A 119,386-nucleotide genomic window follows, 5' to 3' on the forward strand; every position below is an offset into this window, starting at 1 on the left:
GACTGCGATTTAGGGCATTGGATTAAAGGAACCATCATTGTTTGGGTACCTGGCAATCATAACTTAAGAGAACTCTGGTTACACAGGAGTTAACTCGAGTGTCAGAAATGACAACTGCAGATGTCATTGTTAACAGGAGAGGAATCTCACATTCAAAACTAGTCTAAATATTATCCCCGTCCTACCCTGGATGCCTCCAGTCAAGGGCTGCTCATATCTGTTTTCTCTCACTTGCATCGCAGTCTGTCTCATAGAATATCAGGGTTGGAAGGGACCTCAAGAGGTCATCTAGTCCAACCCCCCTGCTCAAAGCAGGATCAATTCCCAATTAAATCATACCAGCCAGGGCTTTGTCAAGCCGGGCCTTAAAAACCTCCAAGGAAGGAGACTCCACCACCTCCCTAGGTATCGCATTCCAGTGCTTCACCACCCTCCTAGTGAAATAGTTTTTCCTAATATCCAACCTGGACCTCCCCCACTGCAACTTGAGACCATTACTCCTTGTTCTGTCATCTGCCACCACTGACAACAGCCGAGCTCCATCCTCTTTGGAACCCCCCTTCAGGTAGTTGAAGGCTGCTATCAAATCCCCCCTCATTCTTCTCTTCTGGAGACTAAACAATCCCAGTTCCCTCAGCCTCTCCTCATAAGTCATGTGCTCCAGACCCCTAATCAATGTCTGTCTCTCTTTGATTGGAACTGTCCGGCCCAATCGACACTTTTCGTTTCTTTAAACTTGGAAACGATAATAAAACGTTAAGGCCCTTCTTGTGGCTAAGGAGAGATTTCCAAGTCTCTGTTTAAGAGCCGTCCTGAACTTTTCTGCTCTGCTGTGTTGTTCCTTGGACTGGCAGATGCAAACTGTCTCAGCACTGTCGTCGTTACAGTCCGAGCACGGCCAAAGGCTCCTCTGATCACTGAGCCTCCTTTTTAGAGCTGCTTTTTGTTGTCCAGCTGCAGTAGAGGTGGGTCTGCTGCAAGACAAAGTGAGAAACTCCCCTCTGGAGCGAGCAGAGACCAATTAGATTGCCAGCTGATAAGCCTGGCAATACTTGAACCTCCGCAGTTTCAACGGGGATGTATCAGGGCAGCTGCCTCCTGAGCGCCCCCTTGTGGCGATGCGCCATCCCGTCTGGGGCTGGTTTCATAACAAGAAACAGTGCAAAGCTGTGGTTCTTGTACCACACCCGGGGCTCTCCTTTTATGCCCGTCTGCTCCTGGTGAAGCTGCTGCTCCCAGCCCTTCCCAGCTGGAGCTCAGCCTTCTGGCTTTGGCTTCCTTCTCCTGTCAGCCTCTCCCTGTTCTGAGGGAGAAGGCACCATGTGTACTGCCCTCCTCGGGAGAGCTCCTCCCAGTTGGCTGGGAGAGAGAGGAGTCCTGCCCTGCCCTGTACGACAGGGCTCCTGGGCCCGGGCCCTTACAGGGGCAATGTCCTGGGCTTTCCCTTCCAACTACTCATTCCCTAGGACCACTTCCTCTCCTCTGGCTTAGGCCATTTCCTTTGCCTTTGCTCCTTCCAGTATTCCTGGAACAGGGTCTTCTGGCTGCCTCTAGCCTTATACGGCCAGTGTACCCCGTTACATGGAATAACGGTCCAGCAGCCCAGATGCTTATCGGAAGCTCATCCACATTTCCCTGGGATGAAAATGGGGCTATGAAAAGTGGAGTGCTAGAGTTTAAGGCCAGAAGGGAGCACACGTCATCTACTCTCACCTCCTGTAGGGCAGGGGCCGCCAACACCACCTAGCCACCTGCACATTAAACCCAACTCCTGGAATTAAATTGCAAGAGTAGGTTGTGTTGTGAGGTATCTGGTTCTCCGTGGATCTGGATGGACTGGACGTTCCCCGGGGGATGACATTTCCTTGAGTGTTACCCACATGGCTTCTAAGCCTCTGGAATGATCGAGTTTGAGTGTAAGGGTGCAGGTTAGTTCTTATTGTTCTGTGACCCATTTACCCGAGTCACCGTGTGATCTGACACAGTCAGAAAGCCAAATCACTTGCTCCTAAAACACAGACCCCTACCATTTAATCTACAGCGGAATCTTCATCAGCTGTTAACAGTGCGGCGTCTGAGACGCGCAGGGAGCAATTCTTACTCCTTCCCGGAGAGGGCACTGGTGCACATACACACTAGCCAGTTCCTTCCAGTATATTTGACAACCACACGCTAATGTGCATTCTGTAGTTGTGAATTTCACGTATTCTGCACGTTTTTCATTTTTTGTAGGTAATTACAATGGTGACGCAAAGGATGACAACCTAAAGCCGAACGGCAGCACGGCAGGAGATTCCACTGAGCTTGGAGAGAGCTGGCTAGTGGCAGAGAATAACAGCATGTATGTACAGAGGGAAGCGAATCAGTTGGTCTTTGCTCCAAAAGCTCTCGGAAAGCGTGCTGCATACTCAGGCACAGGGCGCCCAGCCATGACTCCACCACCTAGTCTCCTCTAGGGCTGAGCACAACTCCCATCCGCTCCAGTGCACCCAAGAGCCCCCTCTCCAGTTGGCCATGAGCAGGCAGTGAGTGGCTGGGCTGCTACCACCTGCCTTCGGGCTCTGCTGTCTCCCAGTCTAAGAAGACCTGCTGGTGGGTGGGAGGTCACCTGCTGTCCCAGTCAGGAGTCCTTTCCAGATCTTGCTCAGGGAGATAGAAAATCTTTTGATGTATGTTTCTTTATCCCTTGCCAGATGCTCCCCTGACGAAGTACTAGTCTGTGACCCCCTGCTGGAGAGTGAAGCGAGGAAGAACACAGCCTGTGGCATGATCACCGACCCGACAGGTACCATGGCAGTGGCTTTAGTCCTGGGCAAACTGATTCAAATCACTCCAAATTACAGCATGCACTTGCCTGCACCTGGGCCTTGAAATGTGTACAGCCCCCAGTGCTAAAAAACGCACTAGATGCCCCAGGAGTTGTGTTCTTTTACCTGCTCAGACTGGATCGTGCATTCACATGGCACCAGGACCTGAAGATTATTTGGGAATTGCACTTCAAGCTCGGCTCAGCTTCTTCCATCTCGTCTTTCTGTGATTGTGTTTCTTTCTTGACTTACGTAGGTATCTTCAAGGACTGCCACGCCAAAGTACCTCCAGAGAATTTCTTGGAAAACTGTGTTTACGACATGTGTCACGCTAAAGAGCCGACACTGTCCTTATGCAATGGGCTGCAGGCTTATGCAGAGTCGTGCACAAACGCTGGGATCTGCAGAGAATGGAGACATAATACTTTGTGCCGTGAGTATTGTCATTTATAACTGATATAATTTCTGGAATTCAACTTCTTTAATGCAAGAATTTCTTAAAAAATAGAGCTTCCTGTATTTCCTGATGGCATGGACTTTCCTCTTCCGTAATGCTTAGAAGATGGTCTCTCCTTTCTCTTGTCCTGAGTCCGGTCCAGTTCTACACTGGATCCTAGAATCCTAGAATCCTAGAATATCGAGGTTGGAAGGGACCTCAGGAGGTCATCTAGTCCAACCCCCTTCTCAAAGCAGGACCAATCCCCAACTAAATCATCCCAGCCAGGGCTTTGTCAAGCCTGACCTTAAAAACCTTTAAGGAAGGAGATTCCACCACCTCCCTAGGGAACCCATTCCAGTGCTTCACCACCCTCCTAGTGAAAAAGTGTTTCCTAATATCCAACCTAAACCTCCCCCACTGCAACTTGAGACCATTGCTCCTTGTTCTGTCATCTGCCACCACTGAGAACAGTCTAGATCCATCCTCTTTGGAACCCCCTTTCAGGTAGTTGAAGGCTGCTATCCAATCCCCCCTCATTCTTCTCTTCTGCAGACTAAACAATCCCAGTTCCCTCAGCCTCTCCTCATAAGTCATGTGCTCCAGCTCCCTAATCATTTTTGTTGTCCTCTGCTGGACTCTTTCCAATTTTTCCACACCCTTCTGCCAGGTTTGGTATACTGTTCAGACTGAATCTGAGCTAGCCTCACAAAGCATCTAAGTATTAATGTGTCTGAGTTTCGTGCTGGTAACATAAGAGCGCCGGAGAGGTTGAAATCCTCTCTTTATCCATAGAGCGTCCACGGTCTGGGGAGCTGCCGTGCAAGCTGTAGTACCCGCGACTCGAGTGAAACGCACCACAGTCCCTTCTACTTGTAATTGTTAAGAAGGAATGTTAAGTCCTTGTGCAAGGCACCACCTGGCAGTTTAGAGGAAGAGGGTCTGTGTCTCCGCTCACTTCCATGGGTGGGAATCAGCAGTAGCCACAGAAGTCCATGGAGGTTCTCCAGTGTAAAGCTGGAGTGAGCCAGAGGGGAACCAGGGCCACCGTTGCTCCAGTAGCCCATCGAACAGGTGCTGTGCAGGAGGCTGCAGGGCGACCTTCCCCCGCCTTGTGTGCACGGTGCGCATCCGCTCTGTTCTGGAGAGATCCTATCGAGGCGCTAAACGGTCCCCATTGGAACCGAGCCATGCGCCAGCAAACTCAGGGTCCTGTCTCTGACAGCGCCCGTCACCAGCTGCTTCAGAGGAAGGTGCAAAAAACTTTGCGTAGGAAGCTTTGGGGCATTCTGCCCCCACTAAAGTCTCCTCCTTACCCCTAAATTGTTTGTATGATTTGTTATGTATATTAGAGCAGCACCTACAGACCCCAGCTGAGATGGGGGCCCATTGCTCTGGGTACTGTATAAGTAACAGAGGACAGCCTCTGCTCCAACGCCCCGTTCCACTCTGTCTAGGCAAGACAGGCGCAGGGTGAGGGAGAGAGTAAGACACAAGCAGAGGGAGCAGGGGTCTGCATTGTAAAGGGCATGGGCCTGCCGGGATTGGGTTGGTTGTTTAGGTTTGTCGGGAGGGGATTAGCTGAAAGGGGAGGAGAAAGGGAGAGGGGACAGTGAAGGGAGGAGATAGGGGAAAAGGGGAAGAGGGGAAGGCCAGGAGTCGGAGGGCAGGGAAAGTGAGGACACTGGGAGGGAGTGAACAGCCAACCAGCAGAAGGTCAGGAAACTCCAGAGTCAAAGTGTGGAAAGCCACTGGACTCTGGTGACCCGCCTAGGCGGCTTTCACACGAGCCACCAGCCAGCTGTGGGCTGCGAGAGACAAGCCACCGGAGCCACGTTTCAGCTGATGTCCACGTCAATAGGTGAAAGGCTGGACTTGTATCCTGTTGCCTTTTTCCGATCCCTGGATACGACCGGTCATCATTTGTCTGTCTGTCTGTCATTCCCTGCGCAAACGGTTTCCACTCTGTCCCTGGAGAAAAACCTCAGCACAGAGCAGTCACCCTGTGCAGAGCGTTCTAACAAGCCTTTGCTGTCCTGGACCAAACGGGAAGTTTCAAGAGAATTGCTTTGGGATCTTTTCCTTTCAGTGATCTGGGTTTTTCTTATCACTTGTAGCAATCTCCTGTCCGGGAGGAAGCCAGTACGAGAGCTGTGGGAGCAGGTGTCCTTCCACCTGCGTGACTCCCGTTGCATTTAGCCCTTGCAGCTCCTTACCAGTGGAAGGCTGTTTCTGTAAGGAAGGCTACGTTCTGAGTGGAGACACCTGTGTGCCCGAGAGCAGCTGCGGTTGTGTGGATGGAAACAACCACTATCATCAGGCAAGTTACCCTGAGCACCTAGAAACAGATACAACAATCCCCGATTCTTTCAGTGTCACTGTAACTGATCATAATTAATGAATACAGATTCACTTCATCTCGTTTTAGATCAATAGGTTCTGTGGATATATTTGTTCATGTAAATAATAACAGTTCCTAGCTTTCACTGTATAAAGCACTGTTCAAGATCAGGTCTTAAAACATTTGTCAAAGGAGGTCAGTTTCATTTTACAGATGGGGAAACTGAGGCATGGAGTGGCCAAGTGATTTGTTTAAGATCAACTAGTGACAGAGCCAAGACTAGAACCCATGTCTCGGAGTCCCAGGCCTGGATACCATCTCCTAGGTCACACTGTCTTTCTGTGGGGGCACTTAATGACATGTAGAGTATCACAGGCATTTAACTAGTCCAAACTCCTTTGATTATCCACTAGGGTGACGTTACTTGATAGTCTTTATACTATTATATATTCAAGTGCTTCTCCTTTCTCTACCAGCTGGGTGAAAACTGGTTCACCCACGACGCCTGCACTGAGCGCTGCACCTGCAACAGCAAAAACAACATCACGTGCACAGGCTGGGAGTGTGGAGTGCTGGAGAAATGCAGTGTTCAGGATGGGGTGCTGGGTTGTTACTCCCCTGGTGAGTTCTCCCTGCGAAAGGGTCCATGTGTGAGTTCAGTAATTAGATGTTTCTGGTCCAGAAGGGCTTTCTCCAGATACCTTGTCCCTTATGTGATGGCACAGGAAGGAGCTGACGGCTAATTCTTGCCAGTGCTGAGAGACATTCAAAGACAAATCCCCTATCTTGCAATCACTGAGCTCCCCCCCCTGCAGTGGGAGTGAAGCTGGCGTAGACCCTTGCAGGATCACTGGAGTTTGGCCTGAGTAGGGAATGCAGAATCAAGCCCCAAATCACCCAGTCCACAAATGAAAAAACTGAACTCCAAGGGGTTGATTTACGAAAATACCGATGGGGAAGGAGAGATTAAAAAATAGCAAGAGTCTAAACTGCTCTTGTAAAGTACTTGCAGTCAGGGGTACACACCGGTCATCTGCACTGTGCAGAGAGCCCACAGCACCAGGAACAGTTGCCCCTTTGACTGCCCAGCTACCAGTTTGTACGGTTTTGTGCAGATCAGCTGAGGTGTCTCATTCAAAAAATTTGCCCCGGAATGTGATTGGCCTTAATCTGGAATGTCTTCAGTGGGAATTTGCCTTAGTAAGGAGAGGCAAGATCAGGCCTTTGGAGCCCACTTCAGGCCCTTTCATAGTGATGACACCTGACACTAACACAGAAGTCGTTAATTAGCCGAGGTCACTATAAAATCCTCCAAAGTCACTGGACATGTATTTGACCTTCAGGGAGAGCATCCTGTCAGGTGGCAGGAGATCCCCACTACTTCACCTTTGACAAAGTGATGCACACCTTCTTGGGCACCTGCACCTACACCCTGCTCCAAGTCTGCAACAGCAGCAGTGTCGTTCCTGTGACCATCAGTGGCAAAAACGAAGATCGAGGACAAAGAGGGGCCACGTATCTCAAAGAGATTTACATTGACATCTATGGCAACCGAATCACCCTTCAGAAGAATAAGGCGATCATGGTACGTAGTGGGACTATTGTATTTTGAGAACAGATATGTTAAAAACAGCACATAAAAACAGCCTTAGGAAAAGGGATCTTCACATTTTACTAAGGGACAGGCATGCCTTTCATTGATAGCCAGGTGTATCCCGGTCTGTGCAGTGCAGTTGTCCAATGAAAGGTATTGCCTCACCCACCACATGTATCCCAGTAGGGTGACATTTAGATATGAAGTAATTTCTCGCAGCACCAGCTGCAAGAGGCACCTATTTTGAGTCTGCTGCTGTATCAATGTCCCTGCATGAGTCACTGTCTACAGGACTTGATCCTAGAATCTCTGGATCTAATAAAAGTTTCCACTGCCTGAACTAGCTAAAGAACCAGTGTTGACAGTCAAACGCGGTAGCTGACTCAGCCATCTCTATATGGCTTAGACACTTGCGGTTATAGAGAGCCGCCCCAGGTGAGACTGGATTACATTACTTGGGATTAGCTAACCAGGAACTGGGGATTATATGGAGAGGTATACTCAGCCCTGCAAGGTGGGGAGGGACCTGTGCCCCCACAGTGACCCTTCCAACTGCCTGGCTAAGGCATGACCCAGGAATTCTGTCCAGTCCTTGGCCAGAAGGGTGGTCACTGCGACCCATGAGACTACAAAGGTTGGAAGCGTAAAGAGGCTAAAGTTCTGTTGGGGAATCCTCCAGATCCCCTGGAGAAAATAAACTATGAGCAGAAAAAACGTTACTAGGCGACTATGTTCTATGCTGACAAATGGTCTGTTGTCACCAGCTCAATAAGGAGAGAGTCCGAACTCCGGTAAAGAACCGATTACGAGGCGTGTCCATAGGAAATGTGGGCATTTACATGGTGGTGGAAACTGACTTTGGACTGCTAGTGAAATATGATGGAAATCAGCACTTGGAAATCAGCCTCCCAGAATCTTACTTCTCCAAGGTGAGATTCAGTATGTTAAGATAATAAAAGGCATCACTTCAAAGCGTGGACTTTCCTCTTCCGCTTTATGGTTTGATTGGAATTTATTTTCCTCTCTTGCTTTATTATTACTGCTTGCAGTAATGCTGCCTGCACACACAAGCTGTTTTCTTCTCTTTTCCTTTTTACGACCAGCTATGGGTGTTTCAAAGGGATAGTTACAGGAAATGACAGACCTGGGTGCATAGCTGGCAGTTAGTTACAGAGATTCCCCTTTGGGTTATATAGGTATGTGATGGGCGGCCTCCCACCCCAAGTCCCCCACGTTTTGAGTGGCTTACGGAGTCCTTCCCCTCTTTGTGGCACACAAGGGATTCTACAAACAAACAAACAAACACAAAGGCCCCTGTCCCTCTCCTTCCGCAACGGAGGGAGAATCAGAGTGAAAAAAGGGTCAGTCTCTGAGGCAGTCTGGCTTCTCTGCAGGCTTAGTGTCTTTAATCAGGGCTAGGGCTTGCCTCCAGCTCCTCCTTTTGGGTCACCCCCGCTTCACACCTGGTCCATGCAGTCTCAGGGGCAGCGAGCTCTGCAAGCGTCGTCCTCTTTGCTGATCTGTCCCTGTAGCCAGCAGTCTCTGGTCACTGCCCGTCTATGGCAGGCTTTCCCTTCATAAACTTTCTCCCTCCAGGCCGCACAAGCCTTCCAGCAGTGACGGCTTAGTGCTGGCTCAGCCCAGAAGAGCTCGTTAGCCTCCTCTCTACTAGAGGGAGTGCGTGCCCCCTCCCAAGGCAAATGCCAGGAAGTCCTAGGGAGCCACAGATATGTTGCAATATCATTTCATTTTCCCATTGGGGCATTAAAGTTTTACAGTGACGGCTTGAACTGGGAAGCGCCGTGCAAGTTACTGACCGATTTCTCGCAATATTTGTCCTTGTCTTTCCTTGGTCAGCAGCGGGGATGGGATGAGACCCCCTGGGTGATGACATTATTCTCTTCTGCTGTAGGTATGTGGCATGTGCGGTAACTATAACGGCCAGCGTGGAGATGAGCTGCTCATGCCCAATGGCGTGCAGGCTAACAACGTCACGCAGTTTGGAAACAGCTGGAAAGTGCAAGCTGACAGTGACGCGGGGTAAACGTGGCTCTTTCTCATCCCCCCACTTGTGCTGATTCAGATCACCTGCTCCCTTGCAGACATTTTAACACGTCCCTGCTCTAAAACATGCCAAGTAGAGGAAAGTGCACTGGCCATGCTGCCTGGTGTATCTCCTGCACCTTCTCTGAGAAGCTGGCGTTCTGCTGGGGCTCCAGCAAACGCCACTGCCCCAGAAGGAAAGAAGGTCACAGAGGCATAGAGTGAAAGCTTTTTTCCCCTCTGTGATGAAATTTACCAATGAGCTACAGAACCACTCACCAGCATTTTGTCAGGTCAAATCCAGTCGAATTCAGTAACAATCGGAAGTCATTGATGTGTCTGATAGCGTAAGTGAAGTGAATTAGTGGTATCAGTTATTCTCTAATGGGCATCCCAGTTAGCACGAACTGGCAGTCCCAGCAGAAATGCCAAGGATTGCATGAGCATTGCATCTGACCAGCTCAGGGAGGTTGTCCCTCTGTGTCAGGGCTGAGACAGGCTGATGGGGTGGTGAAAGCCAGCAGTGCTGCTGGCATGTGGTGTCTAGAGAGAACCCTGCAGCCTCCAGGACTAGTCATTTGGATCCTCTCACCAGCAGCCAACATTCCAGCCTGGGCGTCAGCCTGCGCGTTCCTCTCCCAGCTGAAACACGCCGTGTTTGTGCTTTCTTGCAGCTGCTTGCCAGACACACGAGAAGAGCTGGGCCCACCTTGCACTGCAGAGGAGAAGCCAGGCATTGAAACCCAGTGCAATGTTTTAAAGTCGGACACCTTCAAACCATGTCACCATCTGGTCGAGCCTGACCTCTTCATCCAGACCTGCATCTACGACATGTGTAAATATGATGGCATGCTGTCCACTCTCTGTGCCATCACGCAGGCCTACGTGGACACCTGCAAGAAGCAAGGAGTCGTCATTAAATGGAGGACCAACACATTCTGCCGTAAGTAGACTCAGAGTAAACAGCCTGGCGTTTGGCTGGCTGACTCTGATGTGAGAATTAACTAGCGGTGTTAGCTGGGTGGTTAATTAACAAATCAAAGATGCCAGGAAGGTGCAGTGTCATTAGCTGCAGTTAGGACTCTGTTACAACACTGACCTGTGTTCATAGTTGGGCCAAATCCTGAACATTTGCATCTCCCACTGAAGTCAATGGGAGTTAAAAGTGACCAGCACCATTCACAACTAGGCCCACTTATGAAAAGCAGCTCTGGGGTGGGTTGGTTTGAGCAGCCAAAGGGACATCGTTAGACATGGTAATGAGGCTATAATGAAGAAGGGAGTTAAGAAGACTAGAGAGCACTTGGAATCTTACAACTGCATGAGTCCTTTGGGCCTAGCAGTGCCGTCCTTACACGGCTCGGACTCATCCAAAACTCCTCTTGGCATCCATGGGAGTGTTGCTGGAGGAAGGACTAAGGACGGTCTGTGGCCTATTAAAAGCCAGATTCGCTGACGCACTCTGGCTAGCTTGTACCACTCCAGCAATGCAAGAGACAGAAACACAAATGTCGCCAGTCAGTTAAACCATGATTCTGGCTGTTCTGTGTCACCGGAGTAATGCAAAGCTGCTGGAGCACACTGGTGGATCTGGCCCTCCCACTTCTCTTGTATGTTTACTTTTTGAATGGTGACCAAGACTGGATGTGATACTGAACTAGACTGATGAAAAGCACATCTCAGACACAATGCCCACAAACTCAGACGTGCTCATGCTAGAATTGAATTGACAGCCTCTGAGAGGCTTAGCTGTTTTTAACAATACATGAATCCATGACTATGCCATCACTATCACATCCTAAAGAAGTAACCTTTACTGCTCTGTTGCCATCCAAGTCCTTCCAGTCAGCACCAGGCGTGTCTGCTTTGGAACATCGACAAGTTCTCTTGCACATTGTAATAACGCTGTTTTTATTCTCTTCACACAGCATTGCCTTGTCCATCCAACAGCTATTACACTGACTGTGCATCTCCCTGCCCAGCCACATGTAATAATATGTATGCGTCCTCCCTCTGTGAAAAGCCAACAGAATGCACAGAAGGTTGTGTTTGCAATGAGGGTTACGTGCTTAGCGATGACCAGTGTGTACCACTGAGCGAGTGTGGCTGCAGAGATGATGAAGATAACTACTACAATGTAAGTAGTTTCTGTACCAGGTGATTATCGGCTTTAACAGCTGTAAACAGCTGCTGGAGCTTCTGCCTGCTGCCCTGGTGGGTCAAATAGAAATAAATCTTCAGAGACTAAACGGAGACACCTTGGATTTGATGTGCAGAGCTTCTGAGCAGCCATAGCGCCACATGAAGCCAGTGGAAGCTGCAGGTGCTCAGAGCTTTGGCAAATCAGAACCAAGGGATCATAGAATCACAGCAACGTAGGGCTGGGTGGGACCTCCAGCGGTCATCGAGTCCATCCCCCACACTACGACAGTATCTTAGGTGGGGCCTCCAAAACTGAGGCCCCAGAATCAGTGGCCCCTTTTGAAAACGTGGCTGCTGGTGATTTGCCAAAGGTCACTCTGGATGTTTGTCCCTGTCCTGTTTTATGTCTAAATTAGCACACAAAAGGCAGTAAGACCAGCAAGTCTTCAGCTCAGTTGTCACTGTAGTGTTGTAGCAGGATAGAGGCTGTTGCCGTGAATCCAAAGGTAATGTTGTATTTGTTTGTCAGGGCACAAGCTAAGCTCTCAAGCTTTCTCTGTGGCCCTAACGCAGCCAGTCGAGTCTGGTATCCCCACATGGACTCGGCAGCCAAGGAATGGTCTGAACAGTAGATTACAGTTCACTTCCTGTGCTGCTGCCCTTGTATTGCGCACCTGAAGAACAGCAATGTCATGTATCATTAACACAGTGTGCATTCCCACAGGCTGGGGAGAGCTGGATAAGTCCCCACTGCACCCACAAATGCAAGTGTCAGAAGGACAATACCATCAAGTGCCAGCCCTATGGCTGCGATGCTTGGGAGATCTGTTTCCTCAACAACAAGGGGAAATACAAATGTAAACCGACAGGTATGTGCATCTAGGCCTGGTAGGTGTGGGGGCGGGGGTGGGCACCAAGAGTCCATTCCACCCTCCAGTGTATCCAAGCAGGAGGCAGCCATTGCTGGTTTCACAAGGGAGGGCCATTTATCAATGCAAGGGAGCCTTAGAAGCAGAGGTCACAGTAACGTATGCCCACTCTAAGGCCCCTCGACACTGCCACTGCGGTGCAAAGGGGTCCTAGTGTCAACAAGAATTGGCCCCCAGTGCATTTGTAACAGAAAATTCACTTATCATTTTCCAAACATAACAGAACACAAGGGCCCTGATCCTGCATGGCCTTGCTCCTTGTGTTGTCATTTTCACCTGCAGAAAGCTGGGGCAAAGTGGGCCTAAAACACTCACAGACGAGCATAGTGGGAAGTTCCACTGGCTTTGCCCCTCTTGATGTGATGGTGCCAGGGTAAAGAATCAGGCTCGCATTTGCATTTGCAATAAGTACAATTCCATTTCAGTCCTGACTGTTTGAATGATAGCATAGTGCTGATAGGAGAACATGGCAAGGTCTCTGATCTCTGAGTGATGTGTTCTCCTAACAGACTCCGCATTTGTGGAGGAAAATGGAACAACAGATTGAGATGTATTTTTTAAATAGAAGCTAACCTGATATTTGGTTGGTAACAAAGATGCAAAAGGCAACGAATTCCTATATTATCTCTGCCAAAGTTCAAATTCAGATTACAGCGGAGAATGAAGTTTAAAAAGAAGGAAAGACTAGTGCCTATGAATCCATTGGCAATTACTCCATTGTCCTCCAGTGCATGGCTAGCTTGAGAACAACAATGAAAGAAGAGAAAAAAAATTGTTACCAGAGATCAGAGCTGGACAAATGTTACCTGTTGAATGTGGCTGTTGAGGGACTGGGCTGTTTCTCATCAAATAATTGATTTGATTAATCAGATTTTCAGGTGTCTGACCAGGTCTGCTAGAGATGCTCTTGTATTTCATTGCCAAGTAAATGATTCCCCAGCTGTGATTTGCAGAGCAGGGTGGCATATTTTCTGCAGTGTAGCTGGCCAGTGCGGAGGGATGATAAAACTCCAGCCTCCTCCCTTCCCCATTTGACAGTCCTAGCAGTCCTGTGGCACCAGAATGAAGCAGCGCCTGCGCTTAGGAGAGAACTGGGATTTGGATTGTGGCTGGCCCCTGCATGGGCGGATTGAAGAGGGGAGAAGCCGCCTTGCACCCCTGTCCTTCTCCTTTGCGCACTTTCATGGGGGTCAGCCGCATCCTCCCCCTTTATTACTTTTATCCAATGCGTTAAAAGCTGGTTGCAAGGTCTCGCAAACACAGTAATAAATACAAAGACCTCAGAGGTAGGTGAGAGGTGGGTCAGAGCCGGACGAAGTGTCATTTCAAACATAGACACAAGCTGTAAAGGCCCCAACATTGTGTTATAACTTATTGAAATTCCACTGTTGGGCAATGACCGAACTGGCACTTCTTAGAGGCCACTTTAAGCCCCCTGCATTGTCCCGGTGAGACTCACCCTTCTGCAGAGGAACTGTATGTGCCATGCACATCTCCCAAGGGCTGTGAACCACTCAAACCTTGCTTCAGCCCAGAGGACTTCCATTGGCTCTCGGCACGGGATGAGTTTCACCGTCTGTCTGCCGGTCTGTGTGTCCGTCCTGTGGTATCTGAGCACTTTTCGTAGCTTTCACAGGAAAGCATGTCAGAACTCACCAGCCTTGTGTTAAACTGAGCCACAGCACAGACTCAGCCCTGTTCGACTGGCCTCTGCATACGCCTTGGAGACTAATATGACTGTTCTCTGTTAGGCTTTGGGAAGTGCCTCGTCATTGGAGATCCACACTACCTGACGTTTGATGGGTTGATGCATCACTTCCAAGGCAAAAATACGTACATGCTGTCTCAGACTGTCTCCAGCATCCCCGACCGCCTGCCATCCTTCAGCATTGAGGGAAAGAACAAGCTTTACCCTAGAGTGTCCCACATTTCTTTCCTCCAGGAGATCCGTGTCAGTGTTTACAATCACACAGTGTGGTTCAGGCAGAAGAAGCAACTTGTGGTAAGAAGTGCATTAAGCTGCACACTCCTAGCGCTCATTTGTTTTTCCTGTAACAGCAAAAAATGTGGCGTGATCAACAGGGATTCGTGACCATTTATAAGGTGTGCTGACTATGCCACTCAGGGTTTCTAGACTGCAGCAGAATGTCTGTGGTCTCTGAATGGGCCTACAAAGAACATAAATGCTGCTGTCTGGTCCCAAAATGGACTTTAAGCATAACCACTGGAATCTCTGTCTCGTGTTCGCTCAGAGTGAAGTCTGAGGTTGGCCTCAGGAACAATGTCTGAGTGTGGATGCAGGGCTGTATTTAAATAGGCATTTCACAGAATACGCACCACTGCATTCGAGCCTTTTCTGCAAACTAACTAGCACCCAACGCTTCTCAGCGTCTCAGCTTCTCATCATACTTCGCAAAGATTAAACAAGTATCTCTCACAGCTGCCTTGTGAGGTAGGTAAGTATGGATAATGGTCCCCACTTTACAGATGGGGAAACTGAGGCATTGAGAAGCCAAGGGACCTGCTGACGAGATCAGTGTCAGAGCTGGGTTTAAAATCCCTGAGTTCCTGGCTCCCAGTCTCGCTCAGGCAGGTCAATAAACAACACTGCCCTCTGAACCCAACAAGTCAGCTATTCCCAACCACGGATCGCATTTCTGCCTGGCAGAGCGTGATGTGCTTTCCCAGCATGGAATCACTAATGGCGCAGGAGAGAGGAGAATAGTGGCAGGACGGCTAATCTCGAGTGTGCAGAAATCAGGGATCAGGCCCCAGAAATCACATGATTGGCTTAAAAATCAGGGTAGTTTGAAAAAATAATAAATTTGGGGTTATTTTGCTTTGCCCGCTGGTTTTTAAGATTTAGGGGTCATGTTTTCAAGCTTTTCTCCAGGGGATGCACATGTACTTCTGTATTCGTTACTAAAAGCTGAGGTTCCTGTGTCCCCCTGGAGCTTGGGCTTCGAGAGCAACACCAAATATCACGAGATTCACAATAACACCGTGAGATCTGGTGTCACTAGTAAGGGAGAGAAAACACATAAATGATGCTGTAATCATTATATTGCCTTCCTCACGTTATCATCATCCTGTACTAGTACACATATTGCTCATGTAAATATAAGTCAACGTCTTTTCTAGCCAAAAACTAGAGGGCTCCCAGAGTGGTGTGAAAAGACTGAAATTCAGATCAATCCAGCTTCTTTCCATAGAGCATTTAGCTACAGTGAGGAGACGAACATCAGTTGTTTATGGTTCTCGCTGCCTGAAAATTTCATTACAAAACCTGAAAACAGGAAAGGTTAGCTGGGTGTTACACACCTCCGCTGGGAGCGGGTCTGAATTTGATCTGTCCACTGAGTTATAAATAATTGTGTCTCTGTTAGCTGGATGGAGTGAAAACCATCCCCCCTGCCCAGCCTCATGAAGGTCTTCGCATATACCAGAGACCAACGAGAATTTACATGGAGACAGATTTTGGCTTATCGCTCAGCTATGATGGTGCTGAAAACTTAGGTAAGAACAACCAAGAGAACTCACTGTAGAATGCGTTGAATGCTATGTCCTATCGGAGATTTCAACCCCAAAGGGAATTGTGAACTTGCATTGTCTAACTGCATGATTCTTCTCTGTAATATGAAATCCCAGATAACCGGTGACAAATTATTTCCCAGGAACTAGGGAGACAGCAAAACTGGCACCTTCTGTCTGGATCCCCCAGAACATCATTGGTTTGGGTAGAATGGGACCTGGATCCAGATTGTTGCTAGTTTTGTTTATTCAAAACCGAAACCTGACTGAGAAAGTTTAGCAAAAGCAAACTCACCCTAGTTTGCTCATTAGAGCAATGGGACAAAGGTTGGACCTGCCCCCTTGCTGATTTTCCAAAATGCCAGTGAAGTTTTGGTGCTCTGCCCCAAGCCACAGGACTGCAGTGTGGGTCCCTCACTACCCCTCCGCTTCTCAGCAGGCTCCCCTTAATTGTTCTCGAGGCCCTTCTCCCTTACACCCATTTTACAGGAATATAACTCCATTGACTTGAACGTCTTTACTACTGATTTGCAGCAGGCGTAAGGGAGAGCAGAATCAGGCCATATTATTTTAGTGAGGCGTTCGGGGAGTGTGTGTCACATAATCATAGTGCCAAAGCCTTAAAATCCCAGTGTCCTGCAGGAAAGGAAGGTGTGTTTTCCAGGAACTCAATGATATTCAATAGAATTCACCTTGCAGGGCGGGAGATCCCTTAGGTTACATCTACACTGCAATAAAAACCCCTGGCACCGAGCGTCAGAGCCTGAGTCGGCTGACCTGGGCAAGCCGCGGCTGTGCTGCAGGTCTTTTGTTGCAGTGTAGACTGTATCGGACAGGTGAGTCGAGGGTATATGTCAGTCTGTAGGATGTGTGCGGGAGATGTGCGCACAAGTATGTGGGCTGTGTAGCAGCCCTGGGGCAAAGGTGTCCTATAAATAAACATAATTCCTATCAACGAGCAGTGATTTCCTTTATGTAGCTCGTATAAGTGGGCCAAGCCCCGCAGGAGTTGTGAATGCAGGTCTGTCTCCCATGACAGGACACCTGCCACATTATCAGCCTATGGAATGGCTGCCTGCTATTCCATTCCATATCCCCTGTGCACTTATGGCTACGGGTTTCTTTCTATCCGCTTTTTCTTCTGGCCCCCATTAGATATAACCCTGGCCAACACCTACAAGGACAAAGTCGAAGGCTTGTGCGGCAACTTTGATGGGAAGTATAAAAATGACTTTACCAAGCCGGATGGCACTCGAGTGAGGGACGTGGATGTGTTTGGGGAGAGCTGGAAAGTCCCCGTCAAAAGAACAGTCTCCCGGCGCAGGTACTGGCCCTACATAAATACAGACCAGACTTGGCTCCTGAAAGGTAGTTCATTAAACCCTAGCTAATGTTCCAGGAGGTAATGCACTGCGTAGTGCATCTCTGATCTTTCTTCTCCCTCTCTGGGTCCACTTATGTATTTGTCCTGCGCACTGCTAAGGTGAGGAAGTGACAGCGCCCTTGGGTGTGGAGAGCGTGGGCCTGAGGCATGACTGCATTAGTCCGGTTTCATGCCATTGGCTTCCAAGGAGTCAACCCCTAAACCCAGAGGGATAGAGAGGTTACTCAGACCCTGTGTCCAACTGGACTCTCGGGCCTTTCTGCAGGAAGGTGTCAGTTACTCCTCCCTGCCTGTTGGGCGGGATGACCCAAGGGAGGGCAGGCACCATTGCCAGCATCTGCCCTCCCTCTGGGATTCTGCCAGGGACTGCCGTGATCCCTGCCAAAGGAGGCTGCTGTGGAGATTGTGTCGATTCATTGCACTTCCTCACATCCCTAGCTAGGCTCCCTTCCCAGCCACGTGAATGGTGCTGACCCACCGTTAAGTCCCTGACCCAGAGGATTTTTTCCTCTGATAGTCAAAGAGCAGATGGAATGAGTTAGAGCATTGCTGGTTGCAGCAGGCTGTCTGGTAGAACATAAGCAAACAATATATAGGCCAGGGGTGACCCAAATGCGTCCCAGGAGTCAGATACACAGAGTCAGGTTGGCCTTCGAGCACCTGGCAATGGTCCATGAGCACCCTTGGCATTGAAAAGTGATGGTACTTTTGAGGTACAGTTGTCCTAGTTCAGCTGTGTCATCGTGGCCACCACTTGAGAGGCATCTAGTGGGCTGGAGGCAGGAATCGCTGGGTGAAATCTCTGGCCTGTTGTAAGCAGCACGTCTAACTAGATGGTCGTAACGGTCCCTTCTGACTTTAAAATCCAGGAATCTGTGAGATCCTGGGGGGCGCTCTGATACTCCTCTGCTGTTGTGTTCATCCATCTCCTTCAACGTAGGTGCCAGGATCCTAGCTTTACCTGCTTAAACTTAGACCAGCTCCCTGTGCTACCAAGAGCGTATTCAGGTGAACGCTGGACATCCTGGGAAAATGGAGGCTCAGACAATCTGTTCTTCATTGCAGGCGAGAAGTCACTTCAAACGAGGAGCTTGACAACGTCGAGTTAAACACAGGGCTTTCCAGAGGCTGCAATCCCAGTGAACTGAGCCTTGTGAACTCCACTTCTAAGTGTGGGATTCTTACTGATCCCAAAGGTCCCTTTGGAAAGTGTCAGTCCAATGTCTCCGTCGAGTTCTTCCAGATGTGAGTACCTTCGAGACACACACACGCTGTTCTCCAGGTATTCTCGCCCTGTGTGTTCAGAGAGATTCCAGGGCCTGATCCTGGGACATGCTGCCAGTGTATTCCTTGGAAATTGAGGGGGACTCAGGATCTTGGAGGATCAGGCCCAAGTTTTGCATTAACAAGAGCTAAGATTCTGCTTAAGCATTTTTAAAGGGTGTGTTTGTGTGTCTGTCGGTTGAGGAATTTGCACTGTGGCTAGCTCTGAAAGGGGGCTTTCCCCTTTCCTTGCACAGACGTCTGCACTGGTGACCCTTCCACTCGCACGCTGGATTTCGGAGAGCCAAGGTGGGGCAGGGAATAGTTTGTATTGGACCAACGTATTTGGTGAGAGGGACAAGTTTCTGAGCCGCACACTTCTTCTTCAGCTCTGTGTGGCTCAAGAGCGTGTCTTGCTTACTAACAGGCACTGGGCCAATACAAGAGACTGCCTCCCCCGCCTGGTCTCTCTGCTCTCCTGGGCCCAGTACGGCTACAGCTACACGGCATCCAAGATGGACTTTTCCAAGGAGCCAAAGGAATTTAGGAATCCAACTCCCATTAAAATTCAGTGAGATTCGGGTGTCTAACTCCCATAGGCCCCTTTGAAAATTCCAGCTGTAATGTTTAATGACTTGTAAAATGCAGCCTTTATGCTCCTGCCAAAAAGGCTGAAACTGTCAGTGCCACTTCTTGACTGCACCACACAGGCGTCTCCCAAAGAGCATAGTCATTTGCCCTGTTGGCTACAATGATAACTTCCTCGGTTATGTTTCGGGCCTCCGCTAGCATCCTGCAGTTTGCAGGTAACTCACTTGAAACCTCTGGCGACCCCATTGATTCATCCCATCCCAGGTACGGACACAGGCCTGCCAAGTCTCCTGCAGTGGGATCCTTCTGTCAGCGTGTAAATGTCATGGGACCCACATCTACCACCACACTGCACACACCGGATGTGCAAACACAGTTAACACCCACTGTAGGGCCCCTTTATGCTGCCAGAGTGGTGTGAAGGGGCCGTAGTTCAAAGGAGTCAGGCTCCCTATTCATTTGCCAACGAATAATGAAACTCCTCACTTGTCACCTCTGAACTTCCCTGGATGGGCTGCTCTGTGTTCTCAGTCAGGGCCTGATTTTTAGAGGTGCTTAGCACCTGCCGTCCCCCACAGACACACTGAAGTCAGAGGAAATTACAGGTATTAGACAACTCCAAAACTCAGGCCAATGTTCAAGATTATGAGGTCAGGTGACAGGGTCACAATTTCTGACCATCAGATAATCAATAAACTAGACCTCTGAATCAATGTTAATGGTGAGTGTGCATATGGGACAGGTCTGGGGGGTGGTATGAGGTCAGGTCTACACTATAAACTTAGATCAGTACAACTACATCGCTGGGGAGTGAAAAATCCACACCCCAAGCAACGTCGTTATACCCACCTAACCCCCATGTAGACAGCGCGATATTGACGGGAGAGCATCTCAAGTTGACATCGCTACCGCCTGTCCCGGAGGTGGATTAACTATGCTGAAGGGAGACGCTCTCTTGTCCCGTCGGGATAGTCGCATCTTCACTGTGCCCGTGCAGCGTTTAGACCTGCCCTGAGTGTGGTAGGGGTGTGTACTCACAGACATAGCGGCACTAGGAAATCCTTCATCTCCCATTAACAATCTGAAACAGCTCTGTCACCAAACAGGAACAGAGGCCGAAGGAATGACCCTGCTCTGAAATACTCATGTCCCTGTTTTTTGCGTGGGTGCATGTGCATATGTTGCATGTTAGCAGCAGCCGCTGTAGAACAAATGACCTCATCTTCCCAAGGTTCCACCATTGTTTCCTCTCTCAGCCGTGCCCAGGGCATTGTTTGCAGGGCCCCATGGGGAATGGGGGGAAAGCAGTAACTACTGTATTTGGCATGAATGCTTTCTCATGTCGCACACAGGGGCTGTGTCTTTGACCTGTGTGTGGAAGCCGAGAACAGCACTGTGCTGTGTCGACACCTGGAGCAGTACGCGCTGGCCTGTCAGGAGAACGGGATCGCGTTGGGCAACTGGAGAGCGCAGACGCCTTGTGGTGAGAAGAGAAGAGCCCCTTATAGGACCCAGAAATCAGGGTTTGCTGTTTCTTCTAAAACATATATGGACCATTTCACCTACCCCTGAAATGCAGCCATCTCTGGGGTGGGAAAGGCAATATATGAATAACACCTAGCAGTGGTTTGGGACTGAGGAGGAAGGACGCCTTCTCCAGCTGAAAGCACAGTGGGGATTTTCACAGGACTCAGTGTATGTCCCCGTGTGCTAATAGCGCCCTGATATAATTTGACTCTCCTGATTTTTCTTGCAGAGATGCAGTGTCCCCCAAACAGCAGGTACAGCAGCTGCATGACTGCATGCCCCGATTCCTGCAGCAACCTGGTAGCCTCCTCCGAGTGCGAGTCGCCCTGTGTCGAAGGCTGCGAATGCCTCCCTGGATACGTTCTCAGTGGCTATGACTGCGTGCCCTACAAGGAGTGTGGCTGCAGCTTCCTCAACGCATATTATAAGGTACAGTAGGAAATGTCTGAGGAAGGCAAAGGAAGGGAAATGCAAGTGCTGTCTGTGGGAAGCATGCAGAGCAGTGCAGTGAGAGTGCGTCCTTTGGGATCCCGTGTGCTTGCCTTGTGAAGTCCATGTTCGTTCTGCCCCATCGTTGCTCTGAATAATTACACATGGGAATCCAAGGGTAAGATTACACCCTGGGGTTCCAGAGATGTAAAGAACCAGTTACGAAAGTCCGGATTAGACCCTCGCTGTGGGCCCGATCCTGTGAGGTGGCGCTGACATGGGATGTGCTCAAAATCTTGCAGAACTAGACCCTGCAAATAGGGCCTGACCCTGCGGACTGGAGCACTCCCTCTAGTTCTGTGGCAGGCTCAGACCTCCTGGAAGCTGCTTCGTAGCTTTCTGTTTAAATGCTGTAGCTCTGATGTGCAGAAGGACTAAGCCGGAACAGATCACTATTCCAGACAGCTCTCTGTGCAGGTCACAGGACCATGCCGGGTGTTTGCCAGAGGCGTGGCACAGAGCTACGGGCCATAAACCCCCCCGGATAGGAGCGCAGCGGGCTGCTGCTATCTCTGGTCCCAAGCTCTAATTGGACGTTGCCTGGCTGCACAGGGCGCTGAGCTGGGATGAGGATCCATCACGCAATCTCAAACCCGTGGGTGACCTTTTTCCTTGGGCTCTCCTTGTGTCCTTAGGAGTAGGTCTAGGGCTCCCAGGCTACTGGGGTTCCTAGGCTGCTGGTTTGCTTTCCGTACGTACCTTACCCAACTGCACAGGGCCCACTCCTGCTCCTGCTCCCACTGAAGCAAACAGGACATTTGGGATAGACTTAGTGGGAACAGGATTGGGTCCCGAATGCATCCTTCATATTGTCCTGGCTGATTTGATTAGATGCCTTTAATCCGTAGCTGTTCTCTTCCAGGCTGGAGAAACGTTTGTGACTGACGACTGCTCTCAGACTTGTGAGTGCACAACAAGTTCCAGCGTTGCCTGCACCAGGGCAGCGTGTGCACGCAGCGAGATCTGCGCCGTCGCTAACTTCACTCGCGGATGCTACATACGTGAGTCAATTACTAACCGCGTCGCTTGGTCTCTGGTGCTGTGAAGTCTTTGCTGAGTGTTCGTCCACCAGTGAAATGCGTTGCGGTGTGGGGTTCTTGTAGCTGTGTTGGTCCCAGGATAGTAGAGAGACAAGGTGGGTGAGGTCATATATGGGAGGAAGAGCCCTCTGTGTGGCCCAAAGCTTGTCTCTCTCACCAACAGAAGCTGGTCCAATAAAAGCTATCCCCTCCCCCACCTTGTCTCGCTGTGTGGGGACAGTGGCACCAGCCTTGTACAGAAAAACCATTGTGCCTGGCGCACAGCATCCTGAATTGAGCTGATATGGGATGGCAGGCCCCAAAGGGAAGTGCCCTAAAAATACAGGGCTGGTCCAGTATGGCTGGTTACGGGAACCTACAGCAGAAAGTGTCACCAGGGTAGGCAATTCTGAGATGCTGACCTGTTTCTCTCTCACTTCCCTAGCTGGCCCGTGTCTGCAGAATCTTTGCGAGAATGGTGGGACTTGTATTGAGGATACAAGCGAATCCAGCAACAGCTCTTCCAACTTCAGTTGTGTGTGCCCTGACGGATACGAGGGGCCTCTCTGTGAGGCTGAAACACAGGGTAAAAAAGCTATTTAGAATGTCACTGGAAAAGTGAAGTGTTCCAACAGCAAAAACCTTGTGTGCTGAGTGTGAACAGTGTGGCCCAAAGGTCACAAAGGCCATGTGACCAGGACATACGGAACCTGATTCTGCTCTCAATTACACTTGTGCAAATCAGGAGTTGCTCTGCTGAAGTCAGTGGAGTGAGGCCAGTGGAGTGAGGCCACATGTTTTAGGGCACTAGATTTAACCACACCGGGCTAAGGGCCCAATCCTGCAAACCCTTGCTCATGTGAGTAGTCCCACTGAAGCCCTTTAGGGTACTCCAGTGTGTAAGGATCAGGCCCAGCGTCATGTTCCCCTTGAGGTCAATGGGAGGTCTGCCATTGCGTGGAGCAGGATGCATGCTCTGCAGTGCTTGGTGGGGGCGTTCATAGAATCATAGAATATCAGGGTTGGAAGGGACCTCAGGAGGTCATCTAGTCCAACCCCCTGCTCAAAGCAGGACCAATTCCCAACTAAATCATCCCAGCCAGGGCTTTGTCAAGCCTGACCTTAAAAACCTCTAAGGAACGAGATTCCACCACCTCCCTAGGTAACCCATTCCAGTGCTTCACCACCCTCCTAGTGAAAATTTTTTTCCTAATATCCAACCTAAACCTCCCCAACTGCAACTTGAGACCATTACTCCTTGTTCTGTCATCAGGTACCACTGAGAACAGTCTAGACCCATCCTCTTTGGAACCCCCCTTCAGGTAGTGGAAAGCAGCTATCAAATGCCCCCTCATTCTTCTCTTCTGCAGACTAAACAATCCCAGTTCCCTCAGCCTCTCCTCATAAGTCATGTGCTCCAGCCCCCTAATCATTTTTGTTGCCCAAAACTGGACACAGTACTCCAGATGAGGCCTCACCGATGTCGAATAGAGGGGAACAATCACGTCCCTCGATCTGTGGCAATGCTCCTACTTATACAGCCCAAAATGACGTTAGCCTTCATGGCAACAAGGGCACACTGTTGACTCATATCCATCTTCTCGTCCACTGTAACCCCTAGGTCCTTTTCTGCAGAACTGCTGTCTAGCCATTCGGTCCCTAGTCTGTAGCAGTGGATGGGATTCTTCCGTCCTAAGTGCAGGACTCTGCACTTGTCCTTGTTGAACCTCATCAGGTTTCTTTTGGCCCAATCCTCTAATTTGTCTAGGTCCCTCTGTATCCTATCCCTACCTTCCAGCGTCTCTACCACTCCTCCCAGTTTAGTGTCATCTGCAAACTTGCTGAGGGTGCAGTCCACGCCATCCTCCAGATCATTAATGAAGATATTGAACAAAACCGGCCCCAGGACCGACCCTTGGGGCACTCCGCTTGAAACCGGCTACCAACTAGACATGGAGCCATTGATCACAACCCATTGAGCCCGACGATCTAGCCAGCTTTCTATCCAAAGAAATTGCTATCCGAATGGCTGCTTAGTAGAACGGCTTCTCGCCATTAGCTGGGCTCGCAGCACCACACCCTGCTGGGTTTAGGAGAGGCCTTGGCACACCTGCTTCTGGCTGGCATCACAGCAATGGGGCTCCGACTCTCCCTGCCGGGGAGCAGGTCACGTCACGCCCAAGTACCTGTGCGGCTGCATCGGGTTATGCAGCGCTCTGCCCTGGTGGTTGCAAAAGGGGTGTGCGCCAGATTACCATGGTGCACACCTGGGTGCTCCGTTTGGAGGGAAGGGAGTTAGATCTCCAAATGGGGAACAGCTGTTAGCTCCGGTAGCTCGCTGGAGAGATGGTCCAGCCCAGTGCTGGGTGACAATGGGCATGGATCTGTCCCAGGCTTGCATTCCAGAAGCCCATCTGCACAATGTCAGTCAGTCAGACAGACACATTTGCTGTTTGGATCATGGAGCTGAGATGGAATTTCCAGCACTTTTTTCTTGCACTCATCTCCCGTGTACTAAATCGGGCTCCTATTTCTCACTCAGACGAGCCAAGGAAACCTGGCAACTCTCTGGTCTACATCATTGTGGGAGTTTCAGCAGGAATCCTCGTCCTCGTGGCGATCGTCGCCCTGGTTGTGTGCAGATCCAAGTCAAGGTACGTGCTGCAGCTCAGCAGGGCGAGGGGCATATCCCCCATTTCAGGGTGTGTCAGCTCTCAGAGCAGTCACACTACTTACATCGTGCCTCAAACCCAGAACAGCCAGGAGGGCCCAGACTGTTCAAGGCGCCATTTTAAGCCATGTCTGATCTCTGTTGCACCGCCGGTGAGACGAGGAGTGCAGCTCTTTACTTCTCGTTAACTTTTCTTTACAGAATGAACAGGAAAAAGTCACTGGAATTCCCCAGAAGGAGGAATTCATCTTTGACCCAATCAAGGGATGCGCTGGACCAGAACTCTCACGTGCCAGACTACAGCTACATGGTCAATGCTGCATTTGATCAGGATGAAAATCAGTCACGTTCTAATTAGTGGCATTTTTTATTTCCATCTGATTTTTTTTTTTTTGCTGTTGTATTCTAATAAGTGTTTCTAACCCTTTCCTGAGCAATAATAATTTATAATAAATCACTGCACTTCCTGAATGCTCTAATATGCTCTGTTCTTCCTAAATGTCTCCTGCAAACCCTTGCTGAAGCACCTTAGTCCTGACTCACAGTAGAGATCCCGTTGACTTCAGGGGCACTGCTCGGCTGAGTCGGGACTGGATGGAATTCACCCTGCCCAAGGCCTAGCAACGATTACCTCCCACATGGCCTAGACACCACCAACGCCCCACGTCAGCCCAGCCTAGTGCTGGCTCTGTACAGTTCTCCACTGACGTCAGGGGGTTTCCTTGACTACGCCAGCAAATAGTCTTCCATTGAACTTCAGGTTTGCTGTTGATTATATAGGGGATGAGCAATATTTAAGTCTCTCCTTTGTTCCTACTGTAATGTTATTTACTATTACTCTAAAAACCATTACGCCGCTCCCCTCATGTGCGTGCACACACACACCTCTTATGTCTTGATTCATTCGCATCCCATCAGCAGGGCCGGATTTCCAATAGGCACAGTAGGGGCGCCGGCATTACAGGGGCACCTTGCCTCTCTAAAACTGTGTGCAACACGAAGGTCAGCTGTAGGCGGGCGGGAGGGGCACTGAAGATTCTGTGCCTAGGGGCGTTTAAGGTGTAAATTCAGCCCTGCCCATCAGCCAGGAGAGTATTTGGGAGCTACGTGAATGGCTGGGTGGATGAAAAGTGCATTGTTCTGCCAGTGCGTTCAAGAACATGGCCATTGTCTGTACATTCAGAATGTGCAGCTATTGAGGAGAGAAGTGGATGTAAATGGTGGGGGAAGCTTTAAATTCCTTATCTAAGGAAAATAAAACCAAGCAGCGTTAGGGACCTGCTCTGGCAAACAAGCACTGTTGCCATCGGAATTTCATGGCAGTTATAAAAGCTTCGTTTTTACCTGCTCCACAATAGCTGCCTGTTGACAATGATCAGACCCTTTCTCAGACATGCTAAAGCCCAATCCTGCATAGTTCAGAGAGCTGGGCACACTGAGTGTCCAGTGGAGCCAGCGGGAGTTGCGGGAACTCAGGATCCTGCAGGATCCAGCCCCAGGCCTCCCGGAGCTGCCAGACCCGTATTTGCACATTTAGCGCCGATTCCTGGGTTTTCTTGGGCGCGTACATGATTGCCGTGAGGCTTCCCTCTGAAAACCTTGTCAACAATCCAGGCCTGAACCAATGCCAAACGAAGCAGCACAGACGTGTTTTGTGCCATGGAATGAACTAGTCATTGTCAGCAGTGCCCTTTCAAAATGACACCGGACCAAAAGCATTATTGTTCTCCCTCTCCTACGGGGCCCATTGTACTTGTGTCACTACGAGCTGTTTTCTTTTCATCTCTGATCACACCAGAGTGAGCCGGATGCCGGGTGCAAAGCCGGCTTCCCCCACGCAACTTCCCGCTGTGTCCACAATGAACCTGCTCCCACTCTGCTGTCCCAGGCCACAAATGCCTGCTGGACACGGTCAGCTGAGAGCGTCAGACTCATTTCACTAGTAGGACTTTAACTGACGTTAAAAAATCCAAGAACCGAACACGTGGCCGCAGGGGAAGAGATTCTGTGCAGTTCACCTGCCGGAATTCCCCCCCAATCGTTCCATCACGGGGTGAAGAGGAGGGTGGAACAGCAGCACCCCAGGGATTAACCCCACACCCTTTATCTCCTTGTGGCTGAGGCGGAAAGCACAGAACCAACATCACCATCTCCCTTCCAGGGCTCCCGAATCCCAGCTCCTCAACAAGGAAAAGAGCTTTCCCCACCCCACCCAGCCGGGACAGCCGTCCCCACTCCCCAAGCCTGAGTCAGTGCCGGAGAGTCAGATGCAGAAAGCGCGTTGCATGGGCGGTCGTGTCACACTGACTCCCCAAGGAGGGAGCCTTTGTCTGTCCAGTGTGACGTTAGGAACAGCTGAGCTGACCTGGAGTGAATGCACCGGATCATGTGTGCGCACGGTATTGCGTCTCCTTTTAATCCCAGGAGGGCACTCGGGGGGCCACGTGGACAGGACAGTTGATCGACCAGCTTAGATACCGTCCCCTGGTGCCCTGTCACTGCTTCCAGTGTAGTCATTGGGCCTGCGGTGGGACAGTGCATGTAACAGTACGACATGCGCAGCAAAAAGCCTTTTGAAATAACCCTGGGGAAATCGCCTCGTGGCCAACCTTCCGCGGGCAGGAAACTCCGACCGGTACAGAACAGGGCAGCCCCACTGCTCTGCCCCGCCAGCATGTCACCTTCGACCTCCGCTCCCCACCCCGCTTCCTGGCTAACAGGCTCAAGTGCGAGGTCTGGGCCCTGAGCCTTCAGGGACCGCGGTATCGAACAGATCCATGAAAGCTCCAGGATGGAGACCATGGTCCACAGCTCTGCTCCTCTCGCCAAGACGGGTACAGTGTGTCGGGGAGACCCTCGGGGGCTAGTCCTACACGGTATCTTTTCAACAACCCCAAACAAAACATTCCCCGAGGAGCGGCGGAGGGAAGGGCCCTGGGGCGCGGCCGGCAGGGCTCGGATACAGCGCTGACCAGCTGGGTGGAGAACAGACCTGCTAGTTGTTCTCAGCCGAGTCAAGGTTCGCTGTAGGAGCCGAGGGCCTGCACCGCAGTCCGGGTATCAGTCTGGCGCGCTCCAGTAAATGCCCCGGGAGCTCCCTGCCCACGGAACGGGCTCGGCCTCGCTTGGTACTGAGTGTGCCGGTCTCCAGGCCGCACCTGAACGCTGAGCGTTTCTTGTTCGGCCTTTCCCAGGTGTGGGGTGGCAGCAGCGGCGGGTTTTAGCAGGGACAGGAAGGAGGCTTTTGGGTGGGCAGGCCGGGCCGGAGCAGGCGTTCCCGGCACGGGGGCACCATGGCAAAACAGTAACACCCAACAATGGGGGCATCAATGGGTCCCTGCGGTAGCATTACAGGGGGGCAAGCGGGGGCTCGGTCTGGGATGGAGGCCCAGTATGAGGCCTGAGGCCTGAACTAAAGTAATGGTCAAGACTTCGCTAACATAAAGCAAAGCTAAGCTGTGAGCCAGAGGCAGGCCCTGCTCACAGAAGCTGGCAAGGAAAGGGCTGATATTGCATAAATATATATTCACCTAGCAAAGTTAAAGTATAAACATGGTACCAAGAGATACCATACAGGAACATTCCACAGATAACATGGAACAGGCCGACCCATCCCAATGACAGGGGCAAAAGGGTAAAATGATGGATAGAGTTGTTTTGATCGAACCAACATGTACAAGGTGAGAGGCGGCACCTTACTACATAGAGGGGTTGTACCTTACTACGTAGAGGGGTTGCACCTCAATACGTCAGGAGTGATGTGTAACTTCTTTGTACCTGTGTATAAGAATGTATCCCTGGGGTGGGTGTCTTTGTCCGGCCACGGGGGCAGGGGAAAGTCCCGCCACTGAGCCGGGTCCTTGCCAAGAGGCACTTTCTCGTAGTATGCCCTGAGTTAGGCTCAGAAACCTACAGGGAACTGCAATTGTGTCCGAGGTCGCAATAAACCTACTCGACGTGATTTTGCATCTTACTAGACTCTGTGGTCATTGGGGGTTCTCGTCAGGTTTGCTGTGTCAGCGATCTGCGCAGAGCTGGGGCAGCACACAGAGGGAACACACACGCAGCCGAGTGATATCAACCTAGGAGAAAGCAGAGCACCACATTGGTAGCATCTCACAACAGGCTGGAGCTGGGACCGGCGATGAAAGCAAGATCAGACTTTTCCCTCCAGCTCCGAGCTTTGCCAATGGGGTCATTTCCTGCTTCCTTCCCGTGCACGTGTGACCCACACACCGTCTGGGTGGGGGGCTCTGTCCCATCTGGTGGCACTGAGACCACTTAGAAAGAGAGAGTTCATGAGTTTGCTACAGCCTCAGCGAACAGCCCGTCAGCGTTACAAGGGGTGCTCGTCCGGGACTGAACGGGGGACCTCTGGGGCTTCGTGCATGAGCCTTTACTGCATGAGCTAACAGCCCCGTAGCGCGAGCTCAGGCTGGAGCAGACTCATTAATCTCTCTCTCTCCGTGGTCTCGGTGCCACTAGACGGGACAGACCACCGCACCCAGGCGGGTGTGGGTCACACATGGGCCGTGTGTGAGCGAGAGAAAGGTCCGAGCCAAACCCCCAGCCCCGGGGTCCAGGCCGAACTCCCGCTTGCCCGGCCCCTGCAAGGAGCTGACCCCGGATCTCCGCCTGCCTGGGGGGTGCTTATGCCCCGGGCACAGGACCCCGCCGCGTGGCTGCCCCACAGTCACCCAGAGCTGGGGCAGGAGGCTCGGGCGGACCCCGCCGCCCACCCTGGCCCCCGCCCCGCCTCCCCCGTCTGGCCTCCCCCCCCAGCTCCCTGGGGCCCGGCCGGGCTCGGCCCCCCCGGGACGTGCTGCTACCGCCCCCCAGCTCCCTGGGGCCCGGCCCCCGCCCCTCGGGATATGCTGCTACCGCCCCCCCCCAGCTGCCCCAGAACCCCCCCCCGGCCGGGCTCGCCCCCCCCGGGACGTGCCGCTACCGCCCCCCACCCCTCCAGCTCCACCAGGCCCCGCCCACCGGCCGGGCTCGGGGGGCGCCTGGGCCACGTGGTAGCTGCTGCCGGCAACAACCAGGTTGTATTGCAGAGTGTGTGTGTGTGTGTCAGCTCGCGGTGTGTGATCTCAGTGTGTGTGTGTGTGTGTGTGTCAGCTCGCGGTGTGTGATCTCAGTGTGTGTGTGTGTGTGTCTCTGAGCTCGGCGTGTGTGTGATCACAGCGTGTGTGTGTGTAATCTTGTGTGTGCGCTTTCGGTATCTGTGTGTGTCTGTGATCCCAGGCTGTGTGGGTGTCTGGGTGTGAAATCACACTACGGGTGGTGCTTTTCAGGGTCTGGGTCCTTTCAGCCCCTGCATGTGGGTGAATTCGGTGTGTGCCTGTGATCTTCGTACGTGTGTGTGTGTGTGTGTGTGTGTCCCTGCCAGCGGGCCGAGCCGGGTCGGGCCGGGCTGACCCCGGAGCTCTCTGGAATCACACACGTGTCAGGGCCGAGCCCGGAGCCGCCCACGTTACCGCAGAGCTGCTGTTGGCACCGTCCCAGCAGCGCGTCCCCCAGGTAGGTCGTGTCCCTCCTCTACCCCCCGGCCTGGGGCAGACGGGCTCTGTTTGGGGCAGGTCCTTCCCTGGTATCCCCGCGGCAGTGCTTTGCCTGGGGAGGAGAGAGGGATGTTGTGACAGCCCCCGGGCCTCCACCATCCGTGCCCTGGTTGCTGCTGTGATTGTCCAGCTGTCCTGGGGCTAAGGGAGGACAGGGTGTTCAGGGTGCTGAGCCCTGTGGGTGCTGCATGGCAGTGGTGCGTGGCGTGGGTGCTGTGTGGCGTGGGCACTGAGCGCTGTGGGCGCTGCGTGGCAGTGATGCATGGTGTGGGTGCTGCGTGGCGTGGTGTTGAGCCCTGTGGGCGCTGAGCGCTGTGGGTGCTGCATGGCAGTGGTGTGTGGCGTGGGTGCTGCGTGGCGTGGGCGCTGAGCCCTGTGGCGCTGCGTGGCAGTGGTGCGTGGCGTGGGTGCTGCGTGGCGTGGGCGCTGAGCCCTGTGGCGCTGCGTGGCAGTGGTGCGTGGCTTGGGTGCTGCGTGGTGTGGGCACTGAGCCCTGTGGCGCTGTGTGGCAGTGGTGCGTGGCGTGGGTGCTGCGTGGCGTGGGCGCTGAGCCCTATGGGTGCTGCGTGGCAGTGGTGTGTGGCGTGGGTGCTGCGTGGCGTGGGCGCTGAGCCCTATGGGTGCTGCGTGGCAGTGGTGCGTGGCGTGGGTGCTGCGTGGCGTGGGCACTGAGCGCTGTGGGCGCTGCATGGCAGTGGTGCGTGGCGTGGGTGCTGCGTGGCGTGGGCACTGAGCGCTGTGGGTGCTGTGTGGCAGTGGTGCGTGGCGTGGGTGCTGGGCACTGTGTGCGCTGAGTACTGTGGGTGCTACCAGGCGTGGGCGCTGCACCCTGGGGATGCTGAGCCCTGTGGGTGCTGAGCACCTTGGGTGCTGCGTGGCAGTGGTGCGTGGCGTGGGTGCTGCGTGGTGTGGGTGTTGAGCCCTGTGGGTGTTGCCAGGTGTGGGTGCTGAGCCCTGTGGGTGCTGAGCACCGTGGGTCCTGTGGCGTGGGTGCTACCAGGCGTGGGCGCTGAGCACCGTGGGCAATCGCAGCAGGGAAAGAGAAGAGCAACACTTGTGAGCCAAGGCAGGCAGGAGGGAGTGAAGGATAAAGACCAAATGTGCTAAATACGTGTCCTCTCCACCTGCATTACGGTTTTATGCTGGTGCCCATCACTGTCGGACCTGGGGAGCCCAGAGAGGACTACGCGGAAGGCTAAGGGGGGCAGTGGATTATTCAGCAGGCTGCTAAACAAGGTGGTGAACAGTCGTGGAAAACATCAGGGACGGGGAAATTGGGCTGGCTAGCAAGACCGTCCTTATTGCTCCTATTGCCAGAGCTGCTCTCCCCCGTGAGGCCTGCTTCCGGGGGGGCTCAGGGTTTCTGAAATGATTTGTGTCAAAGCAGAAGGAAAATCCCCACGAAATGGATTTGAATAATTGTTCTGCGGAAACATTTGCAAAACTGAACCTGGGGAATTTGATCTCCTTGTTCCAGCGAGCAAAACAGATCAAACTGGCGTCGCCGTTTGGATGTATGTGGAGCCCGCCCTGCTATTACTCGGGCTTGTTCTGGGTTTGAATTCCTCTTCTTCTAGCCTTAGTCCCACCTGTTCTGGCTCACCTCTTCGAGTCCTTTTTCTCCTCCATTCCTGTCTGCCTTGGAGCAATTCCTCAGGAACTCCACAGCTAATCAGATCCTGGCCCATCACATCCGTCCACCTAATTCTGGGTCTTCCAACCCTTCTCTGACTCTCCATTCCTAACTGTAACACCATTTTTTCCACATGCCCAAAGCCACCTAAGCCTGGATTTCCTCAGCCTTTCTGTAGTTGGCGCCATCTTCCCCCTTCCCCTGATTTATTCATTCTGAACATGGTCCATCCGTGTAGCTCCAGACATCCATCCCAACACTTTCATTTCCACTCTCCAAGATCTGGGATCTGCCCCTGATTCTTCCCCAATGCCCGGCATTTGGAGCCAGGCCCCAGTACAGGCCTAAGTACCGTCCTCTAGAGCGTACGTTTCAGTTTGAGAGGCATTCTCCTACCGCTGCTCACACTGCTCACTTCTCTCCATTTAGTCCATCGTAACTGATTTCTTCCCAACCCCAAATCCATTGGGCTTCAGTGGAAATCCTCACTTCTCTGTGCCTGAGTTTCTCTATTTGTGAAATGGGGATAATGACATTGACCTGCTTTGTAAAGTGCTTTGAGATCCACAGATGAACAGTGCTAGATAGGCGGTAGGTGTTGTTATTCTCTTCATCCTGCTCGCAATCTCACCAACCCCAAATAATAACCTCATGTGCCTGGTCCCCCACAATCTTGAAATTGGCTTAAGAATCATGAAGGGACTCAAGCAGGTTTGCAGTTTTTCAACACAACTTTCTTTTGTGGGAAAATGCGGATTTGTCAAAACGGAAACGTTTCACGGCAATGTATTGGTTTCAAGGACACTTTCCTCAGGAAGGTCTCTCAGGTCCAGGGTGGAATTAAGAGTGACCCTAAAGCAGCCAATAGCTCATTGTTCAGGGCACTTGCCTAGGATGGGGGAGACACAGGTTCAAGTCTGGGCTACACCCTAGATGGGTGCCCTAACTGCCTGCCTATAGCTATGCTGGGGCGGGCTCTCTCAGTGCCTCCTGATGAAGCCATTCCACTGTGGATAAATTAAATATTCCCTGGGCCAAGGACGGAGGAAAAAATAACTCTCTAGCCCAGTGGTTGGGGGCCACTAGAAGGTGCCTGTGACCTCACAGAGTTTCCCCATGTGAGAGGAGGGAGAATCTGGCCTGCAGCCACTTAGTGGTAGAAGCTACTCATGGGGGAATTCTGCATCACTGCACATGTGCAGAATTTATGTCCCCCACAGATTTCTTTGCTTCCCCGCAGAAAAATGACTTCTGATGGGGAAGCAAAGGGAAGCCCTCAAGAGCGGTCATGCGCCTCTCCCCGGCAGCACAGGCAGGCTGGTTCGGATGCCCGGAGCAGCTGGTAGAGACATAAATCACTGCTGGGATGGGATGGGATGGGGGTGGGGGGCTGTGCAGTCGTGAGTGAGAAAGAGAGACGCTCTGGCCCTCTTGCTCGCTATTGTGGCACACTCAGCGTGGAGAGCCAGGGCTTTGGGGGGTTTCTGAGGAGGTAGGCGTGGGGCAGAGCAGCATGTAGCAGCCTGCCTGCTTAGTGAATTGTTCCCACTGTCTTTGTGAATTCCCCAGGAGTATAAAACAGGTGTAAAAGTTTTAAGGCTTCTTTACATTGCCAGAGTGGTGTAAAGGACAGTGTGGCCTCATAAGCGCTTACGTGCTTTAGTGATTAGAACTGATCTACATTTTTAGACTGAAAAAAATTCCTATCAAAACGTGCTCCATGCCCTGTTCGGTGCTGACCTTTCTGGAGATGGTCAGTAGCCAATATAAATTGTGAGTTTGATTCCCCAGCCCTCACTTGCTCTTCAGTTGCCTACGATGTAACACTGAGCATATGGCTGCATATATTTGTTGCCTAATAACTAGAAATAAAGGGTTATTTCTAGCTACGTTACTATTAGACAAAGGAAGTATGGGGATTTCCTCCAATGCACCCCACTCCAATTCGCCGTCCATTGTATTGTAGTTTAAATAAATTACCAAAATAATTGAAACTGACATGATTATATTGCATTATTTTGACAAATAAATATGCAGAATTTTGCAGAATTTTAAAATATTGTGTGCAGCATTTTTAATTTTTTGGTGCAGAATTTTTAATATTTTGGTGCAAAATTCCCCCAGGAGTATAGAAGCTTGAGATGGAAAAGGCCCTGGATGGCATCTCCTCTAGCCCATCCCTTGCTGCAGTGACTTCTTCCCCCAGCAGGTGAATAGTGCCTTGTCCAATTCAAATTGTCCCAGGTGGTGAGGGGAGAGATTGCCCTGGCAACAGCCCCCAGCAGGGTTTGCGTCCCAGACCAAAGCACCGAACTTGTTGCCACCAGAGCTAAAGGAACAGTTGTATGAGCTGGTAGCAGTAGCAGGCTGTTACCCTCCCGCCACTGGAGAGAACAAAGTCACATGCTTTGTAAGTATGTTGCACCTTGTCAGGAATTTATACTAACTCTCAGTCTAAATGTTCTGTTCCTCCACTGTCTCCTGGTCTTTTCCTGGTACCTGCCTAAGTGGTTCCCTGTCCACACTCCAGACCCCTCCTGCATTGTGCGTGTTGAGTGGAACAGGGAGGGACACGTTCAGAGTTGGCGTCTCTGTCTGTCCCATTGCAGATGGCGGCTAATGACAGTTTCAGTCTGGCGTATCCGGGCAACCCCCAGCCCGGGGACCTGATCGAGATTTTCCGGCCGGCTTATCAGCACTGGGCTCTGTATCTGGGGGATGGGTACATCGTCAATGTGGCACCTGTCGGTAAGAGTTGCCCCACATTGATTCATTGGGGGGGAGGAGCTGTTTCCTACCCAGCCAGAGCGGCTGTGCACATGCGGGGTGAAAGCCGTGGCTCTCAGATAAAAGACGGCAGAGCGTGTGCACTCTGGCAGTCCTGGGCTGGTCCGTCCCTCGGAAAGGGCTGGGAATTGGGAATAGCGGGCGGCTTTGGGTGTCTCGTGCAGGACCGTGACACAGATGGGACTCAGGGCAGGAAGTGGGGCCCAGTGGCTGGTGTAGCGGATGTTCCTAGCTCTGCTACTGGCCGCTGGGTGACCTCAGGCACGTCACTTATTGCCACCTCTTTAAAACCGTAACCCTTCCTGGGGCGTGGGAACTCCAGTGACATTCACAATGGGGCCCTGAGATGCTGGGTGAATGGCCGTGCCCCAGGCTGTGAACGGGGTGTGGCTGCTGAGTTCACCTGAGTCAGTGAGGTGGGAGTGGCTGAACTGGGACTCACTGCCCTACAGGCGCTGTCCCATGGTAGGGGTACAGCAGAGCCGCCCTGCGGGAGGCGCTGTGCCTCAAGATGCTCTCAGCAGCAGGGGCATAGCCGGGCTCCCAATACCCCTTGAGAGGGTCTCTCCAGTGCCGCTGGCTGGTGGCAGAAAGTGAAGGAGGCAAAGACGAGACGCAGTGCTGGAAGGAACTCCTTCTCGCCTAACGTTTTTTCCTCCTGCTAAGTCTGGTGGTGAGGAAGTCCAGGCGAATACCTGCCTGCGCCTGATGGAAAGGAGCAGCCTCCTGTGACTTCTCTAGCTTCACTCTCACCCGCTCTTCTGAAGACTTTCCCGGTGATAGTAATAGAAACATTTCCTTCTCCAGCGGTCCAGGCGCGTGGGACATGACTTCTCAAAAGCTCACGGCATATTGGACTGAGAAGGGCCCACAGAAATGCCAGGATCTAGCAGCTGACTTTTCATTGACAAAGCGAGAGGACACCAATCAGAATCGTTATCTGACCAAATCAACGTCTGGCTACGTGAAGCCTAACAAACGGGTTGGCAAGTGAGAATGGCTCATCTGTTCGCCTTCTAAGAAGAAAGTGAACTGTTTTTATTGCCACCTGTTTTCTGATACCCAAAAGTGGGGAATGTTCTGCGAAGGCTTCAGTGATTGGAAGAATACTGCATCCGTGACTAATCATGCAGTGAGTGAGCAGCATACATTGTCCGTTAGCAGCTACCAGGCCCCAAAGAAAGTTAGGGGCAGAATTGATACCCAAATGGAAAACCAGTTATTGAAAGAACGTTCTCAGACACGTAGTTGAAACCATAGTTGTTCTTGCTGAGCGTGGTCTGCCATTCCGTGGCTCAGATGAGACTGTTGGCACTTACCTTGGTGTTCTAGAGCTAATCGCGAAACTCGACCCTTTCTGAGCTCAGCACATCAATGAACACGCAAATCGTGGGAAAGGCCGTACATCACATCTATCAAAGATAGTTTGTGATGAATTCGTTGCACTGCTGGCACAGACAATGCTCTCAGCCATTGTCGTGAGATCAAAGATGTGGGATTGTTTTTCAGTGTCTGTCGACTTGTGACGGGTTTGAGCCCTTTGGGGTGTCACCGGATGTGCTGGGATACCACTGAGTCAGCCTATTCTGCCAGCCTGGGTCCCCTTTACCTGGCCTTGCTGGGCTGGGCTCACCAGCCTCTTCCAGCCAAGCACACAGGCAGGGCCACGCCCAGCTGCACAGAGAGACAGAGATCTGCTCTGGGAAGATTCAGCCTTAGGGGCTTGCCCCAGCACTCTGGTGCCCACTCCCTTTAAGGGGTACAAACCCAAAAGTTTTATGAAATTCGCCTCCTCCCTCAATGTGGAGGGAGATATGCACAACTTCTTCTCTCCTCCCCTTCTCCCCCCCCCGCAGTTAGAAATTACATAAACGGGGTTATATTATAAACAAGAAATAAGTTTATTAACTGCAAAAGGTGAATTTTAAGTGAATATAAGAGATAATAGAACAAAGCAGATTACTGACCAGATAAAGCAAAATACGCAAGCCAAGCTCAATATACTTAAGAAACAGGTTACACAATGTAAATTCTCACCCTAAATGTTATTTTAGGCAGGGTGTAAAGTTTATGTGGTTCAGAGTTCCAGTTCTATTCCTTTTCAGTCTGGACTCCCCTCCTGCCTTCCCTTCAGGTGGCTTTAGCAGTCTTTCTTCTTGGGCAAACAGGCCATGGAGAGGAGAGGTCCTGTTTGCCCTCTTCCCCACCCTTAAATAGGATTTACGTAAGGCGGGAATCCTTTGTTTCCCAAACTTGACCCTCCTCCCCCTTCCAGTGGAAAGTTACAAGTCCCAGGTAATGTTTAGGATCAGGTGACAAGACCACTTGACTCTGTAGGATCACAGCATTCATGAGTCAGTGGCAGTATAGAGTGTCCACAGGAAATCCAAGCTTTTCACAGTCCATTGTCCTCGCTGATGGGTCATCCGCCCGGTCTGGCTTCTCCATTGTTGTACCTGAGGTGTACAGGCTGTGAAGTTTTGTTTATTGCCTGTGACCTGTCCATGACATTTACTAAAAATAGCCATGACTAAATCGTAGCCTTATTCATAACTGATGTGGCAGGCCTAGAGGTGCCGGGGCTCTGAACTGCTAGGCCCAGAGCGGCCGGGCTCTGACTGTCCAGGCCCGGAGGTGCCGGGGCTCTGAACGTCCAGGCCCGGAGGTGCTGGGGCTCTGAACCGTCAGGCCCAGAGGGGCCGGGCTATGAACTGCCAGGCCCATGGGTGCCGGGGCTCAGCCTTGGCACAAATCAAGTCCTGCTTCTGTCCCTTTCTCTGGGGTGGCTCATGCAGTCCTTGTGCTCAGGTGAGAGGAAGACTAGGACTGCCCTCCACAGTGCATGGGGGTCGAGGGGAGGACGGCCCCCTTCCCCCACCCCTTCCCCCTAGGGGCAGCCCCTTTCTGTCATTGTCGTTCAGTTCAGAGAAGGACTGAGTACCTCCCCCCCCACCCCTGCAGGGCAGCCACCCCAGGGGTGGGCTCTGGGTTCCCCCCTTGGCCCCAGGGGAACTACCCGTGGTGCTGTGAGCTGAGTGTGGCCAGCGGGACGGCTGGTGCTGTGGCCGTCCCGCGCTCCGGCCGGCCGGCTCAGCCTTGTCTCTGCCTTTCCCAGAGGAAGGTGCCGCGTCGTCGCTGGCGAGTGCCAAGTCTGTGTTCAGCAGGAAGGCCCTGGTGAAGATGCAGCTCCTGAAGGACGTGGTGGGGAGCGACACGTACAGAATCAACAACAAGTACGACGACGTCTACGTGCCGCTGCCCGTGGAGGAGATCATCCGGCGCTCAGAGTTCCTCATCGGCCAGGAGGTGTCCTACGACCTCCTCGGCAACAACTGCGAGCACTTTGTGACACTGCTGCGCTACGGGGAGGGGGTCTCTGAGCAGGTAGGGGTGCCGTGGGCGTGCAGCTGCTCTGAGTGTGGGGCAGGCAGGCTGGTGTCTGGCTGCACGGGGCGCGCTACCCCCCTCTCCTCCCGGGTGTCCCGCAGGATCTGCACCGTGTCCACACGGCACCAGCTTGACCAGCCCTGCAGCAAGCTCTGTGAAAGAGGCCACCACATAAGGCGTTTCTCACACAGTTTGCAGCAAGGTCCTCCCTCCGAGGGGAAGGGCTGGTGGGGTAGGATGCAGCACATGCTGCAAACTCCCTGGGGACAGCAAAGCACCAGTGCAGAGCTGGCTTTGGCCTGCTCCTCTACCTTGATTGCAGGACTCCCCCGGCAGCACAGCTTGCTAACGAATCCCACTTCGTCTGGCTGAACCCCTCCCCCCCCCGTTTGCTTATTGCCCCTTTCATTGGGGGTAGAAGCCACAGTGAGTGAGGCTCTACTCTGCTCAAAGCTGCATTATCCCAGGGGGAGCAGCTGCTCCCGACCTGCAATCCCAGCATGCCCTGGTCCAGCAGCATATCGGAGGGTTGGGGGGTGGCTTCCACAAGTTCCCAAACGGGGGGAGGTTTTCTCAGTGTGGCACTCATGCAGAATCTGGTCCATTCTCCCTGGTGCAGACAGACCCGCGTGGACTTGGGCGAGTTTTGTTAACTGCAGGTTTTGTCAAGAACAAACCTGGTATATGGAGGTCCCAGCAATTTAAAAACTGTTGTGGTGAATCCTGGGTGTGTTTTGTTGGGGGAGGTTTAAACCCCGGGGCCTGACGACGAGCTGTGCAGAGAAACCCCTGCGCTCTCAACTGAAAATGTGCTTCTTAAACCCGTCCTGCCTCTGGCCACAAGGGCGAGCGATGTGCCGCCTGACCACGACCCCACTGACTTCAGTGGGTTTTGGGTCAGGCCCATGACTAGAGGCTGTGGGCCAGATTCTGACAACCATGAAGTCAATGGAATTCACTCCAGATCTACAGTGGCATAACGGAGAGCAGCGTTTGACCCTGTGTTCTGTCTGTGGACTGAGTGCGGAGCAAACATTGTTCTGCTCAAAGGTGTGTGACCTACCGGGCATGAAGCCAGTTTTGGCCCTGATTATGATCTCACGCTTGCGTAAATCAGGAGTAGCTCCTTCGAAGTCCCTGAATTCCACAGGCGGGAAGCCAGTGTATGGTGAGATCAGCATTCGACCTGCTCTGCTCGGTCTAGTGCATGCATCTTTTGTATTCACTGTGCTCATGAGAGATTGTTCAAGTGTGAAAAACCCAACGTTCGTGATGTCGCCAGGCTGTTTTGTTTTTCCTTTGCAGGCCAACAGAGCAATCAGTGCCATTGGGTTTGTAACAGCTGCTGCTGGTGCTGTCTCATTGCTGGGCTTTTTCCAGAACAGATCCAGGGAGCGGCATTATTAACCACGAACCATGATAAACTTACAGCATGTGACGGTTGGATTCCAGACTGGAATGGAACCAGCTCAGTCCATGGATACAGCTACAATAGACACTTGTTGCCAAGGACGTCACTGTTGCCAAGGTCACTAGCTGTAGTTTTTGTCATAGCAACTTGTATTCAGTTGCAGATGATGATTTTCTTGCTAGCCTCAGTGGACTCCCTGGCAAATTCTTCATCCTCACTGGTGCTGTTTTGCTCGGGACTGGGCCCGTGAGCCAACAAAAGCGCTTTATACACAATTGATGCTGACCGTGTTTTTATAGACTTGGTTTGCTGGGGTTTTTCAGTGAATAATTTATATTTTTTTACCTGTTTGGAGAAATGTCTTTATGTGTTTTTAAAAAGAATATTCATGAAACTTACCAATATTCTGAGGGGCCTTTTCCCCATCCCACCACCGGTGGGTTTTACAAGTGGAAGATCTCAACTGCTTAGATTTGTGGTGTGTGCTGTGTGGTGTGGTCCTGTGCACAAGGGCGTATGCTGCGCCTGCGAGGCCGGAACGCACAGCTGCTCTCCAGGTCACAGGAGATGGGACGCAGGGGCAGGCCCCTTCTCTTGAAAGGAGAGACGAGTCCCTTCTTATTTTTAAATGGGTGTTTTGTCTTGGATGTGATGCTCTTTTGCTTTAAGAAATAGACCTTTTTCCCACCGGTGAAATGATCCCTGTGTGCTGTTCTTCTGGGCCGGTCCAGTTCACTCTCAGACCACCACGGGGAGGCAGAACCAAGAACGCCATCGCAGCATTTTCTGGCTACTCTGTGCTCCTGCCCAGCACCCACTGTTTTTCTGGACTGCCTGTGCTCAGACAGGCTGCTACAGCTGGTAACTGCTAGCACTGAACCCTACCTCTCCTGGTTTCTTAGTGACCCCGGGGCTTGGACCTGCCCTGAGCCAAGATGGGGAAAATAACTCTAAATCCTGCAAAACCAGTCCTTGGTCTGGAGCTGTTCACCTCCCAGAGCCTGAGCCAGAAACTGAGCTGGAGCCCGTGTTTAAATTCAGTTCTTGGTCGTTTCCGCCTGCTGGTCAGCGTTCCTGAAGTGGTGCGGGGAAGGTGCCCAAGAAAGCAAGTTGCGTGTATTGCAGATTCTGTTCGCATCCGTTCACCTTCCAGTCCCATGTGGGTGACCCCTGGGTTTTGTAATGACTCTGGTTTTGTGCTTGAGTGATTTAGCAGCGTTCTCATTGGCTCGCAGCTAGTGTAACTGGCCCACAGGTTTGGACGTGTTCTTTGAAGCCTGAAAACAAGATACTACGGTGCTGACTGTCACGCTCTGCCACTCACTGACTGCAGTCGTGCGCAGGCCAACCCACGGTCTGGCTCAGGGTATTTACTGCAGAGTTTTGTCTGCTGTTGAACACATCCCTACTTGAATCAGAGCTTTTTTATTGTCAGTTGTTTCCATGTTTGTGGGACTGAGTCTGACGTTCAGTTGTATATTATAGTGCACTGTTGTCTAGTGTTTCCCTTTCTTCTGAAGCTAAATTGGATATTAATTACAGCAAAAAACAAACGCCTTCTTCCTATTATAATAAATCTGAAAATAAATCTGAGCATGTGTTGCGTAGCCAAGGGCCATTTCTTGGCAGATGTTATTGGACAGTTAAACACTTTCTGAGCAAAGGAGCTGCATTTAACCAAGGTCTGTAGGCACTCGGCCTCTCATGCCTGTAGGATGTCTGAGCCCTGAACTGCACTGTTTCATCTTTCACCACCAGGGAGTTGTGTGTGAAAAGAAAGAGGACCAGACTTGCCCTAATTTGCCTCATTTAATCCCTTGAACTAAGTGGCGTGACGCGATTGTTGCAGGAGGGTTGAATTTGGCTAGGTATGTATATAGGGTTCAGTCACGTGAGTCTGAGCAGGAAAAATCAGACTCTGAACTAACCAGGCCTAAGCCTCATCAGTGAAATTTACCCTCACTCCACACTGATGTCGCTGCTGAAAAGTTGTGAGGGATGTGAATGGAAAATGTGTCTCATTCTCCTTAGTATAAATATAACTGTGCTTGACTTTGCCCACCCCCAGCCCAGTCCCCAGGAGAAGAGTTTCAGTGTGTGAGGCCTTCATCCGCTGCATGACAGTAGGGCACTCCTCAGGGTCCCATTTCTGCAGTCAGTGCCTGTGCAAGAACTGGAAGATGGGGCTCTGTATGGGGATGTCGTGGGGATAACATCGGGCTTTGTGGGGATAACGTACGTTCCCTGTCACATCTTTAGCTCCTTCAGGCAGGGAAGAAATTTGCTCTCTGGACAACACATCTTTGCCGTTTGGTCTTTAGGTTTCCATGTTGGGCTGCATTTTGCAAATTGACGTACACGTCTTTCCCCGTGCCCAGAAAAGTCACCCAGTCCCAATACACCACCTGAATTCATGAAGTGCTATGCAGGGATCAGAGAAACACGACCCCCAAACCTGCAGCTTGAAATTCTCCCAAAGAACTTCAAAAGCAAAACCATAGGAAAAATCGACTCTCTTTATTTATTTTTAATTGTAGTTTGGCAGCTTACACAAGCGTCTTAGTACGGTACATTGACTAGCCTGGCAGCAACAGAGGAGAACGAGATGCTCATTGTTTTACAGGGAGTTTGCAAAACTCTAATCTTCTTTAGCATATTTGTAATTGGACAGAAAAAGTGCTCAAATGGTCAATAAAGCTTCATAGAAAATTGTAATTCTCCATAAAGTAATTCCTGTCAAGGGTACAGCTGTAAGAGACACTGCCTGCATCTCTCAAATAACTTTGGGTGCGTGTGTTCACACCAAACCCCCTGAATCTTTTACCTATGAAACAGTGAAAATAGTCTAGGTTCAATATAAACTAGGAAAAGTCGTCTTCTTTGGCTTCTAGTTCTCTTCGTCGTGTTCATAGATTGGGTTGATGTAGATTTCATTCTTGCTGTTTTCTGCAAAGTCTTTTCTCTTCAAAGGAGGCCATGTTGGATCCTTCTCCAGCTTCCTCTGCCACTTCCGATACTGGCTGCGAGACCGGAATCGAAAGCATTTCTTAATCAGCAGCCAGAGATGCCTGTTTTGCAGGATGACATCCTGTGAAGTGAAACAGAATTGCTGAGACTGGCTCCCTTAACAGCTCGGAAGTGAGTGGAGGAGGCCCACACCTGCCATTCCCCTACTACTAAAGCAGCGTGGGTAAAATTCTGCCCTCACCTACACACAGGAATATTGCCTAGCCAGGGCCTGAGCCCACACTCATGTGCACCCCAAACTCCTCCAGGCTTCCAGATAGTAGGGTCAGGCCCTTATTCACCTGTTGCATTGGAATTACAAAGCATGCAACTTTCCAATGCTACATTAATCTCTCTTCCCAGTTTACCAGCAGAATCTCCTTTTACATGCATGCTATGTAGGGATTTCAGTTTGGTTTATCTGAAGGGATAACCAGGGCCTGATTTTCAACCTGGCCGTAACCTTCCTTTTGTGAGGTTTCAGCTTGGCGGGGACAAATAATTGTAGGTGCAATGCTGTGCCTACAAAGTCACTTACAAGTTGAAGTACCTAATTTGTGAGCTCTCACTCCTGCAGTGACAAACCATACCTGTAAACTAGGAAAATCTACATATCAAGGGCACAAAGGGGGCAGTTTTTAAGAAGTTGGCCCCAAATGTCTGCCTCTGGTATTGAAACGTGCAGTGGTATAACCTACTGTCCACAAGCACTATTCTCCAGCGGATGATCTAGGATTCACTCGTCTTCTCTGAAAATGTTCAGTCTCATTGCTTCCAAAGGGAATACATGTGAGAAGTGGGTTTGGTTTATTTAACAGGTTACTTGCATTAGGCGTGTTTAGGATACATAGCTTTAAAGGAAGATAATTTTGCAGCTGAAAGGGGAAGAAGAATCACAGAAAATGTGGGGCTGGAAAAGACCTCACGATGTCATCGAGCCCAGCCTCCTGCTCTGTGGCAGGACCAAGTAAACTGGACCGGCCCTGACAGGGGTTTGTCCAGCTGGTTCTTAAACACCTGCCGTGACGGGGATTCCACGACCTCCCTCGGAAGCCTGTCCCAGAGCGTACCCACCCTGAGAGTTAGAAAGAGTTTCATAATACTTAACTTCCATCTCCCTTGCTGCAGACTAGGCTGCTACTGCTTGTCCTACCTTCAGTGGCCATGGAGAGCAACTGATCCCCATTCTCTTTAGAACAGCCCTTAACAGATTTGAAGACTGTCAGCAGGTCCCCCTCTCAGGGTGTTTTTCTCAGGACTAAACATGCCCAGTTTCTTGAACTTGTCCTCAGAGGTCAGGTTTTCTAAACCTTTTATCATTTTGTTGCTGTGAAGCAAACTCGCAGCCAGACCGGGACTGCTCACTCAATGGCTCACCTACCTCATTCAAGGAGCCGGGAGCACAGGTGTGTACCTGGTGCAGTTCACCCCCCTCTCTGACACCTGACACGTCTGCAGCAAGAGGGAGACCCTGGCGCACATCTACCTCAAGTGCGCCAGGTTGCAGCCCCTTTTCCGGCTCCTCCAGAATCTCCTCCTGAGGTTCTGGTTGCACTTCTCCCCACACCTCCTGAAACCCCATCCATGGCCCTACGAAGTCACGAGACCTCCTCCTCATCCTTCTCTTGCTGCTGGTCCACCATGCCAGGAGGAAGAAACTGGACGGGGAGGTGTTCTGGGACTGTGGGGCCGATTTCTGATCCTCCCTTAGGTCACGTCTCTGGGCAGAGTTCCTCTGGGCCACGTCCACTGGCTCCCTGGATACCTTCGAGGAGCAGTGGGCGCTGTTCATGGTTCTCTGCTCGGTGTCCCCCGCTGGATCGCTGCTTTTGACTCGGTGACCTTGACTCCCATTCGTTGTCTCTGGAATGATTTGAGCTCTGGGTCCAGTGGCTCCTCCCCTTTGGCTGTGGGGATCGTTTAGACGTGGGCAGGCTTGTGCCCACCCATTACCTCCTCCCCCCCGACACTTCCCCCTCTAGCAGAGCGTGCAGTGACTCATCTCTCAGGTGTGCTGCAGCAGCCTATCCCAGGGCAGGGCCTGGATCAGATAGTCCCCGGCACAGGGATTTCACTCTCATCGCCAGAGCTACAGGTTAGTCTGTGCAGCAGCATCACGCGGCTACGAACTCTCCTGCTGCCTGGGGGTGTTACAGACCCCTATGCTTATAGCTCGCCCTAGATCCTGACCCACCCTTGCCCGAGCCTTGTTCCAGCCCTCTTCAGTCTTGTCCGTGCCCTACTCTGACCTTGCTCCAGCCCTGTTCCTGACCGGCTCCAGCCTTGCACATGCCTCCTGACACCCAAGCCCTTGGACTGACTCCAACCCAGCTTTGACCTTCAGCCCGCATCCAGATTGTGGCTACAATCCTGATTTGGCTTGTCTATGGACTCTGAGCCCAGTTCGGACCCACGGCGCATCCCCAGGTACCAGCCTCAGCGCCGCTCTCAGCCTCTCGACTCTCAATCCAGCTTTGGCCCTTACTGCCGTTCTCGACCGCCGCTCCAACCGCCAGGCCTGACCGCCTAGTACCCAGAGCCTGACAGTTGCTCTTCTCTGGACTCACTCCAATTTGTCCACATCTTTCTTAAGGCGTGGTGCCCAGAACTGCACACAGGACTTTAGCTGGGGCCTCACCAGTGCTGAGCAGGGCAGGATAATTACCTTCTAGGTCACACATACTACATTCCTGGCGCCAACTTTCTTCTTTCCGGGTGGATGCTCCGCCCCGCCCCATCCCCACTCCGCCCCTTCCCCAAGGCCCCACTCTTGCTCCGCCTCTTCCCTCCCCTGAGGCCCTGCCCCATGCCCTCCCATGAGCGCACTCCGCTCTTGTTCCGCCTCTTCCTGCCCCCTCCCCCCCAGTGCCTCCCGCCTGCTGCCGAACAGCTGATTGGCTGGTGGGTGCTGACACCCACTGTTTTTTTTCTGTGAGTCTCCAGTCCCAGAGCACCCCCGGCGTCGGCGCCTGTGCTCCTATTACTACACCCCAGAATGAGATTAGCCTTTTTTGCAGCGGCATCACATGGTTGGCTCACATTCATTCTGTGTTCCCCTAGACCCCCCCAATCCTCTTCAGCAGCACTGCCACCTCGCCAGCTATTCCCCATGGTGTGTTTGAACAGGAAGAACTCAGCACTTCCGCTAGACTGCCTGGTCCTCAGTAAAACGGGTAAATGAAAGCACTCACCTCCACAAAGAACGATACACAAAATGTGACAAACAGCATGATTAAGATGTAAACCCTCCAGATCGTTGGAGTGCAGAGAAACTGTTGGAAAAGAAACGCAAGTCATTTGATTTTGAATGTCTTTTTAAGATTCTCATGGATTCCTAACAATCTGTAAGACCAACTAGTTGTATTTTTCCTTGGATCAGCACTGAAGTTAAAGAAATCTTAGTGCCATCTTCTCTTCTTAGAGATCCCTGAACGGATTAAGTCATGTTAAAACATAGAGCCTGGTTTTTTGCTTTCCTAGGGTGCAGATGACCTAAATGTATCTGAAGCAGCTGCTTGAAATGGGTTTAGTAACAGACAAGGCAGTTATTGCTTCAGCATTTAACATTAATGAAACCCTATTTAAGATCATGACGGGGGATGGGGGAAGGGGGAGGATGAAGTGCCCACTAAACGTGCAACGAAGGCTCCATTCTCTTCCTCATCTGTGTTTGGAAAGGAGTTGTCAGGACCAGTGGCCATGGCATGCCTTTCCAATGAACCTGGGGGAAGTTCCTCCCCAAAGTTCAGGCTGTCCTTGTTTGGGGATAAGGCAGAACGCAGCGCTCTGCACCATGCACCTGTATTCTAAGGATGAGTGCACTAAACATGGACATCTCTGCACTGAAGTTTCTGCTGTACAGAGACAGAGGAGAGCTAGCCAATGGTAGCAGTTAGGACTCCCTGCCCAGGAGTATCCCATGTAGAATACAGGCCTGGTGGTTTCTATCATTTTGCTACCCAGTTGTGAGAACTCCAGTTGGAGCCCTGCCCTGCAGTCACTCCATGGGCAAAATGTCCATTTAACAACGTGGAGTTTTTCTATTAGAGCAGGAGCCCAGCCAAATTAGTCAAGAAGTCTCTAATACCATCATATCAATGGATCACATTCTGCATTGCTTGTGCAAAAGTGGGTGCACAACTGGCTGAAGGATTCTGTTCAAAGAATAGTTATCACTGGTTCGCTGTCAAACTGGGAGGGCGTATCTAGTGGAGTCCTGCCAGGGTCAATTCTGGGTCCGGCACTATTCAATATTTTCATTAATGACTTGAATAGTGGAGTGGAGAGAGTGCTAATAAAATCTGTAGAAGGAGGGGCTGCAAGTACTTTGGAGGACAGGATTAGAATTCAAGATGACCTTCACAAATTGGAGAATTGGTCTGAATTCAACAAGATGAAATTCAATAAAGTCAAGTGCAAAGTACTGCACTCAGGAAGGAAAAATAAAATACAAAACTACAAAACGGGGAATAACTGGCTAAGTGATAGTACTGCCGAAAAGGTTCTGGACGTTATAGTGGATCACAAACTGAATAGGAGCCGACCATGTGATGCAGTTGCAAAAAGGCTAATATTCGGAGGGGTGTTAATAGGAGTGTCATATCTAATACATGGAGGCAATTGTCCTGCTCCATTAGTCACTGGCGAGGCCTCAGCTGGAGTATTGTGTCCAGTTCTGGGCACGGCACTTTAGGTAGGATGTGGATAAATTGGAGAATCCAGAAGAGAACAAGAAAAATGATCAAAAGTTTTAGAAAACTGGACCTATGAGGAAAGATTAAAAAACCAGGGCATGGTTAGTCTTGAGAAAATAAGACTGGGAGGGGGACCTGATGAATCTTTAAATATCTTAGGGACTGTTCTAAAGGATGGTGATCGATTGTTCTCCATGTCCACTGAAGGTAGGAGAAGAAGCAATGGTCTTAATCTGCAGCAGGGGAGATTTAGGCTCAATATTAGGAAAAGCTTTCTAACGCTAAGGGCAGTTAAACTCTGGACTAGGCTTCCAAGGGAGGTTGTGAAATCCCCTTCACTGGAGGTTATTAACAACATGTTGGGCAAACATCTGTCAGGGCTGGTCTAGATTTACTTGGTCCTGCTTCAGAGAAGGGGTCCCTTCTAGCCCTACATTTCTATAATTCTATGATCGATCAAAATGCAGAGAGGGTGAAAAGGACACGCAACCTCAGTTCCACTTACCAGCATTCCCTTGTATACAGCATTGATGTCAGCAAAGAGGAGGAAAAGGCAAATTCCAAGTTGGATGAGCAGCAGGACTGAAAATATGTCTGGGGAAACAAGAGCGTTGTGGCACTGTGAAGTGTTTTGGGAACCAGAACAACCCCTGCTACTGGACTGGGTTATTATTGATAATGATAATAATAAATGGAGATATCCCATCTCCTAGAACTGGAAGGGACCTTGACAGGTCATCGAGTCCAGCCCCCTGCCTTCACTAGCAGGACCAAGTACTGATTTTGCCCCAGATCCCCAAGTGGCCCCTTCAAGGATTGAACTCACAACCCTGGGTTTAGCAGGCCAATGCTCAAACCACTGAGCTATCCCAGGGCTGGCAGCTCCTGAGATGTGTTGCAGAATTGCTATGCACCACATCTCCTTGTTTAGCAAAACTTCCCAATTCTACCACCAAACAACAGGAGCTGCAGAACTGAAAGAAGAAGGAGAGACTCCACACCGTTCTGTCACGCCAAGTGCACATCGGTGGTACTGCATGGGCGATTTGCCAAAGGCAAGCTGGAACTAATTCAACCAGTGTAAAGCTTCTCACCAGGAGAGCATGGTCTCAGATGACAGGTGGTCTTATTCCCCATGTATGCTCTGATCCATATGCTCAACCAGTGAGGAGAGTGTGAACTCCGCACATGGACTATGGGAGCATATGATCCTCAGTGGTGTCACGTTACCTGGTGAAAGTATTCCCTGAAGTAAGGGCCGGATGGCTCAGGGTCTTGGAATCAGACACAGAGCCTTATGCTTCCAGGTTGCTAATATGTATCTCGCCCAGACCCTCCAGGCATGAACACTGTTGCCATTCTGCCTACTCAAGTGCAAGGAGCTGCTGGTTGCAGAGCAGTTCCAAGTGGCCAGGTATCCACATCACAAAAACGCTGGCACCAAGTGGCAACCTTGGTCATTGCCTTGGTAAAGCAGCCAAGGATGAACGGGCCATGGTGAGTGAACTGCTCCGTGACACCCTCCAGATCCAGGTGAAGCACGTGGGAGAGGTGAGGAAGCAGGACGTCGGGCTGTCGAGCCAGCGCCTTGCAGGAGCTCTATAACATTTGCCAAAAGGCAGCTCCTGTTAAGAACATTTGTGCATGTTTGTCAGCACAAAAGAAGACTCTTCACCAGACTCGCCTTGGGAGCTTGAAATCTGGCAGCTACCCCCCCCCCCCCCCCCCCCACTGCTGCTCTACAGAAAACCCTGGGGCCTTCTCCATTCTAAATACACGCTGGAATTAACCCTCCTGTGGCTGAGTAGAGCTTTCCTCTCCCTTCTCTATCAGTCAAGGGCTACTAGGGGGTCGGTCAGTCACTCTGCAAAACTCAAAAGAAAGTGATAGAATTTCGTGCCTTTATCACAGACTTTTCTGCTCCTGTCCCACAGAACGTATGCCGGACAGAGCTGGGTCCCTCAAAGATCACAAGGAGATCATTTTTGTTTATGGAATTTCAGCAAATAAATCTCCCCCTTTTTGTTATCTGTCTTCAAATTTTAATGAACAGTTCTAGCATTAACTGTTGTGTTGCTCTCTAAACGCCCACTTCCCAAACACGGCCAGGTTCTCCTTTCTCGGGTCATGCTGGTATACAAATTAACCTGGAGGAAAAAGCCTACACCTGAGGCATGGCTGAGCCTGGCCTCCAGCTGGTGAAATGGGAACTGTCTTCCAATACCAGCTTGCTATGCTGGTCATGGGTTCAGGTCCAGGTAAATCACAAAAGGAGGAGGTAAATCAAAGCATTACTCTTAGCAAACTATGTGTCCATGTTATTTTAAGAGTAAATCTCTGGAAAGCACATATTAATGCAGCTATACTTACAGTTAGTATAGACGGGTTTCCTGAATGGCTTGCCCTTGGAAAAGACAAATGCTAGAATGATGCAGTTGATTGTAGTTAGTGGCCATAGAGTGGTGTCTTCGTAGCTTAGAACGCTGCTGTAGGCAGCTGTGGCATTTGCCGTTCCATTCCTATTTGGAATAGTCAGGGAGTGGTTTGCTGGAGGACACTCTCTGCAAAAGAATCACCAGCATTTATGAGGCACTTGCTTATACTCGCTGAGCTGGGACTGGCTAGAATAAAGCAGCTTTCTCTATCATATCATATCCGCCCTGTGTTTCTCCTGCGCCCGTCACTGTAATGTCCAGGTGTCACACACCAAAATAAAAGCTATGGTTAATTCTGTTTCAAAAAGGCCTAACCTCCCTGCTCCCCCTGGTTAACACCTCTGCTCTGAGGGCAGAGATGGTAACTGGGGCACAGGAAGGGGAACCTTTCCCCTAGCAACCTCCACATTCATTGGCAAGTGTTCAACCATCAAAGTACAGAACATCAGCAGCAGTAAAGGGGCCCAGTCGTAGCCCTGTAAATCAGGGAAAGTTCCCATTGCAAACCTTTTCCATATTTTCTGCCCTGAATGTGCATTTCTCCATGATAACAGGATGTAAAGGGCTCCTGGATTTGGAGAGAGATTTTAAACTAAATAACACACAGAGAAGAAGCCCGATTCCCCACTCCGTGACAACAGTTTTCCCCCTAAAGTTAATCAAATTACACCAACGTAAGAGAAGGGAGAATCAAACCCAAGGTGGTCTTATGCTCTCAGGAGAAGCTGTCTCACAACAGGATACCAGGAGAGAGCAGCATGGAGGGAAGCATGGATTTGTAAATAAGTGGATTTGTTTGTTGACAACATGAAACTGAGGTTTGGGTCCGTTTATCTTTTTTTCTTGCATTAGCACCAGCTTGCTTCACGGTCCTGGCTGTTCACTGTTGACTATATGCATGAGGCTAAAAGCAATATTCTCACTTGGGCTAGATCAGGGGTCAGCAACCTTTCAGAAGTGGTGTGCCGAGTCTTCATTTATTCACTCTAACTTAAGGTTTTGCGTGCTGGTAATACATTTTAACCTTTTTAGAAGGTCTCTTTCTAGAAGTCTATAATATATAACTAAACTATTGTTATATGTAAAGTAAATAAGGTTTCAAAATGTTTAAGAAGCTTCATTTAAAATTAAATTAAAATGCAGAGCCCCCCAGACCGGTGGCCAGGACCCGGGCAGTGTGAGTGCCACAGAAAATCACCTCGCGTGCTGCCTTTGGCACGCGTGCCATAAGTTGCCTACCCCTGGGCTAGATGCTCCATTCTTCTGTATGCTGCAGAAAGGAACAAGTTCATAGAAGATAGGAGATGAATAGGGGGGAGGAAGAAAGTGGCTTCTGGACCTGTTCCCCATGCCTAGCTGCAGGCAACCACTCCACAGCCGACTCTACAGTGTGCATGGGATGTGGAGTGAGACTAGCTGAAGGATGGAGAAGTCCTGGTAAGTGCCCACTGCCCCCAAATACTGCAGCACTGTCTCGTATTTCAGCATGCTGCCGTCTCAGCCGGCAGCGTGATTTTGCAAGACTGGGATTAGAAATAGAAAGCAGAGGAGTTACCTGTGGTTGGCCATCTCCGAGTACCAAGGCTGCTGCTTCACCAAAAGGAAGCCACAGACCAGCATGATTGCAGTAAGGCCCGTATGGAGAATGACAGAGAGCAGCAAAGGAGGAGAGATGAGCTGCCCTGGAGGTCTGTAAGGGGCCAGCTTTGGGTAGGCCTGGGTCAAGCTCACTGAAAAAGAGAACACACATTTCCTCTCAGAGACAATGCAGCCCTAGCTGCTAGACTGGGGCATGACCAGTCCTAAAGCTCTTCTGCATGTACCGCACACTGACTTGCCCACGTGTGAAGGCTGCAAGGTTTGTCCAGTATAAATGGGAAAGCTATGGCCTTATTCGCCCCGCCGTGACTGCTTCTGTGGCTACACCCTGCCCTCCAGCCCTTCACTAGGTAAACTGTCCACACTGAACAGCAAAGCAGTGCAGGTTACTCCATTGCCACCTGCTCACTCCCATGTCCTGGCCCTCTGACGCTGTGGCTTAACTACCTGCTGGGAGCCAGTGGGTGAGTCCTATTGGCGCTTGGCCCATTGTCATTCAAAATCACCCCCAGAGGCTGAACATTGCCACAAAGCCACAGAAAACATCCCATCTCAGTGCTTTGGGGTGTTGCCCTCTCAAAGGGTCTCTACAGGGCCTGCACTGTCTCCACGGGCCTGGTCTGACAGCCTCAGCCTGTATTATTATGAATTACTTGTTTTCCCATAGCGCCCAGTGGCCTCAGCCAAGAACAGGCCCTGCAGTGCTAGGCGATGAATAGATTCACAATAAGAACCAGCCCCTGCACAAAGAGCTCATGATCTAATAGGCAAGGTATGCAAACAGTGGGAAAAATGGCGCATTACTGTCGCCGCTAACAGAGAGGGCACTGTACAGAGCGATTTACTCCAGGGCACACAGGAAGGCTATGGCAGAGCTAGGACTTGCCCCCAGCCCATCAGATTTCCAGCCTAGGGTCCTAACATCAGCCCACCCTTCCTCTTCCAGCTGCCGCAGGTGTCTGAATGCTGCATGCCCTGGACAGGAGAAGTGTGGCTGTACTGCCAAACCCTGCTCTCGGTTCCGCCCACCTAGCCCCACTGAAGTCAGTGGTTATGGTGCAAGGATCAGCAGGATCTGCCTCGCTGGTTAGATTTCTAAAAGAAAGCCAAGTCGATGGTTTACACACACAAAGCCTTAAGCACACCCTTTGCCGAGCTGCTTACTTGTTAAGCAAACCAGAAGGGTGATGACGACATCTTGCATAAGGTACTGGTAGTTCCCAAAGATCTGTAGTTGCTGAAGGAAAGAAAAAAAGCCCATCTAAGGTTCCCATGATGGCAGGTTTGTTAAGATTATTTCATTATTATACTAGGGTTACCATTCGTCCGGATTTACCCGGACATGTCCTCCTTTTTGTGCTAAAAATAGCGTCCGGGGGAATTTGTAAAGCACTCACAATGTCCGGGATTTCCCCCCTCCCCCGGCAGAGCGAGTGGCTGGGAGGGCTGCAGGAAAGTCCCGGGGCTGGACTCCGGAGCAGCTGGAGAGGAGCTCCGCCCTGCATTCTGAGCAAGTGTCTCAGCACAAAGTGCAGCCCTCCCCTTTTGCAACTGGGAGCGGTTTCTGCCATGCAGGGTAGCAAAACGGGAGCGAGAGCACTTTGTGCTGATACAAGGGCAGCTCTCCCCTGCAACCCAGTCCGGACAAGGGACCGGGTTTTGTTGTGCAGGGCCAGGGACCGGGTTTTGTTGTGCTGGGGAGCTCAGCCACGTGTCCGGCTCGCACAGAGCCCAACACCCTGTTCTGAGCAGCAGGGTAAGGGGGGGGGCAGGAGAAGGGGCAGGGAGGTTCTGGAGGGGGCAGTCAAGAAACAGGGGGGGGCTTTTTGGGGGGAGTGGAGAAAGTTTTGGGCAGTCAGGGTACAGGTAGGGGGTAGGGTCCTGGTGGGCAGTTGGGGGGGGGTCTTAGGAGGGGGCAGTTAGGGGACAAGGAACAGGGAGTCTTAGGTAGGGGGTGGGGTTCTGGAGGGCAGTTAGGAGCAGGGGTCCCAGGAGGGGGCAGTCAGGGGACAAGGAGCGGGGGGGGTAGGGGGCTGGGAGTTCTGGGGGGGAGCTGTCAGGGGGCAGGGGTGGGGAGAGGGATCGGAGCAGTCAGGGGACAGGGAGCAGAGGGGTTTAGATGGGTTGGGAGTTCTGGGGGGGGCTGTCAAGGGGTGGGGAGTGGTTGGATGGGGCGTGGGAGTCCCAGGGGTCTGTCTGGGGGTGGGGGTGTGGATAAAGGTTGGGGCAGTCAGGGGACAAGAGGCAGGGAGGCTTAGATAGTCCTGGGGGGCAGTTAGGGGCAGGGGTCCCAGGAGGGGGTAGTCAGGGGACAAGGAACGGGGGGAGGGTTGGGAGGTCAGGGGGGGCGGGAAGTGGGAGGGGCAGGGGCGGGGCTAGGGCGGGGCTCCTCCCGTCCTCTTTTTTGCTCGCTGAAATATGGTAACCCTAATTATACACGTTTCCATAGCACCCATCAGCTGAGTATCAGTCCAGATCAGTTTATCTTTGCACTGTCTCTACGAAATCATAATACTTAATATGACTTTCGAGCTAGGTAATGCCACTCCCAGTCCTCTCAAATCAAAAGGCACAGCCCAGTAAGTCTTATGGACCAGCTCCTCCGCACAGCCCCACTGAGGTCAGTGCCAAAGTACACCAGCTAAGGAGCCCACCCCAGGATTGGGGTAGGTGTCTGGACAGGGTTCCATTAACTGACACAAATGACGGGGCCAATTTCAGCCCTGCCCGAAGCACATACACTTGGCAGTAACTTCAGCGGGAGTGGCCGTGCTGCCAGTCCTGCCATTGTCCAATGTGATGGGAACACAGACGAAGCTGTGAAACCAAAGTTGGTGGCCGTGCAGAGAGGGTTAAGACTTAGTAGCTGGCTTCAGCTATTCTGATATGAAAACAGATTAGTTGTTTTATTTAATCAATAAGTCCCGCAGAGCTGATTTTTTTACCAGCAATATACTAGCTATCTTCTGCAGTTTCTCTGCTTGCACATGAGCGATCTTTGCCTGCTGTGCTTGTCTGCTCTATCTGTGACATTACCAGCGTCTGATGTTACTGTGTTTACTAGGGCACCAACTCTGCAAACATTCATGTGCTTCACTTTACATATGTGAAGAGCCCCACTGAGCTCCGTGGCACTACGGTACCTGTGCAAAAGGAAGCACGTGCATAATTCAGCGGGAGTTTTGCCTGAGTAGAAGTTGCACAAGGATTTCAGTATTTCTCCTACATAATAATAGTCTTGTGCTCGAGCAATGACACACGGAAGAAACCTCTTCCTCCTACAGCATCTTCCTTATCACTACCTCTCCCCAGCCTATCTTCTCTCACATAAGAGCTTGCCCCCAGCATTCCTTTGTGGGGACTGGCCCTTTAAATTTGGAAGAGTGAGGCAGCTGTACCCCTAAGGGAGCCATTTTGTTACCAGTACTGCTTGCTGTGTCTCCTTCTCTTCCAGCTGGTGAGTACTCTTAACTACTCTTGTGTTTTCCCTTTCTTCTGGGGGAGCTGGCCCATTTTCACAGGACTTGCTCTGTAGCCCCACTAACAGTAAATGTGACTGATTTCTGCTATTTGTTACCCAGCTTGTGACACCTTGACAATACTTTGGAGCAATGCAGAACTTTGCTTCCTAGCTATGGGCTGTTAGTAAGAATTACAATCTGGAGAAAGACACAGCTCATTGATGAGAGATTGGTTTTAGACACATACCCAGTAAAGCAGAGCAGTGCCAATAAACTGAGTCAGGCCGTACAGGGTCAGGTACTTAAACACAGCGAAAGAAGCAACCAGTGCAGCACGACCTTCCCTGTTAGGAAAAAAATTCTGTGGTGACTATAGAACAAGCAATTTTAACAGCTGTAGGACTCTGCCGAAGAAAAGTAGCTCAGTTTGTTTGAATTTTAGTTCACAGTGTTACAAGGAAATTTACTTTGTTTTTGCAGGACCCATTTTTGTATTTATATGGGAGTGTACTCCTGATTTTGCACTAGAGGTTTCAGGGTAAGTGGTGACTCGTGTGACTGCAGGTAACAGAAGTTGCCTAGGGAACAATCCTGCGCACAGTGCTTTGAAATGTAGCAATGTGTAAATAACGTACTAGAGCAGAAAGCCCACGGTGAGATTGCTTTACCTGATCAGCTCGGGCACACACTCTACGTTGGGGATTTGGGAGGTGAAAGGCGAAGCCACCGACGCCTCCTGCTCTGACAATGATATCCCTGCGTGGGCCATTTTCAAAGCCTGAAATACACCAGTGTATGAGCAGGACAAGACATTACTACAGAGTCCATCACCCTGCCCATGTGAACTTGCTCCTCACAGTATGCCCTGTTCATTTTCTGGTGTTTTGTCCAGTCTTGTTTCAAATGTCCTGACCAACTGATCTGCCTCTATTCCAAAGAATAATGTAATCTCATTGTCAGGAGGTTTTTCCTTTCCTTCCTTCTTTTCATCCCATGATTCCTGTTTGTATCCTCTTAAACTCTAATTCCTCTCCTGCTTTGTTTACACCCTTCCAAAATCTGTAGCCTGTTACCTCCCTTCTTAGGGCTTGTCTTCACTCAGGCCTGGTCTACGCTAAGGGGGTCAATCTAAGTTACACAACTTCAGCTACGTGAATAGTGTAGCTGAAGTCAACGTACTTAGATCTACTTACCGCGTGGTGTCTTCACTGCGGTGAGTCGACGGCTGACGCTCTCCCGTCGACTCCGCCTGCACCTCTCGCCCTGGTGGAGTACCGGAGTCGATGGGAGAGTGCTCAGCAGTCGATTGATCGTGTCTAGACTAGACACGATAAATCGACCCCTGCTGGATCGATCGCTGCCCACTGATCCAGCGGGTAATGTAGACAAGCCCATACAGTGCTGCAGTGGCGCAGCTGCACAGGTGAAGCAGCTACTATGCTACACCAGTCAAGGATGGTCTCGATAATACGTAGACCTGCCTTGAGTGCAGGGGACTGGACTAGATGACCTCTCGAGGTCCCTTCCAGTCCTATGATTCCATGCCAACAGGAGAGCTGCTTCCATTGGCATAGTTAATCCACCTCCCTGAGAGGCAGTAGCTCTCCTGTTGACATAGCCCTGTCTGTTCCAGGGGTTAGGTCAGTATAACTACGTCACTCACGGGTGTGGATTTTTCACACCTCTGAGCGACATAGTTATAGCGATACAGATCTGTAGTGTAGACCTGGCTTAAGTAGCCTCTTGGCCAAGGTGTTATATCTTATCTTTTCTCTTCGATCAACCCCTTCCGTCCCCTACTCATTTTTTATTGCTGTCTATGAACTCCCTTGAATTTATTAATACCTTCAAACTTCCTGTTCAGTACCTTTAGAACATGGGAGTGATTTGTGAGCCAAGCTGTGTAAAGCCAGTTAATATATTTTATAGGTAGGGCCCTACCAAATTCACGGCTGTGAAATACATATCATGGACTGCGAAATCTGATCTTCCCTGTGAAATTTGGCTAATGCTAGGGAGACCAGATTTCACAGACTTGGGTGGCCAGAGAATGGCAGTTGCTGGCTGGGAGCCCAGCTCTGAAGGCAGCACCGCCTCCAGCAGCAGCACAGAAGTGAGAGTGGCATAGTTTTTGGGAGGGGAGGTTGTCACTTTGTGGGGTGGACAGGGCTGGTCTTACAGGTTGGTGAGCGGGTGACCACCCCGGGCCTCATGGTCAGGGAGGCCTGTGGTCACCCCTTCCCCCATACACACACAGCCAGCCCCAGGCCCCTTTAACTCCCAAGTGCTGGGCCTGGAGACGGAGAGGTGCAGGGCTGGGGGCGCCCCGGACAGGACTTCCTCTTCCTCTGCACAGGCCGCTCCCGATGCCATCCCGGGAACCTCCCCCAGCTGTGGGAAGCTCTGAGGCTACCAGCTGGAAGTCCAGCTCTGAAGGCAGTGTTGCCGCACCAGCAGCCTCCCTCCGGCTGCCAAGCTCTGAAGACAGCAGCACAGAAGTAAGGATGGCAACACTGTGGTCCCCCTACAATAGCCTTGTGATTCCCCCCACGGTCCTGTTTTGGGTCGGGATTCCCACCGTTACAATACGGTGAAATTTCATATTTAAATATCTGAAACCATGACATTTACAATTTTTAAAGTTCTATGATCGTGAAATTGACCAAAATGGACCGTGAATTTGATAGGGCTCTATTTATAGTTAATGACTAGGCTATTCCACCATGCATCCCAGAAGATTACACTGCCTTTGGAAGTGTAAAACTATAAGAAAGGAACATTCCTATCCAATATTTCTCATCATACCCAATAACTCTAGTTGGGTGCACATTTATATGAAGAATTCCATTAAAGAATGTTCCTAAAAGGGACACATTGAAGGATATATTGATTGTATGTTCTAACAACCTAATTTGGACAGTGCTGTTAGAATGTTTCATGGCAGTAGATTAAGCTACCCTTTTCATGGCACTTGGCAGAATGACAAAAGGGAAGACACCATTTCAGGAGGATGAGGGATTTTTGTTTCTACGTACCCCGCAATCATTGGCTCCATCTCCACACATACCCACATAGTAACTGAGAGGGACAAAGAAAAAAAATTAATAAGTGAACTTTGTACTTAACTGTTTTATCATTTAACATACTCTCTCATATACTCACTTAGGATCTTCAGACATGTCACATCAGGACAAAGAGGTGACTGACTACATTTCACCTACTGCCCTAGTATAGGAGAGTGTGTTGGTGGAGTGAGAGATAGAGAGGTGGCTGTTTTTCTATGGTACTTACTCCAATTTTGTGTTTTGTTTTTAACTTGCTTACGTTTTGACTTTGCCAGATCATTTATGAATATGTCAAACAGCACAGATCCCAGTACAGCTCCTTGGGGGACCCCGCTATTTACCTCTCTCCATTGTGAAAACTGACCTTCCTACCCTTTGGTTCCTATGTTTTAGCTGGTCTCTGATCCATGAGAGAACCTTCCCTCTTATCCCATGACTGCTTACTTTGCTTAAGAGCCTTTGGTGAGGGACTTTGTCAAAGGCTTCCTGAAAGTCCAAATACACTATACCATAGTTTTATCACTGCGTGCAGCTGGAAAGAGGCAGACCCATCACCATGTGACCAGTCAATTCTCTACAGCCAGGTTTGGGAACCTCTGCACTAATATCTAGCACAACATGCTAGAAAGTGTTTTTGAGAGTTCAGTCGTGTGACCCATTACTGTGTAACAAAGGAGACTGCAGTGTTCAGCATTGGGAAACCTACGCTGTCTTTGTCCCTGCTCTGCACTACCTCAACAGTGTATAAGCAGGGTTTTCAATCTCCAAAGTGGTCACTGCATCAGAAGCAATCATTTTACTTTTAAAAAGTTACAAAAAGTATTTCTCTTGCTTCTGCATTGCAGACCGTGTTTACAAACAGTGTGATATCTGGCCCTGGGAAATATCAATTTCCACATTAATGCCTGAATGAGCCAGTTTCAGTCCAGTATCAGGTGCCAGATTTTGATCTACTTTTTGCAGCCTGGGGTAACTCCATTCAGCTCAGCTGGAGCTACTCTGTGGTAAATGAAATTAGGATCTGACCCATGTATTTTTATTTCACCCTGCCATTCATGATTAATGGTGCCTTTTATATATTATAATGTAGAGAGTAGTGGCTAACATTGGTCTAAGGCTAAAGTCACTGCAGTTGTGTATAGGTAGATTAGGTGTGAATTTGGGTGAAAGGGGACCATACACTGCGAGCTCAGAGGGTATATAGAGGTTTTAAGCCTGGAGAAAGGTCGGGGGAGAAAGCGGAGTTCTGTAATCAAAAGTGAAGATGCGCTGTGCTTTACTTCTCTGTGCTGCAGCATCTGTTGTAATTATGTTTAGAAAACATTCTGCTGAACCTACTTCAGTTTTTGAAATTCTTCAATGAGGCTGGATTTCTGCCCAGGAGACATTCTAGCAAAAACAGTCCCATTCACTAGTATCTGTAGAGAGAAGAACGTTGAGGTACTAGATTGAAAAAACAAACCCCAAACATTTTTAGCGCTGTTAGGAAGCCAGTGTCCCTTGTATGATATTTAGCAGCATAAGGGAGAATTCAGCCCTGCGTCATGATTGAATCAGCTGGAATAGCATCTTATTGCTTTTCATCTTTGATCTACCGATGGCATTGGACCAAACCCCGGCTCTGAACCTCCTCCCCACACGTTGGAGTTTTTGGAATCTGAACCTGATGCTTCTCATAAAAAGCTGTACCAAAACCCAGGGTCACAAGATCCACAAACTTCGAAGTGTTTAAAATCCAGTTCCAAAATAAGGGCATGACACCAACACCAAGTCCATTGAAGTCAGTGGGAGTCTTTCCAATGACTTTAATAGACTTTGGATCGGCCTGTAGGAGTTTGCAATGTGATCCCATCTCTGGGTGATCATTTTCCTGCACCATTAAATTAAATTAATGGAGATATCCTATCTCCTAGAACTGGAAGGGACCTTGAAAGGTCATCGAGTCCAGCCCCCTGCCTTCACTAGCAGGACCAAGTACCGATTTTGCCCCAGATCCTTAAGTGGCCCCCTCAAGGATTGAGCTCACAGCCCTGGGTTTAGCAGGCCAATGCTCAAACCACTGAGCTATCATCCCTTTAAATTTAGCTCAACTCTTCAGGATCAAGTAGCATCTCCAGTCTATGTGATCCTTTTATCATTCACCAATAGCACTAGTGACCAGTTTTATTAGTTACTACCTCAGCTCTAGAAATGCTGATTCATGCCTGTGTTTTTCCCTAATTGGACTGCTACAATTAAATGAATTCTGTGCTTCCTCTTATCTGCTTGAGAGACAGATGAATATTCAAAATGCCCTAAATGGGCCGTTTTTATACACTGCTCACGTGAAACCATGATGTTATAGCAGGTTTTCAAACTGCACAACAGACCGTGACAGATTCTCAGCTGGTGTAAATTGGTGTCGCTGCATGAAAGTCAATGGCCCCATAATGAATTCCATCCGCTGAGAATCTGGCTCAGGGATTTTAAAAGAGCACCTCTATGGTCACTGCATGTATCATGGGGTGGGCAGCGGGAGGTGAAGATTTTTGCTTTTAAGTTCAAATGTTCACAGTTTAAATGCAGCCCAGGTTGATAGTGGCCACAAGTCAATGGCTGTGTTGGTGGCTGACAAGAAATGAGTTGATGTTCTTAATTAAATTCTAAAGGAAAGTGGTAATTCCATTGGATAGGTCACCCCACAATTGTCACTCTTATTTGAAGCCTCGGCAGAATGAACACAGACCAGCTAAGAGAGGAGCATTCAGGATAAAGTTGGGGAACGTGGGGGCCATTGCTCGGTCACGGTCTCTTTGTTGAGAATGAGCTGAGTGACTCACACCCGTTTATCAGTACAGAACCTTTGAAATTCAATGTTTTTGTAAAACCAGCTCTTTGTTTCCTTGTGAACTTACTTTTGGCAGCAAACTCTTGAAATGCTTCACTATAACCTGATAGGATTTTCCATTCAAGGCAAAATGGTAATTGTTGCTTTCCCTTTCAGGACTGGTCCTTTCCTCAATATTAACACATGTGTCCTAGAAATCAGACAAGAGCTATTCTTAGACTGGGATCATAATGTCTTAACGTGTGATTAATGAAGGGGACAAATGTAATTGCTCAAACCATGACTGTATTGTGGTTAGTGGCTAAAGAACTGTAATCTAGAAGCCTGGGTTCCACTGTCCACATTGTCACAGACCTTGGAAAAGACATTTAACCACCTTGTGCCTCAGTTTTCCATCAATAAAATGGGGATAATATTTACCTCACCCACCATCCCTTTGTAAAACTTTGTGGCTCTGCTCCATGTGACTACTTAGTTGTGATCTAACACTTGTTAATTACTACATGTTAACCAACGCGATTGTCAATTATGCTATAGAAATTACACTGAAGTTTGTTTCCAGACACAACATATGTTTCTAGTTGTATTTAACCATAGAGCCCTACTGGGTGAATGAGACATGCTATATATCTGCAGAGTACTATTATTATTTACTATTATATTTTATGAGTTGTTCTGAGCTGATGGCTATATTAAATATCACTCCCCCAGCTGATGGAACATTTAAAAAAAATCCTGCATGTTTCCTTCATGTCGCAGCAACTTCAAGCCTATTGGGCAAAGTAGTAAGAAAACCACTTTTTACATATTAAAAGCCTCAATGCTTCATTAAATCCCATCAGTATTTGAAAAGTGACCACGCCCCCCAGTTGTGCTTACAGTGATTGCAGCTGCATTTTGTTTGCTATCTTCCACTAGTTGCCAGGTAATGGATGCTGGGGTGGGTCCTTCTGGTTCACTTGCTTCAATGAGAATCACTTGGCTGGTCTGGGAAATCATTCCGGAATTTTTGGCCACAGTAACGGCTGTCTGAAGGTTGTCACCTGGCAAATCAACAAGTGAGGCAGATTGTGGCTTTTCCCTCTACTGTAACTTTACTAGTGTTACTCAGCTACACACTGTGCCCACCCCAAGTGTTTCTCCCCCAGTTTTTTCTAGAGACCAGAGGGCCCATTCTCCGCTGTTACACCAGGGGTATGCTGCTGTAACTGCTTCATTCAGTGGCACTGCACTAATCTAGAGCTAATGTAACAGGGGCAGCAAGTCCGAGGACCGGATCCTGCGAGCCATCGGCTCATGGAACTCCTGTTGTCCAATGTGGGAGTTCTGTACCTGGAGGGCTACAGGGTCGGGCCCAGAGACGATACCTGTGATCATAACGCTCCTGATGCGGGCAGCGCTGAGTTCTTCCAGCACAGGCTTGGACTCTGCCTTCAGCCGATTTTCCATTATCAGAAGGCCCAGGAACGTCAGGTCAGACTCCACCTCCTCCCTGAGAATGAAGATAAATACACCCAGAGAGATTGTTTTATAGAATCATAGAATATCAGAGTTGGAAGGGACCTCAAGAGGTCATCTAGTCCAACCCCCTGCTCAAAGCAGGACCATTCCCAGTGTTTCGATAGTGTTTGGGGCGGGAGCAGCATTTGTTTGATATAGAATCCACACTAGGATGCACTTTTCTTTCCAGTGAAACGTAACTGATCCTGAATGTGAAGCAAAGCGACTCAATGAGCATTTACGTGTCTACAGCTTTGCACAAGCTGCCATGCCTCCACAACATGGCTGTGTGGACTAAGCAGGAAGCGTAGCCAGGACACACACACACAGAGACACCAGATATCTGCAGGAACAGAAATCTGCTGTACCCCCTGGAAGACAGCATACATGGGGAGGAGACGTGCCTCCTTTCTGCTCCCATCCCCAGCTGCTCGCCATACTGGGCTGGCACATGCCAACACAGAACTAATGCAAAGATGAAGGTCATGGGGGTTAAGTTCAACCCATTTACCAGGAGCATTAGCTTACTTGGCAATGAGCAGTGTAGGGATCATGCTAAATGGCTTAGCTATTCCCGGCTCCCTCTCCTCTGGCAGGTCGTGCAGTGTGGATGTATCCAGCAGTGATAACAGGACATTAGCAAAGCTTACCTCTCTAAGTTGTCCAGTTCTACATCCTTTCCCATGTTTAGTGCTCTGTGTGCCAGTGCAATCACTCTGAAACCTTGGGTCGTGTAAACCTTAAGCTCCTTTACGAAATCAGTTGGGACTGTGTAGAGGAGAAAAGAACATGTGGGCAAGTCTTATGGTTTTAGTGACTTAAAGAACATCTAGTCTTTGGTTCTTTTCTTCTATGGCTTAATCTCTGCATATTACATGCTCATCATTTACCAACACTACATTCTTTCTCAGCAAATGATCAACTGTTTTTAATCCAAAGGCTCTGGAGTGGACAACTAGATTTGAATATTTCAAATAACTGGGCTACAAGTTTGTTTTGTGCTTTAAAAAGTATGTAAAGTACAAGGAGGTCTTGTGGTTAGAGTAGTCCCTGTTCTAACCACAGGGCCTCCTTGCACCTTAAATAAGGCCTACGGAGTCTTGAACCTAGGCCTGCAGAGCAGCTAAGCACCAAACAACACCTGTGCCATCCAGCAATAATTGTAAGCACTACCCATGACCCACTGTGGACACAGACCACAGGAAGTCCCACCTCCAGGGGTCTGAGAGGTAGCAGCCTCGTGGCTCCTGATTGGTAAATCCAAGAGGCATTTCAGGGAGTCTCTAGGCAACAGTGTGGATTTTCTGTAGCTGCCACAGCCATTCCTGCTTTTGAACACCTGGCTTCAACCTCAGCTTGACTTGGACCTCACCTCCTGACACAAATCCTGAAACCTGACTTGGACTCTGATGCTTGGTATAGACCCGGGCATGGAACTTGACTGTGAACTTCTCAGCTACTCTCGGGCTCAGGTTTGACCCTGCTCCAACCCTTGATCCTGACTGCCCTTGCAGGATCCTGACAGTTCGCTTGGCTCACCCTAGCCCCTGGTGAAGTCTACCCTGAGGGAGCATGGAGGCACTGGCCTGCTCCCTGACTGGCATGCCCCAGAGGGTACTGGAGACACCTGAACGGGTTGGCTGCTCCCAGGAGGAGATCCTCACACTGCAAGCCCAAGTGTCGCAGCTCACAACAGAGAACCAAGCTCTGAGCAGGCAATCCACTGAACTCCACGATGAAAACACGGCACAGCCACTGCAGCTAACCAGATGTGATGAGAGCAAGCAGCCCAGCTGTGGATGGGGAATGCGGCACTGTGAGCATGCGCTGCGGCTGTGTAGCCGGACCCAAGATCCCCAGTCCCCCTCCTGGAACATTTTAATGGGGACCGCCAAACATTCAGGGGGGTTATTAACCAATGTCGCCTGCTGCTTCTACTCCACACCCGATCCTACCTCACAGACCAAGTGAAAGTAGGACTCATTATTAGGCTCCTGAAAGGAGATGCCTTGGACTGGACCTCACCCCGGCTTGAACAAGCAAGCCCAATGCTATGAGTGGGATGCCTTCCTCCAGGCATTGTCCACCATATTCGATGATTCCCACCCTGCCCGCTCCGCAGAGGCGGCCCTGCACAAACTCTTTCAGGGGCAGGGGCCGTCGTCATCCTACGCCACCCACTTTCGGCGACTGGTCTCCGGCACCAAATGGAATGAAGCAGCCCCGTTCTGGTGGGCACTACGCCAGGAGATGAAGGATGCCCTAGCTCGTGTGGAGGCCCCAACTAACCTAGATGCCTTCATTGACTTTGTCATACACATTGACAAAAGGGTTCACAAACAATGTGAGGAAAGGAAGGGGTACCCTCTTGTCTCCAACCCAGACCCCGAACCCATGCAGCTGGATGCTGCCATGTGACCCCTGAGGAGAAAGGGCGCTGTCATTGCCACAGGCTGTGTTTTTATTGTGGAGAATCTGGCTATGTTCTCACCAACTACCCATCACAAGCTCTACCCAGTTCGGGAAATGACCACACACCGGGCTGGTAGAGGGAGCTGGCGAGCCCCGAGATATTATTGCCCCCTTCCTCCCCCCAACTCCTCCCTGTGGCAAGCCCTAGGCATGCTGAGTGTTCCCCACATCTTAAAGTCCAGGTCTGCCTCTGTGTCCCAGGGGAGCCTTACCGAATTCCCCCATAGTGGGAACTGGTGGATTCTGGGGCAGTGGACAGCTCCATCAATGCCAATACGGCCCAAGCCTTGGGTATTCCAGTTCCACCAAAGGCCATCCCTAACCTAGTGGAAACTATAGATGGCTCACGCTTGTCATTGGGGCCAGTGACATGGGAGAAGTGCCTCTGGAAGTTGTCATTCAGGACCATCGAGAAGTCCTTCAGTTCAGGACAGTCTGCTTGCCACACTTCCCTATTATCTTCAGCAGTTTGTGGCCAATGACTCATGATCCATACATCCTTTGGCGTGAGCACCAGGTTAGCTTTCACTCCAAGTTCTGCCAGTAAGTCTGCCTATGCACACTGCCCGATGGACCCAGAACCAAAATGCACCCCCTCCAGGCCCTAGCTGTTGGTTAGGTGGAACCATCAACAGAGCTGACCTCAGCACTGTTCCTCAAGTACAGTGACTATGGTGATGTCTTGAAGAAGAATGCTGACATCCTACCATCACACCAAGATTATGACTGCCCGATTGAGCTGCAACCAGGAGCCAAGGTGCCATTCGGCCATATCTACACAATGTGTGATCCGAGGATGAATCGGAAAACAGCTTTTTGAACCCTGTGCGGCCAATAGGAAAACCTGGTAATGCTGTTTGGCCTTACAAACACCTCTGCAATGTTCCAGCACTTCATGAACAAGGTCTTCCATGACATCCTAAACCAGAACATCACGGTCTACCTAGATGATAGCCTCATCTTTTCTGAGGATCCCAAGCAACACACCTAGCACGTGGTCTGTATCCAGAGGCAGTAAAACATTCCAACCTGTCAGCTTTCTAGAAGCACACACTTTACTGAACTCACCTAGCATTGATGATTTAAAATGAAAGCAGAACAACGTTCTTGGTTTCTTTGTGTTGTTAAGGTGAAGGATAACTTAGGGCCTCACTCCCCCTCCCTTTATAGTTCAGTGAACCTTTGAAAGGTATTCTTCTGAAGGGTCCCCAGATAAAGTTCATTAGTTCATGCTGATTAAAGGAATTATCAGGTCTGGAAGATGCTGTTTCCTCCCCCACTGGTAGTTGCTGAAGTGACCCAGGCAGCCTTCTAGATCACTGCACCAAGCAGTACCATTGTTGATTTTTCACACCCCTGAGCGGCACAGTTATACCGATACAGGTCTGTAGCATAGACCTGGCCTTAGCAAAGACACAGCATGGAGTTCCTTTCCACACAAACTGCCTGTTGCCTTGCTCCCAGCTGGTAATGCTTCTCAAAGTGGGGACAGGATTAAAAAAAGGAGCAGACACCCCAAGACACTCCCCTCTCTTTTCCTGCTGATCATGTTCACTGCAGCTCAAGCGACGAAGCATTTGTTGGACTCTGGTTGAAGGGGTCCTGACCTGAGAAGTTTGGTCAGTAAGACAGCTGAACACATGTGATGAAAAAGCTTTGCTTTGAATTTAACAGTTTGTTAAGTTAGGTACTAGTACTGTTTTATCTTTATTTTTCTTGTAACCATTTCTGACTTTTATGTCTCATTACTTGTATACGCTTAAAATCTCTGTTTGTAGTTAATAAACTTGTTTGTTTTAATCCAGTGTGTTTAAACTGAAGCGTCTGGAAAACGCCATTTGGGGTGCATATTATTTTTTTTTAAAGAAATAATGGACTTAATATAACTTGTATTGTCCAGGAGAGGAGTGGGCAGTACAAAACATACATTTCTAGGGAGAATCTGGGACTGGGGGTGTGTTGGATCACTCTGCAGTACAATCCAGGCTGCTGAGAGCCAGAGTGTGGCTGGCAGGCTGCAGTTGGGCACAGACACTCAGGGTGCAGCGTGCATACAGTTTATGAGCAGCCCGGGGGAGAGCTACTTTAGCAAGGCATTGAAAGGCACCCAAGGTTGCAGGGCAGGAGTGACACAGCCCGCCTACTCCCCCAGGGTCCTGGATTGTATTCTGGTATGCCGCAGTAAAACCCACCTGTGATCTTACTTCTAATTAGCAGCCTCCTCATAAAATATCTCCCCTGCTTAATTGGGCCTGTCTGGCCTAATTCAACCCTGTCAGGGCCAGTGTGGGGAGAACCCCGCATCACATAGGCCATCCTTGCAAGCCCAGGCCAAAAGAGGGTGCCCCTAGAAAGGGGGTAATGTAAGGTCTAGCAGGTCTTGAACCCGAGCATGCAGAGCTGCCAGGCATGCAACACTTCCAGTGGCTGCTGTAATTAGCTTGTGCTCCACTACCCACAACCTGCTCTGGCCAAAGTCCACACCAAGTCTCTCCTCAAAGAGACAGGCAGCAGCCCCATGGCTCCTGATTGGCACCCCAACCCTATATAAACCCACAGGGCATTCTGGGAAGTGTTCAGGCAACAGTGTGGATCTTCTATGCCACCATGACCACGTCTGCCCTGGAATGCCTGGCTTTGACCTTGCCTTGATGTGGGTCTCGCCTCCTGCCCTGGACCCTGACTTGGACTCTGGTCCTTGGTATTGGCCCCAGCCTGGAACTTGGCTATGAACTTCTCCACTACTCAACCTCAGGTTTGACCCTGCTCTGACCCTTTCAAGTCTGAGTTCTTCCACTTAAATGTTGTGTAACTTTTTTGGGTGAATCACTTAATATTTCTATGCCTCAGTGGGAGCTTTCTTTGATGGCAAGCTGCTGGCTTTGTGAATGGGCTGGGTTGGGCCCGGGGCACGGCAGAGATGTGAGAGGCTTCTGTTACTGCTATAATTTACACTGGGGAAGGCCCAGGACCAAGAGAGGCACCAAGGTGAATTAAAGCTACTTTTGCCTCTTGTCCCTCCCTCAGTTGTGCTGAGTGTGAGTGGGAAGTAGCTCAGGGTCAAGCCTGCAATTGGCTCTGATCATGCCATCCAGAGATTCTAAAGGCAAATGTCACTTTAGGATAGACTACCTATTTAACCTGGAAAAAAGCAGTGTTTCATAGTGTAGCTGCATTGTATAGTGCCTAATTATGTATTGTCCCGTGAATCAACACCTAAACTAAAATGGCTGGATAAGAGGAGAAGTTCAGAAACTTGCGAATCAGTTTAAGATGCTTTTCTTGTTTGGGTTGATAGAACTGTGTGACACTCGTTTCAGAGATTTATGTAATTAGGCTTGTGATGGCTAAGCTGCACCCTCCCATCATTCCCCCAAATCTCCCAGAGTGGCTCAGCAAAGCCATTTTCACCTGGTTTCTCTTCAGTGCCATTCAAAAGCACAAAGCAATACATTGGTCCCATTGATTTAGGTGGTGTTGGTCCTGCTTTGAGCAGGGGGTTGGACTAGATGACCTCTTGAGGGCTCTACCAACCATGATATTCTATGATCCCAGGTTTGCTCAGAATCTTCACAAAACTTGGATAACATTTCAGTGACTCTGAGCTGAGTTTCAAGTTGTTATTTGAATAATTTAATTTATTTACATTATTTACATTCACGTAGCTCCTCTCCCATGACTCAGATTGAAAGCTTCTGTGAGACAGGTCAACCTTACAGCACTGAATGTACACATATGGAAACTGTACTTGTGCTCTGACCTCTTTTGTTAATCAAAGATATGCATGCCACTGCCTATGCAATTACCATGACTACTTATCTAAATCAGGTATTTGGACATGCTAACATCCAGTTATGGGCCCAATCCTCCACTATGTAAGTCAATGAAACTCAGCTAGTGTAAATCATCGTAGCATCTGACTTTACATCAAATCAGCTATTGGACCATGCGAGTACGGCCATGGTAGCTGTATCAATGAGATTTTACAGGTGCACAGTAACTCTCAAGGGCAATTCACTTTTGGACCTAGCATAAATAAAGATATATACATTTATACACATATATACATTTCCATACCAGTTTCTGGTCTGCAAAAGCTGGTCACCATTTCTGGTGCTCCCTTCATATACAGATCATACTGGTCCTTCCCAATCTGCTGGGTAATGACAGACATCCTCTGCAGCCCGGAGGAAAATGGGAACTGATGTAGGATTGCTATCCCGTCCACTGGAGCCTGAGGAAAAGTCAGTAAGGTAGGACGTTAATTAGATACTCAATTCATTTTGCAAACAGAAAATCTATCCTTTGGCTAGCTTGGGCCTTGTTTCCTATTGTGAGTTCTCTCTGGAGTTGAGTTAATTCGCCTGAGGGCATTTCACTTCCTACCTTTTGGGATCATGGGATCACAGGGACCAGACACAAATTGCACAACTGGATCATCTCATCTATTTCCATACACCTTCCCCTAGAAAATTCAGGACTGTTCCCTATAGCACATTCTTCAGTGCTCAGTCCTGACTAGCTTTTAAATTGTCTCTGAAGATGGGGCTTCCTACCACTGCTTCCTGTGGCAAACTATTGCACAGCTTACAGACCTCAGTGGGTTTTCCCCCACAATATTCAGCCTATGCTTTCCATCCTGTTTTGTGCTTTGTTCTAATCTGTCTTTCATTAGCCATTTTGCATTTATTTATGTGAAATCCTTTGAGGGCTAAGGGAGAAACGCTTGGAGTGAAGTAATACTTGTAGTATTCTTTTTTAAATTTTTTTCAGTATGTTACAATGCACATGTCTCTTCCTATAGATTAGTTCAGTCTGGTAACCAGGGTATTTGATCCAGTTCAGGTGATTTGTTAAGATCCAGTTTTGTCAACTGTTCCCTGCACAGGTTTCACTTTGAATAGCCTAGAAAAGCATGTTTGCTTTGTCGGTAATGTTAGAGTCCTCCTCTAGGAGGCATCTGTCTTTACTTCTTAGAATGTCTATTTTTCATCTCTAAGAGTCTTTCCAAGTGTGTGAAAGAAACATGCAGGAAAACTTTGCTGCTACCAGTATAGCAAATAGACAACAGTGGTGTGAGATGAGAAAAACTATCTTCTGCTCTCTCTCTCTCTCCTTCTGATCGTTTATTTTATTCCCTCTTACATTTTTAGTTTTTGCGAACGTTGTTTTTCCTCTGTCCCTTCCTTTAGATCTGTTTCCCTCCCCTCCCCCCAGTATATTTCTCTCTCAGGGAAATGCCGCTTTGCTGCATTCACAGGAACTGGTTAAAACGGATTCTCCCCTGCCTGTACATCCCCAAACGGCCAGTTTAGTGTGCCTGCCTGACTTCCTCCAATTTAACACAGGGACAAGTTTTCAAAGGGACACTGATGGGGTGGACTAGGCCCAAAGGACCCTTGCTGGAGGCCTCGGAATCCTGCCATACCCATCCCAGGAAAGGAGCAGTGGAGAGGTCCTCCAAGTGGCCTAGAATGGCTACAGGGGAAGCAGCCAATCAGAGAGGCTGCAGGGAGCAGCCAATGAGGGCCCAGCAGGCTCATATAAAAGGAGCTTCAGGGAGTGAGTGCACTCTGCTTGCAGGGACTGAGTAAGCAGGAGGTGCCCCTAGCTGGTTGCAAGGGCTAAGGCAGGTAGCTGCTGGTAGGGACTGGGGGAAGTGAGGGAATAGCTTCTGGCTGGCTGCCAGGACTCACTTAAGAAAGGCCCAGGGCAGGGACTGTGTATGGAACTGTTACCCCTCCAGAAGGGGGCTGACTAGACTGACCCAGCTGGAGAGCTGGGGTCAGAGGACTAAAGGCCAGGCGAAGAGTTCCAGGGAGGAAGCCCTGGGCATGCTGCTCCACTCCAGAGCAGGAACTTCACATGTAAGCTGGCCAACTAGGGTATTGAGATAGGCCCTGTTGGTCAGACTGAGGACCGGCACCTGGGGAGGGCTACAGAGATGTTGGTGCCCAGGGAGGGCTACAGGGCATTACTGAGGACTTTGAGATAGGCCCGGCTGGAAGTGTACCCTGGAAGGGGGGACAGTGTAGATGGCTCAGTCAGAGGAGTGAGTCACTGAAGACCCGCCGAGAGATCCATCAGTCAGAGGGGGGCACTCACGAGAGGTGGGTGCTGCCCCGCTGAAAAGAAGTGAGAGATTGCAGGCACTGTTGGTCAGAGAAGGGGGCACTCGTGAGAGGCAGGTGCTGACCCCGTTACGGGGACGCCTTTCATAAGATGCAAAAATAGCATAAAAGAACGGTTGAGGCAATTTACAGCCGCCAGCCAATTCTCAACATTGGAGAGGTTAATGAATGTTACTTCTACTAGGAGGTACATACACACCGTATTCTTTCTGATAAAAACGCAGAACTCACATTTCTAGCGTTCGGTCCTGGTTTAACGATTACACTTGTATCTGGTACTCCAGCCTTACTATGAGCTGCACTGGAATCTTCCATTTCCTTGAGGGGGGAAATTACACCAATAATAAAATTAGGACATTAACCAGAAAGCATTTAAATATTCAACCTACATCTGTGGCCACAGGTATACTTAAGGATGTGCAAAAGTTCCCGTCTTCGGGGGGTTAAACTTTGTGCTCAAGTTTTCACCATTTCATTTTGGTTTCTTTGCACTTCTGAAATTTGACTTTGCAACATTTCACAAGCGAGGTTTTTTGTTTTTGTTTTGTTTTTTGTTTTTTTGCTGTGAGAATGCAAAAAACCAAAAGCCAACCAACCAGAAAACAAACCTTTCACTCAAAATGTCATGCTCACAAAACTTCCAGCAGAAGCTGGATATCTCAGCTCCCCTGGGCTGATCCCATGGGTGCTCATACATGACATCCATGCTTTCATATGTCTGTCACCAGTGTAAATACAAAGGGTGATGGAATACAGGTAAATTTAATATCCATGAGTTTTACAAGATGTTGAAGCTAGACTCATTTAGACAATGAACCGATTGGTTATGTCATAATCCCTTGTTTAAAACAGGTTAGGTACGTCTCTGGGAAGAGTAGTACTGGTGCCTTCCTGCTTCAGTCAGCGCATTTGGCTAGATATGCTGGGAGGCGCCTGCCAGCCACAATCTGGGGTGTCTACGATTACATGAGATCACATTTTTCATCGGCTCAGGCTGTGAACACCTGCTCTCTGTTGGTAAGTCCCCAAAGTGTAATGCCCACTTCTCCTGAGCGCTAAACAACAATGTAACACGCTTGTATAAAAAGCACAGGTGCATCTGGAAGGCAGTGTTTAGAAAAGGGCCTTTAATGTGTCCTCACCCATGTTAGGTCAACATTCTCCTCTCCATTATGCACAGTATCTCCATCATATACTGCACTGCACAGGCACACGTCAGCCATGCTGCTATTGCTTGGGGGAGGAGGGGGCAGAAAGGACCATGAAGCAAGAGTGATGGGGCTCTGTGGGACTGAGGATTGTTACCGTTCTGAGGTAAGTACTTCTGACCCTTTCACAGCCTATTTGAGGGCACCCTAATTGGGTTTCAGGCCTGTACCCACCATCTCTCTCTGTGCAGGAACCTGCATCCCCCTCCCTCCAGACCAGGGATTTAGGCTGCCATTTTCTCCTACAACTCACTGGTCACCTGAACAAGTCTGAGTTTTGTTTAGCATCTGCCAACCTTCTCTCTCTCGGCCACTATGACAGGGCTAACCAATGACCAGCCAGCCATCATACAGCGGAGTATCTATTTAGAACCAAAGCATTAGAGAGAAAACATAACTTGAAAACTATACCCAGGTGATGTGAATGCCTCATCTTCCACATGAGACCCTGGTAGGTTTGAACGTCCCTCAAACCCTTTCTGTAGAGTCTGTGCCTCTTATCAGTTCTTGGAGGAGTGAGAGTGACCCTTCTCCCATAGCAGGCTGCCCACTTTATACAATTCTCAGTTCTTTGTCTGCTGGTCACAACCACTGTATGCAATTTCCCCAGGGGATGGTACTCCTATAGACTTGTTTACCTGCCTAGGGATTTGCACTAATTACCCTCTAGTGATTTTTAGTTCCTGATACGTGAAGCATGAATAGACTAACCATCCCCAAAGACATTGCATTGCTTGTCCTGTTCCGAAAAAGAAATTAACATTTTCGCACCCGGCAGGTAACAAGATGAGATAGGAAACTGAGTCACAGTCTTTCATAAAAATAAATCAGATGTTTCCCAGGTCTCCATCTCTCCTTATTTTAAAAGTGGACGCAGCAAGGATACTAGACCAGTATCCTAGGGAAGGCCATAAGCTTGTGACCTGGATGACACATCTGCAAGTTGTCTCTTATTTCAAATGGCCTCTATTCATATCAAACATTTTCCTAACAAGCTGGCACACTCTATTCATTAAACAGTACAAGCTGTTTGACAACCATTCCATATTTTTTTCTTAGTACCTACTGGAGGGAGATGCAGTGGGAGAGCGCTCACATATCTGTCGCCCATGGCTAAGGGGGGGTATCATAGGCTGGGGGAGGCTGTGCCTCCCCAAACAGCCTGGTGTGGTCCCACCCACACTCTGCCCCCAGACCACCCCTGCAGTTCCCAACACTCTGCCCTGGCCCATGCTGGCTGGGGCTGGGGCTGGCCAGTCTGCCACAGGGACTCGGGACGTGCTGCCTGGCCAACTGGTGCTCCAGGGCTTCAGGTGCTGGGGGCTCTGTGGCTGCGCCACCCAGCCATGGTGGGGGTGCTCTGGGCTTCTGAGGGGGAGCAAAAAGGGAGACGGAGGAGGGTCCAGGGGCTAGCCTCCCCCAACGGCCAGGTCACCGGCCGTCCATGCTTTAGCCCTTAATCCAACCTTAATCTCAGCCTGGTGCCCTTTCCCACAGCTGCCACTCTCCCAAGCATCTCCTCTTTAAGTCCCAGGGGAGAGTGGCTGTCTACATAGCTGGAGTCTCTAGCCAGGCCTCCAGAAGGACAGGGCAGCGTATCTCTTTGCTGATGGGATAAAATTCTCCCCCCCGCTCCCTCCCGACTGCATCCATGCAGAACTAGCTGGTTGCTTCCCCTCTTGTCCTACAGCAGGCTCTCACTGCAGGAAGTGAAGCCACTTGTAGGAGCCATGGCCTCACTACTAGTGAGGAGAGGGCCGGCAGTTCACTACCTCCCTGGAATCTGGTTTCAAATCACATACAGGGAGATGAAAGAAGTCTTTCTTTCAAACCCACTGACTGATCAGGAGTGTGTTAGGTAGGTACCCTTAGGGAAGGTAATTGCTAGAACTCCAGAGGCAGATGCAGTGCTGTGGCAATGCCTCCGAATTTAGTAAAAATAGCCGGAGTTCACTAGTCTTTGGCAGAACTGCAGGCAGAATGCTATGAAATTATTTATGGCCAGGACCAGGGACTCGTTTAGTGCTCCAGGCACTGGCACTTGTTCACCTTAGCCTCTAAGGATAGAACCAGAAGCAATGGGTTTAAACTGCAGCAAGGGAGGTCTAGGTTGGACATTAGGAAAAAGTTCCTAACTGTCAGGGTGGTTAAACACTGGAATAAATTGCCTAGGGAGGTTGTGGCATCTCCGTCTCTGGAGATATTTAAGAGTAGGTTAGATAAATGTCTATCAGGGATGGTCTAGACAGTATTTGGTCCTGCCATGCGGGCAGGGGACTGGACTCGATGACCTCTCGAGGTCCCTTCCAGTCCTAGAATCTATGAATCTATGAATTTCACTAGCTATTACATATTGCTGCCACTGGGCTATGCAGTTGCTTGCCTGATGATTAGGGGAATGCCATCAAGGATTTGCATACTGTGTACATGCAGTTAGAATAATAGTCACGTTACCCAGCAAGTGCCCTCAAACATTTTCCTGTCCAGTGGGTCTCCCTGTATCTTCTCATCCAGAACTATGAGTGAATGACAGCTCGCCATGGCTCCACACAGCAGTCCCCAAGGCAAAGGAGTACCAGAGGCAAAGCTGTGGACGTTCTGGAAACTGATTTAAAACAGAGGGTTAGTGTCCAATTTTTTTACAAATAGAAATGTTTAGATTCACTGGGACAGATCCCCGACTGGTGTAAACAGGTTCCTCTCGGCTGACTTCAGTGGAGCTAGCCTGTGAGAAGCCGCTGAGGATTCAGGCCCCAGGCCATTTCATAGACAGGCCTAATCTGCTCAATGAGCCAAAGGTAGCGTAAACATAATTAGTATGGAACTTTACATTTCAGCTTCATACTGTGTGATTACTGGAAAGAGAATCGCTGAGGGAATCGGCTATGAATACTACAGTTAACACAGGCGCTTTAGAGCCCTGCTTGACAGCTCCTGTAATTGTTTATTAAAAGAGAGATCTTGGAAACTTAAGACACAAACTGAAAAGAGTGATGACACTTCCTGTAGTCCCCTACATCTCACTGAGCGAGACAAGGTAGGTGAGGTTCTATCTTTTACTGGACCAATGAAAGATAGATATTACCTCCCCTACCTTGTCTCGCTCATATCCTGGGAACAACACTGCAAACATCCCACTGAACAGTTTCCTGTTGGGAGCCCAGCAGAGTGTTGGTGAAGTGTCGAAGTGACACGCTTGACTTCGCTGGGCCTGATTCTCCACTGCCCCGCACTACGAGTTATTCTTTACCTCTGTGTCAACAGCCGTGAAAGGCCCCTGCGGGTGTCAGTGGAGAATTCTGACTTGTTAACATTTTACATCCACCTAGCACAAGCGTAAATGATGACACAAGGTGCAATGCAGAGAATTACGTCCAACCCCTTCATTTATACTAGTGGCCTTAACATCTGAGGACCTGAGACACCTCTCACTTGCACCTGCATTACTCCACTGGGGTAAGTCAGAAGAGACTCAGGCCCTGAACAATGCAGTGTAATGCAGCATTCCCGGAATATGCTCTCTCCTCTGCCTGAGGCAGAAACGGAGCATAAACCAGTTTGGGCTGAGTGAAGTCTTTGCAATTGCATCCTGGATTATTTCTCCCCCACTATAATCTTGATTCTTCTCTCTTTCCTATGGCTCTAGGACACACAACTATTACCCAGCCTAGCACTGTCTGTTTTCTTAGAATGCATCTGATTCATGGCATGTTGAACTAACAGGAGGCCCATTAAGTTTTAGGTGAGCATGGTAAAGAGAAGCTATAATTTATTTATCCTCCTTTACTACTAAATCAGAAGTGGCAAAAGGCAACCCCTGTGAAGTTCAGCAATGTTGAATGTGGGAATATGAGATCACGAAGCAGCATTGCACTGAGAGTCCTGTAGTCTCTGTGAGCCACCAGAATCTGTTCCATTTCAGGCAACTTAGATCTAGCCCTTGGGCTCTTATTGCCATTTGGCAAATCAATGAACTAATGCTTATAAAGCATTTTAAAGTAGTTAAATGCTGTATAAGCATTCTTGCTGTTCTTTATCTTCTTTCAAAGTACAAAAGGACGTTTCACATGCGGAGTGACGTTCCTTTACTGAAACTGCACAGGTTTCAGAGTGGTAACAGTGTTAGTCTTAGTGTTAGTGCAAGCCATTACTTGCATCTGAAGAAGTGAGGTTCTTACCCATGAAAGCTTATGCTCCCAATACTTCTGTTAGTCTTAACGGTGCCACAAGACCCTCTGTTGCTTTTTAGTGTTAGTCTGTATCAGCAAAAACAACAAGGAGTCCTTGTGGCACTCTTTTGTAGTGCTAACGAGGCCAGTGAAATCAAGGTGGATGTTGCACGTTTCCAACAATTGACAAGAAGGTGTGAGTATCAGCTGACCCAGAAGTCACTTACTACAAGACAGGCCCAACAAAGGAAGTAACAGAACACCATTAGCCTTCACCTACAGCCCCCAACTAAAACCTCTCCAGGCATCATCAAGGATTTACAACCTATCCTGAAGGACAATCTCTCTCTCACAGACCTTGGGAGACAGGCCAGTTCTCGCTTACAGACAACCCCCACCCTGAAGCAAATACTCGCCAACAGCTACACACCACACAACAAAAACATTAACCCAGGAACCAATCCCTGCAACAAACCCCGTTGCTAACTCTGTCCACAGAGCTATTCAAGGGACACCATCATAGGACCTAACCACAAACTGGACACCATCAAATTAGGCCTGAATAAAGAGCTAACCATCATAGGACCTAACCACATCAGCCACACCATCAGGGGCTCGTTCACCTGCACATTTACGAATGTGATATATGCCATCATGTGCCAGCAATGCCCCTCTGCCATGTACATTGGCCAAACCGGACAGACTCTACGCAAAAGAATAAATGGACACAAATCAGACATCAAGAATTGTAACATTCAAAAACCAGTAGGAGAACATTTCAGTCTCCCTGGACACTCAATAACAGACTTAAAAGTGGCCATTCTTCAACAAAAAAACTTCAAAAACAGACTTCAATGAGAAACTGCAGAACTGGAATTAATTTGCAAACTGGACACCATCAAATTAGGCCTGAATAAAGACTGGGAGTGGATGGGTCACTATAAAATGTAATTTTCCCTCTCTTAATATTCACCCCTTCTTATCAACTGTTGAGAATGAATAGGCCACTTCCACCTTGATTGCATTGGGCTCGTTAGCACTGACCCCCCACTTGGTAAGGCCACTCCCATCTTTTCATGTGCTGTAATATTTATACTGCTTACTGTATTTTCCACTCCGTGCATCTGATGAAGTGGGCTGTAGCCCACAAAAGCTTACGCCCAAATAAATGTGTTAGTCTCTAAGGTGCCACAAGGACTCCTCATTGTTTTTGCTGAAACTGCATAGTGACACCCAGCCTAGCCCTCAGCAAGTCTCTTTGTAGGATGTTGTTTAAGGAGGAGTGGAGTAATGATGCAGATTTACTAATTAGATCAGTGCAGACAGAATTAGCCCAAACTGGTATGTTGGCAAGTCATCAGCATGGGTTCTTGCTGAGCAAAGTCTGAACATGACATTTAGGTAGGGCAGGAAGGTGGCATTGCACCATTCCCTGTGCTCATAGGCCCAGCCCCACCAATGTTTGAGTCAAGGTGAAACTACAATTTTGCTGAGGAAGGGCCCAGGTTAACCGCCCAACTGCCCCAAAATGTTTGCTATTGCGATCTGGAGCATAGGATTGCAAAGCCACTCAAATTTGGCTCAGCCACTCCTCAGTCATGCCAGACCTACCTGTGGTCTACACCTCCCAGACCACTAAATATAGGGGCTCTGCTCCTGGGCCGCCTCTGAAATTTGCCCACTCCCCACCCATGGAAATCTGAAATGATGCCCCTGTTGGCACCTTATAGAATTTCCTAGTTACATAAATGCCGATTTTATTTGCTGGTAATCTCTTTCATTGTGGGTGAAAGAGACACCCGGTGGCCAGAACCTGAAGAAGAGCTGTGTGTAAGCTCAAAAGCTTGTCTCTCTCACTAACAGAAGTTGCTCCAATAAAAGGTATCCCCTCCCCCACCTCGTCTCTCTCATATCCTGGGACCAGCACGGCTACAGCAACACTGAATACAAATTTATTTGCACGTGTCGCTCATTTTGTTCCCCATGTCACATGAACAGACATGGAACTGCACAGTTAACTCAAGTGAAATAATCATGACATTATTCAGGGCTATTTTCCCTTTTGTGGTTTTTGAGCTTTCTGCCAAACAAAATGTCCTGTCTGGTGAGAATTGTACATGGAACCTCTGTTGGTTAATGGCCAGGAGCCAGATAGAGATTGTATTGCTAAATGCAGGAAAGTCTTACCAAATAATGGTTTATTGGGCGGCACTTGTTAAATAATCTTATCTAATGTGCATCAGGTAGTAATTATCTCTCTGTCCTGTGGGAAACTCTTAGGGCTTGTCTCCACTGGCACTTTACAGCGCTGCAACTTTCTCACTCACTCTATCACTCATCATGATACAATCTTCTCCTCTGTGCTGAAGTACCCGATATGTTGGCAACCACTGCTAAAGTCTGGGATGTTGATATAATGCATATGCTGAGCCCCGGTGAAAGATGATGGGCAGCTAATCTCTCCTCAAATGTATTTGAGCCAAATGGAATATGCGCAGTGCAATGTGGGTTTAAAATTAATCTCTATAGCCATGGCATGAACAATAAACAGCTGATTTTTGGCTATAATCAACACTTTTTGCAATTACACCCCACTTGTCACCTCAGGCTCTCAAAGAATTTTGGAACGGGAATTGAAATGCAGTTTGTTGCAGGGGGCGGAGTCTGAACGTTTCAGTCTGATGAGTTTGGCTGCTAAGGTATGTCCATTGAGGGTGGTCTGGATGTTAACAGTGGCCAAAGTAGTGATTTCATTTATTTTCAAAGTTGTTTGGGTGACAGATGGTTGGCTAGACAGGACAGGACAACGAGGGAAGTGAAAGACGCAAAGCAACTTGCCCAGCAGGTCAGGGAATGAGCTGTGAGGAGACCCCAGTTCTCTTGACTCCCATGCCAGTGTCCTAGTCACTAGACCACATTGACCCTCTCTTTACTATAGCTGGGCATATGAGGAAGCTCCCTCATGGGTAAGGTTCGGATGAACTCTTGGCTGTTTAGACAATATATCTGAGATCTGCCCATCACTAAACACAATCCCAAACTACAAAATCCATTTGTGGACAAAGCTCTTTACCGGCTTCCTTCTGAAGGGATCAGCCCCCAGAGGTCCAGTCCATCTTCTGTTAGGGTGCCAGTCTAGGGTCAAACAAACATCTGATTATTTTATTAGAGGTTCAGGCCCTGATTCTCTGACTAACGCTCGTGTAAATCAAACTGCACTGAAGTCAGTCATGCCAGTGTAAAACTGGTGTAGCTGAGAGGAGAACCAGGAATACAGACAATACATTTACAACAAACTACAGCGGGCCGGATACTCAGTTGTGAAGATCATCCTAGCTCTACTGAAATGAATGAAGCTGAACTGGTTCACCCCAGCCCAGGAGCTGGCCCTGTATAGTTGAAAACATGAAAATTAAATTGTATGTTCTGGGCAGAGAGAGTCGAGGCATCTCAGAAATCTAGAAAGGGGTGTTTTATCCCCAACGTTCACGCTTGTGATCTAAGGAAATTATGGACCAAATTCCCAGCTTGCCTAAGCTAGCACAGTTACACACAGTGCAATGGGACTGTGCTGGTTCGTACTTGCTGTAAATCTGGCCCATTGTTTTCAGGAGAGTTTCAGTGTCTGGAGGTATATTATTCACCACGCGTTAAAAGACAACAGAATTAATGTAAAAACCACAGAAAGATCCAGAGATGAGTCTGGAGGCAGTGTCCGGGGGGAACCATGGTCTGGTCTCAGTCTGGAGGCAGTGTCCGCCTGGGGGTGGGGACCACGTTTTGATCCAATTACAGCCCTACACAGAGCCCCAGCATTGGTTGTTCCTGCCTGAGGTGGAGTGATGTGTGCGAACTCCGTGAGGTTGGGGGACTCCAAACAGGTCACAGCAGTTGAACCCAGCCTCTTCCTGCAAACATGCACAGGAAGAGATTCTCAGAGACCACAGGGACACTTGAGAAACTGGGCTTTTGGGAGCTAATCTGTATTGGGGCTGGGGACAGGTGTGGCATAGCAGCCACTCCGTGACCTTTGTTGTATGTGGTGCTTCCTAGACAAGCACAGATTCCAGAGTAACCTCTGCACCACACCCCAGAGCTGGCACAAAGCATGCTTCGCTGGCAAGCAGGCTATGTGGTGGCACTCATGCCTCTATGGTTACTACTCCGCCCCCTTCAGCTCCCTGAAGAGGGTTCTGCCTGGAAGGCTTTGTGCAGGTCCTGGGTCCAACATACCCAGAGGAGGCAGTCTGAATTTGACTTGGCTGTGAGTGAGCAAGAACAAAAGTGCCAAGAACGTTTATGGCATTAATGGAACAAAATCCCAAACCCGCAAAAAGCATTAAAATCTATTGCAGCAATCTTGCTTTAATAGCTGTAATCTGTTTCTTACTTTGTCAAAGCAAACCAGGTTTATTTGCCCGCATATATTGATCCTTTGGGGGCTAATGCAGAAAATTTTCTTATTCTTCAGCCTCTTTTGGGCATAAACAATCCCTGTTGTCAAAGCAGCTGGTATTGCAGGAGGGACAGAAACAGTGAAGAGGAGGAGCGCCATTGCCACTGTTTCAGCTACTGGTTTCTGGAAAAGAAACAAACACAACAAACCTGTTGATGATATTCAACCTGTTTTTACTCTTTGAAGGTTCGAAAGCTTGGACTATCTGAGCAGAAACTGTATGTGCAGCGTGCTGTTCCAAACAGCTGCCTTACTCAGGGTTCGGAAGGAAGGAATTTCAGTGGGGAAGGAATTCCATTATCACGTTACTAATACTTACCTTGTGCTGTACATACACACACACTGTATAGATCAGTCCAAGCACGCCAATCGATGTAAGGATTATGATGAATTTGAAGGCATCTCTGTAGAGTTTGAAATTCATGGGCTTGGGGTAGAGGATGGACCTCACCAGATCGCCTTTGGCTGTGTTGAACCCTATATTAAGACAATCACCACAAATTGTGTATGTTATCTAATGACACGATAGGTTGAACACAATTGAATTAGGAGATGGATGGTATTGTAAAGACTTTCTGAAGGCACTACAAAATATCTGGCCAGCTCATGTAGGGTGAAATTCACCAACAGGCAAAGACTCTCCATGACATAACCCCTCATTTCACACCTTCACCTGGGTGGTGGTAGCCCCTGGGAGGCGGATTTCACACCTGCTCTGAATGCACAGGCATGGATGGGAGAGATTTGGGGAAGGATCGTTGTATCTATACTTATAGGAACCCCTATCCTGGGAGCACAGAGGGGAAGCAGGAGACACTGTTCTGTAGCAGGGCTGGAATAGCAGCCACACAGGACCTTGCCTGTGGGTTTGGGCTGAAGTCTGTAGGCTCGGTCTATACTGCTTATGGGAGCAAGCTCCCAGCCTGGGCCCACAGACTTGCCTCGCTTTCACATTGTGGCTCGGGCTGGAGCTCAGGCTCCGATGTCTAGAGGGCTGGGGCGGGGGCAGGGGCGGGTTGAGAGTGCAAGCTCCAGCCTGAGCTGCAATGTAAATCACCGTCTAGTGTGAACCCTGCTCGCACAAGTCTGTGGGCCTGGGATGGAAAGCTCTCTCCCAGACGCAGCGGAGACACACCCCGAGTGCCGTGCAGTAAGATAGCTCACTCAGCCTTTGCGAGTGTGATGGAGGGAGGGGGTGAACGTCCTCTGTGATTAAATAAAACTCAGACTGCAGTTGGACTGAACATTCTTTATCTACCAAACTAGATCAGCTCGCGCGCATTAAACGGGAACAGTGAGATTTCTTTCTAAAAAGCTGTTAGTAGTGGTGAAAGGTGCCGAGTTGTCAGCCATGCAGACCGAGGTCCTCTAGTCAGTGAGAAAGGAAGAGGTACAGCACCAAACAGTGGCAGTTCACGCTTCCTGTGCTGTCCTGGTAGCGTACCTGGGTCTGGTCTGCACACAGTTATTGTGCTGCCTTAACTGTTTTGGATTACTGCAATAGTTATACCCATACAAACCCTAGTGCGAATGCAGTAACATTGGTATAAAGGTATTGCATCTTATCTCCCGTCCCATATGGGAATAGCTAAATTGCTATAAAGCACCTTTGTACTGATAGAACTGTGGGTTGTACCACTTTATACTGGCCTGGTTAAAGCTTTGTGTGTAGACAAGCCCCTGGAGGGTTTTGTGAGGTAGACAAACCCAGGCCTATCTACTGAGACTGCTGTCAAGGGAGACCAGTAACACCAGTCGTTTGGAATGTGGGCCCCTGTCCACTAGGAACTAGACTGAGACCCACCAAAACACAACCATCAGATGGGAATAAATAACTTTCAGTCTCTGACATGGGCTGGATTTGAACCAGGGATGTAGGGAGAACAGCTTTACTATGTGTCCCCTGGGCCATCTGGTCCCCACCACCCGACCAGTAAAATCAAAAATAAATACCAGTTTGCAGCACAACAGCTCTCACTGGTCCCTTGCCTGTGGGCTTGGTCTGTATGACCTCTGTTCCACAGAAGAGGACGTGTCTTCGGTAATCCTCTGCACTGTGTGTTTTCCAGAACTTGGTGTTCTCCGTATGGGGCAAAGGGGTTTTAGTTACCGGAATACTTTCACCTAAAGATCGTGTTGTACAATTCCAGTTAGGGTGTATTTAAATTCCATCAGACTCAGGAAATGGGCAATTAATATATATCCAATCAGCAAGAATTTTAAATACATAATTAAATAAATAAATGATTTTTCACATCCGAGCACTTCAGGCACCTCCCTGGTTTTCAATCTAAAGACTTGGGGCAAACTTTGCCCTCAGATAGACACCGTTTTATAGTGGCTAAGTGTATATGGTGACACTGCAATCTGCTGCTGAAGTGTGTGTATCATTGTCTGCCCACACAGAGCATTTAAAAACAATGGTTTTGTGTTTTTGTGTGTGTTGTATTTCCTGTTCCTGACAATACATTACATAGATCTGGTTTCATCTTTAGTAAGAAATTGAGTTATGCTGAGCAGTTTAGAACTAATCAGAAGCCCTTCCCAAGGAGACTGCAAATTATTCAAAACACAGTCTTTCCTTATTGTGCAACAACTCATTCGGATATAGGATAAACAATTTGTAATCAGAATTGATAAAAACATATCTCCAGAGAGAGAGCAAAGAACTGCATGGAGACAAAAGATGAATCAAAATCCAAGTTTATACCTGTGAGCATGCCTTCATCTACAATACAGCCTCCATCGATCAGGATAGCATCGCATGGCAAAGAATGCTTCTTTCCTTCTAAAACAAGGATGTCTCCTGGGACCAAATAACGAGACTCCAGCTTTTTGCAACCTATAGTAAAATATAAAATGAAGTGAGTGTTCACTTAGACACAGGTTATGATCCACAGGAACATTTTAAGGCCTGCACTACCAGGGGCGGCTCTATGTTTTTTGCTGCCCTAAGCACGGCAGTCAGGCGGCTTTCGGTGGCGCGCCTGCGGGCGATCCGCTGGTCACATGGATTCGGCGGCATGCCTGCGGGAGGTCCGCCGGTGTTGCACCATTGGTGTCCCCACCGCCGAATTGCCGCCGAAGCCGCGCAACCAGCGGACCTCCCGCAGGCACGCCGCCGAAAGCCACCTTCCTGCCACCCTCACAGCGACCGGCAGGCTGCCCCCCACGGCTTGCCGCCCCAGGCACGCGCTTGCTGTGCTGGTGCCTGGAGCCGCCCCTGTGCACTACACAACCAAACTGCTTTACTCCATTGTTTGGTTTCGGAGAAACCACACTTATGGATCTACAGTGGTACAAGTGAAAACACTTGTCTGCCTGCCTACCTTGAAGTGATGTTCTGAGGCTTAATTAGTTAATGTCTATAAATTGCTTTGGATAAGAGAACCTGCCTAAGGTACCTATGACCCCCATGACCATGGTATCTGAGCACCTCATAATCCCTAATGGACTCAGCCTCACAACATCGCTGGGAGGCAGGGTGTAATCCCCATCGCACAGATAGAGAACCAAGGTGCAGAGAGACAAACTGAGGTGAGGAAGTCTGTAGTAGAGCAGGGAATTGAGCTCTGGTCTCACGTGTCCATGGCTAACATCCTAGTCACTGCCCTATGGAGTTACTTTACCCAATTTGTTCTTGATACTGAAATACATCTGCAAGCAGATAAGCCTAAGTATGTCTGTGTACTTCCAAATGCAGAGTTTGACCCCCTATTGAATTAGAAGGGGTAGGGGGAAGAAGGCCAACGACATCACTCACCTTCGTCCTTTGTGCAGGCTGTAACCTGGACTTTGTTGTGTTCCTCAACAAGGTCATGCAGCTTCACAGATTGCTGTCGATTGGGTAGCAAATTAAGTGTTGAAATACTAATACAGTACTTGTGCCAAGCAAAACACTATACTTTACTATTATGAAGCTTACTCTTGATCATTGAAACTGAACTTAATTGGATTATAAGTGGTAAGATTCATACTCCTTATGCTTTCCTTACCAATCAGGAAATGTGTTCAAAGGGTTTGCCCCCGGTTAGACAGCAGAACAAGCTGTACAGTGTAATGGGGCGTGATTTTTCCACTCATGATGCCAATTTCACATTAGTAAAGTTATTCTTGCTTTGCAACATTAAGAAATGAATCAGGCTCTGTTTTCCATGACATTTCCAATCCCTAAGTAGTGAATTTCCACCTGTTGGTCCATTTTTTCCCCTGTTTGGAAGGGGCTCAAAAGAACAACCGAGTGTAAATATCCAGTTATTACAGAGGTTACTACTGCAAAAAAACAGAAACAGAATCTATACTTTTGGTCATTTTAGTTCGATATCTCTAAATGGCAGGTGGCTGGTTGTAATCCAATTTAGCAATTTGCATATCCGGAGTTATAAACTGATGAGGTGAAGTATCACAGGTTTGGGCTCTGTACAGTATTGTAATGGGGATATGTCACCTTAATTTAAAAGTTAGTTATAAAATCTAGTCATAGGTGTGGGCTTCTTAATCAGTGTTCTTCTTATAAAAACTTCAGACCAGTTGGAAGAGGACCCTTTGGCTCAGACAATGGTCACTCTTCATGCTAAAAGCTTAGCCCAAGAACACTGGCTAGCTCATTGTTTGTGTTCTGGGTGCACTGGAATGCGGGATGCGCACACCAATTGAAATGGCAGGTCCCTCAAAGTAACACTGGTGCTGCTTCAACACCTTAGACCTGCGTGAGGTTTGTGCTGTGCATTTGAGCTAGGACAGTAACAAAATAGAAGTAGCTCAGTGCCATAATCTTCTCCAGCAAGGACAATATATCATCGGTCTCTGGGGGGGGGGGGTAGGAGTGAACAGGGCAGAGCCCACTATCACCTGCTCTAGGATTCAATTCTTGTAAGTACATGAATTAGTAATTCAGTGGAGGTCATATGTAAAAGATGTGGGGCCATTTTTCATTGGTGACTCAGACTGTAGTTTAAGTTACACACCGTTTACAAAGCGTGTTTACGTGATAAAGCAGTGTCCCTTGCATCAAGATGACAGTCAGCAGGAAGTCGTACTTTATTTTCCTGAAAGCTGACTTTCTTGCTGCCTCTCCTTTCCACTGCCACCTCAGCAATGCATTTATGTCACTCAGTTTATAAACAGGGAATGCCAAATGGGTGCAAATTAAACTACTTTACCACTTATGCCCTTTTCCCAACCCACCTACATCCCAGCTGTAACTTCTGCCACCACTGACATCACCAGCTATCTTTCTCATGGACTGCCATGAGAATGTCAGTTTGCTTGTACCAGGGATGATTTGGCTCATGTTGTTTAGACTTAAAGGCTTCACTCCCATGCAGTTAACAACCTCACCTGAGGATCAGCAAAACGTTTGCCCTGAAACAATTACCCCCCTGCCCCCCTCCCCCAGCCAAACCTTGTCCCAAATGCCTGAATTGCATGTTCCTAGACCTTTGAAAATAGGGTTATTTTTCTTTTTGTAGTTTTTCGCCGTCGGAGTTCTTTGCCTCGCCAAGAGGGCTGGCAGCTCTGACATAACAGGAGAGAGGGTATTCTCTGTACTTTTAGCCTGACTTGAAGGCAGGAAATACCAGAAATGTTAGGAGTATTTGTCCTCACAAACAGCCTGGTCATGCGAAGTGCTGAGGTCCCACAACGGTGTGCAAGTGCCTCATAGGATTGAATTAATAAATTCTAAGCCAGGTATGCAGACTGAATGAAGCAATTCAGGTACATCTTGGATAAGCATGTTAGCTTTGGGTGCATAGGCCAACTCTGAACATTTTTGTGGCTTCATCTGAAAAACACAATATCCTTTTCCTCAGAGAATGACTGAGGTAAAGTGAAGTTACTGGAAGATGTGTCTAAAAGGCAGAGATGTATTAACTCGTCTGAGAATTTAAGACTAATACTATGAGGTTGTACTGCATATGATGTCATGAAAATATGCTAATTAGTGTGAATATAATGTAACTGGAATATGCATCATGCAAAAGGTCTCTTGTAAGGTATCATTACAAAGCTTATAATCTACTGAGTGTGTTACATTCATACAAATAGGATGATCATTCTTGTATCTGAAACTAGGAATATAAAATATAACTCTGAGGTCCTATTGTAGTTATGCAAAGTGTGGGCCATTAACAGTGGCTTGGAATCTTGATGGCTCCCATTAACCAGGACAATTGGTTGTAAATGGCTCTGTTTACTTGTAAGTCTTCCTGTATATGTGTGTGCTGGCAAGTGAGCAATGAAGTCTTACAGTGACATATGATCATGTCACCTGAACTGGAATCCATCTTTAACCTCTTGCTTTTCCATTTAGAAGGAGGGGTGAGAGCCCAGACAGGGACAAAGGATTCCTGCCTTGTGCCAAAGATATATAAGTGGGTGGAACAGAACAAAGGGGTGGCAGTCATGAGAAATCCCCTAGCTACCACCTGAGCTGGAACAAGAACTGTTCTGGGGAAAGGATTGGGCCCAGACTAGACAGAAGTCTAGTCTGTGAAAGAAGCTTATTGGAACATCTCTGAGGGTGAGGTTTCATCTGTAATCAGTTTCTTACTGTGTTAGGCTTAGACTTGCGTGTTTTTGTTTTATTTTGCTTGGTAATTTACTTTGTTCTGTCTGTTATTGCTTGGAACCACTTAAATCCTACCTTTTATACTTAAAATCACTTTTACTTATTAATTAACCCAGAGCAAGTAATTAATTCCCGGGGGAGCAAACAGCTGTGCATATCTCTCTATCAGTGTTATAGAGGGCAGAGAATTTATAAGTTTACCCTGTATAAGCTTTATACAGAGTAAAACTGATTTATTTGGGGTTTGGAGCCCATTGGGAACTGGGTATCTGGGGCTAGAGACAGGAGCACTTCTTAAGCCGTTTTCAGTTAAGCCTGCAGCTTGTGGGGGGACGTGGTTCAGACCTGGGTCTGTGTTTGCAGCAGGCTAGCGTGTCTGGCTCAACAAGACAGTGTACTGAAGTCCCAAGCTGGCAGGGAAAACGGGCTCAGAGGTAGTCTAAGCACATCAGGTGGTAGTCCCAAGGGGGTTTCTGTGACCCAAGCCATCACAAATACCACATTTCTTTTTTATGTTAGGCCTGTTATTTGCTGGCTCTGAACCCCCTTGCACTTTGGGGAAATTCCAAGCTGGATCCAAAATTCATGGATGGCCCAACTCTAATCTTCAGTGAATTTGTGGAATCTGCAATAATACCAGCTAACCAAAAGGACAGAGTGCAGAAATTGCTTCTTATTCTGTGTCTAAGACAAATGAAATTATTACTGTTGGCTGAACTGGAAAACTGATTACATGAATAGCAGCCTTACCTGTCTGAGATCATACACGGTTAAGCCAATAGAAATGACTGACAAGATTATGATAGCCACGGAATACTCGATGTAACCTTGGCTCAACCACAGAGTCAGAGTGAAGGTTTGGAACACATAAAAGGGATTTAAAATCTGCAAACACAAATATATCACACAGTCAGGAGAAATCCACAGTTTGTTCAGCGGTCGCTCGCACGTGGGCGAAGATGAAAAGGTTTCACTATAGATTTCATGGAATCTTTTCAATGTAATTTAAAACAGAATTGTGGGGCTTGTCACAAGCCAATACTCTCCCATGGTGGTTCAGGGGACTGATAGCTTTCACCTCCATCTTGTTGATTTGATTTGGCTCAGAACTAGTTGTCATCTGATGGCTGTGCAGTGATTTCGCCAAAATGAATTGGTGGTCTCAAACTATTTACATCACAAAAATGGCCATCACATGCGGCACTCATAAGTGGTCTCAGCAAAGAGGCAATGAATAAAATACTGAGCTACCCAAAATGTCATGAATCCTTTGGGATTTAATGTTTAATACTAGGATAATATTATCAATTCTAATTTATTTGGAAAATTAGAAAGAAAACTATTCCCTTATGGTAACGTCCTATGGAACTCAGGTGAGAAAAACCAATAGGGTTCAACAGAAATTACTCTAAAAACCTACTGAATTTAGTAGAGAATGAGATCCCGCAGAAAGGTTTTAATTTACTATTAAATTCTAGAGGACTTTCCCTTAGGGGTTGTCCCTTAGCTGGACCAAACTTTGGAGTCAATTAAAAATGGGGAGGTTGATTTTTTTCCTAATCTTACAGTAGTTTTATAGCATTGTCACTACTGACTTCAGTACGTCATACGGGAATGGAGAATCAGGCCCACATTCCCTAGGTCAAATTATGTCTTGACTTAACCCACATAGCTCCACTGAACTCTATATGTGGGGATAAGTGAGGGCATAATGTGGCCCAGTAATCTTGGTTATTCCAGTATCCGAATTAACCAATGCAGGAATTAAGTAAAAATCTTCAGATACTAACCCACTCTTCAATCATTAAACTAAAGGCTCCATTCTGGAGTAGCCAACATACCCACTGAAGACAATGGGATCTTTGCCTGCATAAGGCTAGCACTGAGTAAATAATTTACTGAAAAATTTAACCCCTGAATGAAAATTATGGGAACACACTTTTGCAAATATTCACCCAGGTCTAAGGAATAAAGGGTCAGGAGCAAAACAAAGATGTACACTCAGCCAATACAGTAGTATCCCGGCCAATATTATCACCAGGGCAGTCCATCACTGACACTTCCTTGTGCACTTAAAGCAAAGCACCACCGCTTTCAGAGACCTGCCTAGAGGCACAGTCCTAAAAACCATCACACATGAGGCTGCACACTTCGATGCAAGTGCAAAGTTCAAATTAAATAGCCTGTTTTAAAGTGCTCTCCTGGAGTTCTCTTCGGCATTACGATTTCTGCACTCAATACTGAGTGCAGTCACTTCTACAGAGAAACAGCAACTGTTTAGCAGGCCACAGCAGTACTAACGAATAGTTTAGGATACAAAGTCAAAAATACTTTGTTTTTCAATTGACAAGGGGAATTTAAGGAGACAGAAGGGCACTAGGCTAACCTCTATCCTTGCAAAAAGTGCTACTGGATTATTAATGATCAAACCTGAAATTGTACACCTTGTCTTAAAGATGGTGACTCCTCACACCACGATGGGTATCAATCTAGTATTGACCCCGAGGGAACAGTGACAAGTACTCAGTCACCAACACCACTTGCTGTGAAACCTATGTTTTTATTGGTGGTTAGTCTCCCATCAAGGTACTGCTCATGTCTGGCTCATCATATGAGATACAATGAGTTCATAGTCTGAAGTAGTGTAGCTACACCCTATATGGATGTGCTCATATGTAGGATAGTCCTGATTTCTCTCTTACAGAAGCTTTACACTAATGTAACTCAGTGGAGTTACTCTTGATTTATACCACAGTGTCAATGGGATCAGAACGAGACCCAGCAATCACATTTTTCTTTCTTAATCCGCCATCTAACCATTTTTTTTAAGCTGTACATAAAGGGTCAAATTGTCCTCTCTGTTATCCCAGTATAACTCCATTGTAGTTAGAGGAATGGAATTGGCACAACTGAAGGGATGACTGTATCATGTATCACTGAGTTTTTTCTACACTGCTTTGTTTTTAGTAAGTATCTATGCCATCAATTGCTGAATTCCAGGGTAGAAAAATGAAATGTTACTCTCAAAATGTTTCTGAGCTCTCTCTTCAAATAACAAGACTTAAAAATAGAGATGCAGCTTACCTCTTTAAAAAGTAACTTCCAAATAGGACGAATTTCAACTTCAATGGCATTGGGCCCACACACTAACCTCCTGTAGGAGATCATGAATTGGTTAATATCAAAGAAACAAAGTTCCCTGGCATATGCCCCTGTAGAAGATCCCTAGCTCTTTCAGTTCAGACCTCTGATGTAACTAAGAATTCACATACACAAAAAATGGCATTATAAAATAATGGTAAAACCACATCTTAAAAGTAATATCAAGAACACAGATGGCAGAATGAGACAGAAGTCTATCAAGAAGCTATTGAATCTGAGGGGGAATTACACTGAGACCAATGTTCACTTGTCTCATGCAATTCATGCAAGTTTTATCAAAGGCCAAAAAGCGTCTTTGACCTACTACTGACTCTTGCTGTGAGCCTGGCTTGGTAGACTGGTGAAACATGGCAGTACTTCCCTCCCTTCTTCTCCCATTCTTAGGGCCAATTCTAACCTCATTGAGTCAATGGTGTTTCTCCAGATTTACATCACTGTAACTGAGGCCATTTGTGACTATGCTCCTCAGAGTGCAAGGTGCATTCATTTTGTCCACCCTCTCAATGTCATCAGCGCACTTTACATTACTACTGAAGTAAATGGTAATAAACTGATGTGAAATGTGAGTAAGGAAGAAAAGAATTGGGCCCATATGCCTTTTTAAATCTGAAATATCAAATAGATTGGAAATGGCGTGGACTGTACCTGATATTCTGTTCTTCTCTCGTCAGACCAGTTCCAAACTTGTGATGTATGTCGTAACATGAGTTGCTGTCATCTAGCGATCTAAGATAACCATGAGAGAGTTCAAACAATGATGTTCTGAAAGGGGCTTTTGCTTCTTCAAAGAACTTTGTAATGAGCGATTAAACTCACCCGACTTTCTGGAACTGCTTCACAGAGAGATCCCAAATATATCGAATTTTCTGTACCTGGATGCTTCTGACCTGCAAAACCAAAGGCACAAATGCCATTTAGAACACCCAGATTCACTTTATTACAGGGACAGTTCTCTTCCTTGATGCATGGATATAATTCCAGTTAAAGTTAATGGGAGACGCAGGAAGAAACTGAGATAAGAGCTTTCATCTGCCTCTTCACCTAACACCACGTACTGTATCCATCCATCCATGACTTACTTTTAATTCTGGCTTCATTATGGCTCTGTTTATGACAGAATCTTTGTCAGCAATGAAGAGACTATCTGATGTATCTCTAACGGATAGATTCAATGTGGACAAGTCGATCCAAGTCACCTTCTTTCTGGTGTATTTTTGAAATTCATCCTGGAGGAATAAAGGGAAGTTCAGTGTGCTTTGAAGGAATGACACATTCTTAGTCTAGTTCTCTGTGTAAAGCCATGGCAGAGACTGGCAGTACATAATTACAGAACTTTTGGTTAGGAGCCGAGAACAGAGAGCTTCATTACGGTCTGCTTCGCCTAATGAAGTCTGTCTAGGTCTAAAACATCGCCCATTTTAATCTTGCTTCCTGACCCTGGAAAACACGTTTCCCAGAATGAGGGCTGCAATATTACTAAGGCCTCGCTATAGTAGAAAATGAGAACCAATGTAACTAAATTTGATCTAATTAGATCAGTGCAAATGTCTAATACAGATGCACTTAAACCAGTTTAAATTGTGTTTTTATTAATATAGCTTAGTGTGATCAGTTATTAATCACCATTACAACAATGCAGTAAGTTACTAATTGCTTTAAGTGCATCTATATTAGGGATGTAGTGCATGTATTGGAGATCAAATGCATATTAGGTGTTTGCACTGATATAATTAGTGGAAGTCTAATATAGCTAAGGCCTAAGATACAGCTCTCTAAAATCAATCCTACAGAGTTTCTCTCATGACATTAGCTACATGCATTACACAAAAGACAGGCTCAACCATATTTGTTAGGATTGACCCCTCTGTTGTGTCCTGTCTTCTGAATTCTTGCGTGTAGGTAGGGTAAGCAAATATAGAAGAAGTCAGCATTCTGCAGTGTTATGCAGTAATCATATTAGAATGAGACCTACTCTAACACTGGTGGTTAAGCAATGGGGATATGCAGTGTACACGAGGTATCTAATGTTCAGTGTTAAAGTATTTCAATTCTAGTTAATGTAACCATAACCTCTGCACAATATTTTTGAATCACTTTCTCTGAAAATGTCTGTATGGAAATGATTTGGAGTTAGTGGGTTCCCTCAAATGCCTGACTTATCCCTGTCAGTCCACATCTGAACTTGAGTATTCACATTGGAAAATACTAGAAAATTGCTATTACATACTGAGAGAGTAGGACAGGCTGCTTAAGTGTGTGTGTGTGTGTGTGTGAAAGCTTTATATGAATTAATAAGACGTCCAGTTAAAAGTACACGCTACAGTGTGCACTTACTGTTGTTCTAAGCAATATGACATCTGCTTCTTGCAAGTTACATGGGATGCAGTTTGCCCACACATCCCACGCTGGCTTCCAGTAAAACAGAAGGAGAAGAGTCCCACAGGAGAAGATATATCCAGCAATGCACATGGCTTTCCGGCAGCCTTGAGTTTTGTAGCCAAATATCTCCTGTGGGACAAAGACAAGACGTTATTTTGAAACGGTTTGACACTGAGACTTGTTTTAAAGAGCAGAGCTGCAAAGACTCTCTAGCTAATACTCCCCCTCTAAGCAACCCCGTCTTCAGTTTGGGAGATGAAACTGTGTCAGCTAAACACGTCATTAAAATTAAGGTAAAAGATACACCAAACCCACCACAACCAGGCAGTATCACATACTTAATATGGAAGAAAAGGTCCATTCTCAACCCTCCATCCATGTAGACTTGAAGAATTAGCTTGATCCTATAGCTTTCACTGCCATAATCCAGCTGGTCTGTCACAGTAACACTTCTATCTATAAAAAGCAACAGAGGGTCCTGTGGCACCTTTAAGACTAACAGAAGTATTGGGAGCATAAGCTTTCATGGGTAAGAACCTCACTTCTTCAGATGCAAGTAATGGAAATCTCCAGAGGCAGGTATAAATCAGTATGGAGATAACGAGGTTAGTTCAATCAGGGAGGGTGAGGTGCTCTGCTAGCAGTTGAGGTGTGAACACCAAGGGAGGAGAAACTGCTTCTGTAGTTGGATAGCCATTCACAGTCTTTGTTTAATCCTGATCTGATGGTGTCAAATTTGCAAATGTTTTCTGTCTCCTTTGTATCTCTCCTTATTTCTTAGCCCACTTCCTGATTCTCTCACCCCCCTTACTGAGGCTCATTGGACTCTTCCCCACGACACAAACCACAAAGGCACATTATTCCATTGTCCCAGACCACTGCCCCTTCCCTGCAGATTACTCCCCTCCCTGCATCCATCTCTGCTCCCAACACTCCTGGTTCCCTTCCTCCCTGCAATTCCTGTCTGTCCGCTACACACGCCTTCTGGGCACTCCCACAATGTCCTGTGCCTCGACTCCTCCAGCTGCTGGCCTCTCCATCCAGCCCCTGTCTCTATCACTGCCCTGCCAGCACAGGGCCTGGTTCCCTAGCCAACACGCGCATCGTTCCCCTTTAGTCCCTGCAAGTCCTGTCTCCCTCCCTGCCCCTCGAAAATACCACCCAGATCCTGTCTCTATCACCCCCCCTGCCAGCATAGGGCCTGGTTCCCTACCCAACACACGCATCGTTCCCGTCTTGTCCCTGCAAGTCCTGTCTCCCTTCCTCCCCCTCCTCAAAAATCCCACCCAGACCCTGTCTCTCCACCCCACACACAGTTCCCAACCCAGAGGCCTGTCCGTGTCCCCGCCATCCTATCCTCCCCCGCAAATCCCACCCAGACCGTGTCTCTCCACCCCACACACAGTTCCCTCCCCCAACCCCCAACCCAGGGGCCTGGCTGTGTCCCCACCATCCTATCCTCCCCAGCAAATCCCACCCAGACCATGTCTCTCCACCCCACACACAGTTCCCAACCCAGGGGCCTGGCTGTGTCCCCACCATCCTATCCTCCCCAGCAAATCCCACCCAGACCCTGTCTCTCCACCCCGCACACAGTTCCCTCCCCCAACCCCCAACCCAGGGGCCTGGCTGTGTCCCCACCATCCTATCTCCCCCCCCCCCCCGCCAATCCCACCCAGACCCTGTCTCTCCACCCCGCACACAGTTCCCTCCCCCAACCCCCAACCCAGGGGCCTGGCTGTGTCCCCACCTTCCTATCTCCCCCCCCCCCCCCCCGCCAATCCCACCCAGACCCTGTCTCTCCACCCCGCACACAGTTCCCAACCCAGGGGCCTGTCCGTGTCCCCACCATCCTACCCCCCGGCCCCTCCCTCACATTCTGCCCCTCCAGGGACCTGTCCCTCCCCTTCCCCCCACACCAGGTTTGGCTCTCCCACTCCCACACACCGTGTCCCTTCTGCCCCCGTCCCCAGGGTCCATCTCTGCCCCCCCCGGCCGTACATGCTCCACCCATGGCTTGCTGTCGGGGTCGGAGGGGGCGGTGCTGTTGCTGCTGCAGCTGGCGACTAGCAGGCAGGTGTAGGACTGTGAGGCCGCCAGGGCTGCCCGTCCAGCCGGCGGCCTGCCACGCTCCACCAGGCCGGGCCAGGCCGGGGAGCCGCCGGCCTGGACAGAGGGGCCTGTCCGCGGCACAGGGCCCCAGGTGGCTGGGAGGAGGAACTTCACCCAGGCCGCGGGCTCTCAGCCCCCGGGAGAGCCAGGCCTGAGGCGCCTCGGGGCAGGCCCCGAAAATCAGGGAGCGCACCCAGCCAGGCCCCCGCGACGGCGCTCGGTGTGGAACGGCCGCCCAGCCAGCCAGCCAGCCGCCAAGCAGCCCCCTCCGCCACCCGCCCTGCTCTGCACCCTGCCACCCGCCCCCGTCTCCCTCCAGCACCCAGCTGGAAACAGAGCGGCCACCTCTGAGGCACAAAAACCCGGCACCTCCGGCAGGAGCCTGAGCCTGAACCGCTGCCCACGTGCACCGAGCATCCGGCCAGTCGCTTTTCCCAGGACAGCTACCTCCAAGGAAACCTGGACAGGTGGCACCCAGGCAGAAATCTACCTGCCTCTATTTAAGAGCAGAGGGCATTTGAATCACCCTGTGACATCCAGCGCACTCCTCACTAGCTATGGTGTTCGCCATAGCTTGGTCGGTCGCTCCATAACACATAACAGAGACCTGTGTAGGATTGGAGACACCTACATCTCTTCACTGGGATAGGGGAGGTGAGGACTGGACTAGAGGACCTCTCGAGATCCCTTCTGTCCTGTGATTCTATGGCTCACACAGGTGCAAACTCCAGGCACACACAGGTTTTAAGGTGACTAGACTCCTAGGAAGCTTAGTCTCCAAACAGTCACCAAATCCTTATGGGAAAGTCCTATGGAATTTAATAGTAGAAAAACAACAGCGTTCTCCGAAAGCTTCACTGCATTACAGAGAAAAAATATCTGCTGACTTAAATGGTGAGTGAAATCCTTTCTTTTTCTTTCTTTTTTTATATATAGTCCCATAGCAAGAATATCATTTTCTATTAAATTCTATAGGTTGGTTCAAAAAATCTGTACAAAGCTATCATTCTCTATAAATCTCTATTGGATTTGTGCGTAAGGGAAGGGTCAGCATATTCTTCCATCTGTTCGTTTGAAATACAAGCATGAAACAGACATCACAAACTTCTCAGGTCCTGCACGGTGAATAGGAACTATATGTTAACTTTAAGTTTCAGAGTAACAGCCGTGTTAGTCTGTATCCGCAAAAAGAAGAACAGGAGTACTTGTGGCACCTTAGAGACTAACAAATTTATTAGTTAGTCTCTAAGGTGCCACAAGTACTCCTGTTCTTCTTTTCATGTTAACTTTAGATCTTTGCTCTGATTAATATTGCCTGTTTGTAGAGCTCAGTGATGTGCCTGAATCCACAACAGGCTGGATTTTGATTAGCCAGTTTACAATGGAAAGGTTACAGAACTGGTATTATGAGGTAATTTTCCTGTTTTACCAATTAATATCCAGTGACAGAATATACCCATGTTCACACGCTATACACTACTGTAATCATTTTTGTACAAAGCATGTCTTGTAAGGTATAATTTGAAAACTCAAAATTTGCTGGTCAGTATCATCCTGATAAAACGTGTGGCAACACTGCAGGTGAAGTTATAAGATTCCCCTGGATGGTGGTGGTAACACATGTTCCCAAACCCTCATCCCTGCTCAAACAAAAGTTGGCAAACATGGCTGTCCTAAACAAAGGAATGTGTGCTCTGTTTAATTTGCATTTAAGCAGTAAAGAGAGTCATCAAGCAGGAAGGGAAGACAAAGGAAGTTCAAACAGATGAAAAACCAGAAGGGAACATCCTTATACATAGACTTTCTCTCCTAGTATGCAGCTGGAAATGTTTTTTTAAGGAGACTAAAACTATAGAGAAGGAGGACAAACACCCTGAGGCATTCCCCCTTCCCCCCCTCTCTCTGCCCATCACATTCACCGCGCCTAAAGAGAAAATGGAAGCATTCATTGGACTCTGGGGGAGGGGTCCTGGCCTACAGAGTTTGGTCAGTAAAACTGCAGAAATCATGTGGTGAGAATCTTTACTTGAATCCTATATAGTTTAAGTTAAGCATTAGTAAACATTTTTATTTTTATTTTGCTTGTTACCATTTCTGACTTATGCCTTAGCAGTGGTGGGGTCGCATGCAGGTATTGACCCAGCCTGACTCTGCTTAGCTTATGAGATTTAATGGGCTCAGAGTTCATGTGGGTATGGTTGCAGAAAATGATACTTTTGCTATGAACCACATGTTCAAAATTTCCTCAATCACCATCCTCCTGGGGATCATACCAGTTCTGGGTGATATTGTGAGTATGTTCTCATAAACATCAGGACTTCAGCTGTTGATCCATACTGTAGTGGAAGTAATTCACTCATCACTAGCTAAAGACAGAGCATAACAACCCAAAGATAGATCAAAAGAAGCTGAGAAATGCGAGGATGAGAAGTGAAAGGACTGGTTGTAATAAAAAAACATGGCAGCACATCCAGCTACGTGGCTTCTCTAATTCTGTGTCCCCTGAAGCCTGATTGAACTACATTGGACAAGTTGGGCTGCAAAGGAGGAGTTCACAATTGATAGTATTTTAAAGTCAATGTATTATGTGCCCATCACCATGGCTTCTGATCTCTGAGGCACATTCAAAGACCGAATGCCGTGCAGAACAGTCCATAGTAGTCAGCAGTAGTACTCATCTTCCTGTGAAACCCCCAGCCTGCCAGAGGAATGCTACTCCATCGATCAAACAGTCGTTTAGGTGGCCATGCCCCACCTGAACCAGACTGGCAGACTATCAGAGCACGTGTGTTCTCTCCACTGAGAACAGCTTGCCTCCACTTCTTAAAATGGACTATTCTGAACAAATGGACTATGAACAACACAAAGGCCTCCGCTGACCATGTCCTTCGTGATGGTGCATAGGGAGGAGGGCACTCCTAAAGAAGGTTTCAAATCTCATGGGACTTTATAGATTAAAATTAACACCTTTTCCTGCACCTGGGAGCTGATGAGACACTAGTGTTCATCTATGCTGGTGGACTCTATGTTCTGTTCTAGCTGATGTAATTTCCTGGGGTTATTCACTCGAAGTTCCCAACCAGGACTTTAGACCAACCAAAGAACAGAACAGACTGCCCCCAGAGATCCCATCCCAGGTTTTACACTGAACCTAGCATAGGAGTGAGGGCGTATGACCATGCACTGCACACACAGTTAGGAAAGCTCACAATAAAGTTCCTCACTGTTGAATCTCCATGCTTTGATTTAAGCAGCTCCCCATTCACCTGGGACCTGACCGATGAAGCTGCTGAGTGCTCATTAAGTTGAGCCCTGAGTGGAGCCTTTGAAAGAAAACATGCGCTTAAAACCTGAAGAAAATTGGGCAGATCTTCAGCTGATGAAGGTTCCTGCTGCAGGGGATATTAAAGGCTGATGAAATGGGATGGAACAGGTCCAGATTCTCCTGACTTAGTGTTGCCATAGCAGGTATACTTGCTCAGCAGCCAAAGCGGGGTTTGGATCTAAACCACGGTGTTGGCCCTATGCCCTGCATCCCATCGACAGGATCATCCAACACAGATCCGCACAAGAGGAGCCCGCTGTGATAATGGACAGCCAGCCAGCTCTGGAAGCTGAATGCTTAACGTTCAGGCGATAAAACAGATAGAAGAGAGGAACTGGGGGGGGGGGGGGAGACAGGGCATTGATGCACATTTCTGCTGAACCTCGGAGCCTGTTTGTGGCATTAAATATGTTGCCGGATGATGCCGCCCAAAGGCAACATAATACTTGGGAATCGGGCGGCTATGGCTTTGGCAAGCAGAGCTGTGACACATTCCCATGGCAACTCAGCCCCATTCCAGCAGCGCTCTGGCTCTAGGTCTGATGAATTGGCACAGAATGTGCTGAGCTGGAGCCGTCAACCTCCTGAGCACATGCTCTTCCCTGCCACAGATGAGTGCAACCAAAGGGCCACATTATGCAGGGTTGAGCGAGAGAGTGTGTGTGTGAGAGAGAGAGAGACATCCTTTAACCCCCCACTGGAGCCAGGCACGGGGTAGCTGGGGAGTACAGGCCCCGTGCAAGGACTTGTGAAGATAACTCTCAAAGGGGGTAATGAGCAAGAGGAGGATTCCTCCTGCTCCTTCTGGCACTCAGGAGCAGTCTGGCTGCCCCTTATACAAGGGAGGGGAAAGGTGCAGCAGGGAACCCTCTCATCTGTGCACCACCCAGGAAGCAGCCCGTAGCATTGTAACAGCATTGGGACTCTCCAGAGGGCGCTGCTGCAGGTGGTCTCGGCACGTCTGTTTTTCGGAATGTACAGGAATTAGAACTTTGAGAAATGCTTTTTGTTGGCTGTGGGGCAGTTCCTTTCAGCTGCTGGCCATGTCGCCAGCAAAGTCTGCTGACAGCCTTGATTTGGCTAAGAATCATTCTTCAGTGTAGCTGGATGATGTGCCCGGGCTAGCCAACAAGACATTAAAACATTCCACCCCCACCATCTTGCCCTGTATGTGAGATAGGAGCCCCTGCCATGCACCTGGGACTGGATTGAGACCCTCAGCTCTCTTCACTGATGCTGCTTAACACCGAAAGGCGCTGCTAAAATACTGTAATTTACAAAGCTCAGATATATTAGATTTATATTTCCTAGGCAGTTGGGGATGGGTAAAAAGCTACAGTTGCATCGGGGGAAACCTGAGAGGCAGCTCCTGGGGGCATTCTGCCTGCAGAGGACAGAGGCTCAAAGGTCCTCGGGGGGCTGGGCGTGGAAACTGCTCTACTGTCAATGGGTGCAGCACATGCCCCTCCCAGCAGCTGTCTGCAGTGGATGCAGAAGGGGTGGGCTCATGGCGACTCTCCCAGTCCCTCGGGAGCAGCTGGTTCGGAGGATGCAGCTAGCTCTCCTCCCCGTGCACAGAGAGCAAGAACCCGGATTCTAGCTACCCCTTGCACAAGTGCCTGGGAGGAGAAAACCCCCTTCTCTCACTCTCTCCACTACCACTCCTTTGTGCACACGGCATGAGCTGCTAAAATGTGGAACAACTAATTGTACTTCCAAAGCACTTCTCCCTGCTCCACCTTTCCCACCTCCCCAAAATGCTGCCGTCACACAAGGACGCTCACCACAACAAAGAGAACGGGCTGATTCCATGAACATTAACAAAAGCATCCTGAAGACAGGGGTTAGATTGGCAAGCACCTCTGGGGAGCAATGGGATTCCACCCTGGGGGCTGCAACAGCAAAGCTTAGTCACCCCCGACCTGCGGCATGGAGGGTAGGACCCCAGAAATCCTCATGTGAGATTGCAGCAGGGTGTGCCTGAGCAGGCGTGACTCAGTCCCAGAGAACTATGCAGGGTTGACTTCAACCCAGGAAAAAGAAAAATGCGGCCAGTTTATAAGCATCTTCCCTGTGATCTGCTCACCTGCGCGGTGGTGTCCCACATGAAGGGGTGGAAGCCCCATTGCTAGGGATGCTATGATTAGATTGGAAAAAGCCTGAGGAAAAGTACTGGGCAGAACAGTCCTTCACTGGCAGGGGCACTAGGTCTTTTTCCTTTCTGATTTCTATAGGTTGAATCTTGATGTTCTTACTCAGGCAAAACCCCAACTGACGTCAGTGAATACATGACCTCAGGATTTGACCCTCTGATTCAGCCTTCAACCAGAACCTATGCTGAAAACACCAAGCCCACTTTGAATGCTGAATTTGGCTGTAGAAAATACAGACATCTGTTGGAAATGACATAGGCTGAGAGGGCCCAGTGAGGTGTAAAAGAAAACCAGAAATCACCCCCCTCCTTCCTTTACCAGCTCGTTTTCCTCTTTGGGGTTGAGCAATGCATGGTGATCCTTCCAGGACTTTTCTTCCATTAGTTTCACTCCAGGGTGTTGTCTCTTGACGGGGAAGAGAGCTCTTGGACGCTGCTACTGACTTGAACTCAGGACATTAGTTAGTTCTCACCATGGTCTTATCCACTGCCTCTAAAAATCCCGGAGCATGCACCTTCGTTGTTGAACTGGCAACACAGAGAATAGAAATCCATTCTCGCCTGTAAAGCTCTCAGGTATTTACTTATGCAACTCCTGCACGCCTCTCCCACCTAGTGTTATTTTGCTGAATCATATGAAAATTACTATTTAAAGTGACACTACCAATGGCAAAATGAGGGAGGGAGCAAGTGGGTCATGCCTCCTGCTGCGTCCACCTAGAGATCTGGGCATCTTAGAACCAAACAGGAGCTGATAAATTGAAGGGAAATCAAATATCTGAGAATCAAAACCAAAAATGTTTTGAGGTTTTCAAACGGACACAAACCCCGGAGCTCATTGTGGCGCTAAACAGAAGATTTTGTTTTGTTGAGAAACTTCCCATGAAAAATGTAATCAAAACTCCATTTTTTGATGGGAAAATTTTTCAGCTGAAAAATTCTGCCCCGCTCTAGCGATGGGGGGTTTCCCCTGGCTTCTCTCCCCACCTGACCCCAGCTGCCTGGGGGGCAGTGTTGTGCTCTGTTGAAGCCCAGGGCTGCTTCTGCCATTGCTGGCTTGGGAATGAATTGGCTCCTTTGTAGCTAACAGCTCAGCTTCCCCAGTGATCGCAGCCAGGTGTGGGTCACTCAATAATAATCACGTTCAGTTCCCCACGTTCACCAATAGCTGTCACCAGCAAGCTCTGCCTTGATGGATTCTGCTGCTTACTTGCCTGTGTGCAACTCCCATTACACCTTACACGACCTGACACTCACAAGTTGTTCTGCTCCTTTGTTGAACGTATAGACACCAGTTTCCAAAAGAGGCCGCAAGGTGGAGAGGCATTTTCTGTCCTTCCACCAAAACCAGCCGCCCCAACGAGTGGTCCTTTGCTGAGAGCCAAGGCTCATGAGCTAGGCGGAGTTAAATCTACCCTCAGAGCGGGGTAGTTGCCTGTGACAAACCGAGGCCCATAGACTTTCTAAGGGTATGTCTACACTACGAAATTAGGTCGAATTTATAGAAGCTGGTTTTATAGAAATCGGTTGTATATGGCCGATTGTGTGTGTCCCCACATAAAATGCTCTAAGTGCATGAAGTCGGCGGACCGCGTCCACAGTACCGAGGCTAGTGTTGACTTCCGGAGCGTTGCACTATGGGTAGCTATCCCACAGTTCCCGCAGTCTCCGCCGCCCAGTGGAATTCTGGGTTGAGATCCCAATGCCTGAATGATGCAAAACAGTGTCGTGGGGGGTTCTAGGTACGTGTCATCAGGCACCTCCCCCTCCGTCAGAGCAACGGCAGACAATCGATTCGCGCCTTTTTACCTGGGTTACCTGTGCAGACAACATACCACGCCAAGCATGGAGCCCGCTCAGCTCAGCTCAGCTCACCGTCACCATATGTCCTCTGGGTGCCGGCAGACGTGGTACTGCTTTGCTACACAGCAGCAGCTAATTGCCTTTTGGCAGTAGACGGTGCAGTATGACTGGTAGCCTTCATCAGCGATCTGGGTGCTGGCAGACGTGGGCCTGGCAGATGTGGGGCTGCATTGCACACAACAGCAGCTCCTTGCCTTTTGGTAGAAGATGGTATATTACGACTGGTATCCGTCGTCATCGTACTGCAGTGGCTGTCAATCATGGGCACCTGGGCAGTCTCGACGATGATGGCTATCAGTCGTAGTATGCTATTTTCTTCCAAGCGCCCAGTATTTTCTGCCAAGCACCCAGAAGATGCCGAGGGCTATCAGTCATGCTGCACCGTCGTCTGCCAGCTTAAGATGTAAAAAATAGATTTGTTCTGTATTCATTTGCTTCCCCCTCCCTCCGTGAAATCAACGGCCTGCTAAACCCAGGGTTTTGAGTTTAATCTTTGGGGGGGGGGGCATTCTGTGTGACAGTTGTTTGTGTTTCTCCCTGATGCACAACCACCTTTGTTGATTTTAATTTCCTGTACCTGTACGCCATGTTGTCACTCGCCCCTCCCTCCCTCCGTCCATCAGATACTAGTTTCGCGCCTTTTTTCAGACCAGACGCCACAGCACTGGGATCATGGAGACTGCTCAGATCACTACGGTAATTATGAGCACTATGAACACCACACATATTGTCCTGGAGTATATGCAGAGCCAGGACATGCCAAAGCAAAACCAGGACCAGCCGAGAAGGCGATTGCAGCGCGGTGACGAGAGTGATGAGGAAATTGATATGGACATAGACCTCTCACAAAGTACAGGCCCCAGCAATGTGCAAATTATGGTGTTACTGGGGCAGGTTCATGCCGTGGAACGCCGATTTTGGGCATGGGAAACAAGCACAGACTGGTGGGACCGCATCATGCTGCAGGTGTGGGACGATTCCCAGTGGCTGCGAAACTTTCGCATGCGTAAAGGCATTTTCATGGAACTTTGTGACTTGCTTTCCCCTGCCCTGAAGCGCCAGAATACCAGGATGAGAGCAGCCCTCACAGTTGAGAAGTGAGTGGCGATAGCCCTGTGGAAGCTTGCAACGCCAGACAGCTACCGGTCAGTCGGGAATCAGTTTGGAGTGGGCAAATCTACTGTGGGGGCTGCTGTGATCCAAGTTGCCAGGGCAATGAAAGACCTGGTGATATCAAGGGTAGTGACTCTGGGAAACGTGCAGGCCATAGTGGATGGCTTTGCTGCAATGGGATTCCCAAACTGTGGTGGGGCGATAGACGGAACCCATATCCCTATCTTGGCACCGGAGCACCAAGCCACCGAGTACATAAACCGCAAGGGGTACTTTTCAATGCTGCTGCAAGCCCTGGTGGATCACAAGGGACGTTTCACCAACATCAATGTGGGATGGCCGGGAAAGGTACATGATGCTCGCGTCTTCAGGCACTCTGGTCTGTTTCGAAAGCTGGAGGAAGGGTCTTTCTTCCCGGACCAGAAAAATAACCTTTGGGGATGTTGAAATGCCTATCATTATCCTTGGGGACCCAGCCTACCCCTTAATGCCATGGCTCATGAAGCCGTACGCAGGCAGCCTGGACAGTAGTCAGGACCTGTTCAACTACAGGCTGAGCAAGTGCCGAATTGTGGTGGAATGTGCATTTGGATGTTTAAAAGCGCGCTGGCGCAGCTTACTGACTCGCTCAGACCTCAGCGAAAAGAATATCCCCATTATTATTGCTGCTTGCTGTGCGCTCCACAATATCTGTGGGAGTAAGGGGGAGACATTTATGGCGGGGTGGGAGGTTGAGGCACATCACTTGGCCGCTGATTACGCGCAGCCAGACACCAGGGCGGTTAGAAGAGCACAGCAGGGTGCGGTGTGCATCAGAGAATCTTTGAAAACGAGTTTTGTGACTGGCAGGCTACGGTGTGAGACTTCTGTTTGTTTCTCCTTGATGAACCCTCCGCCCCACCCCACACACACGCTTCACTCTACTTCCCTGTAAACCAAAAACCCCACCCTCCCCTCCCCCTTCGAGCACCGCTTGCAGAGGCAATAAAGTCATTGTTACTTCACATTCATGCATTCTTTATTAATTCATCACACAACTAGGGAGATAATTGCCAAGGTAGCCCGGGATAAGTGGGGGAGGAGGGAAGGAAAAGGACACACTGCAGTTTAAAACTTTAACTCTTATTGAAGGCCAGCCTTCTGATGCTCGGGCAATCATCTGAGGTGGAGTGACTGAGTGGCCGGAGGCCCCCCCACTGTGTTCTTGGGCATCTGGGTGAGGAGGCTATGGAACTTGGGGAGGAGGGCTGTTGGTTACACAGGGGCTGTAGCGGCGGTCTCTGCTCCTGCTGCCTTTCCTGCAGCTCAACCATAGGCTGGAGCATATCAGTTTGATGCTCCAGCAGCCGGAGCATCGACTCTTGCCTTCTGTCTGCAAGCTGATGCCACCTATCATCTTCAGCCCGCAACTTGCTCTGTTCATCCTGCGATTCAGCCCGCTACCTCTCCTCTCGTTCATACTGTGCTTTTCTGTAGTCTGACATTGACTGCCTCCACGCATTCTGCTGTGCTCTTTCAGCGTGGGAGGACATCTGGAGCTCCGTGAACATGTCATCCCGAGTCCACCGTTTTCTCCTTCTAATCTTCACTAGCCTCTGTGAGGGAGAAACATTTGCAGCTGGTGGAGGAGAAGGGAGAGGTGGTTAAAAAAGACACATTTTAGAGACAAATGGGTACACTCTTTCACGTTAAATTTTGCTGTTCACATTACACAGCACATGTGCTTTTGTTACAAGGTCGCATTTTTCCTCTTATATTGAGGGCCTGCTGGTTTGATGTGAGAGATCACTCACGCAGTGCCAGGCAACAGATTTCGGCTTGCAGGCAGCCATGGTAAGCCACAGTCTTTTGGCTTTTTTCACCTTCTTAACATGTGGGAATGGTTTCAAACTGTAGCGCCCTCATTTCCCATACCAAGCACCCATTGGGTTGGCCATTTAAAATGGGTTTGCAATGTAAAAGGAGGGGCTGCGGTTCCCGGGTTAACATGCAGCACAAACCCAACTAACCTCCCTCCCCCCTCCAACACCCAATTCTCTGGGATGATCACTTCACCCCTCCCCCTCACCGTGTGGCTAACAGCGGGGAACATTTCTGTTCAGCAGAGCAGGAATGGGCACCTCTGAATGTCCCCTTAATAAAATCACCCCATTTCAACCAGGTGACCGTGAATGATATCACTCTCCTGAGGATAACAAAGAGCGATAAGGAATGGATGTTGTCTGCATGCCAGCAAACACCAGGTCCATATGCTGCCATGCTTTGTTATGCAATGATTCCAGACTACGTGCTACTGGCTTGGCGTGGTAAAGTGTCCTACCATGGCGGACGGGATAAGGCAGCCCTCCCCAGAAACCTTTTGCAAAGGCTTTGGGAGTACATGAAGGAGAGCTTTCTGGAGATGTCCCTGGAGGATTTCCGCTCCATCCCCATACACATTAACAGACTTTTCCAGTAGCTGTACTGGCCGCGATTGCCAGAGCAAATTAATCATTAATCATTAAACACGCTTGTTTTTAAACCATGTGTAATATTTACAAAGGTACACTCACCAGAGGTCCCCGGTGTGCCCTCAGGGTCTGGGAGCATGCCTTGGGTGAGTTCGGGGGTTACTGGCTCCAGGTCCAGGGTGATAAACATATCCTGGCTGTTGGGGAAACCGGTTTCTCCGCTTCCTTGCTGCTGTGAGCTATCCACATTATCTTCATCCTCCTCTTCCTTGTACCCCGAACCCTCTTCCCTGTGTGTTTCTCCAGTGAAGGAGTCATAGCACACAGATGAGGTAGTGGTGGCTGCAACCCCTAGCATGGCATGCAACTCCGCGTAGAAGCAGCATGTTTGCGGCTGTGCCCCGGACCTTCCGTTTGCCTCTCTGGCTTTGTGGTAGGCTTGCCCTAGCTCCTTAATTTTCACGCGGCACTGCTGTGCTTCCCTGTTATGGCCTCTGTCCTTCATGGCCTTGGAGACCTTTTCTAATATTTTGCCATTTCTTTTACTGCTACGGAGTTCAGCTAGCACTGATTCATTGCCCCATATGGCGAGCAGATCCCGTACCTCCCATTCAGTCCATGCTGGAGCTCTTTTGCGATCCTGGGACTCCATCACGGTTACCTGTGCTGATGAGCTCTGCGTGGTCACCTGTGCTCTCCACGCTGGGCAAACAGGAAATGAAATTCAAACGTTCGCGGGGCTTTTCCTGTCTACCTGGTCAGTGCATCTGAGTTGAGAGTGCTGTCCAGAGTGGTCACAATGAAACACTGTGGGATAGCTCCCGGAGGCCAATAACGTTGAATTCCGTCCACACTACCCCAATTCCGACCTGCTAAGGCCGATTTTATCGCTAATCCCCTCGTCGGAGGTGGAGTAAAGAAACCGGTTTAAAGGGCCCCTTAAGTCGAAAGAAAGGGCTTCGTCGTGTGAACGTGTCCAGGCTTAATTCGATTTAACGCTGCTAAAGTCAACCTAAACTCATAGTGTAGACCAGGCCTAAGGGAAGAAAACGGAGTGTGCTGGAAGAACGCCGGAAGGTTTTGATGGATGCGAGGTGGAAGGAGAGGGGTTGGGTCTGACCTACATGTGATTGCAGAGGCAGCGGTTCGGTGTCATTCAAACTTAGACATTAACAAAGCCACAGGCAGGAAGTCACCTGTACAGCTTGAAACGAGACCCTGGGGTTAACGGGACTGGATTACTTCCCACACACTTTAAAGAAAGGGAGCATGGGGACCAGTGATGCGGCAAAATTTGCAGCTGACATAAGATTATTCCGGTTACTGCAGGCGGCAGAAGGCTGAGGCACACTTCCAGGGAGCCAGGGAATGGGCAGCAGGGGGCAGGTGAAATCCAGTGTTGGTAAATGCAAAATACTGCATGGTGGGAGAGAGAGTTTGAACTACTCAGACCCTATACATCTTACTGGGCTCTACATTAATTATAACCACTCAAGAGAGGATGTGGACAGGTTAATGAAACCTCTGCTCAGTGTGCAGGTGCAGTTAAAAATGCAACCAGAATGTGAGGGTACATAAGGATGGGGATGGAGAATATCACCATGCCTTTATATAAATCCGTGGGGCAGCTTCATCTGGGTACCGCAGCTCAGTAACAGTAAAACAGGAAGAGAAAGGGTTCAGACACAGGCAGCAAGACTGATCAAGGGCCTGGAAAAAATACCATATGAAGAGAGACTGTAAATCTTAGGACTGTGTAGAGATGAATATAGGGGGATGAAGTGGGGCATGCATGATGACTGTCAAAGAAGGTGCTCCTATTTACCTACTCCTGATACACCACAGGGCAGAGTCAATGAAACTGAAAGGCAACAGATTTTACTGGTAAAAGGATTTTTTTTTTTTACATAGTACGTAATTAGCTTGTGGAACTCATTGCCACTAGATATAATTGAGGCCAAGAACTTACCAGGATTCCAAGAGGGGCCAGATGTTTGTGTGGCTAATGGGAACATGCTCAGTTACCTGATACAGCGCAAAACAAAGTTTGTAGACAGGATATAAACCTGCAGGCTTCAGAGCATAAGCCAATTTCAAATTGTTGGCGGTTAGGAAGAAACTATGGGGAGGTTATTTCACAGCTGTCCACTAAGGATATCATGCACCTTCCTCTGAAGCCGTTGGTGTTGGCCACTGTTGGAGAGAGAACATGGGCTAGATGTACATCTGGTCTGATCTGGTAGGGCATTTCCCATGTTCCTGCCTGTTCTCTGGCCATGTTCCTCCCTCACCCATTCCTCTGCACTTCCATGAGGTGTAAGCTCCTTACCGCTGGCCTTCCCACAGCATCCTGGCCTCATTCAGGGCTTCCCCAGCCTCCAGCTCTGCTCTCTCTCCTTCTCACCCCTTCACCCTGTTTCACCACTCCCTCCACCTCCGTCTTATCTCTGTGCCTCCCACTGCCTGGGCAGCTGCCCCTCAATCCCGGAACACCCCCCCTTCCCCTGTGCCAAGCCCCTGTCCTCCATGCCTCCAAATTCCAGTTTGTCACCCCGCGAGTGACCCAGTGCTGAACCCTCAAAACACACTGGGGACAAGCTCAGCCAGTCTGGTCTCCTCCCGTGGCAAGTCCTTCGGGCAGGGACACTCTGTGGCCCTCAGTGACTAATCCAGGGTTGTAACCAAGAGCCAGGTGCTGAACGGCTCCTTCTGTTGTTGCTCAGAGCCTCGGTTTGGGCCTGTCCCTGCAGCGTCTGCACGTCTGTGACCTTGGGAGCAAGTTGCTTGGGTTCTGTCAGGCTCCTTTGGTAGCCAGGGGAAGCAGACTTGCTGTCCTAACTGGACCTGCTGGCTTGGCAATCAGACTCCTTGGGGCTGAGACTCGTTCCAAAGAAACATAATCGGGGGTGTAGCTGGTAAAGGAACATGAGTGCTTGGGAGTAATGAGCATTGTGCAACACAGAAACTCAGAACCCTAGCACATCCCTTCCTGACGTGGCTGGGCTGGATTATGATGGGGCTGCCCCAGGTGACAGATTGGCCTGATAAAACGAGCCTCAGTTAAAAGGTAACAACTAACAGCAGTGGCTGTAGAATTAACAGTTCCTTCCACAAGGTCTATTAATCTGGCAGGAGTAGCTCACAGATTCATAACCACTGAGTGAGGAGAATAGATTGTTCCTTGCAAGAATTCAGGGCATGTTTCCCCGGAGAATGTCCCCAAATGAACCTGATAAATAAATGAACTCACCCCCACCCCGTCACCTCCCTCTGCCAGCAATACCAGGGCACTAGAGTGGGCGTTCAGCTCCGGGGAGATCACACTGGTCCCATTGCCAGGGGCAGACAGCTTTTGGTTCTGATGGGAGCCCTGCTGGGGTGGGGGACACAGAATCATAGAATCTCAGGGTTGGAAGGGACCTCAGGAGGTATCTAGTCCCACCCCCTGCTCAAAGCAGGACCAATCCCAACTAAATCATCCCAGCCAGGGCTTTGTCAAGCTGGGCCTTAAAAACCCACACCCTTGCAGGAGCCTTGTAATGAACTCAGTACCCTAGTCACTAGGAAGGGCCAAGGGGCACTCTGCCTCCTTAAGCCACAGAATAGCTCCCACTGCTCCCCAGAGGGCAGTGTCTCCAGTGCCACCCAGAACCCACTGGGCATGAGCTGGCCCCTAGATTTTAAATGTGTGGTGGCTCTAAGGTGTGTCTCCATGGGGAGGCTATTGCAAAACAAGCTAGGGGTGAATTAAAAGTGCACTAGCTATTCTGCAGTAACTCCCTAAGTGGGCACTGTTCTTCCACACTGAGTTCCTTGGAGCTTAATTCACTTCCAAAGGTACTCCTAGTGCACAGTAAGAGCGTCCACCTGGAGAGGACTGGCTAGTGCAGAATGGCTTTTCTGGGCTATTTCCCCATACAGACAAGCTCTAAGGGTACGTCTATACTTACTTCCTGGTCCGGATGTAAGCGATCGATCTTCTGGGATCGATTTATCGCGTCTTGTCTAGACGCTATAAATCGATCCCGGAAGTGCTTGCCGTCGACGCCGGTACTCCTTCTCAGTGAGAGGAGTACGCGGTATCGACGGGGGAGCCTGCCTGCCGCGTCTGGACCCGCGGTAAGTTCGGACTAAGGTACTTCGAATTCAGCTACGTTATTAACGTAGCTGAATTTGCGTACCTTAGTCCGAAGTGGGGGGTTAGTGTGGACCAGGCCTAAGTGAGTATAAGTGGCGGGGTCTCTCTTCCATAAGGCTTCTGGACATTTTGCATGTTCCGCCTGTGACAGGCAAACAGACTAGGTTGCCCTGATAAGGTGTATTTCTTGGTAACCTGTTGCTTGCACCCAGGATGGAAGTGCTTGGGGTTGGGGAGTGAAGGAAGCAGCTGTCGGTAGGACCCCCTCCAGCATCACTTGTTGCAGTAGTTGGAAGGTGCGTAGTGATGGGGGCGGGGGATTGCAGAAAGAGAAGGGATGGTCTCATGGTTAGGGCAGTTGAATGCTGTGCTGGAGAAATGGATTCTCTCCCTGCCTCTGCCACAGAGTTCCTGTGTGAAACTGCTAAAGTATCGACCGAGTGAGGCTTACCTGGTAATGGTAGCCCTCGTTCACTGTCCCTGGAGGTGTAGACAATGTGTAGAATGAAGACCCCACCCCTGTCTGACAGCGTTTCAGATGGTGTTAGCAGGTCGTGTTGGGGGAAAAGGGAGTGTGTTGCGATGGGCAGGGCCTGTTGTTGTTACAGTCTGAGCCCATTGCCTTACAGCCTCAGGTGTGAAAGTTCTTTTTGTTTCTCCTTGATGAACCGCCCCCCCTTGGTTCACTCTACTTCCCTGTAAGCTAACCACCCTCCCCTCCCCCCTTCGATCACCACTTGCAGAGACAATAAAGTCATTGTTGCTTCACATTCATGCATTCTTTATTAATTCATCACACAAATAGGTGGATAACTGCCAAGGTAGCCCGGGAGGGAAGCACCGGGTGGGGTGGGGGAGGAGGGAAGGACAAGGCCACACTGCACTTTAAAACTTATTGAATGCCAGCTTTCTGTTGCTTGGGCAGTCCTCTGGGGTGGAGTGGTTGGGTGCCCGGAGGCTCCCTCACCTCATTCTTGGGCGTCTGGGTGAGGAGGCTATGGAACTTGGGGAGGAGGGTGGTTGGTTACACAGGGGCTGTAGTGGTGGTCTGTGCTCATGCTGCCTTTCCTGAACTTCAACCATACGCCGGAGCATATCAGTTTGTTCCTCCAGTAGCCTCAGCATTGCCTCTTGCCTTCTGTCACCAAGCTGACGCCATCTATCATTTTCAGCCCACCACTTATTATCTTCAGCCCGCCACCTGTCCTCGCGTTCATATTGTGCTTTCCTGGACTCTGACATTGTCTGCCTCCACGCATTCTGCTGGGATCTTTCAGTGTGGGAGGACTGCAAGAGCTCAGAGAACATTTCATCGCGAGTGCTTTTTTTTTGCCTTCTAATCTTCGCTAGCCTCTGGGAAGGAGAAGATAGTGTGAGCATTGAAACATTTGCAGCTGGTGGAGGAAAAAAAAGGGAGAGTGGTAGTTTAAAAAAAAACACATTTTAGAGAACAATGGGTAGACTCTTTCACGGTAAACCTTGCTGTTAACATTACATAGCACATGTGCTTTCAGTACAAGGTCACATTTTGCCTCTTATTGAGGGTATGCCGGTTTGGTGTCAGAGATCACTCACGCAGGGCCGGGCAACAGAATTTGGCTTGCAGGCAGCCATGGTAAGACACAGTCTTTTGGCTTCTTTAACCTTCAGAACATGTGGGAATGGTTTCAAACAGCAGCACCCTCATTGCCCATACCAAGCAGCCGTTGGGTTGGCCATTTAAAATGGGTTGGCAATTTAAAAGGAGGGGCTGCGGTTTTCGGGTTAACGTGCAGAACAAACCCAACTAACCCACTTACCACACATACCCAATTCTCTGGGATGATCGCTTCAACCCTCCCCCCACCGTCTGGCTAACAGCGGGGAACATTTCTGTTCAGTCACAGGCAAACAGCCCAGCAGAAACGGGCACCTCTGAATGTCCCCTTAATAAAATCACCCTATTTCAACCAGGTGACCCTGAATGATATCACTCTCCTGAGGATAACACAGAGAGATAAAGAATGGATGTTGTTTGAATACCAGCAAACATCGGGACCATACGCTGTGTTATGCAACGATTCCAGACTATGTGCTACTGGCCTGGCGTGGTAAAGTGTCCTACCATGGAGGACGGAATAAGGCTGCCCTCCCCAGAAACCTTTTGCAAAGGCTTTGGGAGTACATCCAGGAGAGCTTTATGGAGATGTCCTTGGAGGATTTCCGCTCCATCCCCAGACACGATAACAGACTTTTCCAGTAGCTGTACTGGCCGCGAATGCCAGGGCAAATTAATCATTAAACACGCTTGCTTTTAAACCATGTATAATATTTACAAAGGTACACTTGCCAGAGGTCCTTTCTCCGCTTGGTGGGTCTGGGAAGAAGCCTTGGGTGGGTTCGGGGGGGGGGGTGCGGGGTACTGACTCCAGGTCCAGGGTGAGAAACAGTTCCTGGCTGTCGGGGAAAACGGTTTCTCCATTTGCTTGCTGTGAGATATCTTCAACCTCCTCATCATCATGTTCCTCGTCCCCAAAACCCGCATCCCTGTTGCGTGCTACTCCACTGACGGAGTCAAAGCGCAGGGTTGGGGTACTGGTGTCTGCATCCCCTAGAATGGCATGCAGCTCATCATAGAAGCGGCATGTCTGGGGCTCTGACCCGGAGTGGCCGTTTGCCTCTCAATGAAAAAGTGAAATGTTTTGTTCCAACAGTGTTGAAATGGGACCTTCCCCCGACCCAGCTTTCTCCTAAATAACATTCCTGCCAAATCGACCCAATCTCCTGAAGCGTTTTGGTTTGGGCAGAACTGCATGCTCCAGTGCAGCACAGTTCCATCGCAAGGTGTCTGACCAGCTCTATCGGTGGGAGTGTGTGGAGTGTGGTTAAGGTAGAACCTGCAGGGATGTTGGGTTGGGGGAAACAAACCTGCCCTTTTACTTGTTTGGCCCAGCAGAGGAGCTGAAAGGATCGGCTTTGGAGGTAGAACACACAGACTTCTTGGGAAATGCCTGGTCCAGCTGCAATTTTCCAGTGTGAGAGCCTAAATAAGGGGTCAGAATTCTGTATTTTTACCTCAGATCAATAATTAGTGCAATGGGCCGGGCACCGAGTCACCGAAATGCAGATCACACATCGGAGTCAGGCATCAGGCGGTATTTAGAAGCCCATTTGTGAGAGTAGGGTCCTTGTTTCCCTTTCTGAGCCCAGTGATCCGGGTTCTAATTTCTCCTCTGCCATATTGCCTTCCTGGGTGACCTTGGGTAAGTTCCTTATCCTCCCTGGGCCACCTCATAAATACAGGGAGAATAACCTTTCCTTACCAGCCAGGTAGTCCATGAAGGGTTGTGAAACGTGCTGAGATCCTTGGATGGAAGGTGCTATGCGGGTGCAAAGCTTTGTGATGTATTTTCAGCTGTTTATTTCACAAGCTGCTAATATTATTCCTGGCATTTTGCAAGTCAGAGTTGCAATAATTTTTGATGGACACTCACCTTTTGTAAGAAGCTTAGTTCCTTCTTTTGTGTGCATGTGCGTGCGCGTGTGTACATGCATGCGCGTGCCCTTACGTGGCTGGGAAGCTAAGGGCCAGTGTGCCTTGCAGTGCGAAACAAAAAGAGCCTCGTGGTGATTCTACAAAAATAAACGAGTGATGTGAAAATATCCTAAACCTCAACCATTATTCTTTCATTAGCCATACAAACATGTTTCAGGAGTAAAGCCAAATCTTAACTGTAAACTGTAATGCAGAACTGGGCGGCTGGAGGGATTGGCTAGGCACAGTGGAGTATTTCCCTGTTAAGTTACTCGCCCAAAGCCAGTCGAGCTTGGAACTCACTACTCATGTTTGCCCTGTGGCCAGTGACATGGGTTGGCATTCTCTGCTTGCCTAGTACCCACTGACAGTCTCAGCAGAGACGCCAAGAAGCAAGCGGGCATACAGATCTCAGAGTCAGCTATGATGAATGTTATACTTCTGGTGCCTATTGTTCAAGCTCCAGGACTATTAATCTCTCTGTTCACCAGCACTTTGACTCACAATTTTATGACCACGACTGGAAGGTTTTTGTAAATGTTATTTTCAAGCACCAAGCCAACTTCTCCATTGTCAGCTTGATCCTTACATTGTTACAAGGCTGTAATTCCAAAGCCCGGGGTCTAGCAACATGAAGAGAACAACTTGCAGCCTGCACCTCGCCTGCTTTTCTAGCAACTCATGTGTTTGGGTTTGTACAAACAGAACGCCAATGCTCTGCTACGTTTCCTGGTGTAGTAAGATAAGGCCCTGAAACAGAAACCCTTGTATCAGAGGCCCAGTATGAGGCCTAAAGTAATGGTCAAGACTTCGCTAACATAAAGCAAAGTTAAGCTGTGAGCCAGAGGCAGGCCCTACTCACAGAAGCTGGCAAGGAAAGGGCTGATGTTGCACAAATATACATACCTAAAAAGTACTGGACACTAGAGATATAAACATGTGCCCTGATGGTACCAGAACACTCCAATACTTGCACATTCCACACTGATAACAAGGACAGAGGCAAAAGGGGAATATGATGGATAGAGTTGTTTTGTTCGAACCAACATGTACAAGGTGAGAGGCAGCACCTTACTGCGTAGAAGGGTTGTACCTTACTACGTAGGGGGGTTGCACCTCAATACATCAGGAGTGATGCGTAACTTGTTTGTACCTGTGTATAAGAATACATCCCCGGGGCGGTGTCTTTGTCCGGCCTAGGGGGCAGTGGAGTGTCCCGCCACGGACTGAGCTGGTCCATTGTCAGGGAGCACATAAGTACTAGCAGAACTGTAGACATCTGATCCGGCGAGCTAGAGACTGTGTTTCGTTTGGCAATAAACCTGGCCGGGTGCCTTCGTACCTTACTAGAGTCTGTGGTCATTGGGGGTTCTCTCGGGGTCTGCTGTGTCAGCGATCTGCGCAGAGCCGGGGCGGCACACAGAGGGAACACGCACGCAGCCGACTGTTATCAACATTGAAGAGCGCAGAGCACCACACCCGTGGCATCTGACAACACCTGGTAGACAGGGTGGCCCGGAAAGGACTAGCTACTCCATTACTGCTAGTGTCACTGTGACATCTGGCAACGTAAGACAGTGGCAAATCAGACGTGGGTTCTAGCCTTGAAATGCGGAGATAGATCTGGATTCTGAACACCCCAAAGTTTGAGGGGTATTTGGAGCTGGGTTTTTCTTTAAACTTGAATATTTCCCTTTCTGTCCCTAAATAGAGTCCTGGTGTGACTTTATTTGGGGGGACTATTCACAGGAGTAACTGGACTTGAGTCCTTGCAGAGGTTCCACCATGAATGAGATCAAAGCAGTTGTGCTGTAGCAAGTGTGGGTGCCAGCAAATCCGTGGGAAGAAGGGAGGTAGGTGGTGGGTTGACAGGCAGGGCTGTGGGATATACGCAGCTTAGCATGACTGCAAACACTGCATTGTTCTACTGGCCTAACAATGCCTGGGAACTAGCTGCTGGTCATTCTCTGCAGCGAGTGGGGATTGTAGCAATGCGGGTAAACTCAGAGCCTCATTTCTACCTAATGATCTCTTACTGCAATACAAACTGAAGCCAGCTGAAAATGATATGGTATTGCCACCCCACATTGTGTTGTGATCCTATCCACTCTCCCAAGCTAAACAGAGCCCGGCTGGGTCAGTAATGTTCTGACGGGGACCTTCCGGACCCAGTGGCTGGCGGATGTGGGGTTGGTGTCTCCTTTTGGAACACGTCCCCAGCCTGGTGAGAGGGTGCTGTGCTAGCATAGGGACCATGGGTCAGATGGGACGTAACGCTGGCCCTAACCAACTGCCATCCTTAAACACCACCCTGCCTCATTGCAGTAGCAGCGATTGACCTGGTGGCCTAGCTCAGTCGCAACCGGCTCAGCATTGCTCAACATCCTCACGCCGCTTTTATTTAGGCGCCCAACTTACTTCTCCTCCCCCCACCCCCACTGCCGTTTCAATTAGTTCTTCTTCACATCCCGTCCCCAGCCATTGCACAGCGTTCCCACCCTCACCTGCTCCAGGTACAGCTGCCCCATTTCACCGTGGGTACAGCCGTGTGTTGGGGGCAGGTAATGGGATCTCTTTCTTTAGCTGGTGGAGATGGTGAAGCCCTTCCAGTTTCCTGGGGGTGCCAGTTGCTATATGAATGTCAGTTGTGACAGATTCAGGGGATGTGGCCCAGGCTGTAGCGTTCCTGCAGCTACCTGCTCAGGTACGTTTCTGTACGTAAGTTCTTAGAATTTGTTCTTTTGCTTTCTCAGACATTATGGAGCGGCTCTGGCCTCCAGTGAAATGATCCCGGGGTATCTAGGGATGAGATTGGAGGAAAAAGTTACACTAGCCTGCCACCCTAGTGAAGCCCAGAACTGTAGGAAATGCTCATAGCAAAATCTGAAACCACACGGTGTTCGACTGGTGTCAGGGTTTGTCACTAACTAGAAACTCACCCCAGCTTTGTAGAAAGATTCATGGACAAATCTGACCCATTTCTGGTTTGCATCAAAACCCAATGAAACTGCGTGGCTCTGAATGAGTTTCACTTTGTTTGGGGTTCAGGCACTCAGGGTAGATAAAGCCCCCCGGGCTGGAACAGAAGGGAAGAATTCACACCAATATGTGTGTGTGCCATAGAGGCAGAATAGTGTAATGGGACTGAGCGCCGGGTTGGAGGTGGGGCCACCTGAGAGCTGTTCCCATCTCTGCATGGACTGGCCTTACAACCCCGATTCAGCTACACTTGCCTTTGAATCTGAGGTACTGTAGATTCCGCTTATTAGCTACCCCTTGGTTGCCAGCAAAAAGCTGCCATTATCCGGCAGTTGCTAATAAGTGGATGTAGCAGGGGGCTGGTGCAGAGGCACCTAATTAGCCCCTGCTCAGCCAGCCCCAATCAGGGGGAATAGATTGGGGCTGGGGAGAAGTCTGGTGCCTGGCCTTTAGAACTGGCGGCACCTGTGGGCCTGAGGGTTCAAGGGCTATAAAGGCTGGCCGGCTGGCAGCCAGAAGGAAGGGGGATGGCCAGGGGAAGGTCAGTCTCCGGGCTGAGGGCAGGCTCTGGGTGAAAGGGGAGATTGTAAGGCCTGCAAACTGTATATAGTATCTCACTGGTGGTGGGAGAAGTCTGTAAATAAAGCCATGGGTCCTGCAGAAGGAGAAGCCTCTCTGTGCTTTATTGGGGCCCCAGGAAGAGGGGTGGGCAGAGGACTTGTTACAATGGAAAGCAAGTTTGCAGGGCTGCAGCCAGGGAAGGCAGCGCTGGGGCATGCATGAGAGATGACAGGTAGGATGGGGACTGACTGAAGAGCTCTGAAAATGCAGACAAGTCGCTTATGCTTGATACAATAGACAGTGGGGAGCCAGTGGAGGGATGCACAGTGTGACATGGCCAAAGCGACTGCCTAGGAAAATGGTCTTCGTGGCGGTATTCTGAATGGATATGAGCAGGGCAAGACTGCGTTTGTCAAGGCCAGAGAAAAGGATGCTGCAGTAATCAAGACGTGAGATGAGGAGAGTCATAGGTCTAGTCTGCTGTCCAAAGTTAAATCAACCCAGCTATGTCACTCAGAGGGGTGAAAAATCCACCCCCTTTGAGTGACGTAGTGAAGGCGACCTAACCCCTGGAGTAGACAGCGCTAGGGTGATGGAAGAACTCTTCTGTCAATCTAGTTACCGCCTGCTGGAGAGGTGGATTAACAACAGCAGTGGGAGAACCGCCCCCTGTCACTGTAGTGAGAATCTAGGTTTCAAGTGGAGAGAAGCCCCTCGGGGGAGGGATAGCTCAATGGTTTGAGCATTGGCCTGCTAAACCCAGGGTTGTCAGTTCAATCCTTGAGGGGGCTGTTTAGGGATCTGGGGCAAAAATCTGTCTGGGGATTGGGCCTGCTTTGAGCAGGAGGTTGGACTAGATGACCTCCTGAGGTTTCTTCCAACCCTAATATTCTATGATTCTAAGCCCATAGCCAAGTGAATGGATAGGAAAGGACGTATCTTAGCGATGTTACACAGAAATAATATGCAAGACTTTGGCTGTGTCTACACAATGTAGACTAAACCAGCACAGCTCTGCCAGTATAGCCCCTAGCATAGGTGCATCCTACCCTGACAGAAAGGGTTTTTCCATCGGTGTAAGAATGTCACCTCCCTGAAGGGTGGTAGCTACATTGACATTGACTACAACCTCTTCCGTTGACGTTGCTGCATTTACACTGGAGGTGGTTGGCAGCATAACAGTGACAGTTGGGCAATTTTTTCCCACACCCCTGATCAAGGCACTATGTTGATAGAACGTTTTCAGTGTAGACAGATGCTGGATATGAGGACCCTGCAAGATGTCCGAATCAAAGATGACACCCAGGTTCTGGGCCTGAGTAATGGACCAGATGGTGGTGGTGTCCACAGTGGGCAAGAATGGAGGTATCAGGGAGGGCTTGGGGTGTGTGGGGAGATTAGGGGCTCTGGTTTAGCTATGCCTAGCTTGTGCTCAGATGTACATGAGGGGTGTCAGAGCGATAGGCCAAGATTTTAGTTTGGACAGAAGGAGACAGGTGTGGAGTAAAGAGAGAGATCTGGGCAGTCAGCGTAGAGATGGTAGTTAAATTTGTGTTTGCAGATGTGATTACGCAGAGGTAAGGGGACCCAAGCAGAGCCCTAAGGAATCTCCACAGAGGGGCTGTCTGCACTGGGGTCCAGCTTGAGTAGACATACCTGCAGTAGCTGTGATAACAGGCGGAAGGAGTAGCAGGAAAAGAACCAAGATGGGTCAGAACCGTGGAACCCAAGGGAGGACAAAATTTTGAGAAGAGCATCAGCAGCGGTGTCCAAGTCAGCTGGACCCGTCAAGGAGGGTGAGGATCGAGTACTGCTTCTGAGGTTGGGTTAGGAAGAATTCTCATTACAGACTCTGGTGAGAGTGGTTTCAGGACGTGCTGGGGGAGAAAGCCAAACTGGAGAGGACTATGATGGAGCATACACACACACTCATGCTCAAGTGTTCCTTTTAGACTGTGAAAGTGGCTTTTCGGTGTTTCATGTATATCAGCGTGAAAAATTCCCAGTCTCCTGAAGCGTCACAGAAAATGACAATATGCAGGGTGTGAAACCACCTGAATCAGCCAAACAAAATTACTCTGATGTTGACTATTTTAGCAGCTTTGTTGCCCAGTCCAAGAGAGCTGGAGGAGGGGAGCAAGGCTGGGTGGGAACACTTGGCAGAGAGGAGACCAGCACCTGGTCATTGGAAGACTGCTCTTGCCCATAGAGTGGGATACAGCATTTGCAAATCTCAGCAATTTTATTGGATTTTGGGTTTTTTGAAAATGGAAATCCCAGAAACACGCACTAATCAAGGAGAGAGTATCTGGAGTCAATGCTATTATATCTGGAAAATAGATTTTAATTTGAAAATAAAGTGCAGTCTCATATTACAGCTACATCATTTAAAATAACAGCAAGAGTAAGAATACCTTTGTGAGCATTATTAGAGATGGGCCTGACCCAGATTCCCGAACCAGCCTCCAGACACAGAGAGGGGGTGTGGCTCTGTGTTG

At 49.2% G+C, this 119,386-nt stretch overlaps 2 protein-coding genes across 3 annotated transcripts; one reads left to right on the top strand and one right to left on the bottom strand.

Annotated features, from left to right (window-relative positions):
• The first annotated feature begins 34,570 nt into the window (after positions 1-34,570).
• PLAAT1 (phospholipase A and acyltransferase 1) lies at positions 34,571-41,133 on the top strand. Its single transcript, XM_054040661.1, has 3 exons — positions 34,571-34,709; positions 37,864-38,132; positions 39,441-41,133. The coding sequence occupies exons 1-3, from the start codon at positions 34,571-34,573 to the stop codon at positions 39,540-39,542; spliced, it is 510 nt and encodes a 169-aa protein (XP_053896636.1). The 3' UTR covers positions 39,543-41,133.
• Positions 41,134-42,048: 915 nt separating this feature from the next.
• Positions 42,049-100,809, bottom strand: ATP13A5 (ATPase 13A5). 2 transcript variants are annotated; one of them, XM_054040659.1, is made up of 30 exons: positions 100,590-100,809; positions 92,637-92,810; positions 91,382-91,528; positions 91,119-91,189; positions 90,948-91,028; positions 90,225-90,294; positions 87,891-88,025; positions 84,333-84,405; positions 83,280-83,411; positions 82,523-82,693; positions 80,889-81,046; positions 80,504-80,692; positions 79,187-79,248; positions 74,399-74,549; positions 70,968-71,054; positions 68,683-68,839; positions 62,784-62,901; positions 62,001-62,125; positions 61,513-61,676; positions 60,701-60,823; positions 59,145-59,224; positions 57,777-57,819; positions 55,410-55,519; positions 54,989-55,085; positions 52,445-52,517; positions 51,237-51,411; positions 49,617-49,807; positions 47,752-47,840; positions 45,744-45,824; positions 42,049-42,634 (listed from the first exon to the last, which is right to left on the bottom strand). In XM_054040659.1, exons 1-30 carry the CDS (start codon positions 100,650-100,652, stop codon positions 42,434-42,436), a joined length of 3,591 nt encoding a protein of 1,196 aa, XP_053896634.1. In that variant the 5' UTR covers positions 100,653-100,809; the 3' UTR covers positions 42,049-42,433. The 2 variants fall into 2 exon arrangements, with proteins under 2 accessions (XP_053896634.1, XP_053896635.1); XM_054040660.1 differs by lacking the exon at positions 82,523-82,693.
• Between the last annotated feature and the right edge of the window lie 18,577 nt (positions 100,810-119,386).

This window comes from Malaclemys terrapin, chromosome 9, assembly GCF_027887155.1.
Source record: "Malaclemys terrapin pileata isolate rMalTer1 chromosome 9, rMalTer1.hap1, whole genome shotgun sequence".
In the NCBI taxonomy this organism is placed as follows: domain Eukaryota; kingdom Metazoa; phylum Chordata; order Testudines; family Emydidae; genus Malaclemys; species Malaclemys terrapin.

Bases quoted from the DNA above. Each gene is read 5' to 3' on its own strand.
- PLAAT1 (XM_054040661.1), top strand. From the start codon at position 34,571: ATGGCGGCTAATGACAGTTTCAGTCTGGCGTATCCGGGCAACCCCCAG. The intron at 34,710-37,863 runs GTAAGAGTTGCC...TGCCTTTCCCAG, and splicing joins CGTCAATGTGGCACCTGTCG to AGGAAGGTGCCGCGTCGTCG. The intron at 38,133-39,440 runs GTAGGGGTGCCG...TTTCCTTTGCAG, and splicing joins GGGAGGGGGTCTCTGAGCAG to GCCAACAGAGCAATCAGTGC.
- ATP13A5 (XM_054040659.1), bottom strand. From the start codon at position 100,652: ATGGAAGAAAAGTCCTGGAAGGATCACCATGCATTGCTCAACCCCAAA. The intron at 74,550-79,186 runs GTAAAGAGCTTT...GTTTTAAATCAG, and splicing joins ATCCCTTCAGAAGGAAGCCG to TTTCCAGAACGTCCACAGCT. The intron at 62,126-62,783 runs GTAAGCTTTGCT...CTTCATTCTCAG, and splicing joins GAACTGGACAACTTAGAGAG to GGAGGAGGTGGAGTCTGACC.